Here is a 144179-nt window from a genome sequence, read left to right on the forward strand (position 1 = left end):
CAAGGAGACATAGAAGTGGTATTGTAACGCTGATAACGGCGTCATCGCCACTGGCCATGTTGGTGGAGTACTCGAAACAGCGCAACAGGGCACACAGGTCTCGCATGGAGGCCCAGTCATTGGTGGTGAAGTGGTGCTGTTCCGTAGTGCGACTGACCCGTGCGTGCTGCAGCTGAAACTCCACTATGGCCTGCTGCTGCTCGCACAGTCTGTCCAGCATGTGCAAGGTGGAGTTCCACCTGGTGGGCACGTCGCATATGAGGCGGTGAGCGGGAAGGCCGAAGTTACGCTGTAGCGCAGACAGGCGAGCAGCGGCAGGATGTGAACGCCGGAAGCGCGAACAGACGGCCCGCACTTTATGCAGCAGCTCTGACATGTCGGGGTAGTTGTGAATGAACTTCTGCACCACCAAATTCAGCACATGCGCCAAGCAAGGGATGTGCGTCAAACCGGCTAGTCCCAGAGCTGCAACGAGATTTCGCCCATTATCGCACACCACCAGGCCGGGCTTGAGGCTCACCGGCAGCAACCACTCGTCGGTCTGTTGTTCTATACCCCGCCACAACTCCTGTGCGGTGTGGGGCCTGTCCCCCAAACATATGAGTTTCAGAATGGCCTGCTGACGTTTACCCCGGGCTGTGCTGAAGTTGGTGGTGAAGGTGTGTGGCTGACTGGATGAGCAGGTGGAAGAAGAGGAGGAGGAAGCTGAGTAGGAGGAGGTGGCAACAGGAGGCAAAGAATGTTGCCCTGCGATCCTTGGCGGCGGAAGGACGTGCGCCAAACAGCTCTCCGCCTGGGGCCCAGCTGCCACTACATTTACCCAGTGTGCAGTTAGGGAGATATAGCGTCCCTGGCCGTGCTTACTGGTCCACGTATCTGTGGTTAGGTGGACCTTGCTACAGATGGCGTTGCGCAGTGCACACTTGATTTTATCGGATACTTGGTTGTGCAGGGAAGGCACGGCTCTCTTGGAGAAGTAGTGCCGGCTAGGGAACAACATACTGTGGGACAGCAAGCGACATGAGCTGTTTGAAGCTGTCTGTGTCCACCATCCTAAATGACAGCATTTCATAGGCCAGTAGTTTAGAAATGCTGGCATTCAGGGCCAGGGATCGAGGGTGGCTAGGTGGGAATTTACACTTTCTCTCAAATGTTTGTGAGATGGAGAGCTGAACGCTGGCGTGTGACATGGTTGAGATGCTTGGTGACGGAGGTGGTGGTGTGTTGGTGGTACATCCCCTGTTTGCTGGGCGGCAGGTGCCAACGTTCCTCCAGAGGCGGAGGAAGAGGCCGAGGCGGCAGCAGCAGAAGAGGCCGAGGCGGCAGCAGCAGAAGAGGTAGCAGGGGGAGCCTGAGTGACTTCCTTGTTTTTAAGGTATTTACTCCACTGCAGTTCATGCTTTGCATGCAGGTGCCTGGTCATGCAGGTTGTGCTAAGGTTCAGAACGTTAATGCCTCGCTTCAGGCTCTGATGGCACAGCGTGCAAACCACTCGGGTCTTGTCGTCAGCACATTGTTTGAAGAAGTGCCATGCCAGGGAACTCCTTGAAGCTGCCTTTGGGGTGCTCGGTCCCAGATGGCGGCGGTCAGTAGCAGGCGGAGTCTCTTGGCGGCGGGTGTTCTGCTTTTGCCCACTGCTCCCTCTTTTGCTACGCTGTTGGCTCGGTCTCACCACTGCCTCTTCCTCCGAACTGTGAAAGTCAGTGGCACGACCTTCATTCCATGTGGGGTCTAGGACCTCATCGTCCCCTGCATCGTCTTCCACCCAGTCTTGATCCCTGACCTCCTGTTCAGTCTGCACACTGCAGAAAGACGCAGCAGTTGGCACCTGTGTTTCGTCATCATCAGAGACATGCTGAAGGTGGTATTCCCATGTCCTCATCATCAGGAAACATAAGTGGTTGATGCGTCAGTGCATTCTATGTCTTCCACCGCTGGGGAAGGGCTAGGGTGGATGCCCTTGGGAAACCCTGCCAGCGGAGTCTTCAAACAGCATAAGAGACTGCTGCATAACTTGAGGCTCAGACAGTTTCCCTGGTATGCATGGGGGTGATGTGACAGACTGATGGGCTTGGTTTTCAGGCGCCATCTGTGCGCTTTCTGCAGAAGACTGGGTGGGAGATAATGTGAACGTGCTGGATCCAATGTCGGCCACCCAATTGACTAATGCCTGTACCTGCTCAGACCTTACCATCCTTAGAACGCCATTGGGCCCCACCAAATATCGCTGTAAATTCTGGCGGCTACTGGGACCTGAGGTAGTTGGTACACTAGGACGTGTGGCTGTGGCAGAACGTCCACGTCCTCTCCCAGCACCAGAGGGTCCACTAACACCACCACGACCATGTCCGCGTCCTTTACTAGATGTTTTCCTCATTGTTATCGTTCACCACAGCAACAAAAATATTAATTGACCCAATGTATTGAATTCAAATTCAGGCCTTTTTTTAAAGACAACTAACACTATCTGGCTATCTATTTAGGTACCGTATTACACTAATACAGGCACAGCAGTAACCACAGATTTAGCTGACTATAAATTTGAGGCCTATTATTTAGGCGCTGGGTGACAGGTATACGTTTTACTGACAGAATTAGACTTGGAAATGCACAGTAGCGTGTGTGTGAAGTTATTCAGAATGACCCTATGTGCACCTTGAATCTGATATACCCTTTTAGGGATAGATTTAAAATAGCTCTGATACAGCAGAAACCACTAAATTAGGAAATTGCTAAATTGGGAATTGTATTTCAACCCAGAACAAAAAATGTGCTTTGAGGGACACTAAATAACATGACCAGCCACAGCAGTAACGACAGATTTAGCTGGATATAAATTTGAGGCCTAGTATTTAGCCGCTGGGTGACAGGTATAGGTTTACTGACAGAATTAGACTGGGATATGCACAGTAGCGTGTGTGTGAAGTTATTGAGAATGACCCTATCTGCACCTTGAATCTAATATACCCTTTTAGGGATAAATCTAAAGTAGGCCTGATACAGCAGAAACCACTAAATTAGGAAATTGCTAAATTGGGAATTGTATTTCAACCCAGAACAAAAAATGTGCTTTGACGGACACTAAATAACTTGATCAGCCACAGCAGTAACAACAGATTTAGCTGGATATAAATTTGAGGCCTAGTATTTAGGCGCTGGGTGACAGGTATAGGTTTACTGACAGAATTAGACTTGGAAATGCACAGTAGCGTGTGTGTGAAGTTATTCTGAATGACCCTATGTGCACCTTGAATCTGATATACCCTTTTAGGGATAGATTTAAAATAGCTCTGATACAGCAGAAACCACTAAATTAGGAAATTGCTAAATTGGGAATTGTATTTCAACCCAGAACAAAAAATGTGCTTTGAGGGACACTAAATAACATGACCAGCCACAGCAGTAACGACAGATTTAGCTGGATATAAATTTGAGGCCTAGTATTTAGCCGCTGGGTGACAGGTATAGGTTTACTGACAGAATTAGACTGGGATATGCACAGTAGCGTGTGTGTGAAGTTATTGAGAATGACCCTATCTGCACCTTGAATCTAATATACCCTTTTAGGGATAAATCTAAAGTAGGCCTGATACAGCAGAAACCACTAAATTAGGAAATTGCTAAATTGGGAATTGTATTTCAACCCAGAACAAAAAATGTGCTTTGACGGACACTAAATAACTTGACCAGCCACAGCAGTAACCACAGATTTAGCTGAATATAAATTTGAGGCCTATTATTAATGCGCTGGGTGACAGGTATACGTTTACTGACAGAATTAGACTAGGATATGGCCAAAAAATAACCACACTATTGATGGTTAAATGCACTTGGTGTGACAGCTTGACCAACCACACTACTGAGGGTTAAATGCACTTGGTGACAGGCTCAGATTGCCCCGGATGTAGTATATGGCCAAAAAATAACCAGACTATTGATCGTTAAATGCACTTGGTGTGACGGCTTGACCCTGATGTAGGATTTAGCCAAAAACAACCACACCATTGAGGGTTAAATGCACTTGGTGACAGCTTGCCCCTGATGTAGTATATGGCCAAAAAATAACCAGACTATTGATGGTTAAAGGCACTTGGTGTGACAGCTTGACCCTGATGTAGGATTTAGCCAAAAAACAACCACACCATTGAGTGTTAAATGCACTTGGTGACAGCTTGCCCCTGATGTAGTATATGGCCAAAAAATAACAAGACTATTGATGGTTAAATGCACTTGGTGTGACAGCTTGACCCTGATGTAGGATTTAGCCAAAAAACAACCACACCATTGAGGGTTAAATGCACTTGGTGACAGGCTCAGCTTGCCCCTGATGTAGTATATGGGCAAAAAGTAACCACACTATTGCTGGTTAAATGCACTTGGTGTGACAGCTTGACCCTGATGTAGGATTTAGCCAAAAAACAACCACACCATTGAGGGTTAAATGCACTTGGTGGCAGCTTGTGCTGGCGCACCACAAGACACAAAATGGCTGCCGATCACCCCAGAAAAAAGTGACTGAAAAACGCTCTGGGCAGCCTAAAAACAGTGAGCAATTCAATAGCAGCAGTTCAATCATCCACAGCTGCAGATCGATCTTTGAATGAAGTCTTTTGGAGGAGTTAATCACTGCCTAATCTCGCCCTACTGTCGCAGCCGCAACCTCTCCCTATGCTGATCAGAGCAGAGTGACGTGCGGCGCTACGTGACTCCAGCTTAAATAGAGGCTGGGTCACATGGTGCTCTGGCCAATCACAGCCATGCCAATAGTAGGCATGGCTGTGACGGCCTCTTGGGGCAAGTAGTATGACGCTTGTTGATTGGCTGCTTTTCAGCCTTTCAAAAAGCGCCAAGAAAGCGACGAACACCGAACCCGAACCCGGACTTTTACGAAAATGTCCGGGTTCGGGTCCGTGTCACGGACACCCCAAAATTCGGTACGAACCCGAACTATACAGTTCGGGTTCGCTCATCCCTATATTTCACCCCTCAATAAAATAGCAAGCACGGCCAAGCCCCTGATGTAGGATATAGCAAAAAAATAACCACACTATTGATGGTTAAATGGACTTGGTGGCAGCTTGTGCTGGCGCACCACAAGACACAAAATGGCTGCCGATCACCCCAGAAAAAAGTGACTGAAAAACGCTCTGGGCAGCCTAAAAACAGTGAGCAATTCAATAGCAGCAGTTCAATCATCCACAGCTGCAGATCGATCTTTGAATGAAGTCTTTTGGAGGAGTTAATCACTGCCTAATCTCGCCCTACTGTCGCAGCCGCAACCTCTCCCTATGCTGATCAGAGCAGAGTGACGTGCGGCGCTACGTGACTCCAGCTTAAATAGAGGCTGGGTCACATGGTGCTCTGGCCAATCACAGCCATGCCAATAGTAGGCATGGCTGTGACGGCCTCTTGGGGCAAATAGTATGACGCTTGTTGATTGGCTGCTTTGCAGCCTTTCAAAAAGCGCCAAGAAAGCGACGAACACCGAACCCGAACCCGGACTTTTACGAAAATGTTCGGGTTCGGGTCCGTGTCACGGACACCCCAAAATTCGGTACGAACCCGAACTATACAGTTCGGGTTCGCTCATCCCTAATTATAATATATGCAAATTAGCCTTTTGGAGCAACAGGGGCGTTGTCATTACACCTAGAGGCTCGAATCTCTCTACAACTGCCGCACCCTCTGCACTTTGATTGGTGGGTCCTGGTAGTGTAAACATGATCCTGCCTGGTCCTGTCAATCAAAGTGAAGAGACGTGTCAGTTGCAGAGAAAGCAGACCCTCTAGGAATAACGGCAACTCCCCTGTTGCTCCTAGACGTTCATTTGCATATATTAAACTTCCTTTTTCTCATCAATGCAGGCAAATATGAACATGGGACCAACACAGATGCCTTCAGCTGCTAAGCGCACATGTAACAGGTCAGCTAGTTTCATAGGTACAAATCTGCTGACAGATGCCCTTTAATTTTCAGAAACTGGAACAAAAATGGTTACAGCTAGATTTACGCTACAGACATTTACCACTGAAGTGGTTAGTAGCACATGCTTCAACATCTGCTTGGGTACTATAATTCTCAGAATTGCCAATCTTCGTCCAAATACTGTGGACCTTCACAGCCGGACAGCCTGCAAAGGTCAGGTTTTAATTAGTTTCATACACTGAATCATTTCTAATAACATGAAGCATTAATTCCTTCTTATTTTAGGTCTCTCTTTCAATGAGAAGATAATCTGCAGGATATTTTATAAAGCCTGTTAAAATAAGCCCGGGCTCTTTCTTTAGATTGACATAATTGGTCATTGTTAATCAAACAGAAAGACAGCCCTTATCTCCCACTGAAAGGAAAAGAAAGGGATTGTCTTTTAAGTAATAGCCAGTGATTCTCATGCCACCGATAGAGCCGATACCATCGGTGCGCTCATCTCCAAAAGCTCTTAAAATGAGAACGTGTCAGATGTCAAATGTATTCAGAGACCTGCGGTGCAGGGCACGGCGGTCAAAATCATTGTGTGGATGGGCTGGCAGAAGCACAATGTTCTCTCCGAGCGCTACTGTGCAGTATGTCGGCTTGGACGCAGGACAAGACTCCTAAGTGCTGTGTTTTCCAAGGCTTCTTATGGCAAAACTTCAGTTTTAAGTACAAACTAAGCATTGCATTTATCAAAAGGAGAACTTTACACTAAAAGCATAGCAAATTGAGGCCAGAACTGGAGTTTTTCTTTTTTGTAAGAAAGAATATCCTTCAAAATAAAACTGTGTTGGGCGGCCATTCTATAGTCACAATAGTGAAAGGCAAGCTATTGTTCAAAGGAAGGCAGGAGCTGTGCCTGTTCATGAAGTAGGATAATGTACAGCTTTAGGCCAAAGGCACACGGCCGTGCCTGTATTGCGGCCCGCAAATGGCGGGTCCGCAAAATGCGGGCACTGGCCATGTAAACCCTGCATCACGGAAGGTCGGTGCGGAACGCATGCACAGGGTTTCTTTTCATGCCTCCGCACCGCAAAAAAGTTGAATTGGTGTGTATCCATCTGTGGCAGCCTCACGGATGTTGACCACGCATGGAACAGCCGATCAATGGCCGTGTGCATTAACCGCCGTAAGTCTTATGGGTCATTATAAGGTAGTACTTGCATTTTACAGGATTTTATCCTAAATGCATCTTAATTACACATATCATGCCTGTAGTAGAAAGTTTGTAATATGCTTACCGTTATGAAGTGGCATGGATCAGCCACGTGGGAAGCCGGACACTGATTAGACATGAGAAAAGTTTAAAAAATAATAATATTTGGATGCGTTGGCGAATTTCTCCAAGAAATTTGGTTTGTTATTAATTAATTTCTCACGGGGCGTGTTCAATCAGGTCTGCAATTAAACTTGCAGGAACGTGTATCTCGGTGTAAACCAGTGTGCATTGCACCAATATGCATAGCTAATCCTTTCTGGTAGCGAAACAGTTAGGCTGAGTTCACACGGGCGAGGTATTCCGTGCGGGTGCAATGCGGAAGGTGAACGCATTGCACCCGCACTGAATCTGGACCCATTCATTTCTATGGGGCTGCGCACATGAGCGGTGATTTTCACGCATCACTTATGCGTTGCGTTAAAATTGCAGCATGCTCTATATTGTGCGTTTATCACGCAACGCAGGCCCCATAGAAGTAAATGGGGCTGCGTGAAAATTGCAAGCATCCGCAAGCAAGCAAGTGCGATTTTCACGCATGGTTGCTAGGAAACGATCGGGATGGAGACCCGATCATTATTATTTTCCCTTATAACATGGTTATAAGGGAAAATAATAGCATTCTGAATACAGGGAGTGCAGAATTATTAGGCAAGTTGTATTTTTGAGGATTAATTTTATTATTGAACAACAACCATGTTCTCAATGAACCCAAAAAACTCATTAATATCAAAGCTGAATATTTTTGGAAGTAGTTTTTAGTTTGTTTTTAGTTTTAGTTATTTTAGGGGGATATCTGTGTGTGCAGGTGACTATTACTGTACATAATTATTAGGCAACTTAACAAAAAACAAATATATACCCATTTCAATTATTTATTTTTACCAGTGAAACCAATATGACATCTCAACATTCACAAATATACATTTCTGACATTCAAAAACAAAACAAAAACAAATCAGTGACCAATATAGCCACCTTTCTTTGCAAGGACACTCAAAAGCCTGCCATCCATGGATTCTGTCAGTGTTTTGATCTGTTCACCATCAACATTGCGTGCAGCAGCAACCACAGCCTCCCAGACACTGTTCAGAGAGGTGTACTGTTTTCCCTCCTTGTAAATCTCACATTTTATGATGGACCACAGGTTCTCAATGGGGTTCAGATCAGGTGAACAAGGAGGCCATGTCATTAGATTTTCTTCTTTTATACCCTTTCTTGCCAGCCACGTTGTGGAGTACTTGGACGCGTGTGATGGAGCATTGTCCTGCATGAAAATCATGTTTTTCTTACCTTGCAGACTTCTTCCTGTACCACTGCTTGAAGAAGGTGTCTTCCAGAAACTGGCAGTAGGACTGGGAGTTGAGCTTGACTCCATCCTCAACCCAAAAAGGCCCCACAAGCTCATCTTTGATGATACCAGCCCAAACCAGTACTCCACCTCCACCTTGCTGGCGTCTGAGTCGGACTGGAGCTCTCTGCCCTTTACCAATCCAGCCATCTGGCCCATCAAGACTCACTCTCATTTCATCAGTCCATAAAACCTTAGAAAAATCAGTCTTGAGATATTTCTTGGCCCAGTCTTGATGTTTCAGCTTGTGTGTCTTGTTCAGTGGTGGTCGTCTTTCAGCCTTTCTTACCTTGGCCATGTCTCTGAGTATTGCACACCTTGTGCTTTTGGGCACTCCAGTGATGTTGCAGCTCTGAAATATGGCCAAACTGGTGGCAAGTGGCATCTTGGCAGCTGCACGCTTGACTTTTCTCAGTTCATGGGCAGTTATTTTGCGCCTTGGTTTTTCCACACGCTTCTTGCGACCCTGTTGACTATTTTAAATGAAACGCTTGATTGTTCGATGATCACGCTTCAGAAGCTTTGCAATTTTAAAAGTGCTGCATCCCTCTGCAAGATATCTCACTATTTTTGACTTTTCTGAGCCTGTCAAGTCCTTCTTTTGACCCATTTTGCCAAAGGAAAGGAAGTTGCCTAATAATTCTGCACACCTGATATAGGGTGTTGATGTCATTAGACCACACCCCTTCTCATTACAGAGATGCACATCACCTAATATGCTTAATTGGTAGTAGGCTTTCGAGCCTATACAGCTTGGAGTAAGACAACATGCATAAAGAGGATGATGTGGTCAAAATACTCATTTGCCTAATAATTCTGCACGTAGTGTACAGAATGCATAGTACAATAGCACTGGAGGGGTTAAAAAAATAAAAAATAATTTAACTCACCTTAATCCACTTGCTCGCACAGCCGACATCTCTTCTGTCTCCTTTTTTGCTGTGTGCAGGAAAAAGACCTATGGTGACGTCACTCCGGTCATAACATGGTCCGTCACATGATCTTTTACCATGGTGATGGACAGAAGAGATGCCGGTTGCGCGAGCAAGTGGATTAAGGTGAGTTAAATTTTTTATATTTTTTTTTAACCCCTCCAGTGCTATTATACTATGCATTCTGTATTCAGAATGCTATTATTTTCCCTTATAACCATGTTATAAGGGAAAATAATACAATCTACCCAGCACCTAACCGAAAACCGAACTTCTGTGAAGAAGTTCGGGTTTGGGTACCAAACATGCAAATTTTTTCCGCACATGTTCCCGCAACGCACCCGCACCTTTTCCCGCAACGCCCGTGTAAACTCAGCCTTACTGTGCGTCAGCATGACAGGCAGTTCACATATATGGATATGGACATGCACATAATTGTGCAAGCCACCAATAGACCTAGCTAATTCCTTCTGTTAAGGCCTCATGCACACGACCGTTGTGTGCATCCGTGGCCGTTGTGCCGTTTTCCATTTTTTTTCGCGGACCCATTGACTTTCAGGATCCGTGTATCCTGTCCGTCAAAAAATATGACCTGTCCTATTTTTTTTGACGGACAACGGTTCACGGACCCATTCAAGTCAATGGGTCCGTGAAAGAACACGGATGCACACAAGATTGGCATCCGTGTCCGTGATCCGTGGCCGTAGGTTGCTTTCATACAGACGGATCCGAAGATCCGTCTGCATAAAAGCTTTTTCAGATCTAAGTTTTCACTTAGTGAAAACTCATATCCGACAGTATATTCTAACACAGAGGCATTCCCATGGTGATGGGGACGCTTCTAGTTAGAATACACTACAAACTTTGTACAAGACTGCCCCCTGCTGCCTGGCAGCACCCGATCTCTTACAGGGGGATATGATAGCACAATTAACCCCTTCAGGTGCGGCACCTGAAGGGGTTAATTGTACTATCATATCCCCCTGTAAGAGATCAGGGCTGCCAGGCAGCAGGGGGCAGACCCCCCCCCTCCCCAGTTTGAATATCGTTGGTGGCACAGTGTGCGCCACCCATCGGGCTCCCCTTCCTCCCTCTATTGTAATAAATCGTTGGTGGCACAGTGTGCGCCCCCCATCGGCTCCCCTCCCTCTATAGCAGTAACAACATTGGTGGCAGTGTGCGGCCTCCCATCTCCCCCCCCCCCCCGATCATTGGTGGCAGCGTAGTTCCGATCGGAGTCCCAGTTTAATCGCTGGGGCTCCGATCGGTAACCATGGCAACCAGGAAGCTACTGCAGCCCTGGTTGCCAGGGTTACTTAGCAATAGTACAATAGTAGAAGATTCATACTTACCTGCTTGCTGCTGCGATGTCTGTGACCGGCCGGGAGCTCCTCCTACTGGTAAGTGACAGTTCTTTAGCAATGCGCCGCACAGACCTGTCACTTACCAGTAGGTGGAGCTCCCGGCCGGACACAGACATCGCAGCAGCAAGCAGGTAACTATGAATCTTCTACTATTGTACTATTGCTAAGTAACCATGGCAACCAGGACTGCAGTAGCGTCCTGGTTGCCATGGTTACCGATCGGAGCCCCAGCGATTAAACTGGGACTCCGATCGGAACTCCGCTGCCACCAATGATCGGGGGAAGGGGGGGGGAGATGGGAGGCCGCACACTGGCCACCCATGTTGTTACTGCTATAGAGGCAGGGGGGCCGATGGGGGGCGCACACTGTGCCACCAACGATTTATAACAATAGAGGGAGGAAGGGGGAGCCCGATGGGGGGCGCACACTGTGCCACCAACGATTTATAACAATAGAGGGAGGAAGGGGGGGCCCGATGTGGGGTGCACACTGTGCCACCAACGATTTATTACACTAGAGGGAGGAAGGGGGGCCCGATGGGGGGCGCACACTGTGCCACCAACGATATTCAAACTGGGGAGGGGGGGTCTGCCCCCTGCTGCCTGGCAGCCCTGATCTCTAAGTTATTAATGCAGACGGATCCGTACTGAAAGGAGCCTCCGTCTGCATTGATATGATCGGATCCGTTCAGAACGGATCCGATCAAGCGCTAGTGTGAAAGTAGCCTTATATGTATTAATTTATGGACCACATGAATTGTCTTTTTGGCATGTTTTTACCTATGTACACATTTGTAGAAGGGAGGGGTTGAATTTTCAGCCTGATTATCTCAGGTGAGAGACCCTCCCCCTCCTCTCTACAAAAGTAACTCACAGTGTATCTGAAACAGTCATGAGTAAGGGCTAAGATTGCATTGTGCCCGAAACATGTAGACTCTGCTTTCTGTACCTGGATTTTATACTGAATTTTCAATAAAGAAGCCTTGGATTACCACAAGTACAAGCTGGACAAAATCTCTTTTCCTCTATAGGGGGATATGATAGTACAATTAACCCCTTCAGGTGCCGCACCTGAAGGGGTTAATTGTGCTATCATATCCCCCTGTAAGAGATCGGGTGCTGCCAGGCAGCAGGGGGCAGTCTTATACAGTTTGTAGTGTATTCTAACTAGATAATAGATTTAGGACCTAACCTGGGCAAGGTTAATAACAACTTTATTTACAAATGCCTGCACGGGCAATAACAACCTATCTTGGCCCAAATTTAATACTTCACTTTTATTGTTTAATTCATAAAAAAGTGTCACTGATATATTTGATTCACATCTGATGGGACACAGACACACAAACAGAATAGCCTACTAAAGTGTTAAAAACACAGTCACACAACCCACTGTGAGAGACGGTGGATGTGGCCGGTAAGAGGCGATGCATATAATCGCTTGCTCCAAAATGCGTGAAGAGCAGAGGAGGATGCAGTGCCACCACGTCCCGCATATATTGTACCAGTTAGATTCTACTGGACTGTCGGTCCAAAAACCATAGTGGGAGAGTGATGCCTCAATCCCACTATGTGGATCAAGAAAAATATATTAAACCCACCCCTGTTTATTAATGCCAGGGTGTGTTTGCCACGTCCGCAGGTGCTGGTGACCTGTCTGACTATCCAAATTGTTGCCCTTTATTTGTAAGGGAAGGGGGGGGGGATTTGTTTCATCACCCCACTACTCAAATGGAAGTACTATTTGGCACCAGTACTTGAATACAGACAGTGGCTTCACTATTAACCACCTAGAATGGTGGTACATTCAGGGTTAACATTAGTATTTTCCTCTTAAATGGTACAGCCTGTTTGAAATACCAGGCACGTACCTATGGTACTAACGGGACTGGTGACACTACTCTCCCACTAGGTGGGCAGCCTGCTGGTGGTGCCAGACAGGTTACAGTGCAATGATCAGCCTACTGACACTCTCCAACAGTGGGAGACATGACTGCTATTTAAAACTTAAATCTGCCCCCCGACATGTTTCGCCAGTTACACTGGCTTCCTCAGGGGTAACGGGCAGCAATGGATTACATACAGTGCCGGAAGTAGATGTAGTGTTCTAATGATTGACAACAAGAGGCGCCCTATCCACAACGGAGGCGGAACTTTCCCCCAACCAATTACCGCGACAGAGGAGGCTGACATCATCACTCCATGCCAGCCCTCCCCGTCGCGACCCGATTGACATCATCGCCTCGCCATACATTCGCAGCGCGCATGCGCTAATACTCGAAAAACGGCCCTCTGGCAGGACACCTCATTGCACATGCGCTGCGCCGTGAGTGGCTGCGCACCGACTCTGATCCATGCAAGTGGCACCGGACATCCCAGAAGAGAGAAAAGTATGATCTCCCTCCTAACTAGGGAAAGGAAAAAAAAAAAATGGACAAGGATCACGGAACAACGGAACCCCGTTTTGCGAACCGTGAAAAAATACTGTCATGTGCATGAGGCCTAATAGTGACGCACAGTCATTCTACAACTAAGGCCTTTTTCACATGACCGTATAGCTTTTTCAGTGTTTTGCATTTCCGTATGTGTTCAGTTTTTTTTGCGGACCTATTGACTTGAATGGAGCCATGGAACGCGATTTGCAGGCAATAAAAGGACATGTTCTACCCTTCAACGGAATGGAAAAACAGAGATACGGAATGCATAGGGCAGGGATGGCCAACCTGAGGCTCTCCAGCTTTTGCAAAACTACAACTCCCAGCATGCCCACACTGCCTATAGCTATCAGTCTACAGCAAAGCATGGTGGGAGTTGTAGTTTTACAACAGCTGGAGAGCCACAGGTTGGCCATCCCTGGCATAGGGAGTAAATTCAGTTCTTTTTTTGCGGAACCATTGAAATTAATTGTTCCGTATACGGACTGTATACAGAACGCAAGAAACGGCCTCTAAATGAAAAAGGGGGGGCGGGGGGAATGAATGACTGTCATTATGGAGAAAGTTCAATTTGATAATAGATGCAATGGCGGCTACTAGGAAGGACCAATGAGCCATACTTATAGTGGGAAGAATTGGTAAACCCTATTCTCAAAATCGATTATTCCTTAAAATATTGCTGTATTGTGAAACAGAACAGACAGGAAAAAGGGGGGGGGGGAGAGAGGGAGGGAAAAGGGGGGGGGGGAATCTCCGGACTAACGATACATGCACTCACTGATCATTGTTATTAATATCCATCAGTTGATGCAGTGATTGTTTATGGGTAAATGGCGCCCGCATCTTGCCAATCTTGGTCAATCAAGAGCCTGAAACATTCTACATATGTAGATGATACTGCATATGACATATTATATATTATTTCATTTTAGTACAAATTATTTACTCCGGCAAAGAAAATCCAAAAACTATTGTGACACTGTGTCTGTGTTTGAATATGGATACTACTAATGCTCCAACCACTATTGGGGTGGGTGGATGAAAAATTCTAATTTTTGACCTATTTATTCCAAAAAGATACCTCCCAAGTTATAAAAAGGCAATATTGCCTTTTTCTCAGTATGGTAATATTGATACGTTTGTACAACTAGTAACAAGGGATTTAAAAACCTTAAGTACTAAAATACCAACTGCACAACTTAATCTTGGGAATGATGAACAACGGGCCCTAGAGGAACTGAGCAAGAACGAAGACCTGGTAATAAAATCTTCGGATAAGGGGGGCAATGTTGTCCTCATGGACAAACAGGACTATCAAAAAATGGTTGAGGTTTTGGTTAAACAAAGTGACACATACCAGAAGTTGGATTGCAATCCAACAGATAGGTTCCTAGCGGAATTGAAAGGAATTCTGACTGCCGCTAAGGTTGAAAAACTAATATCAAAAGAGGAATATAAATATCTCTTCAATGCACACCCGACGATCGCTACCATCTATGCGATCCCTAAAGTGCACAAACAGAGACGACCGGTACCAGGCAGGCCAATAGTGTCTGGTAACAACAGTCTGACCGAAAACATCAGTCAATATATTGATGAATTCATAGCACCTTTTGTGCCCAGCCTACCATCATTTATTAGGGATACTAAGGATGTGGTCATCAGGCTCCAGGATATCCAGGTCACTCAGACAACGAAACTAGCCAGCCTCGATGTTGAGGCCCTCTATACTAACATCAAGCATGATTTAGGGATAAAGGCGGTTTCCACTTTTCTGTCAACAAAAAGTATTCAGTTTCACGCACATAATGAGTTTCTTCTAACTCTCCTTCATTACTTACTCACACACAATTACTTTCTTTTTGACGGCCAATACTATTTACAACTTGTCGGGACCGCAATGGGAAGTAAATGTGCACCAAATTACGCTAATTTATTTTTGGGGTGGTGGGAAGACACGATTGTTTTCACGTCGGATCTTTTTGAATTTACTCAGCACATTTTATTTTGGGGGAGGTACATTGATGATGTACTAATCCTCTGGGATGGCACCACCGATAACTTTCACCGTTTTGTTACAGTACTTAACAATAATGCCATTGGTATGGCATTCACTTCAGAGATAAATGACAGCACTATCACTTTCCTGGATTTAAAATTGACCCTGGACCCTGATGGCCACATCCGGTCAGAAGTTTACCGGAAACCCACAGCGACGAACAGTCTATTGGAATGGAATAGTTTCCATCCCAGACCCCTTAAGAAAGGAATACCTATAGGGCAATACATCAGGGCCCGTAGGAATTGCTCGGACGAAGCTAGCTTTGAAAAAGAAAGTAAAATCTTATATGATCGATTCCGAGCTAGGGGCTACCCAAAAAAGGTCCTACATCAGGCCTATGCCAGGGCAAGTAGGACCAATAGGACGGAACTTTTGACCAATTCGTCTGTGGTTTCGAAGGTGCATACGGTCAGATGCATTGGCACGTTTGATGCACAGAATAATAAGGTGTTTGGCATTCTTAGAAAGCATTGGCATGTTTTGTGGGCTGATAATGATCTGAGGTCAATCATTACATCCAATCCTAGTGTAACCTATCGCCGTGGCAGGAACCTCAAGGATGTACTAGTCCATAGCTTCTTTCGTCCGGAACCACAAAAAACAACTTGGTTGAAATCAAATGTAGTGGGCACTTACCCATGTGGCAACTGCGTCTATTGTCCACTTGTGAAGAAATGTCGGTCTTTCATCAATCCTGTTGATAAAAAAGAATACCAGATTAGGCAATATATTAATTGCAAGACCAAAGGTATAGTTTATGCCATCCAATGTCCTTGTCTAAAAATTTACGTTGGCAAAACATCTCAGGAATTTAGGAGAAGGATCTGCCAACACATTAGTAGCATCAACACTCTTGCGGATACATCCATCTCCAGACATGTCAGAAGTCATCATGGGGGAGACCATAGGGTGTTAAAATTCTGGGGCATCTGCAAAAAGACTTTAGGAGCAAGAAAAGGCAACCTGGATGTCATTCTTCTACAAGAAGAAACCAGGTGGATTTATCGCCTTGATAGTTTAAACCCAAAGGGACTCAATGAAGGTTTCGCTTTCACTGCCTTTTTATAACTTGGGAGGTATCTTTTTGGAATAAATAGGTCAAAAATTCGAATTTTTCATCCACCCACCCCAATAGTGGTTGGAGCATTAGTAGTATCCATATTCAAACACAGACACAGTGTCACAATAGTTTTTGGATTTTCTTTGCCGGAGTAAATAATTTGTACTAAAATGAAATAATATATAATATGTCATATGCAGTATCATCTACATATGTAGAATGTTTCAGGCTCTTGATTGACCATTTATTGGTTCTGGATTGGCAAGATGCGGGCGCCATTTACCCATAAACAATCACTGCATCAACTGATGGATATTAATAACAATGATCAGTGAGTGCATGTATCGTTAGTCCGGAGATTCCCCCCCCCCTTTTCCCTCCCTCTCTCCCCCCCCCCCTTTTTCCTGTCTGTTCTGTTTCACAATACAGCAATATTTTAAGGAATAATCGATTTTGAGAATAGGGTTTACCAATTCTTCCCACTATAAGTATGGCTCATTGGTCCTTCCTAGTAGCCGCCATTGCATCTATTATCAAATTGAACTTTCTCCATAATGACAGTCATTCATTCCCCCCGCCCCCCCTTTTTCGTTTAGAGGCCGTTTCTTGCGTTCTGTATACAGTCCGTATACGGAACAATTAATTTCAATGGTTCCGCAAAAAAAGAACTGAATTTACTCCCTATGCCAGGGATGGCCAACCTGTGGCTCTCCAGCTGTTGTAAAACTACAACTCCCACCATGCTTTGCTGTAGACTGATAGCTATAGGCAGTGTGGGCATGCTGGGAGTTGTAGTTTTGCAAAAGCTGGAGAGCCTCAGGTTGGCCATCCCTGCCCTATGCATTCCGTATCTCTGTTTTTCCATTCCGTTGAAGGGTAGAACATGTCCTTTTATTGCCTGCAAATCGCGTTCCATGGCTCCATTCAAGTCAATAGGTCCGCAAAAAAAACTGAACACATACGGAAATGCAAAACACTGAAAAAGCCATACGGTCATGTGAAAAAGGCCTTAGTTGTAGAATGACTGTGCGTCACTATTAGGCCTCATGCACATGACAGTATTTTTTCACGGTTCGCAAAACGGGGTTCCGTTGTTCCGTGATCCTTGTCCATTTTTTCTTTGGTGTGTCTTCCGTGATTTTTGGAGTATCACCAGACAAGTAAAAAAAAAAAGTCGTTTTGGTGTCCGCCTGGCCGTGTGGATCCGTTTGACGTTGACACAATATGGTGCAATTGCAAACGGATTTGTCCCCCATTGACTTTCAATGTAAAGTCAGGAGTCCCTATCGGAGTTCTCTCCAATCCAATTGTATATTTTAACTTGAAGCATCCCCATCACCATAGAAAACGCCTCTGTGTTAGAATATACCATCGGATTTGAGGTACATTGTGAAAACTCAGATCCGACAGTATATTCTAACACAGAGGCGTTCCCATGGTGATGGGGACGCTTAAAATTAGAATATACTAAGAACTGTGTACATGACTGCCCCCTGCTGCCTAGCAGCATCCGATCTCTTACAGGGGGCTGTGATCCACACAATTAACCCCTCAGGTGCTGCACCTGAGGGGTTAATTGAGCATATCATAGCCCCCTGTAAGAGATCAGATGCTGCCAGGCAGCAGGGGGCAGACCCCCCTCCCTCCCCAGTTTTAATTTCATTGGTGGCCAGTGCGGCCTCCCCGACCCCCCCCCCCCCCCCCCCCCATCATTGTTGGAAGCGGAGAGTTCCGATCGGAGACCCAGTTTAATTGCTGGGGCTCCGATCGGTAACTATGGCAACCAGGACGCTACTGCAGTCTTGGCTGCCATGGTTACGTAGCAATATTAGAAGCATTATACTTACCTGCTGCGCTGTCTGTGACCGGCCGGGCGCTCCTCCTACTGGTAAGTGACAGGTCTGTGCGGCGCATTGCTTAAAGCACAGACCTGTCACTTACCAGTAGGAGGAGCTCCCGGCCGGTCACAGACAGCGCAGCAGGTAAGTATAATGCTTCTAATATTGCTAAGGCCGCACTGGCCACCAATGAAATTAATACAGTAGAGGGAGGGAGGGGGGGCCAGGGGGGGCCACACTGGCCACCCATGAAATTAATACAGTAGAGGGAGGGAGGGGGGGCCGGGGGGGGCTGCACTGGCCACCAATGAATTTAAAACTGGGGAGGGGCGTCCCCATCACTATGGGAACGCCTCTGTGTTAGAATATACTGTCGGATCTGAGTTTTCACTAATCTTTTATGCAGACGGATTTTCGGATCCCTCTGTATGAAAGTAGCCTACGACACGGATCACTGACGCGGATGACAATCTTGTGTGCATCCGTGTTTTTTCACAGACCCATTGACTTGAATGGGTCCGTGAACCGTTGTCCGTCAAAAAAAATAGGACAGGTCTTATTTTTTTGGACGGACAGGAAACACGGATCACGGACACGGATGAACAACCGTGCATTTTCCGAGTTTTCAACGGACCCATTGAACGTCAATGGGTCCGCAGAAAATCACGGAAAACGGAACAACGGACACGGGTGCACACAACGGTCGTGTGCATGAGGCCTTAGGGTCAGTTCACACTTCAGTTATTTGGTTAGTTATTCTCATTATTTATTGCTAGCCCAAAGCAGGTACGAGTTAAACCCAAGAACAGGTGTAGATCTAGGCATGGTACCTAAACCGAGAGTAGGCTCGGCTCCTGAATTTGGCTCCCAAAAACTGATGGAAATAACTGACCAAATAACTGAAGTGTGAACTCCGCATTAGGGCTAGTTCACACGAACGTGTGATGCCTGTTTCTGTATTGCGGACCGCTCAGTGGCAATTTCGCATCACGGATGCGGACCCATTCATTTCAATAGGTCTGCAAATCCGGAGATGCGGAACGGAAGAACGGAACGGAACACTACGGAAGCACTACGGACTGCTTTCTGGGGTTCTGTTCCTTGCTTCCGCACAGCAAAAAGATAGAACTTGGTCTATCTTTTTGCGGAATGGAAGGATCGCCGACCCATTATACTTATATACAGTATAATTTCCTTAATAAATGTTATTTAGCAATTAATTGGACTTTGTAGTCATTTCTAGAACCTTTGCCCATCATGTATGGGCCCGTAATTGTGTATACAATGAAGGGAACACATGATGGCATGGTTCCGTTCATTGTATAAGTGTATGTGGGTTATAATAAAATTTAACATTTCTTACCTGGCAACAGGATCTGATTGGAGAAGTCATCGCGAATTACTTCTGAAGAGAGTTGCAGGTGCCATTGGTGAATGATGATTGGTCCTGCTCTTCAACGGACGTTTCAGGTACCTATAAAAGAAGGAAACAACGGTTAGTGGGCATTCACGGCAATGGACAACTTCCACCCCTATATTGTCGTGATGTTAGATTCATTGAGTGAAGTCGCTCATTATTTGAGTGGACGTGTTGTTTATTATTATTATATCTATTTAACAGTTTGTTAGTTAAAGAATTAACATTGCGGCCTTTACCTCCACATATATACTTATATATAATTTCCTTAATAAATGTTATTTAGCAATTAATTGGACTTTGTAGTAATTTTTGGAACCTTTGCCCATCATGCTGATATTCAGCATCTGTATATTGCACTTATTCTTTTAATAATTGCTACACAAGTGCTTTATAACTGGCCACCAACTTTAGACAATGTAGCTTTACTTCAGCCACACTATCTGTGCCAGTACATTCAGCGCTTCTATTGAATTTCTCTGCGCACACTGCTTGCATACAGTAGATACAATGTCGCAATAATTATACAACAGTCACGGAGCTATCTCCTTTCACTCACACACACCCACAGGTCTAACACACTCTGTCCCTCAGTCTTTCCCTTGCATGTATGATTGATGCCGTGGCTAAGCCCTGTCTAAAAACACACAACAAATACTACACCTCCCGACATGTTTGGTTACTGGCATTACAGTGATTGGCTGGCCAGAACACATGATCGGGTGCTATATATGCATGTTCGGCTCATTTGTAGTCAGGGAGAGCTGCACTTAGGAAGGGACATATAGTGTAGGGAGTGTGATCGCAATCTATTTAGTTAAAAAACGTTTCAAAGACCCAAAGGTCCTTTTAAGGACTATTGTGCGTTGTGGCAGAAATATAATATAGCCATTCATTTTTTTTGTTACATATTTTTTCCATAGAGGGTGTCTGCAGTCACTTGTAACATCTGCGCAATACCTTGTGTGTGTCAGGGCCAGAGATATAAAAAATATAAGTGAAATCTAGTATATTTTTTTCATACTTTTCCATACTCTTCTGTAGAGTGTGTCTGCAATGACTTGTGACATCTGTGCAATACCTTCTGTGTGTCAGGGCCAGAGATATAAAAAATATAAGTGCAATCTAGTATATTTTTTCCATACTTTTAAATACTTTTCCTATAGAAGGGTGTCTACAGTGACTTCTGACATCTGTGCAATACCTTTAGTGTGTCAGGGTCAGAGACTGAAAAAAATATAAGTGAAAACTTGTATATTTTTTTTCTACTTTTACATACTTTTCCTATAGAAGGGTGTCTGAAGTTACATACCTTGTGTGTGTCAGGGCCAGAGATAGAAAAAAATATGTGAAATCTCAACTGCAGGCCCTCACATATAATATTTTACAGGTTCAGCTCCCCTTCTGATGACGACAGCAAAGTCTTGCCTGTTGGTACTCTGGCACACATGGCTGACTTCATGTTAGGCTGCCTTTCCCATGACCCGCACGTTATACGCATTTTAGACAACACGTATTACTGGTTGTTCACCCTCCTCGACCCCCGCTACAAAGAGAACTTCTAATTTCTCATTCCTCTGGTGGAGAGGACAAGCACAACGGTGCTATACCAGAAGGTCCTTGTTGAAAAATTGCTCCAAAGTTGATAGGGCAGACATCCAAATGGATCAGCATCGTCACAGGGACGTGCAATCGCCTAGAAGTTATATAGAGTCAAAAAAGCGGCAGCAGGCCCTCACCTACAAGTCCAGTCTCAGTAGTCAAGAGTCTGGTCAACACAATCCTCACCATGACGGCACACTGGGTCAACGTTGTGGAGGTCGGGAGCCAGTCGGCTTCTGGCACCAAACTTTCCCTCCAATAGATCCTCGTTAACGGAAAATTTACTCATTCCAATAGCATGACCTCTTGTTATTTATCGTCACTACCTCTCCGAGTTGGGAGTGGGTAATTGCCGCGCGCCTGCTGCCTTCCTTGGACGCTTGTGCTTTAATAACTTGACCCACCCTCTCTGGGTGGTTCACAATTAGGAAAAAAAAGGGTCAAGGCAACAACAGCCAAGCAGATTTCAGCTATTAACCTCCCTTGGATGGGGTAGATGTTTCTCAGGCTCCCTCTCTGGCATCGTACCCTGATTCCTCATTACCCGTGATCACAATGGTAGGCACAGAAAAGAACATCAAAAGTTGATAGGGCAGACATCCGAATGGATTGTCGCCGTCACGTGGACGTGCAATTGCCCAGAGGTTATTTAGAGTCTCAAATGCGGCAGCAGGCCCTCGCCCATAATGTTTTAGATGGTCAGATCAGCAGGCCCTTGCTCCAAATGTTTTTGAGGGTCACCAGCAGGCCATCAATCATAATTTTTCAAGGCTGTGTATGATGCCCTCCTTTATGTGTAACAAAGGGTGTTTTGGACTGCCGGTTCTTTGTAATTGTTGGCAGCCCTTTCACTTATTGCATAGGCTTTATGAGTGTAGGAGTCCCACTACCTGAACTATTGTACCACAATGTGAATGAGGCCCTCCATTATGTGATATACAGGTTGTATTCCAGTACCTCTTCCTTGTAATTTTTGGCAGCACTTGCACTTTATATACAAGTAAATATACAGGAAAGAATGTTTCTTAACTATTTTTCCTCTAAAATTTTTTTTTTGTTTTGTTTTGTGCGTATTATTGTCAGTCTGTAAAAGTGCCGTACTACTCGGACAACATCGTTCCCAGCAGCGACCTGAGAGTCCAACATGCATTAGGACATCCTCCCCATGCTGATCTTGAACCATTTTGGTGGTGTTTTAATCAATTTCTGACATTTTCCTATAAACCAGGCACCCTCCCCTCTTCAGATCAGGGGGTGCCTGTTTTAATGCTTGGGTTCTCACATTGACTTCCATTATACTCAGGTGCTCAATAGAGCACCCTAGCATCCCGATGCGTTTGGCCAGAGCACCCGAGCATTTTGGTGCTCAATCAACACTGTTACCTACACTTTAACAACTGGTACTGTTTATTAAAACCTGGGGTTATCAAATCACAGAGTAATGTCACTGGGATTTTTGCTATGATGCCAACATTGGCCATAGCATTTCATAGGTTACAGCCTGTGAGGTACGTGGCTTGTGCCTACATAGTCATACAGCTTTAGGCGCTGTGAGCAGTCATTGCCCAAGGTTACCTGACTGTGCAGGCGCAACCAGTATACATTGCAGGTTATTACTGGGCTAGGATCACGTGCTGAATGAATCTAGGAAGTGCCTGCAACCTAATTACACTGGGAGCGCAGAAAGCTTAGCGCTGGCCCGGCAGGAATATTTTCAACTTTATCACTAAAGCGCTTAATCACATGAAGAGGGGGACCATTAAGAAATAAAAAAAAAATATTGAAGGTAAATCATTTAAGACATTACATTTTTTTTCTTTAATATGGATATGAACTCACTTTATTCCTGTAAAAAATGGCTAAATGGTCAGATGGCACCCTTTAACTTGAGTTTAGACGAGATGATACTAAGCCATTAAACAGTGCAGGGAGTCGAAGCTGAGCTGTTTCAGTAGCTCTATTTACAGTGCATGGGAGCTACAAAAACGTGCTTCCTACCACCTGGTGGTCAGGTTTAGTCTCTTCTTGCCTTTGCAATGGTGAGATGAGACAATCCCTTTAAAGCTGCTCATAGACCTACGATAACTGCCAACATTTCTCCCCAACTCCACCATAAACCTTTTTTTGCAGGCCATGATTTACATAGTTATGTACATAGTTAATACAGATGAAAAAAGACATGAGTCAATTTCTATTGGAAAATTAATTGTCCTCTACAGCAAATGTTGACAGATGTTCTGCCAGTTAACAGAGGCATAAGGTTGTTAACCACCGACAAATATTTCAAGTCTAAGGCAAGTACAAGACTAACATTCCTCATTGGTAAATGCCCTAATTTGTGTCATCTATTGTTCCAGCTAGCTATAGTTTGGTAGGGGTGTAAATAAAATAAAAAAGTTAGTCTCCAGAGCAAACATTTGAATGGCACCTTCTCTTCGAGCATGTGCATTTTGCAGCTCCATGTGAAAGATAAGACAATAAAAGAATGTCCTGCTGACTCTCATCCAAAAAGAAAACACAAGTTGGAATCAAATTGTGCCCTTACCCTTAGGTTTAGGAATAATATAACAAGCAGCACTGATGTGTCCTATTACACCCCTAAATTCATTCAGAAACTCAGAGTAAGGCCTCATGCACACAAACTAATTTTCTTTCCGTGTACGTTCCTTTTTTTTTGCGGACCGTATACGAAACCATTCATTTCAATGGGTCCGCAAAAAAAAACTTTACTCCGTGTGCATTCCTTTTCTGTACGTATTTCCGTTCAGCAAAAAAATAGAACATGTCCTATTATTGTCAGCATTAAGGACAAGTATAGGCCTGTTCTATTAGGGGGCAGCTGTTCCCTTCCGCTAAATATGGAATGTACACGGACATCATCCGTATTTTTTGCGGATCCGTTTTTTGTGGACCGCAAAATACATTACTCCTGGGCCAGACCCCTAAATTACCAGATGCCAGACGAGACCCCAAATTCCTTAGTCCCAAGACCAGACTATTACATTTAAAACTCCAGATACATAAATTATTAGAACCCTAAATTATAAGACCTCAGAAACCTACATTATCAGACACAAGGCATTGAAATTTTAGACCCTAGACCAAATCCGTAAATTATATATAGTCTCAGACCAGATCCCTCAATTATCAGACCTCAAACCAGAAAAAAATTTAAACCCCAGACCACAATATACTTTCCTTTCTTGGGTCTTCTCAGCCATATTCACTTCCGGGTGCCACATCACTGAAGCACCACTGTACCCAATGTCCTGACACAGAGTAGCATCAGAACCTTGTGGGCAGAATCGAACTTCACAGAGAATTTCCTCATTTTGGCCAAAGTCAGAACTTTGTGCAGCCAGAGATCCAGGTCTTCCTGAAATCATGGGCTCAATAGCAGCTGCAATGGCACTAGTTACACCACTGCTGTTTAGTCATTGACTGCTTGTATTCTTGTACATAGTTGGTATATTACTTTTCTGCTTTTATAGTTTTCTAGTCACAGTAAACTGAAATGACCAATATAAGACAATATAAGAGAGTAATGGCTGTGGAAACTACATTCAGATCCCAGTTTTCTTGCCTCACTGCAGGGTTTCTCCGTTTAGACTCCAGCTGGGCACATTTCTCACCAATAAAGAGGCAGTAACTGCTGTCTCTCTATAGAAGAATACGTTGCAATACAGCTTATATCCCTGAAAGACATTTCATGCATATATCCTGAATGTAGCCGATTGCACCAACTTTTACAAGGGGTTACAACAAGGCTATGACAATATTATGAGACTTGGTCATTCGAAAGTGAATACATTGCAATTTTTTAAATAAACTTCTGGCTAGTCGCTAGTACAAACTTACAACTTCCAGCACACCTGGGGAGCTGTAGACTGTCTAAGCATTGTGAGAATAACACTTTGAAAGAGCTGGAGATGCTGGAAAAAAATTATACATAATACACATATTAGTGCAATCAGCAATTTGGTACATACATATAGTGCAGCAGATATTCTGTTATATCAGTGCCTATTGTCTATAAATGATAGGCAAACATATACAGTACAGACCAAAAGTTTGGACACACCTTCTCATTCAAAGAGTTTTCTTTATTTTCATGACTATGAAAACTGTAGATTCACACTGAAGGCATCAAAACTATGAATTAACACATGTGGAATTATATACATAACAAAAAGTGTGAAACAACTGAAAATGTCATATTCTAGGTTCTTCAAAGTAGCCATCTTTTGCTTTGATTACTGCTTTGCACACTCTTGGCATTCTCTTGATGAGCTTCAAGAGGTAGTCACCTGAAATGGTTTTCACTTCACAGGTGTGCCCTGTCAGGTTTAATAAGTGGGATTTCTTGCCTTATAAATGGGGTTGGAACCATCAGTTGCGCTGTGGAGAAGTCAGGTGGATACACAGCTGATAGTCCTACTGAATAGACTGTTAGCTGCTTTTTTCTTGCCATAATAAAAATTCTAAGTAAAGAAAAACGAGTGGCCATCATTACTTTAAGAAATTAAGGTCAGTCAGTCCGGAAAATTGGGAAAACTTTGAAAGTGTCCCCAAGTGCAGTCACAAAAACCAATAAGCGCTACAAAGAAACTGGCTCACATTCGGACCGCCCCAGGAAAGGAAGACCAAGAGTCATCTCTGCTGCGGAGGATAAGTTCATCTGAGTCACCAGCCTAAGAAATCGCAGGTTAACAGCAGCTCAGATTAGAGACCAGGTCAATGCCACACAGAGTTCTAGCAGCAGACACATCTCTAGAACAACTGTTAAGAGGAGACTGTGTGAATCAGGCCTTCATGGTAAAATATCTGCTAGGAAACCACTGCTAAGGACAGGCAACAAGCAGAAGAAATTTGTTTGGGCTAAAGAACACAAGGAATGGACATTAGACCAGTGGAAATCTGTGCTTTGGTCTGATGAGTCCAAATTTGAGATCTTTGGTTCCAACCACCATGTCTGACGCAGAAAAGGTGAACGGATGGACTCTACATGCCTGGTTCCCACCATGAAGCATGGAGGAGGAGGTGTGGGGGTGCTTTGCTGGTGACACTGTTGGGGATTTATTCAAAATTTAAGGCATACTGAACCAGCATGGCTACCACAGCATCTTGCAGCGGCATGCTATTCCATGCGGTTTGCGTTTAGTTGGACCATCATTTATTTTTCAACAGGACAATGACCCCAAACACACCTCCAGGCTGTGTAAGGGCTATTTGACCATGAAGGAGAGTGATGGGGTGCTGCGCCAGATGACCTGGCCTCCACAGTCACCAGACCTGAACCCAATCGAGATGGTTTGGGGTGAACTGGACCGCAGAGTGAAGGCAAAAGGGCCAACAAGTGCTAAGCATCTCTGGGAACTCCTTCAAGACTGTTGGAAGACCATTTCAGGTGACTACCTCTTGAAGCTCATCAAGAGAATGCCAAGAGTGTGCAAAGCAGTAATCAAAGCAAAAGGTGGCTACTTTGAAGAACCTAGAATATGACATATTTTCAGTTGTTTCACACTTTTTTGTTATGTATATAATTCCACATGTGTTAATTCATAGTTTTGATGCCTTCAGTGTGAATCTACAATTTTCATAGTCATGGAAATAAAGAAAACTCTTTTTTGGTCTGTACTGTATAAGGACATTTTCAAATCTGCATTGGAGCCTTCTATCAGGGCCTTGGTCACAAAAAGAGCAGACACCAGCTCTCCTTTCCCCCCGCCCCCAAAATAAATAAATAAAATGTATTCCTGAATGGATCCCATTATAGCCCACACAATCTGTTCGGCACCGTTCAGTTCATTTCTTTGCAGTTATTGGTATAAACTGTATATCTCTGTGTATACAATATATACTGTATATATTACACATAACCACATAAATAGAAGTAGTAATCATGCATATTTATGTGTCACATAAATGTCACTATACAGTGAAAACATATTCATGCCCCTTGGACTTTTCTACATCTTTTCATATAACACCCACAAACTTAAATGCATTTTATTGGGATTGTATGTGATAGATAGACCCACACAAAGAAGCAAGCATGTGTGAAATGGAAAGAAAATGATACATGGTTCTCAAATTGTTTAATAAATAAAAACCTAGAAAGTGTGGCGTGCATTTGTGTTCAGCCACCCTGAGTCAATATTTTGTAAGACCTCCTTTTGCTGCAATTACAGATGCAAGTATTTTGTTGTCTCTACCAGCTTTGCACATCTAGAGGTTGAAAGTTTTGTCCTCTTTGCAAAATAGCTCAAGCTCAGTCAGATTGCATGGAGGGCGTTTATGAACAGCAATTTTCAAGTCTTGCCACAGATTCTCAATGAGATTTATGTCTGGACTTTGACTTGGCCATTCTAACATATGCATATGCTTTGATCTGAACCGTTCAACTGTAGCTCTGGCTGTATGTTTAGGGTTGTTGTCCTGCTGGTGAACATCTGCCCCAATCTCAAGTCTTTTGCAGCCTCCATTAAGTTTTCCTCTGGGATTACCCTGTATTTACCTCCATCCATCTTCCTATCAACTTTGACCAGCTCCCTGTCCCTGCTGAAGAAAAACATTGAGCAAGATGCTGCCACCACCACGTTTCGTGGTGGGGATGGTGTGTTCAGGGTGATGTGCAGTGTTAGTTTTTCTCCATACATAACATTTGCTTTTAGGCCAAAAGGATCAACTTTATCCTCATCTGACCAGAGCACCTTCTTCCACATGTTTGTTGTTCCCCTACATGGCTTGTGGCAAAGTCTAAATGGGACTTCTTATGGCTTGATTTTAAAAATGTATTTCTTGTGACTCTTCCATAAAGGCCAGATTTGTGGAGTACACAACTAATAATTGTCCTGTGGACAGATTCTTGCACCTGAGCTGTGGATCTATGTGGCTCCTCCAGAGTGACCATGGGCCTCTTGAATGCTTCTTTAATCAGTGCTTTTCTTGCCTGAGCTGTCAGTTTAGTTGGATGGCCATGTCTTGGTAGGTTTTCAGTTGTGCCTTACTCCTTCCATTTTCGGATTATGGATTGAACAGTGCTCCATGCTTGGGACAGTGCTTCAGAGCTTGGGACTTTTTTTTTTATAACCTAACCCTGCTTTTCACTTCTTCACAACTTTATCCCTGACCTGTCTGGTGTGTACTTTGGTTTTTATGATGCTGCTTGATCACTAGTGTTCACTAACAAACCTCTGAGGCCTTCACAAAACAGCTGTAGTTATACTGAGAATATATTACACACAGGTGGACTCAATTTCCTAATTAGGTGACTTCTGAAGGCAATTGGTCACACTGGATTTTATTTAGGGGGTATCACAGTACAGGGGGCTGAATACAAATGCACGTCACAGTTTTCAGATTTTTATTTACTTAAAGAGGACCTTTCACTACTCTACAAACGAAAAACTAACTATACCTGTGGGCAGAGCGGCGCCCAGGGGTCCCGCTGCACTTACTAGTAAGTCTGGGCGCCGCTCCGTTCGCCCGGTATAGGCTCCGGTGTCTGCGCTCCCTCTGACTGATTTATTGTAGGAGGCGTGTCCCTTGCTGCACTGCTGGCCAATCGCAGCGCACAGCTCATAGCCAGGCTACGCCCTACGCCCTACGCCCTACGCTCAAAAAAGTACATGAGCTTCTTTGGGGGGCGTTTTGTCGCGCGTTCCCGTACATAGACATTCGGGAACGCGCAACAATGGGCGTTCGCTTGTCTCTGTATGCGCGATTCCAAACGCCGGTACAATCGCGCATACAGAGCGCTCCTTTCAGAACGCTCAGGTGTGAACCCAGGGTTAATCCAAAAGGGCTCAATGAGGGTTTTGCGTTTACTGCTTTCCTCTGAGTATGAGGGAGAGGTGGATGGCGTGGTTAAAACTACATTTCTATCTCTTCTTTTTTTCGACCTTTCAAGTGTCCACTTATACACACAGAGCCAAAAATTCAGAGAACCCGAATCACTGGTTGTGATTATGAAAATACGTCTCTTCTTTCAAGTATATACCATCCTGTATCAGCAACAATAACAGGACTGCATCCTTTATTAACAATCAGTCTGTACCACTATATCTAACAAAAAAGCCACTCCTTTAAGTGTGCGGTTGTGTCATAATATAGATAAATCCTATGGCAGATATCTTCTGCATCATCACCCTATTAAACTTCCCTTAAAATCAAATAAAGCTGGGACACTATAGCTGGTACTGTGCTAGAACAATAACTGCTCATGCCATATAATATCTAAGCAGTAAATAACACCTAGGCACTGTAGATGTGCATGTGATTCACAAATGTGACACATATCCATTGCTGCATATGTAGATTCAAGTTATGTGCACCATTATGGCTAAATAAGGGGCCGTACATCAAGTAGCACATTAATTTATAAATATAACAACAGCCTTACTATCACGATCGGCGTGACTATCACATACGTGACACAGAGGGAGGGAAAGAGGAAGGCCCTGCCCAAGTGAGAGGGAAGGTGGTGACCCCTGACTCACCTTGCGGCTGGCACCTGGCTGCCCTGACGTCCCTAGACGGGTTCCTCACCCGTACGCCGACCACGTGCCTAAAACCCTGGCTTTCCCTAAGATGAGCCCTAGATAGTGAACAGGGCGGTGGGAACACTAGTCCGCACCACTAGCTCTAAAGGAAAACACCAAGGGGAGGACAGACAATACAGACTAAACATATAATCCCAGGTGGGCGACAACAGGAGACAACAAAAAGCCCAACAGGGATCCGGAGGGTAAGCACTCTGGAACAACAACCAGGATTCACAGCTCCAGTGGGTCAGTATAGATGTCCAGGCAGGAAGCTCTATAACTGGCAACTAGAGAAGTGTGAGAGGAGAATATAAGGAGGTTGGGAGTGGCAGACAAGAAACAGCTGAGGAGGAGAAGCTACGGATCCCTGAGTGAGACAAAAAGGATTAGCAAGGCAAACACAGAAAACAATCACTAAGAAACAACGTGATCTTTAGACATAGAGCGCGCAGCCACCCGCTGCGACTTCCTGACCCCGGGTATAACGGAGTCAGACGTGGCTCTTGACACCCTCGTGACAGTACCCCCCCTTTCACGAGGGGCCTCCGGACACTCAGGACCAGGTCTCTCAGGATGAGAGGCATGGAAAGCCTGAATTAACCTGTTGGCGTTTACCTCTGACGCTGGAACCCACATTCTTTCCTCGGGACCGTAACCCCTCCAATGCACCAGATACTGAAGAGAGCGGCGGACCCGACGAGAATCAACAATTCTGGATATTTGAAACTCCAGATTACCATCCACAATAACAGGAGGAGGTGGCAGCGGTGATGGTTCTAGAGGTGGAACATACTTCTTGAGTAACGACTTATGGAAGACGTTATGGATCTTAAAAGTCTGAGGTAGCTCCAGGCGAAAAGCCACAGGGTTAATGACGGCTACTATTTTATAAGGACCAATGAACCTAGGGCCCAGTTTCCAAGAGGGAACCTTCAACTTAATATTCCTAGTAGACAACCACACATAGTCATTCACTCCTAGGTCCGGACCTGGCGACCGTTTCTTATCGGCCATGCATTTATATTTACCACTCATATTTTTCAAGTTAGCTTGCACCTTCTGCCATACCGATGAAAGAGATGAAGAAAACCGTTCCTCTTCGGGAACCCCAGAAGACCCCCCCTCTTTGAAAGTACAAAATTGGGGATGAAAACCGTATGCACCAAGAAATGGTGACTTACCAGTGGATTCCTGACAGCGATTATTTATGGCAAACTTGGCTAACTGGTAAATATGATGACCACACCTCTTAGGTTTTCAGACACAAAACACCTTAAATATGTTTCTAGGTTTTGGTTGGTACGCTCAGTCTGTCCATTCGACTGAGGATGGAAAGCTGAGGAAAAGGACAAGTGTACCCCCAAACGGGAACAAAAAGCTTTCCAAAACTTAGAAATAAACTGGGTTCCCCGATCCGAAACCACATCGGAAGGGACCCCGTGAAGCTTCACGATTTCACTGATAAACACCTGAGCAAGAGTCTTAGCATTAGGAAGTGCGGGTAGCGCAATAAAGTGTACCATTTTGCTAAACCTGTCTACTACTACCAAGATAACTGTTTTACCCGCAGACAACGGTAAGTCAGTGATGAAATCCATTGACAGATGTGTCCATGGCCTATTGGGGATGAAAAGTGGCAATAAAGACCCTGCTGGACGTGTATGAGAGACTTTCGCGCGTGCACAAGTAGAACAAGTAGACACGAAATCCATTACATCCTGACGCAACCTTGGCCACCAAAAACGACGAGACAATAGCTCCAAGGTTGCTTTACTACCCGGGTGCCCAGCAAGTGCCGAATTATGATGTTCCTTTAATAATTCAAGACGCAGGTTTAACGGTACAAACAATTTCTCTGAGGGGCAAGAGGCCGGGGCGTCCCCCTGGGCCTCTAACACCTTTCCCTCTAGAACAGAGTGTACAGCAGAGACAACCACTCCTCTTTGTAAAATAGGTACCGGATCACTAACATTACCCCCTCCAGGGAAACTACGAGATAATGCGTCTGCCTTGGTATTTTTTGCCCCAGGACGATAGGTGATTACAAAGTTAAATCTGGTAAAGAATAGCGACCACCTAGCTTGTCTAGGGGTGAGACGCTTAGCCGATTCTAGGTACAGAAGGTTTTTGTGATCCGTAATCACCGTGACGGGTTGGATTGCTCCCTCTAAGAAGTGACGCCACTCTTCAAACGCCAGTTTAATCGCCAACAGTTCCCTATTTCCAATATCATAGTTCTTTTCTGCTGTAGATAACTTTTTGGAAAAGAAAGCGCAAGGACGCCATTTGCCAGGAGACGGACCCTGAGACAATACAGCCCCCACTCCCACCTCTGACGCATCTACTTCAACAATAAAAGGCTGGGAGACATCAGGTTGAATTAGAACAGGTGCCGAGGTAAATCTCTCTTTTAGAGAGGAAAATGCAATTTTAGCGGCGTCAGACCATTTAGAAAAATCAGTCCCCTTCCTAGTCATCTCAGTAAGGGGTTTAACGATCACTGAATAATTTTTAATGAACTTTCTATAGAAATTTGCGAAACCCAAAAACCGTTGTAGAGCTTTAAGGTTCTCAGGAAGATCCCAATCTAAAATTGCCTGGACCTTCCTAGGATCCATACGGAAACCTGAAGCAGATAATAGATATCCCAGGAACTGTATTTCCTGAACGGCGAAGACACATTTTTCAATTTTCGCATATAATTTATTCGTCCGTAGGACCTGCAGTATTTGCCTGACATGTACTTCATGTGTTTTCAGATCAGCCGAATAAATTAAGATATCATCTAGGTATATGACTACAAACCTGCCGATGAGATGACTAAAAATATCATTAACGAAATGTTGGAAGACAGCAGGGGCATTGGTCAGACCGAAAGGCATGACTAAATTTTCATAATGCCCCTCAGGGGTGTTAAAAGCTGTCTTCCACTCATCCCCTTCCTTGATACGAATCAGATTGTAGGCCCCCCTAAGATCAAGTTTGGAGAACCACCTAGCACCCGCAATCTGATTAAAAGGGTCAGGAATGAGAGGAAGACGGTATGGGTCTCGGATGGTTATCCGGTTTAGCTCACGGAAATCTAGGCAAGGACGCAGGCCCCCATCTTTCTTTTTAACAAAGAAAAACCCTGCAGCCACGGGTGAAGAAGAGGGTCTGATGTGTCCCTTAGCCAGACTCTCGGAGATATAATCTTTCATGGCTTGTCTCTCGGGACCCGAAAGATTATACAACCTGGACTTGGGTAATTTTGCACCGGGAATCAGGTTAACCGGGCAATCATAAGGACGATGAGGTGGTAGCTTCTGACAACCCTTTTCAGAAAAAACATCCTCAAAGTCCGAAATAAATGTAGGTAGGGAAGCTATGGAGGCGATTAAGCAATTGTTATTTAAGCAATTCTCTCTGCAATGCTCACTCCACTCCAATATCTCCCTGGCCTGCCAATCCACCACTGGATTGTGCGCTACCAACCAGGGAAGACCCAATACCACAGGAGAGGGAAGGCCCTCCAGAACGTAACATGAAAGACACTCATTATGGTGGTCCCCTACCCGAAGGTGTAAGTTATGGACAATGTGAGTGAGGTTTCTCTGAGACAGAGGAGCAGAATCAATAGCGAATATGGGAATAGGTCTCTGCAGCGTACAGAGAGACAAACCCATAGTGCGGGCAAAATGGGCATCTATCAAATTTACCCCTGCTCCACTGTCTAGAAAAAAAGAAATAGACTCCGTCTTAACACCAAAAACAATAACCGCTGGCAACACAAATTGAGATGTTCGTATGGAGGAAACGTATACCCCCCGGCTGACATCCTCCACACAGCCTGGGGTTAGTAGTTTTCCGACGGTCTTTTGTTTTTGAGAAAGGAGGGACAGACATTAATGAAATGACCCCTCCCCCCACAGAAAAAACAAGCCCCCCACCTACGGCGAACCTCAGGAGGACGGACCTGACGAGAAGTTCCTCCTAGCTGCATGGGCTCATCTAAGTCAGTACAGACTAACTGCTGCTTGGGAGAGGTTACCAATTGCTCAGGAATTTTCGATCTCTCCCTAAGACATCTATCTATTCTGATAGAGAGGGACATAACAGCATCAAGGGAAAGGGGGGTCTCATACAGCGCCAGCGCATCCTTAACCCTTTCAGATAACCCAGAGCAGAACTGACTCCTGAGAGCCGGGTCGTTCCACTGAGTATCCGTAGCCCACCTATGGAACACTGAGCAATATTCCTCTGCTGGCCGATCTCCCTGTAGGAGTCTCCGTAACTTCGACTCAGCCAGGGCGACTCGGTCAGGGTCATCATATATGAGACCCAAAGCCCCAAAAAATCCCTCCACTGACCGGAGAGCCTGGGAACCAGGGGGTAACGAGAACGCCCAGGATTGCGGGTCCCCCTGAAGCAGGGAAATAACAATCCCCACCCGCTGTTCTTCATTACCTGAGGAGTAAGGGCGCAGCTTAAAATATAATTTGCAGGCCTCACGGAACGTCACAAATTTGTCCCTTCCCCCAGAAAATCTGTCAGGAAGAACAACCTTGGGTTCTGTAACAACCTGGATTCACAGCTCCAGTGGGTCAGTATAGAAGTCCAGGCAGGAAGCTCTATAACTGGCAACTAGAGAAGTGTGAGAGGAGAATATAAGGAGGTTGGGAGTGGCAGACAAGAAACAGCTGAGGAGGAGAAGCTACGGATCCCTGAGTGAGACAAAAAGGATAGCAAGGCAAACACAGAAAACAATCACTAAGAAACAACGTGATCTTTAGACATAGAGCGCGCAGCCACACGCTGCGACTTCCTGACCCCGGGTATAACGGAGTCAGACGTGGCTCTTGACACCCTCGTGACAAGTCCATTGTCATATATTTAGGCCCAGGCAGAGGAGAGAGGTCCCGTAACAGAGAATCTGGCTTCATGTCAGCAGAGAATCAGTCTTCATATCATAGCAGAGAATCATGCTTCACGTCAACCAACATTGGAACAGTCCATTGTCAAATATTTAGACCCCGGCACCCAGGCAGAGGAGAGAGGTCCCGTAACAGAGAATCTGGCTTCATGTTAGCAGAGAATCAGTTTTCATGTCATAGCGGAGAATCATGCTTCACGTCACCCAACATTGGAACAGTCCATTGTCATATATTTAGGCCCAGGCACCCAGGCATAGGAGAGAGGTCCCATAACAGAGAATATGGCTTCATGTCAGCAGAGAATCAGTCTGCATGTCATAGCAGATTATCAGGCTTCACGTCAGCCACCACTGTAACAGTCCATTTTCATATATTAAGGCCCAGGCACCCAGGCAGAGGAGAGAGGTCCCGTAACAGAGAATCTGGCTTCATGTCAGCAGAGAATCAGTCTGCATGTCATAGCAGAGAATCAGGCTTCACGTCAGCCACCACTGTAACAGTCCATTGTCATATATTTAGGCCCAGGCACCCAGGCAGAGGAGAGAGGTCCCGTAACAGAGAATCTGGCTTCATGTCAGCAGAGAATCAGTCTGCATGTCATAGCAGAGAATCAGGCTTCACGTCAGCCACCACTTTAACAGTCCATTGTCATATATTAAGGCCCAGGCACCCAGGCAGAGGAGAGAGGTCCCGTAACAGAGAATCTGGCTTCATGTCAGCAGAGAATCAGTCTTCATATCATAGCAGAGAATCATGCTTCACGTCACCCAGCACTGTAACAGTCCATTGTCATAAATTTAGGCCCCGGCACCCAGGCAGAGGAGAGAGGTCCCGTAACAGAGAATCTGGCTTCATGTCAGCAGAGAATCAGTTTTCATATCATAGCAGAGAATCATGCTTAACGTCACCCAACACTGGAACAGTCCATTGTCAGATATTTAGGCCCCGGCACCCAGGCAGAGGAGAGAGGTCCCGTAACAGAGAATCTAGCTTCATGTCAGCAGAGAATCAGTCTTCATGTCATAGAGGAGAATCATGCTTTACGTCACCCAACATTGGAACAGTCCATTGTCATATATTTAGGCCCAGGCACCCAGGCAGAGGAGAGAGGTCCCATAACAGAGAATCTGGCTTCATGTCAGCAGAAAATCAGTCTTCATGTCATAGCAGAGTATCATGCTTTACGTCACCCAACACTGGAACAGTCCATTGTCAGATATTTAGGCCCAGGCAACCAGGCAGAGGAGAGAGGTCCCGTAACAGAGAATCTGGCTTAATGTCAGCAGAGAATCAGTCTTCATATCATAGCAGAGAATCATGCTTCACGTCACCCACCCCTGTAGCAGTCCATTGTCATATATTTAGACCCAGGCAGAGGAGAGAGGTCCCGTAACAGAGAATCTGGCTTCATGTCAGCAGAGAATCAGTCTGCATGTCATAGCAGAGAATCAGGCTTCACGTCAGCCACCACTGTAACAGTCCATTGTCATATATTTAGGCCCAGGCACCCAGGCAGAGGAGAAAGGTCCCGTAACAGAGAATCTGGCTTCATGTCAGCAGAGAATCAGTCTGCATGTCATAGCAGAGAATCAGGCTTCACGTCAGCCACCACTGTAACAGTCCATTGTCATATATTTAGGCCCCGGCACCTAGGCAGAGGAGAGAGGTCCCATAACAGAGAATATGGCTTCACATCAGCAGAGAATCAGTCTGCATGTCATAGCAGAGAATCAGGCTTCACGTCAGCCACCACTGTAACAGTCCATTGTCATATATTTAGGCCCAGGCACCCAGGCAGAGGAGAGAGGTCCCATAACAGAGAATCTGGCTTCATGTCAGCAGAGAATCAGTCTGCATGTCATAGCAGAGAATCATGCTTCACGTCACCCAACATTGGAACAGTCCATTGTAATATATTTAGGCCCCGGCACCCAGACAGAGGAGAGGTTCATTTAACTTTGGGTTGCCTCGCAATATAATGGTAAAATGAAAATAAAAATAGGATTGAATGAGGAAGTGCCCTGGAGTACAATACTATATGGTTAAGGTTAGGTAGTTAATGTCTAATCTGCACAAGGGATGGACAGGTCCTGTGGGATCCATGCCTGGTTCATTTTTACGAACGTCAGCTTGTCCACATTGGCTGTAGACAGGCGGCTGCGTTTGTCTGTAATGACGCCCCCTGCCGTGCTGAATACACGTTCAGACAAAACGCTGGCCGCCGGGCAGGCAAGCACCTCCAAGGCATAAAAGGCTAGCTCTGGCCACGTGGACAATTTAGAGACCCAGAAGTTGAATGGGGCCGAACCATCAGTCAGTACGTGGAGGGGTTCCACCATGTTAGTGAAATGTTGCCTCCTGCTAACATGTTGCGTATCAGGTGGTGGTGCAGTTAGCTGTGGCGTGTTGACAAAACTTTTCCACATCTCTAACATGCTAACCCTGCCCTCAGAGGAGCTGGCATTGACACAACTGCCTTGGCGACCTCTTGCTCCTCCTCTGCCTTGGCCTTGGGCTTCCACTTGTTCCCCTGTGACATTTGGGAATGCTCTCAGTAGCGCGTCTACCAACGTGCGCTTGTACTCGCGCATCTTCCTATCACGCTCCAGTGCAGGAAGTAAGGTGGGCACATTGTCTTTGTACCGTGGATCCAGCAGGGTGGCAACCCAGTAGTCCGCACATGTTAAAATGTGGGCAACTCTGCTGTCGTTGCGCAGGCACTGCAGCATGTAGTCGCTCATGTGTGCCAGGCTGCCCAGGGGTAAGGACAAGCTGTCCTCTGTGGGAGGCGTATTGTCATCGTCCTGCGTTTCTCCCCAGCCACGCACCAGTGATGGGCCCGAGCTGCGTTGGGTGCCACCCCGCTGTGACCATGCTTCATCCTCATCCTCCTCCACCTCCTCCTCATCCTCGTCCTCCTCGTCCTCCAGTAGTGGGCCCTGGCTGGCCACATTTGTACCTGGCCTCTGCTGTTGCAAAAAACCTCCCTCTGAGTCACTTCTAAGAGACTGGCCTGAAAGTGCTAAAAATGACCCCTCTTCCTCCTCCTCCTCTTCCTGGGCCACTTCCTCTTCCATCATCGCCCTAAGTGTTTTCTCAAGGAGACATAGAAGTGGTATTGTAACGCTGATAACGGCGTCATCGCCACTGGCCATGTTGGTGGAGTACTCGAAACAGCGCAACAGGGCACACAGGTCTCGCATGGAGGCCCAGTCATTGGTGGTGAAGTGGTGCTGTTCCGCAGTGCGACTGACCCGTGCGTGCTGCAGCTGAAACTCCACTATGGCCTGCTGATGCTCGCACAGTCTGTCCAGCATGTGCAAGGGAAGGCCGAAGTTACGCTGTAGCGCAGACAGGCGAGCAGCGGCTGTGAACGCCGGAAGCGCGAACAGACGGCCTGCACTTTATGCAGCAGCTCTTACATGTCGGGGTAGTTGTGAATGAACTTCTGCACCACCAAATTCAGCACATGCGCCAAGCAAGGGATGTGCGTCAAACCGGCTAGTCCCAGAGCTGCAACGAGATTTCGCCCATTATCGCACACCACCAGGCCAGGCTTGAGGCTCACCGGCAGCAACCACTCGTCGGTCTGTTGTTCTATACCCCGCCACAACTCCTGTGCGGTGTGGGGCCTGTCCCCCAAACATATGAGTTTCAGAATGGCCTGCTGACGTTTACCCCGGGCTGTGCTGAAGTTGGTGGTGAAGGTGTGTGGCTGACTGGATGAGCAGGTGGAAGAAGAGGAGGAGGAAGCTGAGTAGGAGGAGGTGGCAACAGGAGGCAAAGAATGTTGCCCTGCGATCCTTGGCGGCGGAAGGACGTGCGCCAAACAGCTCTTCCGCCTGGGGCCCAGCTGCCACTACATTTACCCAGTGTGCAGTTAGGGAGATATAGCGTCCCTGGCCGTGCTTACTGGTCCACGTATCTGTGGTTAGGTGGACCTTGCCACAGATGGCGTTGCGCAGTGCACACTTGATTTTATCGGATACTTGGTTGTGCAGGGAAGGCACGGCTCTCTTGGAGAAGTAGTGCCGGCTGGGAACAACATACTGTGGGACAGCAAGCGACATGAGCTGTTTGAAGCTGTCTGTGTCCTAAATGACAGCATTTCATAGGCCAGTAGTTTAGAATTGCTGGCATTCAGGGCCAGGGATCGAGGGTGGCTAGGTGGGAATTTACGCTTTCTCTCAAATGTTTGTGAGATGGAGAGCTGAACGCTGCCGTGTGACATGGTTGAGATGCTTGGTGACGGAGGTGGTGGTGTTGGTGGTACATCCCCTGTTTGCTGGGCGGCAGGTGCCATCGTGGCGGAGGAAGCGGCCGAGGCGGCAGCAGCAGAAGAGGCCGAGGCGGCAGCAGCAGAAGAGGTAACAGGGGGAGCCTGAGTGACTTCCTTGTTTTTAAGGTGTTTACTCCACTGCAGTTCATGCTTTGCATGCAGGTGCCTGGTCATGCAGGTTGTGCTAAGGTTCAGAACGTTAATGCCTCGCTTCAGGCTCTGATGGCACAGCGTGCAAACCACTCGGGTCTTGTCGTCAGCACATTGTTTGAAGAAGTGCCATGCCAGGGAACTCCTTAAAGCTGCCTTTGGGGTGCTCGGTCCCAGATGGCGGTGGTCAGTAGCATGCGGAGTCTTTTGGCGGCGGGTGTTCTGCTTTTTCCCACTGCTCCCTCTTTTGCTACGCTGTTGGCTCGGTCTCACCACTGCCTCTTCCTCCGAACTGTGAAAGTCAGTGGCACGACCTTCATTCCATGTGGGGTCTAGGACCTCATTGTCCCCTGCATCGTCTTCCACCCAGTCTTGATCCCTGACGTCCTGTTCAGTCTGCACACTGCAGAAAGACGCAGCAGTTGGCACCTGTGTTTCGTCATCATCAGAGACATGCTGAGGTGGTATTCCCATGTCCTCATCATCAGGAAACATAAGTGGTTGTGCGTCAGTGCATTCTATGTCTTCAAATATAAAATAATCAGCAGGCACTCACCATCTGTATTTCACACATGTATAACACATTTATTATTATTAGCTAAAATATTAAAATAAATGAAAGTCTTAAAAAGAAAAAAAGTGGATGACAATATACATTAATTGTGCACACAGTATAGAAAGTTAATAACCATATATTAATATGTATAATGGATAAATGTGATAGAGTCAATTTGTAGTCCAATAAAAAAGATCAATTAAATAGTCAGATACAAAAATCGGATAGGTAGTTGAATAAATAGCAGAGAAATGTCTTTAGGATATTTCTTATATAATTTTCGGATATTATACGAATATAGCTTTAGAAATTCGCTAAGTATAGTTGTGTTCTTATTCATATAGGTAGTCCAACATATTCCAGTGTTAAATTAGTTGCAAAATGTTCATATATATTGTATTATAGTTGCTCTAATTTCAGTCAATCAATTCTCCATACATTTCCTTGATTTATACCATGGGAGATCTGATATTCACAATAGGATACTGCAGTTATAGTTCATCAGTGGGTGATTTTCGAATTAATAATTTAGTATAAATAGTCTTGTTATAAAATTCGATTGTGCTTGCTGTGGAGGCGTCCCTCTCACAGTTAAGCTTACTCACCCAAGTCTAAAGCGCTTGTCTATGTGATGTGTTGATTTCATTCAGCTGTCAGCATCTCATGGTATCGAATGGAAAAAAGATGAAGTTGTTGGAGATCTTGTATAGTCCTTACTCTTTCGATTCTTTGATCCTTAATCCTGCAGGATGATTTGGTCTATAGTTTGGTTCCTTTAATCCGCCAGACGCGTTTCGAGGTGACCTCACCTCTTCCTCAGTGGCATTAAGAATGGAAACCAAACTATTTTTCTCCTTATATATAGTGTCTGTGGTTGTAATTAAAACCTGGATTTTCAGAGTGTTGGAAAATCTGGTAAGGGTATATTCCTTTATGGCTATGTCAAGAGTAGATCATCGTATAATACATATAAATTCCAACTTTTAAGGTTATGCCTTGTCTCATAGAAGGGGATACACATAACCAAATAACGTATATGCAGTTCTCTTATATTTTGCTTATAATTTTTCTTATAATTGCGTTTTTTTACTTTTTTTTACTTATTGAATTCATAATTATAGGATTCTATGTCTTCCACCGCTGGGGAAGGGCTAGGTGGATGCCCTTGGGAAACCCTGCCAGCGGAGTCTTCAAACAGCATAAGAGACTGCTGCATAACTTGAGGCTCAGACAGTTTCCCTGGTATGCATGGGGGTGATGTGACAGACTGATGGGCTTGGTTTTCAGGCGCCATCTGTGCGCTTTCTGCAGAAGACTGGGTGGGAGATAATGTGAACGTGCTGGATCCACTGTCGGCCACCCAATTGACTAATGCCTGTACCTGCTCAGGCCTTACCATCCTTAGAACGGGATAGGGCCCCACCAAATATCGCTGTAAATTATGGCGGCTACTGGGACCTGAGGTAGTTGGTACACTAGGACGTTTGGCTGTGGCAGAACGGCCACGTCCTCTCCCAGCACCAGAGGGTCCACAAACACCACCACGACCATGTCCGCGTCCGCGTCCTTTACTAGATGTTTTACTCATTGTTATCTTTCACCACAACAACAAAAATATTATTTGGCCCAATGTATTGAATTGAAATTCAGGCTTTTTTTTACAGACACCTAACACTATCTGGCTATCTATTTAGGTACCGTATTACACTAATACAGGCACAGCAGTAACCACAGATTTAGCTGACTATAAATTTGAGGCCTATTATTTAGGCGCTGGGTGACAGGTATACGTTTACAGACAGAATTAGACTGGGATATGCACAGTAGCGTGTGTGTGAAGTTATTGAGAATGACCCTATGTGCACCTTGAATCTTATATACCCTTTTAGGGATAGATTTAAAGTAGGTCTGATACAGCAGAAACCACTAAATTAGGAAATTACAAAATTGGGAATTGTATTTCAACCCAGAACAAAAACTGTGCTTTGACGGACACTAAATAACTTGAACAGCTACTGCAATAATGACAGATTTGGATGAATATAAATTTGAGGCCTATTATTTAGGCGCTGGGTGACAGGTATACGTTTACGGACAGAATTAGACTGGGATATGCACAGTAGCGTGTGTGTGAAGTTATTGAGAATGACCCTATCTGCACCTTGAATCTTATATACCCTTTTAGGGATAAATTTAAAGTAGGCCTGATACAGCAGAAACCACTAATTTAGAGAATTGCTAAATTGGGAATTGTATTTCAACCCAGAACAAAAACTGTGCTTTGACGGACACTAAATAACTTGACCAGCTACAGCAATAACCACAGATTTAGCTGACTATAAATTTGAGGCCTATTATTTAGGTGCTGGGTGACAGGTATACGTTCACAGTCAGAATTAGACTGGGATATGGCCAAAAAATAACCACACTATTGATGGTTAAATGCACTTGGTGTGACAGCTTGACCCTGATGTAGGATATAGCCAAAAAACAACCACACTATTGAGGGTTAAATGCACTTGGTAACAGCTTGCCCCTGATGTAGTATATGGCCAAAAAATAACCACACTATTGATGGTTAAATGCACTTGGTGTGACAGCTTCACCCTGATGTAGGATATAGCCAAAAAACAATCACACTATTGAGGGTTAAATGCACTTGGTGACAGCTTGCCCCTGATGTAGTATATGGCCAAAAAATAACCACACTATTGATGGTTAAATGCACTTGGTGTGACAGCTTCACCCTGATGTAGGATATAGCCAAAAAACAACCACACTATTGAGGGTTAAATGCACTTGGTGACAGCTTGCCCCTGATGTAGTATATGGCCAAAAAATAACCACACTATTGATGGTTAAATGCACTTGGTGTGACAGCTTCACCCTGATGTAGGATATAGCCAAAAAACAACCACACTATTGAGGGTTAAATATACTTGGTGAATGGCTCAGCTTGCCCCTGATGTAGTATATGGCCAAAAAATAACCACACTATTGATGGTTAAATGCACTTGGTGTGACAGCTTGACCCTGATGTAGGATTTAACCAAAAAACAACCACACTATTGAGGGTTAAATGCACTTGGTGACAGCTTGCCCCTGATGTAGTATATGGCCAAAAAATAACCACACTGTTGATGGTTAAATGCACTTGGTGTGACAGCTTCACCCTGATGTAGGATATAGCCAAAAAATAACCACACTATTGATGGTTAAATGTACTTGGTGGCAGCTTGTGCTGGCGCACCACAAGACACAAAATGGTCGCCGATCACCCCAGAAAAAAGTGAATGTAAAACGCTCTGGGCAGCCTAAAAACAGTGAGCAATTGAATATCAGCAGTTCAATGATTCACAGCTGCAGATCGATCAATGAATGAAGTCTTTTGGAGGAGTTAATCTGCCTAATCTCGCCCTAACGTCGCAGCTGCAACCTCTCCCTATACTGATCAGAGCAGAGTGACGTGCGGCGCTACGTGGCTCCAGCTTAAATAGAGGCTGGGTCACATGCTGCACTGGCCAATCACAGCCATGCCAATAGTAGGCATGGCTGTGATGGCCTCTTGGGGCAAGTAGTATGACGCTTGTTGATTGGCTGCTTTGCAGCCTTTCAAAAAGCGCCAAGAAAGCGACGAACACCGAACCCGGACTTTTACGAAAATGTCCGGGTTCGGGTCCGTGTCACGGACACCCCAAAATTCGATACGAACCCGAACTATACAGTTCGAGTTCGCTCATCCCTAGTAGTAATACAATTAAGATTTGTGACATGATTAAGATGCCATATAAAATATGGGTAAAGGTAAAAGAGATGGATATTTTGGATGTTATTCCTTTGTGGAAAAATTAATTAATTATAGAATTTCTTAAAATATTGGAATATAAATATTGGTCAAAGTTTGGAATTACAAATGTGGGTCAATTATTCATTGACGATAGTCTGGGGGGAATTTGCGGATTGTAGAAAAAATATTTTAGATACTATCATTTACTATATGCAATAAAGTCCACTGGGAATGAATATAGTTTTAAGACAGAAAAATCATAAAAATATGATTTTTTTTTAAATCTGAATAAGGTGGATCAAGAAAGGGGGCCTTGTCTGGACTGTATAAAATAATAGCAGAATGCAGAAAAGTGGGTGAATATATTAGGAGTAAGACTTAGATTGTGAACCCTATTGGGGACAGTGAGTGATAATAATATCTGCAGAATATGTCAGTACTATAAAGTGGGTAGAATAAATAAAAATGATTACAAGATATTGGCCCAATTCTATTGTTGCATTGGGAAAAGAGAGAGTGTCTGGTTCACAGAAAAAGGTTGGAAATTGATGGAAACACCAACAAAATGGTTTTAAAACAGCATGGGAAGGATTTCTGGATGCATCTTGGATTCCCATTACCAATGACATACAACAGACAACCACACAAAGGCTATATTCCAAAAGCCGGGTATGTGCAAGCCAACAATCTATCCATCAGACAGTTACAGTCAGCAAGCCTTAAAATATCAGCAGCCTTGTGCACTATGAGACATTCAAAACTAGTGATGAGCGGCAGGGGGCAAATTCGAATTCGTGATATTTTCGAATGACTCATTGGCCCACAAGCAAGAAGCAGGGAGGAATCATGTGTTCAGATGGAAAAAATGACGAATATTCGAAAAAGGAATATATAGCACTAAATTTGAAATATTTGCGAATTCTCGATGTGCCGATATTTGCGATTAAAATTCATAATTCAAACATTCGCGCTCAACACTATTCAAAACCAGCTCTCATCAAAGTTGCTTCATAATTGTTGGATGGCTTGGGTGGACCTGCACACCTAGATTATTTTCATTAGAGTGACAAAAAAGTTTTCTGATTGTGCTAACATAACCAAATAACCTTTCTATACAGGGTTTGTCATGTAAACTAATTTGCATAATCGTGGGCATATTCAAATTAGCTTAATTTGCTTGTTTTTCAGCTGAAACAACATTTGCATGAAAAATTGACGATAAAAATTCTCGATTCGAATATTTGCGATCAACACTACTCATTAACAGCGCCATTTATTGGATTTATAGTCTTATGAAAAGACTATGAATCCAATAGATGGCAGTGTTCATGAGTAGTGTAAATTGCGAATATTATAATCGTGAAAATTCCATGCAAATAATTTTTGGGATAAAAAAAAAGCAAGGCACATTCTGCTCATTTGCATGTTTTTCCCATATGTCCATGTTTATGCAAATGAGTTTACATGACAAAACTGTATAGAAAGGTTATTGAATATAATGTTAGGACAATCAGAAAACGGTTTTTCGCTCTAATGATAATGATCTAGGTACGTAGGTCCACCCAAACCATCCAACAGCTATGAAGCAACTTTGAGGCTTACTGGCTCTCAGTCAGATGAGAGCTGGCTTTGAATGTCTCATAGTGCACAAGGCACCAATTGTAAGGTGTGCTGACTGTATCTGTCTCATGGATAGATTGTTGGCTTGCACATAATCTGCTTTTGGCATATAGCCTTTGTGTGGTTGTCTATTGTATGTCATAGGTAATAGGATTCCAATATGCATCCAGATATCCTCTCCATGCTGTTTCCAAACCATTTTGGTGGTGTTTCCTCAATTTCTAATCTTTTTCTGTAAACCAGACACCCTCTTCTATTCAGAGCAGAGGGTGTCTGGTTTAATGCTTGATTTTTCCATTTGACTTCCATTGTGTTTGGTAGAGCACCCAAGCATCCCGATGGGTTTGGCCCGAGCACTTTGGTGCTTGATCAACACATATCATTGGATAAGTTTTATTGTTTTATACAATTATTGTTTCATCACAGATTGCACTATACCTCAAAGATGCTAAATAAATTCGACTAAGAATGTGGTACAGTATGTAATAAATGTAAACTATTGAGTCCTGAGGTGATCTTGTACACTATTTATGGTCCCAAGCTACATCGATATTGAGATGTAATGGTGCATGGTGCTAACAATCATATATTTAAACCACAACAGTGATTCTGAGATTTTCTTAGTAGGAAACATTGAGATAGGTATGATGCCATTAGGTCAAGATGGAGAGATCCTGTAAATCCAATTACTATTTAACACAAAATGCTAAATATGTTAAACTATACTTCAGCTGCAACTACATTGTGTGAATCTGCACAATGACTAGTAGCTGTTAAAATGCAGAATTGTACTAAATTATAGCTGCATCAGTACTTTTTAGTTTTGAAAGAAAACAATGGTGTGTTAAATTATTCTGAATAATAGTGATAGTTTAAATGTCAACTTTGTTCTATGTGAATTACTTTTCAGCCAAATACCTCAATCGAAGCCACGAGAGAGCACTGTCACATCAGTTGCACTTAATTACCTAGCATTGCTTGTAATTGTTGCTTCTTTCCCTCTCTATAGCCCATGGTGCAATTTTTTAGTCATTTCTGATAGCAAAGTAGAATCCTGACTTAACCTAAAAGTTCTCAATTTAATTTAATCCAATTTCAATTAGTTGCAAATTAATTCCAGCATGAGAGGCAAATTGCCCGAATCTTTCAAATGTAGCCACTGAGAACTATAGCAGAGATAATTAAAGAGATGCACTTCTGTTAAAGAGCAGTGGCAAATAGAAACAATGAAAATGAATTTCAGATTTTTCCACTGTAAGCCAAGAACACCATTTAGCGACTATCAAAATCACTTTTTAATCATCGGTTTTATCATTAAATGATATCAAGTCAATCATATATTGTGATTAGGCTGCTAGTGTCTTCCAGTCAAACTCTTACCAATCAGGGGAAAAAAAAACTTTTCTTAAGTGAAGTATTTTCATTCTCTGATATATTCCGAATTCTAGAAGCTTCTGATGTTGATTAGAAGTTAACAATTCAACATTCTGACAATAATCAGCAAAATTGTCAAAAAAACAACCTATATGATATTTTATTTGTGTGTAATAATCATGAAATGTGTTTTCTACGTACTGTATAAATCAGCTAGCAATACTCAACATTTTATCATGACAGCTTGGAAACAGTTAAAGTGAAAGATACAATTATCAATTGTTCATATAATTCATTTAAATAATTATTTTTCTATAATGTATAATTAATATGTTTACATTACAGTTTAAGATTTCTACAGGAAATGCAGCAAATGTCTTGTATCTTTGACCCCAACCACCATTTTGCATGCACAGTAGTAGTAGCCAGAAAAAAAATAAAAATCAAATCAAGTGGTTGGAGAGTTTCTCCATAGATGTGCCAGATACTGCCTGTCCCTGTCAATCAAAGTGCAGAGGTTGCAGCAGTTGCAGAGAAACCTGAGCCTCTAGGTGTAACAGCAACGCCTCCTTTGCTCCTAGAGGTGCATTTGCATATATTAAAACTGAATTTTTCTTAGCAATGCGGGCACATATGAACATGAGACCAACACAGATGCCTTCAGCTGCCAAGTGGACATACTATAGGTCAACCAGTTTCATAGGTACAAATCTGCTAACAGATGCCCTTTAAGAACTATTATAATAATATGATATAATACTTTGAAGTTCAAATAGTGATGAGTGAACCTCTTGAAAATGTTTCGGGTCCAGTTCATGTGAATCAGTCATCAGCTTTGATTTGGGTTTGAATACATTCAACCTGAATCAACGGTGCCACAACTGCCCTGGAATGTTGTTAACAATGCTCTGTATCCAACCCCTTTCAAGCTCTTTAATATCAAAACAGCATTGCAAAGTGACAGCGATATATATGGTTATGGGTAAACACACACTGCATTTTAATATTTATTTATTACAAAACGGTCCAAAAATTATCATTTTTTGGTGATAGATACCTTCTTTTTTTTGTCTTTGGACTAATGAAATGTGGCTACCATTTTGAGAAATTTGTTCGAAATAAATAACAAAAGCTGCAGGTTTGCTAGAATTTAAAGTTTCTGGGAAACTTATAACACATTTGATTAGTTTAGAACCATTTCACTCATCTGTAAATTCAAATCCAGTCTAACCACTTACAGTATATATCTATCTGTAGATAGATAGATAGATGAAGGAGTTAATCTGTATAGCATTATGGAAAGCAGGGGAAAGGGAGATATGATCTCTAAATATGCTAAAAGTATTATTAAGGTTCAGGAGGGAAGTGTTTTTAATAAAAACTAAACACAAGAGGACACAGTCTTAAATCAGTTAGGCCTCTTTCACCTGGGCGTCGCGTGTGAGAGCCGGATAGGTTGCCGGTGCGTCACTGTGAAATGCGCGATTTTCGCACGCGAGTTCAAAGTGTTCTAATGCGTTTTGCATGTGCGTGAGAAAAATCTGCCCCCGAACCCGGACTTCTTCACAGAAGTTTGAGTTTGGGTTAGGTGTTGTGTAGATTTTATTATTTTCCCTTATAACATAGTTATAAGGGAAAATAATAGCATTATTAATACAAAATGCTTAATAAAATAGAGATGGAGGGGTTAAAAAATAAATAATAATAATTTAACTCACCTCATTCACTTGTTTGCGCAGCCCGGCTTCTTTTGTGTCTTCTTCTTTGATGACCTGGAGGAAAATGACCTTTGGTGACGTCACTGCAGTCATCACATGATCCATCACCTGCCTGACCTGAGACCTTTATGGTGCTGGGTAGGTGGGCACAGATGTGTTTTGATCAAAATATATCGGCTAAAAGACTCAGATTGTATCATTAGAGTGAGGGCTGAGTCCATATATTATGTTTGCATTTACAGTTTTAGTGCATTATTTTCTGTGATTTTATAAATGTAGCCATGCACATCCACATATTTACCATCATATTGTGCAGGATGTTTTGTATTTAACAGAAACTCAAAACTGTACATGTGTTTCACGATCCAGACTAAAATGCATTTGAAATCTTGAAGAAAACAGAAAATACTAGTGCGAAATCCGTGTCAAGACATTTCTAAACAGTTATTTTATTTTATTTATTGTTGTTTACATTTAGAAAATAGCATATTAGTGTGTCTTACAATACACAGAGTAGTGGACGATTAGAGCTCTGAATAATAATGTGAAATACTCATAATAATGATAATATGAAGTCTCATATTTGTTTTGTTTAAGAAAATAGTACATTAGTGTATTTTACAATACAAAGGGAAGAGGTTTATACCAGTCTGATTGATAATGTAAACTAATTGTCCAAAATCTGTGTCGGTGCATCTACAGTCAGTACAAAGTTAACATATTTTTCACCCGATAAGATGCATTTTTTGCCCCCCAAAGTGAGGGTAAAAAGCCACAGCCATTGCTAATGATCTCTTCCATTATGGAAGCGATCATTAGTACCGGAGGAAGCGGTGAAGGCTCTGTATTCACTGCTTCCTGGTTCTCCGCTGTCAACTGTGCTGTGGCTGCACACAGCGTGAGGGCCTTCTGTGACCTCACGCTGTTCACGTCAGATCACAGCACAGCCAACAGAGGAGGAGGAGGAAGAAGATCGCTGGCGGTGTGGAGTGGCGGCGTCCAAAGCAGGTGTGGTAAGTATTTTTTATTTATTTTATTAAGCATGAGGCAATGGGGGCTGATCTAAGGCAATGGGGGCTGATCTAAGACAATGGGGGCTGATATGAGGCAATGCGGGCTGAAGAGGGGCTGATTAAAGGGTACTGGCGGCTGATGAGAGGCAATAGGGCTAATGAGAGGCATATGGGGGCTGATGAGAAGCATGGGGCTCTTGGCTGAGGTTTTATTGGGAGTCATTCACATTGGGGTCTGAACTGAAGTCTGATTGGGGGTCTGATCTGCGGTCTTATTGGGGTCTTATTAACATTGGGGGTCTGTTTGGGGCTATGAGCCGAGGCCTGATTAACATTGGGGGTCTAGTTGGCGGTCTGACCTGAGGTCTAATGGAAAATAGTTTTTTCTTATTGTCCTCCTCTAAAACGTAGGAGCGTCTTATGGGCCGGTGCATCTTATTGGGCGAAAATGCAGTATTTTTCTTTTGAAGTTTAGGAAAATAGCATATGTGCATCTTACAATATAAAGTGTAGCGATTTATAACAGTCTAAGTGATAACGTGAAATATTAGGCTGAAATTCATTTCATACAGTTCAAATGTATATAGCTTTTATTTGGTTTGGGACATTATCATATTAGTGTGTCTTACAATACAAAGGGTAGCGGATGGTTATATCTCTGAGTGATACAGTGCCTTGCAAAAGTATTTACCCCTTGACTTTTTTCGTATTTTGGTGCCTCACAACCTGAAATTAACATGGATTGTTTGAGGATTTGCATAATTAATTTACAGTTTTTTTTTTATTTATGGTGAAGCAAACAACAAATAGGACAAAATAACAGAAAAAGTCAATGTGCTTTACTATTCACCCCCCTAAAGTCAATACTTTGTAGAGCCACCTTTTGCAGCAATCACAGCTCAAAGTCACTTTGGATAAGTCTCTATGAGCTTGCCACATCTTACCACTGGGATTTTTGCCCATTCCTCCTTGCAAAACTGCTCCAGCTCCTACAAGTTGGATGGTTTGTGATTGTGAACAGCAATCTTCAAGTCTGACCACAGATTTTTTTATTGGCTTGAGATCTGGGCTTTGACTAGGCCATTTCAACACATTTACATGTTTCTCCTTAAACCGCTCAAGTGTTGCTCTAGCAGTGTGTTTGGGGTCATTGTCCTGCTGGAAGGTGAACCTCCGTCTTAGCCTCAAATCATGCACAGAGTGGTACAGGTTTTGCTCAAGAATATCCCTGTATTTAGCACCATCCATCTTTCCCTCAACTCTGAGTCCCGGCTGCTGAAAAACATCCCCACAGCATGATTCTGCCACCACCATTTTTCACTGTGGGGATGGTGTTCTTTGAGTGATGTGATGTGTTTGCGCCAGACATAGCGTTTTCTTTGATGGCCGAAAAGTTAAATTTTGGTCTCATCAGACCAGAGCACCTTCCGCCATACATTTTGGGAGTCTCCCACATGCTTTTCCGCAAACTCACAATGTGCCTTTTTGTTTTTAGCTTAAAGTAATGGCTTTCTTCTGTCTGCTCTGCCATAAAGCCCAACTCTATGGAGCATACGGCTTATCGTCCTATGTACAGATACTCCAGTCTCTGCTGTGGAACTCTGCAGCTCCTCCAGGGTTACTCTGTGGTGCCTCACGGATTAATGCCCTCCTTGCCCGGTCCATGGGTTTTGGTGGGTGGCCGTCTCCTTGGCAGGTTTGCTGTTGTGCCATGTTCTTTCCATATGGTTATAATAGATTTCATGGTGCTCCTGGGAATCATCGAAGTTTTTTATATTTTTTTATAACCTAACCCTGTACTTCTTAACAACATTGTCCCTTACTTGTTTGGAGAGTTCCTTGGTCTTCATGGCAGTCTTTGGTTAGTGATGCCTCTTTCATAGGTGTTGCAGCCTCTGGGGCATTTCAAAAAAGGTGTGTATATGTAATGACAGATCATGTTACACTTAGATTGCACACAGGTGGACATCATTTCACGAATTATGTGACTTCTGAAGGTAATTGGTTGCACCAGAGCTTTTTATGGGCTTTCTAAACATGCCAATTTTCTGTTTTCTATTTCTAAATAATAGTTTTATTTATATATTTTTCTCATTTCACTTCCAATTTAGACTATTGGGTTCTGATCCATCACATAAAATTCAGATTAACAAAACATTGAACTTAAGGCTGTAATGTAACAAAATACCAAAAAAGTCAAGGGGGGCTAAATCTGTTAGTGGCACCAATACTGCATTATTTTCAAAGTCAACTGTTAGTAACAGTGTCTTCAGTGTGTTTGTGGAAAGGGAAGAACATCGTATTGCGCCTCCCTTTCTTTAAATTCCAGAAAACAGATTTGCGAACCATTACATTTTTTGTGTGAATGTGTAAATTTAGGCCCAGAAATGTCAGGAATATGGTAGGGTTCAAAACAGAAGACTCAGGGTCAGAATGTGGGTAGTAGCAGCACCAGTTATCAGGCCAGAAGTAGTATTAGTAGATTGCAGTTGTCCCTGGCTTTAGAAAGGCACAACATTATCATTGGGGAGAAAGAGGATGAGATTGTGGATTGGATGGTTCAATCCTCCTCTCAGTCGCAGCAGGATGACATGGAGGTGACTTTGGAGTCAACACTGTGCCGTGGAGCCAGGGGTCACAGTGTTTATCCTTCTACTCCTCCTTGGAGCCCCAGAGAGGGCTTTCAGTGGAGTCCTCTCAGTCTTCACTGCCCCTTCCTAGTAAGTCCCCAAAAAAGGCAAGAAAACCCCACCACACCCTGTGGCAGATAGTCAAGAGTCTCCCTGTTGACGACTTATATGAGGGCAGTCAGTGTTTGTACTGCCCTGAGGAGGAGGCTGAAGACCCCATGCATAGCTATGTTGGTGGTGGTAGTAGTAGTAGCAGCACCTGTAGCCATGGTATTGGCCTTGAGGGCAGCAACAGTGGCAGTCAGGGCAAATGCAGAGCATGGGAGGGGGGTCAAAAACCCACTAGAGGTCATGTACCTCCTAAATAACAGCCAGAGACATGTCTGCTTTAGGACCTGGTGTGGGTGGGTCACGCCCGTCTGGAAGTTTTTCTCCACGCTGCTGAGAGACAGAAGCATTGCACTGTGCAAGAACAAAATAAAACATGTGGAGGCATACATAAATATAGGCACCACAGCTCTGTTATAGCATATGAAGCAGCATCAATCTATTCCATGGACAAACAAAGGAGGCAGTCAGCTTCGCAGCAGAAGTTCCCTCAGTCTCCTGATCGGATTTTCCACAGCCAGGCCGCATCTATGGGAAGTATGGTGTCTTTCACATCGTCATCATCTCTTTCCACTTCTCCCGCTCATACTCCTCCTCCACTCCATCGTCAGCCATTGATAATGGAATACGTGGCCAAGAAACAACTCTGCATGCCCATCTGCTAGTGCACAAGCTAAATTCCCACCTGGCCAAGTTGATGGCAGTGCAGTTGCTGCTGTATCATTTAGTAGAGTCTGCTGTCTTTAGGGAGCTGATGGCATGCGCTCAGTAGAGATGAGCAAATTTCTTAAAAATTCAATTCGGCCGGAAAAATTTGGATCGTTCTGAATTTATTAATGGTGAAAAACATTAAAAAGCGTCTATTTCGGGGTGGAGCCAGCGCCGGTCTGTGATGGCCGCTTGTTTCTGAGCTCCGTACCACACTCCGTTCTTTGCACTAGCTAACAGTAGCAATCTGCCAGAAGATGGTCAAAATCGGGAACCCCAGAGCAGGGGACAGCTCCGGTACCGGCAAAAGTCAAGTGGCGGGAGGCGACATGGATAAATTCCTGAAGAAAGCGGCCGCTTCATATGTGGCCCGCGAATCTAAAATGGCGCCCGCTCAGCCACAGAAGGCCAGGTCGGAGGACGAAAGCGATAATGAAGAACCGCAAGGTAGGGGGGCCCTCCCGATCACTAGAAACTACCTGAAGAACACCCTGAGCAAAGCCCTTGAACCCCTTTTGAGTGAATTCGCTGCCATGCGACAAGACATGCGTCACATAGGGGACAGGGTGGAAACGCTTGAAAATCAGCAGGTCCAGATGCTGGATCACTAGAGGGCCACGTCCAACTCCTTCCAGAAATGCGGTACTTACCTGAACCAACTCCAGAACGCCCTGGAGGACCAGGAAAACAGGGGACGCAGGAACAACTTGCGCATAAGGGGGATCCCTGAGTCTGTGCTCCCCGGCGATATTCCTGCTGCGATCGTCTCCCTCTGCTCCTCACTCCTGGGCCCCGAATTTGCGCTGGAGATCGTTCTGGAGAGGGCTCACAGAGCGCTGAGACCCAAACCTAAACCAGAAGAACCCCAGAGAGACATAGTGTGCAGATTTCTCAATTTCCAGGTCAAGAATGCTGTCCAGGAAGCTGCAAGAAATAGACAAGACATCTTATTTGAAGGGGCTCATGTTTCAATTTACCAGGATCTAGCCCCCTCAACTTTAAGGAAGCGCAAATTTCTTAAACCCTTGACAGAATGGCTCCGGGCGAAAAGAATCCTTTACAAATGGAACTTTCCCTTTGGCATCTCTTTTTCCCATGGAGGCCGCCGCATAAGCATTACCACCTACGCCGACCTGGAGGCTGTTTATGATCACCTGCAAATCCCTCCTATGCCAATTGAGAACTGGGACTTATTCCTGGATATAGGAGCATTACCAGATGTTCCATCGGTTGAAGCCTTCACTGTGCAGCACACCCCTAAGGCCCACAGAGTGGGGAAGAGGAGTCGGCAGTTAACTCCCAAGAGACTGTCTCAAGATTAATCTCCCTGGACTGTGTCCGGTTTAATCCTCACATGCAGAGATGGTATTCTCCTTTCTCCTGGACTTCCCTGGATCTATCCAGATAATCTGCTTCTTCCTTATAAAGAGACCTTGGCTACCATATGACTTATTAGCTGATCATACTGCTAGTAGACCCAGGCTTAAGTCCGACTTAGTATGATATTACCTCTGTACTATGATGCTCATGCTTTTCTCATCTGCTTCTCCTCTCCCTCCTCTACCCTTCAACACCATGCTCCAGTTTTCTTTTCTCTTAGTTCCTCTTTTTTATCCTGTTTAAGTTTTTCCCTCCTGTAATACCATGCCGATTCTTTACTCTCCTCACTAGGACTACCCGAGGATGACCTGATCGTTTCCTCCTTCACATAAAAAGCTGAAGAATGCTTGAACAAAAATTAGTTTAATTCCTGATTGCAATCCCATGTGCAGAACGGACTGTTCACAGGTCTTTGACCAATTTCCCCCATGCTTTACACCAGTGGGTCAACCCACTTTCTAAGTTACTTTTTTATTTTATTTTTCTATGTTCTCATTGTTTCCCCTCTCCCTTTGTTTAGTTCAAGGTACCTGTCACACATCTTCCTTATCCCCTCAAAGGATGCACTGGATCTGGGAGGCCGGGCTTCTCTCCTGGACGAGGTGGATATTCCTAAAACCGTAAGTGCCCTCTTCTGGGGGACCAGCACACCTTTCACTCTTCCTTACACAATGACCCTTGATCATGGCTAATATCCTCATAGCCTCGTATAACGTAAAGGGCTTCAACTCACCCTCCAAAAGAAGCCAAATCTTCTCCATTTTACGTAAGGAGGGATCGGATGTGCTGCTCCTCCAGGAGACACACTTTAGGTTCAATCATTACCCCAACATGGAATTCTCTCATTACCCTCTCTGGTTTCATTGTGGGGGAGGCTCTGCCTCGTCCGGAGGAGTGAGTATCGGTTTCAAGAGGAAGGTTCCCTTTAAATATATTGCTCATAAGCAAGATCCAGAGGGCAGATTCATTATGGTCAAGGGGAGCATTGGTGTTCAGGTTTATACATTTGTAAACCTTTATGCCCCTAACTCTAAACAGGCTAGTTGGCTTTCCTCCGTGGCTCCCTTGATTACCTCCTTTAAGGAGGGCATAGTAGTGGTAGGGGGTGATCTCAATGTGGCCGTCAATCCCCAAATGGATTCATCAGCTCGCACAACCTCCCACTCAAAACGTTCCTTAAAGCTCATCAAAAATATCCTTTGGGATCTCCATCTAGTAGACGTCTGGCGTACACATTACCCTGATGCCCTTGACTATACATTTTATTCCCACGTACATAATAATTACCACCGTATAGATTATCTCTTTATCGCAAAAGAGCACCTCCAATTATGCCAAACGGCCAAGATTGGGTCTATACATATTTCTGATCACGCCCCTATATTCCTTAAGGTATCCTCCCCTACACAGAAAACTAAAAGCTTTAACTGGAGACTAAATGAATCTATCCTTGGCAATCCAGATTCTGTAAGAAAATTAGAAAATTACGTCTAAGCTGGAAGAATACTTCACCATAAACTCTTTACCTGAGCTATCACCACAGACCATTTGGGATGCGCACAAACCCTATATTAGGGGTGAGTTCATTAGTATTGGATCGCATTTAAAGAAGGTTAGAGAAATCAACATCAACACCCTCCTCTCTAAAATAAACAAATTGAAGTCTGCCCATAAATTATCCCTATCTGACACCCAACTCCAAGAATTGTCTAAAGCAAGAGCAGAGTTAAAAACATTATTACATAATAACTCGGCCAAGTATTATCTTAATTCTCAATTTAAGTTCTTTGCACACGGGGACAAAGCTTCCAAATTCCTCATGAACAGAATTAAATCCAGAAGAGCTGATAACTACATTCACCAATTGTCTACTTCTAGCGGTGAAACAATCTTTGCTTCCTCTAAGATCGCAAAACAGTTTAGAGATTTTTACGAAGCACTATATAATCTTCCCCTGCGACTCCATCTGCCCACTCCTCCCTAGTGGACGCTTTTCTAAAAACTACCTCCTGCCCAACTTTATCAGTGGATCAACAACATGCCCTCGAAGCTCCATTTACTTTGGAGGAGATTTCTATAGCCCTAGACCAAATGCCCCAGGGGAAAAGGCCCGGTCCAGACGGGCTACCTGCATTTTACTATAAGACCTTCAAAAAGCTACTGTTGCCATATCTATTAGCAGTGTGCAATCAATCTCTGCAAGGCATGGCCGGTCACCATGGTTCTGATTTTGAGTTGTCGCGGAGAAAGCCAGGATTTGATTTCTTGATGAAGGACACAGAGCAGTTCCTACCCCGTGTGACTCCGTTTGGAAACCAGGAAACCGAGGTGTAGAACAGCGTGACACCGCCGTGCACTGCACATGTAGTATGCTGGAGGAGCACTGCGAATTGTTCCTGCAGAGGACACGGTGGAGGATGAGGAAGCAGAGGCGGACATTGTTGCAGGACCAATGGCGTGAAAACGTGGAGGCAAAAGCGAGTTTTTGCAAGTTTTGGGCAAGTTGCTGGTGTGGCTGGGCAGGCAAAACATTTACCCAGTCCGTAAATGACATATATTGTCCTTGACCGTAGTTATAGCTACTGACCAATTTTCCCAAAAAAGGCTGTATCACAAACAAATTTCACCACTGAATGGCTAATCGATGCAATTACTTAGTCCCTACAGAAGAAAGTCTACATTCACCAACCAATATTCCCAAAAAAGGCTGTTACACAAACAAATTTCACTAGTGAATGACAATGTAAATTCACCACAGTACGGCTAATAACGCATGCTTATTTTTGCTACTAATACAGCGAAAAAATGTCTGACAATGTAAATTCACTGCAGAATGGCTAATATCACGTATTATTTTTCCTATTTAATACACCCCAAAAAAATAAATATAACAATCACAATTCACTGCAGAACAGCTAATAGGACGTATGTATTTATCCTATTAATACACCCCGTAAATGGCTGTAGTACCATTGTAGTGAAGTAGTACTTCACTACTGAACGGCAAATTTTTTATTTTTTTGCCACTAATACATGCCAAACAGGGTTGTAATTTTGTCACTTCAACACACAAAGGCTAAAAAGCCCTTTTTCTTTTCCCCCATTAATACACACCAAAAAAGGCTTTAAAACATATAATTGCGGCCGTGAACTGCAAATAAAGTTTTTATTCTGCCACTAATACATGCCAAAAAGGGCTGTAATTTTCTCACTTCACCACAAAACCGCAAATATTTTTTTTTTGCCACTAATACACAACAAAAAGGGCTTTAGAACATATAACTGCACTGCTGAATGGCAAATGTATATATTTTTGCCACTAATACACACCAAAAACAGCTGTACTTTTCGCACTTCACCACACAACAGCAAATACTTTTTTTGTGCCACTAATAGACTCCAAAAAGGGCTTTAGAATATATAACTGCACCCCTGAAGGGCAAATATATATTTTTTTGCCACTAATACACGCCAAAAAGGGCAAACATTTTCTCACTTCACCACACAACGGCAAATACTTTTTCTTGTGCCATTTAATACATGCCAAAAAGGGCTTTAGAACATATAACTGCACCGCTAAACAGCAAATAGGCCATTATTTTTTTCCACTTATACACACCACAAAAGGCTTTAGAACATGTAACTGCACCTCTAAACGGCAAATAATATATATATTTTTGCCACTAATACACGCAAAAAAGAGTTTTAGAACATATAACTTCACCGCTGAACGGCAAATAGGCCCTTACTTTTTTCCACTTATACACTCCACAAAAGGCTTTAGAACATCTCACTGCACCGCTGAACAGCAAATAATATATATTTTTTTGCCACTAATACAGGGCTTTAGAACATATAACTGCACCGTTGTACGGCAAATAATATATATTTTTTTGCCACTAATACATGCCAAAAAGGGTTTTAGAACATATAACTGCACCGCTGAATGGCAAATAGGCCCTTATTTTTTTTCCACTTATACATGCCACAAAAGGCTTTAGAACATATAACTGAAATGCTGAACTGCAAATAATATATATTTTTGTGCCACTAATATATGCCAAAAAGGGCTTTACAACATATACCTGCACTGCTGAACGGCATATAATATATATTTTTTTGCTGTAATTTTCTCTTCACCACACAACGGCTAATAAGCCATTTTTTCCCCCACTAATACAAGCCAAAAATGCTTTAGAACATATAACTGTACCTCACAAGGGCAAATAAGATGTAGAAATATTTCCTTGTAATAAAGCCTGTTATTGGCTGTATCAAACAGCAATTGCACCCTAATAACAAGAACGGTCTGCTGGAATAACAGAGCTGTATAATGGCAATTTGGATCTGCAGTCAGTGCAGCAAGGTGTAATAAGATTGTTCCACTACTGAAACCCGTTCTGCTTCAATACTGTGGAATGATTCCTCACTATCCTTTCCCTGACCTTCTATACAGCTAAATAAAAGTTTTAAAGTTTTTTCTACCACTGTCCCTAGCGCCTGCTGACGTCTCTCCCTGCACTAAGTACACTGGAAAATGGCTGAATCCAAGATGGCTGAGGCTATTTATAGGGCTGTGACATCACACGACTGGCTGACTGATGATTGGCTGCATGCATGGCACTGTGGGTGATCCCTCGTTCCCAGAATTCCTTGCTCCATGTCCTAACACATGCAGCAGCAATTTTAGGAAAAAATTTGATTCGTTACCACAAAGCTGAGGAAAGTCAGATTCTGTGCGAATCTAATTTTTCCTAAAATTCGGATCAAATTCCACTTCGTCAACTTCAATTTGCTCATCTTTAGCGCTAAGCATTGCTGGAAGATCCAAAAACTGCCATTATTTTTCCCAAAAGTCCATCCCTGCAATGTACTCTCATGTGTTGGACAATGTGGGCCACTCCCTGCAATTGCTTTGCGACAAAGTTAATGCCACTATGGAAACCTGGAGTAGCTCTTAGGCTACATTCACACGACCGTATTATTTTTTTCCGCGTCCGATCCGCATCCGTTCCGTTTTTTGTGGAATAAAATCGTCCCCATTCATTCCTATGGGTGAATTAAATTAGCGGACAACATTCAGTATGTTGTCTGCCTCCGTTTTTCCGATTTTATACACCGCAAAAATATGAAGCATGTCCTATTATTGTCCGTAGAAATCGGTCCGCTCCCCCATAGAAATTAATGGATCCGCAAATATCGGATGACATACGGAATGGTTTCCGTATGTCATCCGATATTTGCGGATCCGTTTCCGTTTTTTTATTTAAATATTTTAATTTTAATGTTGGCTCTGCCCTCAGGGGTTGTGGCTAAATAATCATTTCTAGCATTTGGTGACGATTGTTGGACACCAACTTGATTGCTCTCCAAAATGTCTAGAATTGATGTCAGCAAACTCATTGTCTTGATCCAAGACAGGCCAGAGATTTGGGATTGCAGACAAAATATGTACCAAGACTGTGTACGAAAGGATCGTTCATGGGAAGAGATCGCGCAGGAGCTCTTGCCTGATGAATGGGCAAGATACAGATCTGAGAAACGTATTGGACTTGGTAAGTCAAAATTTATAACTGATAATTTTTTTTTAATTGTCTAAAATCTATAGTTAAAAACAACTCCTGTAGCATCCATGATTGCCATCTCCAGGCTGTTGTTCAGACATCTGCACTAGAAAGTATAATGGGTCTAGCAAAGTGACATAGCAAAGAAGTGCTTATAATAAAATCCTATCATGCATCTTATCATATTTTATGGAATGCATCTCTGCACAATATTAAATGCAAACTTTTCCTATGTGACTTTGCTAGGCCCTTGCACTTTTCTAGTGCAGACATCTCGTCTGCAAGGATGGAACACTGACCCTGTAAAAAAAAAAAAAGAGGGCATGCTATAGGAGTTGCTATGGTGCTCTGATATGAACATTTCAGAAAGCCATCACAGATGGCTTTATGAAATGTTTATATGTAAAATTAAATAGAATATTTGTGCTTTTATTAAAATCCAAATAGGGTACTTTTATACTTGTGGCTAAGCGGATCCCAGCACCATGTTGCTGGACTGCTGCTCCGTCCCCACTATAAAATCTCATGAACGTTGTAAGGTGATTATATTTTTAAAAAATTTAACTAAAGTGACATTGGAATAAATAACGGTAAAATAATATAGTAAATCATAATTTATTATTTTTTTTTGCAGTAAAAAGACTAAAAACAAAATGGAATTCATGCCGTGATCAATTTTGCCGTGAGTTCAATGCCAACAAAGGTCACAGTGGCGATGGGAAACCGAAAAAAAAACCTTATCTCTACACCAAGGATTTACAGTTTCTTTTACCTATAATGGACCTGCGACCGTAAGTATTGTTTTTTTTTCCAAAAATGTATAATAGTTTTTTTTGGTACTAAATTTTTTTTCTTTAATTAGTACTGTGGACAATCTGGAGGCTGAAGGTGACTCTTCAACTGACATAGAAAATCCAACACCACCACCATCATGTTCAACAGCCGCTGTAGAAATGGAGGATGTTCCAAGACCAGATGAGGAAAGTCACCAGGAAACTTCGCCTCAACAGCCTACTCAGCGTCCAAGCAAAAGAAGGAGGGGAGGCAGTAATCCACAAGCTCCCTCTGAGATGGCCAGAAGAGACTATATTGACTCTCAAGTTTTTGAGTACTTGAACAAAAACAAATCTGAGACACCAGAGGAAAAAATGTTACGTTCACTGTCGGTTGGTTTATCTCGAATACCAGAAGACCGCCATATGATGGTACTAAATGTAATGTCCTCAATTATGTATATATTTGAAGGGGATAACATGCCCCTCGACATGATCCAGTATGTTGATCAGGAAAAAATGCGACAGGCACAGATTCAGATGCAAACAAGAACCAATATACCGTCGGCAACAAGTATGACACAGATTACTATGCCTGCTCAAACAATGCAAAGCAGTTCTACATTTGCTCCGATAGTTCGCAGGGGAAGTGGTCCATACACCCGTGAACTTTTTGATCTGTGATTTTATTTTTATTGTTAGTTTTATAAAAAGTTCTTCAAAATCAATTATATTGTGTCAGTCTTTATTAACCGCTACAGGACCGCTGTACGCAGGATTGCGTCCTGGCAGCGGCCCTTTTATTCCTCCAGAGGCGCCGGCGCGTCCTCTCGCGAGAGGCGAGATTTCCAGGATCAGAAGGTAAGCGAGTGGATCTACAGCCTGCCAGCGGTGATCGTTCGCTGGCAGGCTGTAGAAGCTTTTTTTTTTTTAACCCCGAACAGGTATATTAGATGCTGTTTTGATAACTGCATCTAATATACCTGCTACCTGGTCCTCTGGTGGTCCCTTTTGCTTGGATCGACCACCAGAGGACACAGGCAGCTCTGTAATAAGTAGCACCAAGCACCACACTACACTACACCCCCCCCTGTCACTTATTAACCCCTTATTACCCCCTGATCACCCCATATAGACTCCCTGATCACCCCCCTGTAAGGCTCCATTCAGAAATTTTTGGGCACAAGTTAGTGGAATATGAGACTTTTTGTAAGGAAAAATAAATATCATTTACCGCAAACTTGTGTCAAAAAATAAAAAGTTTTACGAACTCACTATGCAAGTGTCAGGTCCACTTGCATTCAAGTGTAATATTAGGAATAGTTATTATATACAAAGGAGCTTGTCTTTAAAATCCTCGAAGACAAATTTTTTGGGAAAAAAAACTATTTTAAAATATAAGTTGAATGAGATATTAGAGGGTATTTTTAAAATTTGGTCAAATTAAAACTCTAAAAATTAGAGTGAATTTATATTAAAATATTTCATGGTCTATTTTTATTTTAGTCTAAAAATTGCATATAGGCCATGAAAAGTTTTAATACATTTTTAAAATTAAAATTTTTAAAATAATACCCCAGCTCGCAAGCCCACGTCAAGGGTCCACATTACCTTGCGAGTCCCTAAACTATCACTAAAAAAAAAGAGGAACTAACTAACTAAAAAAATGCTTTAAATTTGTCAAATTTGATCCCAGAGACCAGATGAAATTAACGACCACCATGGATGGCATCCATCTGCCACGACAATGCTCCCTCTGGACTGCAAAAGTAGTCCGCATAGCGTTCCCGGACAGCTAGTCCAGCTGTTCCAGGTCTTCCATGTCGGACTTGTTCAAAATTGACTGGTGTGGTAGTCAAGTTTTGAAGCAGTTCAGCATCCAAGGTCACATCGTGGATCCTGGTGAAATTGTGTAAAATTACACAAGCTTGGATCACCAGGGTGACATTTTCCGGATCCATTTGGATTGACGACATAAATACTCTCCACTTAGCTGAAAGTATACCAAATGCGCACTCAACAAACCGACGGTCACGAGTCAGTCGGTAGTTGAATATGCGCTTTCGGTTGTCTAAATCGCACCTGGGGAAGGGCCGCATCAGATTGGGTGATAATGCAAACCCTTCATCAGCAACAATTACAAATGGAACCTGGGGACCTGCTGATCCGGGTAGTGTTCTGGGCTCTGGTAGGGCTAACTGATTGGCGCGAAGTCGCTCACCCATTCTGGAGGCACAAAAGATGCGGGAGTCTGATGTACTTCCATAGGCCCCGATATCGACAATTACAAACTTGTAATTACTGTCAGCCAAGGCTAACAGCACCACAGAAAAGTACTGCTTGTAATTAAAGTACCGGGACCCTGAGTGAGCAGGCTTCTTAACACGTATGTGTTTGCCATCAAGTGCCCCAAGGCAGTTTGGAAACTGCGCAGATTCTTGAAAACCCTCGGCGATACGTAGCCAATCTACCGCCTTGGGGGTGGGCATCACCGCTTCCCTGAGATGTTGCCATATGATTTGACACGTTTGGCTGACAATCCCAGAGATCGTAGAGACTCCCAGCAGGAACTCGAAGTGCAGCGAAGCAAAGGAGTTTCCAGTTGCCAGGAATCTGTAAGATATAAAAAAAATATATATATAAGTAAAATACTGTGTGATAAAGTATTAAGGGCTATTCTCATCTCATAGCATGATAGGTTACGGTTCCCACCTCTTGAAACCACACTTAAAGGTCCGCCACCAAGCGCTTATCCATGTCTTTCTTATAAAACTGAATTGGAGCATGTGACCAATGTTCCTTTAAATTTTTATGAGGCTGGTGGAAAAAGCTGAGCTGGGCTTGGCTATATTTGTGTGAACAATTTAAAATAATGGATGGTGGCTGCACATGCGCTGTGCACCCTCCTTCACTTTGTGTGCTATGTTCTCAATAATTGTTGGTCCAAGCTGTGGGATCCACACCCACCAGACAATGGGGGCATATCCTAGCTATATGCCCACATTGTCTGAGATGTGAAAACCCCATTACTAAAGAAAGGCATGGTTAAAGACTACACATTCAGGCTACATAACATCATATTTTAAATTTTTGAGACCCCCTGCAAGTGGCAGATGCCACATTAAAAACAAACCACAATGACAGATCTGGCATGCATTAAAAAAAATTAGGTAGACTAATCTATCTGTCCACATGAGAAGCGGAGAGACAGGTCCACATTTGCTATACATTTGTGACATGGATCCATATCCGGATCCGTCTACAAATGCTTTATGTCTGCAAGCTGTTTGCGGGATCCATTATTATATAAAATACTAATTATTTAATCTATAACATAATAGTTTTTTTTTAAAATGTACCTCAAAGTGACAATGAGTAGAGTTGAGCGAACACCTGGATGTTCGGGTTCGAGAAGTTCGGCCGAACTTCCCGGAAATGTTCGGGTTCGGGATCCGAACCCGATCCGAACTTCGTCCCGAACCCGAACCCCATTGAAGTCAATGGGGACCCGAACTTTTCGGCACTAAAACGGCTGTAAAACAGCCCAGGAAAGGGCTAGAGGGCTGCAAAAGGCAGCAACATGTAGGTAAATCCCCTGCAAACAAATGTGGATAGGGAAATGAATTAAAATAAAAATTAAATAAATAAAAATTAACCAAAATCAATTGGAGAGAGGTCCCATAGCAGAGAATCTGGCTTCCCGTCACCCACCACTGGAACAGTCCATTCTCAGATATTTAGGCCCCGGCACCCAGGCAGAGGAGAGAGGTCCCGTAACAGAGAATCTGGCTTCATGTCAGCAGAGAATCAGTCTTCATATCATAGCAGAGAATCAGGCTTCACGTCACCCACCACTGCAACAGTCCATTTTCATAAATTTAGGCCCAGCACCCAGGCAGAGGAGAGAGGTCCCGTAACAGAGGATCTGGCTTCATGTCAGCAGAGAATCAGTCTGCATGTCATAGCAGAGAATCAGGCTTCACGTCAGCCACCACTGCAACAGTCCATTGGCATATATTTAGGCCCAGCACCCAGGCAGAGGAGAGAGGTCCCGTAACAGACAATCTGGCTTCATGTCAGCAGAGAATCAGTCTGCATGTCATAGCAGAGAATGAGGCTTCACGTCACCCACCACTGCAACAGTCCATTTTCATAAATTTAGGCCCAGCACCCAGGCAGAGGAGAGAGGTCCCGTAACAGACAATCTGGCTTCATGTCAGCAGAGAATTAGTCTGCATGTCATAGCAGAGAATGAGGCTTCACATCAGCCACCACTGCAACAGTCCATTGGCATATATTTAGGCCCTGGCACCCAGACAGAGGAGAGGTTCATTCAACTTTGGGTAGCCTCGCAATATAATGGTAAAATGAAAATAAAAATAGGATTGAATGAGGAAGTGCCCTGGAGTCCAATAATATATGGTTAAGGGGAGGTAGTTAATGTCTAATCTGGACAAGGGACGGACAGGTCCTGTGGGATCCATGCCTGGTTCATTTTTATGAACGTCAGCTTGTCCACATTGGCTGTAGACAGGCGGCTGCGTTTGTCTGTAATGACGCCCCCTGCCGTGCTGAATACACGTTCAGACAAAACGCTGGCTGCCGGGCAGGCCATCACCTCCAAGGCATAAAAGGCTAGCTCTGGCCACGTGGACAATTTAGAGACCCAGAAGTTGAATGGGGCCGAACCATCAGTCAGTACGTGGAGGGGTGTGCACACGTACTGTTCCACCATGTTAGTGAAATGTTGCCTCCTGCTAACACGTTGCGTATCAGGTGGTGGTGCAGTTAGCTGTGGCGTGTTGACAAAAGTTTTCCACATCTCTGCCATGCTAACCCTGCCCTCAAAGGAGCTGGCATTGACACAGCTGCCTTGGCGACCTCTTGCTCCTCCTCTGCCTTGGCCTTGGGCTTCCACTTGTTCCCCTGTGACATTTGGGAATGCTCTCAGTAGCGCGTCTACCAACGTGCGCTTGTACTCGCGCATCTTCCTATCACGCTCCAGTGCAGGAAGTAAGGTGGGCACATTGTCTTTGTAGCGTGGATCCAGCAGGGTGGCAACCCAGTAGTCCGCACAGGTTAAAATGTGGGCAACTCTGCTGTCGTTGCGCAGGCACTGCAGCATGTAGTCGCTCATGTGTGCCAGGCTGCCCAGGGGTAAGGACAAGCTGTCCTCTGTGGGAGGCGTATCGTCATCGTCCTGCCTTTCCCCCCAGCCACGCACCAGTGATGGACCCGAGCTGCGTTGGGTGCCACCCCGCTGTGACCATGCTTCATCCTCATCCTCCTCCACCTCATCCTCATCCTCGTCCTCCTCGTCCTCCAGTAGTGGGCCCTGTCTGGCCACATTTGTACCTGGTCTCTGCTGTTGCCAAAAACCTCCCTCTGAGTCACTTCGAAGAGACTGGCCTGAAAGTGCTAAAAATGACCCCTCTTCCTCCTCCTCCTCCTCCTCCTCCTCCTGGGCCACCTCCTCTTGCATCATCGCCCTAAGTGTTTTCTCAAGGAGACATAGAAGTGGTATTGTAACGCTGATAACGGCGTCATCGCCACTGGCCATGTTGGTGGAGTACTCGAAACAGCGCAACAGGGCACACAGGTCTCGCATGGAGGCCCAGTCATTGGTGGTGAAGTGGTGCTGTTCTGTAGAGCGACTGACCCGTGCGTGCTGCAGCTGAAACTCCACTATGGCCTGCTGCTGCTCGCACAGTCTGTCCAGCATGTGCAAGGTGGAGTTCCACCTGGTGGGCACGTCGCATATGAGGCGGTGAGCGGGAAGGCCGAAGTTACGCTGTAGCGCAGACAGGCGAGCAGCAGCAGGATGTGAACGCCGGAAGCGCGAACAGACGGCCCGCACTTTATGCAGCAGCTCTGACATGTCGGGGTAGTTGTGAATGAACTTCTGCACCACCAAATTCAGCACATGCGCCAAGCAAGGGATGTGCGTCAAATTGGCTAGTCCCAGAGCTGCAACGAGATTTCGCCCATTATCGCACACCACCAGGCCGGGCTTGAGGCTCACCGGCAGCAACCACTCGTCGGTCTGTTGTTCTATACCCCGCCACAACTCCTGTGCGGTGTGGGGCCTGTCCCCCAAACATATGAGTTTCAGAATGGCCTGCTGACGTTTACCCCGGGCTGTGCTGAAGTTGGTGGTGAAGGTGTGTGGCTGACTGGATGAGCAGGTGGAAGAAGAGGAGGAGGAAGCTGAGAAGGAGGAGGTGGCAACAGGAGGCAAAGAATGTTGCCCTGCGATCCTTGGCGGCGGAAGGACGTGCGCCAAACAGCTCTCCGCCTGGGGCCCAGCTGCCACTACATTTACCCAGTGTGCAGTTAGGGAGATATAGCGTCCCTGGCCGTGCTTACTGGTCCACGTATCTGTGGTTAGGTGGACCTTGCCACAGATGGCGTTGCGCAGTGCACACTTGATTTTATCGGATACTTGGTTGTGCAGGGAAGGCACGGCTCTCTTGGAGAAGTAGTGGCGGCTGGGAACAACATACTGTGGGACAGCAAGCGACATGAGCTGTTTGAAGCTGTCTGTGTCCACCAGCCTAAATGACAGCATTTCATAGGCCAGTAGTTTAGAAATGCTGGCATTCAGGGCCAGGGATCGAGGGTGGCTAGGTGGGAATTTACGCTTTCTCTCAAATGTTTGTGAGATGGAGAGCTGAACGCTGCCGTGTGACATGGTTGAGACGCTTGGTGACGGAGGTGGTGGTGGTGGTGTTGGTGGTACATCCCCTGTTTGCTGGGCGGCAGGTGCCAACGTTCCTCCAGAGGCGGAGGAAGAGGCCGAGGCGGCAGCAGCAGAAGAGGCCGAGGCGGCAGCAGCAGAAGAGGTAGCAGGGGGAGCCTGAGTGACTTCCTTGGTTTTAAGGTGTTTACTCCACTGCAGTTCATGCTTTGCATGCAGGTGCCTGGTCATGCAGGTTGTGCTCAGGTTCAGAACGTTAATGCCTCGCTTAAGGCTCTGATGGCACAGCGTGCAAACCACTCGGGTCTTGTCGTCAGCACATTGTTTGAAGAAGTGCCATGCCAGGGAACTCCTTGAAGCTGCCTTTGGGGTGCTCGGTCCCAGATGGCGGCGGGCAGTAGCAGGCGGAGTCTCTTGGCGGCGGGTGTTCTGCTTTTGCCCACTGCTCCCTCTTTTTCTACGCTGTTGGCTCGGTCTCACCACTGCCTCTTCCTCCGAACTGTGAAAGTCAGTGGCACGACCTTCATTCCATGTGGGGTCTAGGACCTCATCATCCCCTGCATCGTCTTCCACCCAGTCTTGATCCCTGACCTCCTGTTCAGTCTGCACACTGCAGAAAGACGCAGCAGTTGGCACCTGTGTTTCGTCATCATCAGAGACATGCTGAGGTGGTATTCCCATGTCCTCATCATCAGGAAACATAAGTGGTTGTGCGTCAGTGCATTCTATATCTTTCACCGCTGGGGAAGGGCTAGGTGGATGCCCTTGGGAAACCCTGCCAGCGGAGTCTTCAAACAGCATAAGAGACTGCTGCATAACTTGAGGCTGAGACAGTTTCCCTGGTATGCATGGGGGTGATGTGACAGACTGATGGGGTTGGTTTTCAGGCGCCATCTGTGCGCTTTCTGCAGAAGACTTGGTGGGAGATAATGTGAACGTGCTGGATCCACTGTCGGCCACCCAATTGACTAATGCCTGTACCTGCTCAGGCCTTACCATCCTTAGAACGGCATTGGGCCCCACCATATATCGCTGTAAATTCTGGCGGCTACTGGGACCTGAGGTAGTTGGTACACTAGGACGTGTGGATGTGGCAGAACGGCCACGTCCTCTCCCAGCACCAGAGGGTCCACTAACACCACCACGACCATGTCCACGTCCGCGTCCCTTACTAGATGTTTTTCTCATTGTTATGGTTCACCACAACAACAAAATTATTATTTGGCCCAATGTATTGTATTCAAATTCAGCGGGATATAAATTTGAGGCCTAGTATTTAGGCGCTGGGTGACCGGTATGGATTTACTAACAGAATTAGACTTGGAAATGCACAGTAGCGTGTGTGTGAAGTTATTCTGAATGACCCTATGTGCACCTTGAATATTATATACCCTTTTAGGGATAGATTTCAAATAGCTCTGATATAGCAGAATCTACTAAATTATGAAATTGCTAAATTGGGAATTGTATTTCAACCCTGAACAAAAAATGTGCTTTGACGGGCACTAAATAACTTGCCCAGCCACAACAGTACAGCGGTAACGAGATATTTAGCGGGATATAAATTTGAGGCCTAGTATTTAGGCGCTGGGTGACCGGTATGGATTTAGCGACAGAATTAGACTTGGAAATGCACAGTAGCGTGTGTGTGAAGTTATTCTGAATGACCCTATGTGCACCTTGAATATTATATACCCTTTTAGGGATAGATTTCAAATAGCTCTGATATAGCAGGAACCACTAAATTATGAAATTGCTAAATTGGGAATTGTACTTCAACCCAGAACAAAAAATGTGCTTTGACGGACACTAAATAACTTTCCCAGCCACAACAGTACAGCGGTAACGAGAGATTTAGCGGGATATAAAATTGAGGCCTAGTATTTAGGCGCTGGGTGACCGGTATGGATTTAGTGACAGAATTAGACTTGGAAATGCACAGTAGCGTGTGTGTGAAGTTATTCTGAATGACCCTATGTGCACCTTGAATATTATATACCCTTTTAGGGATAGATTTCAAATAGCTTTGATATAGCAGGAACCACTAAATTATGAAATTGCTAAATTGGGAATTGTACTTCAACCCAGAACAAAAAATGTGCTTTGACGGACACTAAATAACTTTCCCAGCCACAACAGTACAGCGGTAACGAGAGATTTAGCGGGATATAAATTTGAGGCCTAGTATTTAGGCGCTGGGTGACCGGTATGGATTTAGCGACAGAATTAGACTTGGAAATGCACAGTAGCGTGTGTGTGAAGTTATTCTGAATGACCCTATGTGCACCTTGAATATTATATACCCTTTTAGGGATAGATTTCAAATAGCTCTGATATAGCAGGAACCACTAAATTATGAAATTGCTAAATTGGGAATTGTACTTCAACCCAGAACAAAAAATGTGCTTTGACGGACACTAAATAACTTTCCCAGCCACAACAGTACAGCGGTAACGAGAGATTTAGCGGGATATAAATTTGAGGCCTAGTATTTAGGCGCTGGGTGACCGGTATGGATTTAGCGACAGAATTAGACTTGGAAATGCACAGTAGCGTGTGTGTGAAGTTATTCTGAATGACCCTATGTGCACCTTGAATATTATATACCCTTTTAGGGATAGATTTCAAATAGCTCTGATATAGCAGGAACCACTAAATTATGAAATTGCTAAATTGGGAATTGTACTTCAACCCAGAACAAAAAATGTGCTTTGACGGACACTAAATAACTTTCCCAGCCACAACAGGACAGCGGTAACGAGAGATTTAGCGGGATATAAATTTGAGGCCTAGTATTTAGGCGCTGGGTGACCGGTATGGATTTAGTGACAGAATTAGACTTGGAAATGCACAGTAGCGTGTGTGTGAAGTTATTCTGAATGACCCTATGTGCACCTTGAATATTATATACCCTTTTAGGGATAGATTTCAAATAGCTCTGATATAGCAGAAACCACTAAATTATGAAATTGCTAAATTGGGAATTGTATTTCAACCCAGAACAAAAAATGTGCTTTGACGGACACTAAATAACTTTCCCAGCCATAACAGGACAGCGGTAACGAGAGATTTAGCGGGATATAAATTTGAGGCCTAGTATTTAGGCGCTGGGTGACCGGTATGGATTTAGTGACAGAATTAGACTTGGAAATGCACAGTAGCGTGTGTGTGAAGTTATTCTGAATGACCCTATGTGCACCTTGAATATTATATACCCTTTTAGGGATAGATTTCAAATAGCTCTGATACAGCAGGAACCACCAAATTATGAAATTGCTAAATTGGGAATTGTACTTCAACCCAGAACAAAAAATGTGCTTTGACGGACACTAAATAACTTTCCCAGCCACAACAGGACAGCGGTAATGAGAGATTTAGCGGGATATAAATTTGAGGCCTAGTATTTAGGCGCTGGGTGACCGGTATGGATTTAGTGACAGAATTAGACTGGGATATGGCCAAAAAATAACCACACTATTGCTGGTTAAATGCACTTGGTGACGGGCGCAGCTTGCCCCTGATGTAGTATATGGCCAAAAAATGAACAGACTATTGCTGGTTAAATGCACTTGGTGTCACAGCTTGACGAACCACACTACTGAGGGTTAAATGCACTTGGTGACGGGCGCAGCTTGCCCCTTATGTAGTATATGGCCAAAAAATGAACAGACTATTGCTGGTTAAATGCACTTGGTGACGGGCGCAGCTTGCCCCTGATTTAGTATATGGCCAAAAAATGAACAGACTATTGCTGGTTAAATGCACTTGGTGTGATAGCTTGACCAACCACACTACTGAGGGTTAAATGCACTTGGTGACGGGCGCAGCTTGCCCCTGATGTAGTATATGGCCAAAAAATGAACAGACTATTGCTGGTTAAATGCACTTGGTGACGGGCGCAGCTTGTCCCTGATTTAGTATATGGCCAAAAAATGAACAGACTATTGCTGGTTAAATGCACTTGGTGTGATAGCTTGACCAACCACACTACTGAGGGTTAAATGCACTTGGTGACGGGCGCAGCTTGCCCCTGATGTAGTATATGGCCAAAAAATGAACAGACTATTGCTGGTTAAATGCACTTGGTGACGGGCGCAGCTTGCCCCTGATTTAGTATATGGCCAAAAAATGAACAGACTATTGCTGGTTAAATGCACTTGGTGTGATAGCTTGACCAACCACACTACTGAGGGTTAAATGCACTTGGTGACGGGCGCAGCTTGCCCCTGATGTAGTATATGGCCAAAAAATGAACAGACTATTGCTGGTTAAATGCACTTGGTGACGGGCGCAGCTTGACGAACCACACTACTGAGGGTTAAATGCACTTGGTGACGGGCGCAGCTTGCCCCTGATGTAGTATATGGCCAAAAAATAAACAGACTATTGCTGGTTAAATGCACTTGGTGTGACAGCTTCACCCTGATGTAGGCTTTAGCCAAAAAACAACCACACCATTGAGGGTTAAATGCACTTGGTGACAGGCGCAGCTTGCCCCTGATTTAGTATATGGCCAAAAAATGAACAGACTATTGCTGGTTAAATGCACTTGGTGTGACAGCTTCACCCTGATGTAGGCTTTAGCCAAAAAACAACCACACCATTGAGGGTTAAATGCACTTGGTCGCAGCTTGGATGCACTTGGTCGCAGCACCGCACAAGACACAAAATGGCCGCCGATCACCCCAGAAAAAAGTGACTGACAAACGGTCTGGGCAGCCTAAAAACAGTGAGTGAGCATTTGAATTTCAGCAGCTCAATGATGCACAGCTGCAGATCGATCGATTAATCAAGTGAAGTCCTTTGGAGGAGTTAATCTGCCTAATCTCGCCCTACTGTCGCATCCGCAACCTCTCCCTACGCTAATCAGAGCAGAGTGACGGGCGGCGCTATGTGACTCCAGCTTAAATAGAGGCTGGGTCACATGGTGCTCTGGCCAATCACAGCCATGCCAATAGTAGGCATGGCTGTGACGGCCTCTTGGGGCAAGTAGTATGACGCTTGTTGATTGGCTGCTTTGCAGCCTTTCAAAAAGCGCCAAGAAAGTGTCACAAAAGCGCCAAGAAAGCGACGAACACCGAACCCGAACCCGGACTTTTACGAAAATGTCCGGGTTCGGGTCCGTGTCACGGACACCCCAAAATTCGGTACGAACCCGAACTATACAGTTCGAGTTCGCTCATCCCTAACAATGAGTCTTTCTTCAGGTCCAATGCAGCGCCTCATGTTCGTATCCTGAAAGGTTAGGTACGGACGAAGAGATGCAAGCAGGCGATCAAAAGATTCCACAGACATTCGACAAAACTGGTTAAATTTCATAGGGTCCTGTCGCAGGTCTGCATATAATGTATGGAAGTGTCCCTTTTGGAGCCTTTGTGAGACAATAGGATGCACCCATTGCCTCCGTCTCCTCCTTGGTTCTTCTTCCAGCATGTGCGAATTACTTCCAAAGCGCCGAGAAAGGAGCCAGCGTAGAAGCAGTTCACGTTCAAAGTAATTTGCCATGGTTGTCGCACAGAAAACAGTGAAAATCCAATACCAGCAAGGCACAAGATACCCACACAGCTCTATCCGACTAGAAAAGCACAAAATGGCACCTGAATTCAGGAGCATGTGACTTTTCTACATTAGTTTCCTTGACAACTATGAATATATTATAATATTTTATTCTCTCCTCCTTTTTTACTTTTTTTTTTTACTCATCCGTTTTTTGCGGACCGTTTTTTGCGGATGATATACGGAAGCCACTCTTCCGTTTTTTGCAGACATGCGGATCCGTTATTTGCGGATCCGCAAAACGGAACGGATTACACACGGTCGTGTGAATGTAGCCTTACAGGCAGTGTCAATGTACATGATTGTGTTGGCCTGACTCCCACATCAGGCGCTTATCCGCCTCCTCCATCTCCTGCATGGACATGTTCCCACTACCCCTCTTTCCTATCATATGTGTCAAGTCATGTGTTGCCACGCCATGTTGAAGCTGATCGGCCTGGGCTAGAGACGTCACACAGACGAGCAGTTGCTAAAGCACATCAAGCAGCAAACATCCCTCTGACTGTCACCCCACTGACTCCAACTGGGGAGCTCCCTGCTTGGTGCATGTTGTCAACCTAGTTGTGCAATGTATTTTTAAATAACTACACTAGTTTGTGCAAGGTGCTGACTGTCCTGGCATTTCAGCCATTCTTACATGGCGAGGAACGCTATCCTGTACCTGCAGCGACAGAACAGTGTGCCGCTACACAGCTTAATCCGCAAAGTTCCAACTTGCTGTAATTCAACATAACATTGCAGTGTTTGTATGAGCAGCGGAAAACTGTGAATGATTTTGTCATGCACCAGACAGCTTCAGCAGCAGTGAGCATGTGTTGTTTCAAGGTAAGGCAGTGGCAGCTCATCTGAGACATCTGTTGGGTGCTTAAGCCCTTTGAAGAGGCCGCAAAGTTTGTCAGTAGTGAAAGCTGCGGCATGAACAATGTCATCCCCCTCATATTTATCTTAGAACAGACACTTATGGTCATGCAGCAGGGAATGATGGCAGAAGAAGAACAACTAATGCCTTCTTGCTGCCCGTCCTGTAGCTGTTGGGGACCCACAAGGAGAAACTGCCATGGAGGAGGGGAGATGAGGATGAGGAGTTGCCACTGAAAGAGGAGGAGGATTCAGAGGTGGAGGAACAAGAGGGTGATGATGCTGATGGCACCAGCCAGGACATTCAATCATCTCAGTTGGGGGCGGAGTCAGAAAAAACTGGCTTGTCGGGCACGCTGGCAAGAATGGCAACCTATATGTTCGCTTGCTCATGCAGTGACAGCCGTTGACATCAAGCTGTCTGATGATTACTGAATAGCCATACTTTTAGACCCTTGCTATGAATAAAAAATGAGGTAATGTTTTCCAGCTTGTCTAAAAGGCAGACCGATCTCTGTCCCCGCAGAGTCATCCACCCCCCCCCACTGCCACAAGCAGTATCATAACATGCCACAGTTCGTTAACACCATTAAACATTCATTTACCCATAGCTATATACAGTATGTCAGTGTCACTCTAAAATAATTTACTATTGCTGTCATTGAATTCAAGAGCTTGGGGAGGGGAGGGGGAGTAGAAAAAGCAAAAATTAATGAAAATACATAACTAGAGTTGAGCAAACACCTAGAAGTTCGAGTTTGCCAGCTCAAGGTTCAGGTTCTGGACTCGAACTTGACCTGAACTTGATCCCAAACCTCATTGAAGTAAATGGGGACCCGAACTTTGGGGCACTAAAATGCCTGCAAAATAACTATAGAAAGGGCTAAAGGGCTGCAAAAGGAAGCAAAATGGGGGTAAGAGCAGTACAGTTGCCCTGCAAACAAATGAGGATAGGGAAATGACTTAAAATTACATAGAATAGAAAAAATAAAATAAAAATAATGATCTTGAACTAGGAGGCGGATTTAAAAGTGGAGTAGGAGATTGAGGAGGCGGTGGACATGGCAGTGTAGGTGGAAGCAGCGGTAGAGGAGGAGGTAGCCAACACTGTTTTTGTTTTTTATTTTAATTTTTTTTCCATTATTTTTTTTAATTTACATTTTATAAACTTGGGAAGACCCCCAAAACATTGGGAACTAGAAAAGAAAATGCAAAGAGAAAGTGCACTGGAGTCTAACAATGGCTGCGTGCGGTCGGTATACTTGTCTACTCAGCACAAGGTGTGGACAAGTCTTGTGGGATCCATGCCTGGTTCATTGGCTGTGGACAGGCAGCTGCGCTTGTCTGTGATTATCCCCCTGCCGTGACTTTGGAGAACCAGAAGTTGAATGGGGCAGACCCATCAGTCAGTACGTGTAGGAGTGTGCACAAGTACTGTTCCACCATGTTGCTGAAATGCTGTCTTCTGCTAAGACTTTCAGTATCAGATGGATTAACTGTCTTTATTTCCCTGTCAGGTATGCAATGCAGGTGTACCTCACACAAAAATTAGGTATAGTTCACCATCACCAACCAAACTAACAGACGGATTAACTATATCAATTTCACTGTCAGGTATGCAATGCAGGTGTACCTCACTCACAAATTAGGTATATTTCACCCATCGAACTAACAGACCGATTAACTGTATTTATTTCCCTGTCACATATGCAGTGCAGGTGTACCTCACACAAAAATTAGGTATATTTAACCCACCAAACTAACAGACCAATTAACTATATCAATTTCCTTGTCATGTATACAGTGCAGGTGTACTTCACGCAATAAATGGGCATATGACATGCACCTAACTAACAGACGGATTAACTATATTATTTTCCCTGTCACGTATGCAGTGCAGGTGTACTTCACACAATAAATGGATATATGACGTGCACCTAACTAACAGACGGATTAACTATTATATTTGTGTGTCAGGGGTGCAAAGTACAATTTTGCATTGCACCCACAAAAAGAATCTCTGTAGGTCACCCACAGAATTAACAGCCAGATTTATGATTAGCTTTCTGTCAGGGGTGTAAAGATGGTGTATTGCACCCACAAAAAAATTGCACTAGCACTGTCCCTCACTTCAGCTGTGTGATATCTGTCCCTTCACTACTGACAGCTGATGGGCGGTGCTACACGTGATCCAGCTTATATAGAAGCTGGGTCACATGATGCACCGGCCAATCACAGCCATGCCATTAGTAGCTGTGATGGCTTCTAAGGGCACACAGCTTAAAAATTTGTTGATTGGCTGCCCTGCAGCCTTTCAACAAGCTTTATTAAATGCCCGAACCCCGAACTCAAACCCGAACTTTTCCAGCAAAGTTCTGGTTCGGGTTCGGGTACCAAAATGTATAAAGTTCGGTACGGACCCGAACATTAAGGTTTTGGTTTGCTTAACACTAGCCATAACATTTTTTCCAAATATTCTGTGCCCTTGGAAACTAGAGGGTATTATATACCAATTTTTAGGGCAATTGGAGATAATGTGGTTCAGGCCAAACTGGTTATTTTTGAAAAATTCACTGAATCTTGACAGGTTCACTCATGTCAGGGTTGTCAATCAGCGTTTTTATATTTTCTGGACAACTTATCCCAAATTCCCAGACAGCCAACAATTTTTACGGACAAATTGGTAAATGATGATGAATATAGATGGCCTTGTGGTTCACCCGGCGGTCGTTTCGCGGTGAACTTTGCTCGTTCGAGGTTCACCGAATGGGCGAACATATGGCGATGTCCGCCAGTGCCATATTCTTTTACATTGTGAAGAAATTTGACCCATGACACATCCATCAGGTGGTACAGGATAGCCAATTGAGACGTTTCAGCACATGGACACACCCCCTACCCTATAAATAAACCTGATCTGGCCGCCATTTTACATTGAGTTTTTTGCCAGTGTAGGGAGTGGTTGCTGTGTGGAGCAGGGACAGGCTGTTAGGGACACCAAACGCTAGCTAATAGGGCCACAAAAGTCCTTTTAAGGACTGGTATAGGTGTGCTATCGATAAGTGTGACTTACTGAGACGTGTAATATACTTATAATATACTTTTTAATATAGAAAGTAAATTATAGTGCATTTGTATTATGCAGAAGTCGTGTGCGGTTCTGCTGCGATACTGCAGCTACACAGAGTACCAAACGGTATTGGAACAAATAATTTCTACTTCTGCGATATACCAGTTGCCACCCAAAAAAAGTGATTGAAGCAGGGGTGTTATATACCAATAATATACTTTCTATATAGTGCATTTGGGTAGTGCAGCATTTGTCTGCGGCTTTGCTGCGTTACCTCAGCTACAGATAGTGACAAACGACATTGGAACAACGTTCTCCCATGGCCTAAAATACACTTCACATTTCAGAGAATTTCTCTTTAAGACACATAAAAATGTCCCCTGATTAAGATACATATTTTTTGTGGGAATGTTTGTCATTGATCCCCCTCTAGTACGTCACTGTCCATGTTGTGGGACAATTTGTACACTTCTACTAAGTATTTGGTGGCTGTAAATATGAGCTGAAGGTTTTTCTGGTTTGCCTGCCATTAAAGTAAATGGGGTTCGCGAACATTTGATCGCGTTCGCTAACCGCCCCGGCCGATGTTCGTCTATCACTAATGATGAATGATAAAAGGTTATAATTAATACAGGTCGTTAGCTCATTATACTGATAGTAACTCATTACCAGCATTTACTGTGAGCTGTAAAATGATGATATTTACCACACCTATTTTTATGGACTGTCCAGAAATTTCTGGACGGTTGGTAATCCCTGACTCTCCTCTAATCAGAACCAGAAATATTACACTGAAAGAAGTTGAGACTTGAAACAAACTTTCCTTAGATGTTGGAAAATCCATAGAAAGTGACTTTCCTGGGATAAATAAGGACAGACTAGATGGATCAGGGGACTTTTCCTTCTGTAAATCTTACATATTTCTGTGTTTCTATTTATCATGAGACAGGTGTATCTTAGCTTTCTATTCAGTTATCATGCCAAACATCACAAATTATCTACAGTGTGTTTGAAAAGTCTTCAGACCCTTTCACTTTTTTCACATTTTGTTATATAATGCCTTGTGCTAAGATAAAAAAAAAAAAATCCCCCCCTCATCATTTTGCACTCACTACCCCATAATGTCAACGTTAAAAGAGATTGTTATTAATCTTTCCTAATTTATGGAAAAGGAAAACTAAAATCTTGCATTGACACAAGTATTCAGACCTTTCATGCAGTAGTTATTTGAAGCATTGGCAGTGATTAGTCTCCTATGTTTTTGAGTATGATGCCACAAAGTTTGCATATTTGGATTTCAGAATTTTCTGCCATTCTCCTCTGCAGATCCTCCCAAGATAAGTAAGGTTGGATAGGGACCATAGATGGACAGCTATTTTCGGGTCTCTCCAGAGATGTTTGAAGCCCAGATACAATACATGGAATGCTGCAATGAAGATTGACATCCTGGAAGTTTCTCCTATCTACATACAGGATCTTTGGAGCCAGAGTGACCACTAGATTCTAGGTCACCCCTCTTACCAAAGCCAGTCTCTCCCAATGACTTAGTTTGTGGGGGCGGCCAGCTCTAGATGGAGTTCTGGTTGTAACATTTATTTCCATTTAAGAATAACCGAAGCCACTGTGCTCTTGGGAACTTTTAGTGCAGCAGAAATGTTTTGTACCCTTTTCCAGATCTCTTCCTCCACACAATACTGTCTCTGATTTCTCCAGGCAGTTCTTTCCATGGTATGGCTTGGTTTTTACTCTGATATGCATAGTTTGCTATGAGACTTTACATAGACCGCAGTGTGTCTTTCAAAATCATGTTCAATCAATTGAATTTACCATACGTGGACTCGAATCAAGGTTTTTGAAACATCTCAAAGATGATCAAGAGAAATAGGAGGCCCCAGAGCTAAAATTCAAGTGTCATAACAAAGCGTCTGAATCTTTTTGCAAACATTTTTAAAATTCTAAAAGAAAAAGAAAAAAGTCTGGTACCATGTTAGCCAATAGAAAACTAGTGGAAGGGACTGGTGATGTCTCGAAAGCTCGCTATGTAACATCCTTACTTCTATTTTTGTTAGCCATTAAAAGGTATCAAACCTGCAATACTCTTATTTTGTTTCTCTCAATGAGAGCACTAAACTAAAATTCTGCTTTCACTTCGTCATTATGGGGAATTGAGTTCAGACTGATGGGGAGAAATTTTAATTTTTAATTTTAGCACCAGGCTGCAACATAACAGAATGTGAAAAAAAGTAACTTTTTTTAATGCACTGTATGTATTAGTGCTCAACATTACTAGGACAAATCATTTAAACAAACCCATAATTATGTATTAAATTAATGGATTATTAAGGAAATAAGCTCTCAAGGGAAGTGCTCCGTCACTTTTAGCTCATTGTTATCATCTTTTACCCAAGTAACTGTTTTAGACCTTTAGAAAATGCCCTTGCACTTTTCATTCTCCGCTCTCTGTTTGAAATGTGCATTAGCAGTCAATTCATTTCTGTGGCATTGTACAGCTGAATAGAAAGACAATTTCATTAGGTTTTCATATTAGAAGATAAAGCTGAATGTACGAGGAAAGGAAGATGAAGCATCTTGTCTTGGCAGGTATTGTGACATATGAATTTCATCAGAGCTGTGCATGATGTTATTATCATGTTCCTCTTTTCAACACAGTCACATATAATCACATTTTACGATCACCTGCAGGACATGCAAAATAAATACGATGCGATCCTATCAGTTTAGGAGCAGCTTTAAAAATGAATTGACATTGCTTATTCTTTGCATTTATATGGGGATAAAATGATGCTTACATCTCACTGTCTTCTTCATAATCACACAGAAATGTTGTTGATGTGTTGTTTGCTTTACAGAAACTGGGATTTAAAAGTTATGTCTGCTCCAAGTCAGAAACGTAATATTTAGCTCTACAAGCCTAAATCCTTGACCTAAGGACAAATACAGGCATTGAAACATGTATCCACCTGACTTGTCAAGTTTTCGCATAAAAAATATAGTTGCTATCCCAAAAAATATCATGAAAACAGCAGGCCTTGAACATAAACTTGTAACAATGTGATGACTTCCTGCACATTGCTTATGTTCCTGAATTAACACAATACAAAATAGATTTCCCAGGTAATTTGCATTATCATTTTGCATTTAGCTCAGTGTGACATTACCTTAATAGCATGCATTTTATCTTGTGTTTTAACACCAGAAAAATTTGTAGATGAATAATTGCATACCAATGAAATAGGTGCTATTATTAGAGATTAGGAAACCAATTCTAAATTAATGGGATTCAACCCAAACTTAGTAAAATTTCAAGTTGCAGCCATATCCAAATTTTTGGTGATTCGATTCAGGCAAATATTGGTGTGAAAACACAACAACATTACTGTTCATACCTCAATAATAAATAATAAATAGAAGTAGAGGGGTCTAGCCCAACTAAGCTAACAACCCATGCAGCAGTGCTAGTAACCCCAAAAGAATAGTATACAATATGACAAAAAGTCTAATTTATTAAATCACAATATAACAGCACTAAATCAAGAAATAAGGGACCATGAAGAGACAGGGCCCCCAAAAATATGCTACAAAGACAGAGACAATACAGGGTAGATGGACTAGGCCGGTATGTTCACAATTCAGAACATATAATTAAACCTGTAAGTTCACAAATTCAATATACGGTATGTAGTTAATAAATAAAGTATCCCAGTGTCCAATATAATACCATATATGATTATTGGTAAACACACAATACACCAAACTGCCCTTATTAGGGACAGGAATATATATCATTAAATTGCCCAGCCAAAATATCCAACCAGACATACAAAGGCTATGTAGCCACAAACCATGTAGTGAAAAAGTATCAGAATAACACCCATAGGATAAAAGTTAATCAAATCGACGGGGGGGGATTACTTTAAAACATAAATGAATCAAAAATGCATGTAAATACCCATAAGGGATGTGGTCCAATGTACCCTGTAGAGCAAACACCCTCAACACGCGTTTCACCAAAATAGCTTCGTCAGGAGGATCACCGCCATTATGGGTATTTACATGCATTTTTCATTGAATACATATATACAATACATGAATACATTAATTTGCTAACATCAAGTATTTCTCTTCATTCTTACTATTATTTTGTTTCTTCCTATCCCATACTATGTTATTTATGCGAAAACCTCTGCTAAACTGACTTCTTATTTTGTCACTTGCTCCCTTGATAATGCACTTCATATATGTACAGCACATACATAGATATTGGCTTAGAGCAGCTGTATGTTTCTTGCCCTACATTGTACAAAAGATGACTCAACCATTGTACAAAAAAAGCACTTTTTACTTTTAGTGCCACCCGTATTTCCACATCGATTGTAAGCTCTTGTGAGTAGGACCCTACCCTTATATGAGATCATGTGGAATATGTTTTTTCTGTACAAATACATTTTAGGATTATTATTATTATTATTACACTACTGTGATGACTTCCATATGTGCTTAATTCTGTACAACCCCTTAGAGCCATGACCTACAGTATGTAATAGATATGTTCTGAAATGGATCCCAACAAGCCGAGGTACTGGAGAATGTCAGATTTTAACAATAAGAATTGTTATGTAGGATACTGAATAACTGCTGGAAAAAAAAATAATATATTGATACCCCACATAATGGAAACAACTCCTAAGTGAAAAAAGCTGTTTGTGAACTGACTTTTAATCATGTTATATTTTAGTTGTCTACCGCATTATCTGTTTCTATTATACACTTTTACCCTTTATGTTCTTATGTACCTTTATGAACCCTAAAGTTTTAATGAGTCTTTATTAGAACTCATAAAAAAAAAATCTGCTTAAAAATTCCTTGCTTTTTTTTTGTCTATGATTACCATTTAGAATGTAGAATTATAGAAACAGTGTTTAACACATGTGGTTTCCCACTCCTATGCAGTGCTCCACTGCTTAAGGGTTAAATTTGTGCTTTTATCGATGGCATATGCAGTTCATGTCTACAGGCTGTCAAAGAGTTAACAGGCAGATTTTTTATTTTTGCCGGGAGATTTTTCATTTTTGCGTTACCATTTTTCACTTTCTGCCTTCCCAGAGCAATAGCTTTTTTTATTTTTCTGTTCACTTAGCAGTACGAGAGCTTGTTTTTTTGTGGGGCAAGTTGTACTTCCTAATGACTCCATTAACTATTGCATACATTGTAGTGGAAAGCTGGAAAAATTCCAAAAAGGGTGGAATGGAAAAAAAATATGAAATTCTGCCACAGCTTTATGGGTTTTGTTTTTGCAGTATTCTGTATGAAGTAACATTTACCTGTTACCTTCATTCTACGTGTCAGTACAATTACAGCAAAACTACATTTAAATAGTTATTATAATATGACCCCCAGTATGTCTACAGAGCTGTTTGACGGCTCATTTATCTGGGGTGGAGATCTATAATTTTTATTAATATGATTTTGAAGTGTGTTTGACTTTTAAACACTTTTTATTTAAATTTTTTGGGGAGGAGAAGCAATAAAAAAATGTTGTATCAGCCATTTTGATATTTTTTTTCTCTGTTACAGCGTTCACAGTATGGGATAAATAGTAGAGATGAGCGAAGTGAGTAGCAGGTGCAATGAAGTGAGTAGCAGGTGCAATGACAGGGAACTGCAATTGTGCCATCCCCCCATCATTGAACCCCTCAGATGCCGCATTCATTGCTGATAGCGGCATCTGCAATGAAAAATGAGGGCTTTAAGGGGTTAATCGGTTAAAAAATGCTCACCTTATCCATTTGAGCACAAGGAGACCGCAGCGGCCATCTTGATTGAAGATTGATTGAAGATCCTGCATAAAATCAAACTGCGGTGCGTGCTGACATCATCGTGCATCGTGCTGTCCAGCTGCTTTCCAAGATGGCCGTGGAGGCCTATTTGCGCTCAAATGGATGAGGTAAGTATGATTTTTTTTTAACACCATTTCAGTGAAAAGTGATTCATTATCACAAAGCATGAGGAAATTACGCTTCATGGCAAATCGATTTTTTTCCCTGAAATTCGGATCAAAGTCCACTTCGGATACTTTGATTCACTCAACACTAATAAATACATTTATATTTTAATAGCACTAACATTTTAGGATATGGTGGTCCATAGACTCCTCTCTCTATGAGAGCATGATGCACACGATCACTAAAATAGGGGTACCCATTCATCTTCACTGCAAGACTGTAGTACTTTCAATGGAGAGTAGGTCTATAGGACTGACTGAAACAGTGAAGTATAGCACTCAGCTGTTTCTATCAGTCTCATAGAGTTTGACTGCTTGACTGCTATTCCATTTAAAAATTCTCCTTACTGCATTCATGCACTGGGGAGGAATGGAGGGCTCAGCACCCCATTCTAGTGACCTTGGGGAGCCCAGGTATGATGCCCTCAGCAGTCAGGCATTTATAACCTATTTTGTGGATAGGTAATGTAATTTGTGAGGAAAATGTCCCTTTAATTCTGTTCCCTTTTATTACTAACATTCCGTGTAATGATGTGCCTTGTAATGTAGTACCCATCCCCCATTGTACTGGTAAGACCACATTCCTTAGTGATCTCCGAGACTTGCATGTTGCACACTGGAGAAGGGGCTAACAGGTTTAAACTCTGTGGAACACATTTATTTTGGAGACTACCAAGAACTAGGATGTAAGTATTGATTTGCCCTATGTCTTTAGGTTATTCATATTTTAATGACCAGGCCAAAAAGACTTTAAAGAGTCATGATTATTTAAAAAAAATTAAAATCAGACATCAAATAGTACATGACAATCTTTTTCTAGAACCAGCTGTCACGGAGCGGTGTGGGTAGAACTGCACACCGAAAACAAGAGTGAAGGGAAAAGGTACTAGGCCTGGAAACTAGTGAAAGGGGAAAAGGTCACCACCTAGTGAATCCCTAAACCGAGCCCTGACTACTTTAAGTATGAACAGACCTTGATGGTAGGAATGTTCATACACTGGAACCTAGTGCCCTATCTGACCCTAAAGGGCCCTGGAAATAGTGTCGGGACAATATATGACCTTTTCCTTCCCAGCTGAAGGAACAGGAGACTCCCTCAGGCCTAATACCTAAATGTAGGGGAATACAACAAACAAGAAAATGGGAAAAGACACTTAACTCTAAAGTATGCAGATGAGCAGAAACTCAGAAGAGAACCAGACACCAGCAATTCTCCACCAGAAAATGTTGTGGCAGACCAGGGGTCAGTCACATGATGATCGTTGCCACGTGTTCAGGTGAATGACGTCGACAGAAGAAAATGACAGAGATCAGAGTATAGTTTAAGAATTCTGCCAGGTTCCTAAAGTGAGAGTGTCCTGGGCCCTTTATTTATGCAGAGTTCAAAGGGTGTAACCCCTCAAAGTAAAACATGATTGGTTCACAGATATTTCAATAATGGCTTTTGATTGGTACACAAATAATACTTCTTATTGTTTAGAACTGAATCCATCGATTGATTGGTTAATATTATATACGTTTTTCACTTTCCAATAATGTGTTAACTGTTGAATTAGGGTTTTAGCAAGAAATGCATATTTGGTTATTAGTACGTACATACGCTTATCTTAGTAGAAACCTCAGAAGGTGGTAAACCAACCATGAAGTTGCGATCAACTGTATGGATTTGCAAATGTGAGGATTCTCATAGGCATAATGTTAGCTCAGAATGCCCAAAATGTGGAGCAATTGGTACTATTTCTGCCTCCTTAATAGGGACATTTCCAATGGTTACTCAAATTACCAGGGAATGCAATGACCAAGGAGTTGCAGATAGAGCCACCCAGCATGTAGAGTGGTACAAGTCATGGAGTCAAGGAGAGCAGCTTATGATGATAAATTGCCTGATCCATACAAGCATCCAAATTATTTTTATAAAGGCTTAACAAAAATGCAGCGCAACTATGATGCGGTTTTGTGGAAAAGATAACAAAGGTTCCCGTTGCAGGAGAGATAGAAGCAGTACCCGATGGTGCAAATACAAGGTTAAAGAAATCAGGAGAGATGTTTTTGAAGAGACTCAAGGTGGTTACTAAGGAGTTAAATAATCAGTTAGGAGCAGGACTGCCAGAAGCTTTCCAAGCTTCTGATGAGACAGTTGATAAGTATCATGCTCGGGTGGTTACCATATTTGCAGATCAGGATTTTAATACCAGTGATCCAGACAGTAGGGATGGGCGCATACTCAGGACCTGTTTTGTCAATGGATTAAGAGATGATTTAAGAACTGAATGAATGAGGATACACCCTGAATGTATGCACACCTCCTTGAATAAATCATTGCTTGTTATATGCAGCTTAGAGGAACAGGAAAATAATAAGAAGAAGCAAGCCGCAAAGCAACAGCCTATTCCTGTGTTCATTGCTTCATATGTCGGACAACAGCAGACAAGAAGAAGGGGGGTTGTGCAGGTGGGGGTAGAGACACTGAGGAGAGGAAATGAGAGAAGGAATGCGCATGACAGTGGGAAAGGAATGACTGTGAATGTTGAGGAATATAAATGTAAAGGATTGTGTTTTGGATGTGGTGGACAAGGGCACATAAAAAAAAGATTGTCCTTCTAGGCGACAGGAAAACCTAAATAATCAAGGTAACCAAATGAGTCCTGACAATGCTCAAATTCAGTTGGCCTCAGTAGACCAGCAATTGCATGGCTAGGAATTAGGCAATGAACCTCCTCACCTAGGTCCAAAAGCACTGGTGAAACTGACACTACCTGACGGTAAGGATGTTCACTATTTAGTTGACATGGGGGTGGGGCTGGGAGGAAAACCATGTGTGCTCAAGCAGACTAGCCCATTGCAAGTGCGCATTGATGATACTACCGACTTATGTATGCAATTATTAGTATCCAAAAATTGCCATGTGAATTTTCTCGGAGCAGATGTATTGAATGCAATTAATGCAGTTATTAGATTTAGGAAAAACGGTGTATCGGTAACAGGGCTATATGGAACTCGTTCTAACAGCCTTAAGTGCTTTACTAGACCCACTTAAGGAAGATGATTTACAGGGTGGAAACCCCAGCCTAGATAAGGACGTAGAGAATATGCTTGCAAAAGTACCTCCAGAACTGTGGGTAAAGAATAAAACAGATATTGGTCTACTCCGGATGACCCCTATTAAAATCAAATTAAAACCTGGTGTAGTTCCTGTCAAAATGAAACAGTATCCCCTGAACAGAGAGCAAACTGCTGCAATAGCAGTGCAAATAGAAGATTACCTAGAAAGGGGAGTAATAAGGGAATGCCAATACCATATAATACGTCACTTTTTCCTGTGAGGAAAAAGGCGGAGCCTGGTAAGCCCCAAGCATACCGAATGATACATGATCTCAGAGAAATTAACAAACTAATCACTGTAGATACGCCAATTGTACAAAATCCCCATACATTGCCTGATCAGATTCCCTCTAATTATCTGTACTTTACTGTCACTGACTTGGCAAATGCTTTCTTTTCAGTTCCCATGGAAGAACCTGCTACTGGCTTTCACCTTCAATGGGAAACAATACTGCTGGACCAGATTACCTCAGGGAGGTGCCACCTCTCCCTCTGAGTTTTCTGAGGCAATGGCGACAGTGCTTATTTCCTGGCATCCAGAGGACTGTAGCACTCAATTGCTCCAGTATGTTGATGACTTGCTACTCTGCACAACCAGTAAAGAAACCTGTCTTAAAGAAACATGTTCTCTCTTGGTGTTCCTGCATCTGGAAGGTTGCAGGGTTCCCAAGGACAAATTGCAGGTTGCAAAACTGAAGGTATTTTTGGGACATTGCATTTCTCAGCAGACTAAACACATTACTCTAGAGAGAATGCAGACAGTTGCACAGCTCACTGAACCAACCACTCTCCATGAATTGAGGACATTCGTGGGATTAGTCAGTTATGTCCAAGAGTGGATTCCCTATGCTTCCTCACTCATGCAGCCACTGTTTGATGTGTTGGCTGCCTGCAACAAGGGACAACCTTATGTGATCACTGCAGAAGCAGTGGAGGGATTCAAAGGGTTAAAGCTGGCTGTCATGTCAGCATCATGTCTGGGAATACCAAATTATGACCTTGATTTCAACCTATTCTGTCATGAAAATACGACACATGAAAAGGAAGTTCACGGGGGAAAACATTGCCCACTGGGTTACTATTCTATGCAACTTGATATGGTAGCCAGAGGTGCCCCCTCTTGTGTATGGGCAATTACAGCCTGTGCATTGTTAACCGGAAAGGTTGTGGACATAGTTCTTGATCATGCACTGACAATTTATGTGCCTCATGCTGTTCAGGAACTATTGTCCCAAGCAAATATACGTCATTTGTCAATGCTAAGATTAACAAAGTATGAGGTAGCACTTCTTACTCCACCAAATATAACAATCAAAAGATGTACCATCCTGAATCCAGCTACCCTACTTCTAGAATCAGACAAGGTAGAGCAAGAGGATAATTCACATGATGATCATGATTGTTTTGAATTAATGACAACTGAAACAAAAGAACTTGACAATGTAACTGATACACCAAAACCTAATGCTGATTTTGAGCTTTTTGTAGAGGAATCCAGATGCTACCTTGATGGGAGGCAATATACGGGATATGCTGTGACTACCTTGGAGAAAGTTGTGAGACAAGGATCACTCCCACCTGTATCCTCTGCACAGGAAGCGGAGTTGAAGGCACTCACTGAGGCATGTATAATGGCTGAAGGTCAGACTGTAAACATTTACATTGACTCTTCCTATGCTTTTGGCATTGCACATGACTATGGTCGGATTTGGAGAAGCAGGGCTCTGTTACCCCTCCCCATAGCAGGCCATGTAGTGGACATAGCACCACAGGCTGTGGAGGTGGACCTGGATGTGCTCCAGACATTTTAGGAACAAACTCCGAAACTGGAAAAAGAAGAGTGGGTAAGAAGAGAGGCCGAGAAGAATCAGGAGGGTTTGAATACTATAGATGCTAAACTATGCCTTCCCAGGGCACTATACCCCATGGTGTGTGCTCTATCTCATGGCCAAACCCACCAGTCCAAGGAAGCAATGTTAAGTTTTGTAAATCAAGGATGGGTGGCCCCTGGGTTCAACAATGTCGCTGAAAAGTGTGTCCAAGGGTGTATGGTCTGTGCTTGCTATAACATAGGAAGGACTGTTAAAGTGCACCCAATGTGCACTCCAAAGCCATTATATCCGTTTCAGAGACTGCAGATTGATTTCATTCAACTTCCTAGGGTAAGCACATATGAGTATGTTCTGGTATGTATGGACCTCTTTTCAGGGTGGCCAGAGGCCTGGCCTACTGCCAAAGATAACGCAAAATGGTAGCTAAGAAACTTTTGTATGAAGTGGTGTGTAGATTTGGGGTTCCAGAAGTGATTGAAAGTGACAGAGGAACTAATTTCCCTTCTGCAGTGTTGCAGGAAGTACTTCATGCTCTAGGTATAGAGCAAGCGTTCCACACACTTCATAGGCCTCAAGCAGCAGCAAGGTGGAACGCCTAAATGGAACTTTAAAGCTAAAAATTCAGAAAGCCATGTCTGAGACAGGGAAACCATGGACAGAATGTTTACCCATAGCTTTGTACTCTGTCAGAGTCACCCCTCACAGGAAAACTCAGTTGAGCCCCTATGAGGTATTGTTTGGCACAGTGCCAGGGACAGGCTTGTATTTTCCTCAGCAACTCCAGACCATACATTCAGATATGACACAGTATGTAGGAACGTTGCATACAAGATTATGGCAGACTCATAATCATTTTCTCAGTTCCATTCCAGATCCCTCTTTATTGGAAGGAACTCATTCATTAAATCCTAGAGACTGGGTTACAGTAAAAAGACATGAGAGAAAAGCATTGGATCCTTGCTTTGATGGGCCATTCAAAGTCCAGCTGACTACAGCAACCTCTGTGAAGCTGGAAGGGAGACCAACGTGGATCCACACCTCCCACTGCAAGAAATTGATCAAATCATGATCTTGGGAAAGTATTTGTTTTTGTTTATTTTTGTACATTGCCTTTCCAATATGTTTGGAGAAACCATCAGTGGGTTGGAAAATAAGTTTGTCAAATATCATAAAATAGTTATTTTCTTTTAGAAAGATTTACCATGTTGGGACTTGCCTCCCCTTAAAATTGAGCTTCCCCATAGGGATACTACCATATTGGTGCCTGTGACAGGATGAAGAAGGTACCCATGGTGGCAGGTGAAAATTTCAGAAAGAATAGGCACCTGGTATACAGTGAGTGCAGAATTATTAGGCAAATGAGTATTTTGACCACATCATCCTCTTTATGCATGTTGTCTTACTCCAAGCTGTATAGGCTCGAAAGCCTACTACCAATTAAGCATATTAGGTGATGTGCATCTCTGTAATGAGAAGGGGTGTGGTCTAATGACATCAACACCCTATATCAGGTGTGCATAATTATTAGACAACTTCCTTTCCTTTGGCAAAATGGGTCAAAAGAAGGACTTGACAGGCTCAGAAAAGTCAAAAATAGTGAGATATCTTGCAGAGAGATGCAGCACTCCTAAAATTGCAAAGCTTCTGAAGCGTGATCATCGAACAATCAAGCGTTTTATTCAAAATAGTCAACAGGGTCGCAAGAAGCGTGTGGAAAAACCAAGGCGCAAAATAACTGCCCATGAACTGAGAAAAGTCAAGCGTGCAGCTGCCAAGATGCCACTTGCCACCAGTTTGGCCATATTTCAGAGCTGCAACATCACTGGAGTGCCCAAAAGCACAAGGTGTGCAATACTCAGAGACATGGCCAAGGTAAGAAAGGGTGAAAGACGACCACCACTGAACAAGACACACAAGCTGAAACGTCAAGACTGGGCCAAGAAATATCTCAAGACTGATTTTTCTAAGGTTTTATGGACTGATGAAATGAGAGTGAGTCTTGATGGGTCAGATGGATGGGCCCGTGGCTGGATTGGTAAAGGGCAGAGAGCTCCAGTCCGACTCAGACGCCAGCAAGGTGGAGGTTGAGTACTGGTTTGGGCTGGTATCATCAAAGATGAGCTTGTGGGGCCTTTTCGGGTTGAGGATGGAGTCAAGCTTAACTCCCAGTCCTACTGCCAGTTTCTGGAAGACACCTTCTTCAAGCAGTGGTACAGGAAGAAGTCTGCATCCTTCAAGATAAACATGATTTTCATGCAGGACAATGCTCCATCACACGCGTCCAAGTACTCCACAGCGTGGCTGGCAAGAAAGGGTATAAAAGAAGAAAATCTAATGACATGGCCTCCTTGTTCACCTGATCTGAACCCCATTGAGAACCTGTGGTCCATCATCAAATGTGAGATTTACAAGGAGGGAAAACAGTACACCTCTCTGAACAGTGTCTGGGAGGCTGTGGTTGCTGCTGCACGCAATGTTGATGGTGAACAGATCAAAACACTGACAGAATCCATGGATGGCAGGCTTTTGAGTGTCCTTGCAAAGAAAGGTGGCTATATTGGTCACTGATTTGTTTTTGTTTTGTTTTTGAATGTCAGAAATGTATATTTGTGAATGTTGAGATGTTATATTGGTTTCACTGGTAATAATTATGCACAGTAATAGTCACCTGCACACACAGATATCCCCCTAAAATAGCTAAAACTAAAAACAAACTAAAAACTACTTCCAAAAATATTCAGCTTTGATATTAATGAGTTTTTTGGGTTCATTAAGAACATGGTTGTTGTTCAATAATAAAATGAATCCTCAAAAATACAACTTGCCTAATAATTCTGCACTCCCTGCAAATATAATCCCCTAGAAGATGGGTGGAGGGAAAGACCTGTGGCCATAATAGAAGTGGGAGACGGTGCCTTTTGAGGAGATTAAAATACGTTTTTCTGGGGTGTATCAGCAATTAAATAAAAAAACAAAAAAGATCTCAAATATTACTTGACCAGAAGGATACATGACTTTAATTGGAATTATACTGAGCAATTCCCGCCAGGAAATAGAGGCCAGTGTAAAACACTTGGCGCCTTTGAGCCAGAATATGGTGAAACAGAAGAAGACCTAGACGGTTACAAGCAGGACCAGTGCAAACATTTTTGCCAACACAAGCAAAGCTATATTTTGGCGACCCACCCCCACCCCCACCAGAACTCGGTGGGGGTGATGTAAAAAGAAGGGGGTGATGTGACATGGAGGGGGAGAAATATGACATTTCTCCCCCATGTCACATTTCTCCTCCATGTCACATGTCTCCCCCTCTATGTCACATTTCATCCCCTCAATGTCACATTTCTCCCCCTCCATGTCACATTTCTTCTCCTCCATTTCACATTTCACCCCCTCCATGTCACATTTCTCCCTCTCCATGTCACATTTTTCCCCCTCCATGTCACAGTTCACCCCCTCAATATCACATTTCTCCCCCTCCATGTCACATTTCTCCCCCTCAATGTCACATTTCACCCCCCATGTCACATCACCCCCCCCTCCCATGTCACCCCCCTCTATTAATGTTGTGTAAAAAATATTATTCTCACCTGGCCCTGGTCCCGTCGGCAGCAGCTCCCCTTTTTCTCTCTGTGATCCTGGTATCTTCTTTCTGGGCTCCCGGCAATTTTGAGGACCTTTCCCACTCAGCCAATCAGTGGCCACAGCTGTGTAAAGTGTCAGGCCAGTGATTGGCTCAGTGGGAAATCACTGGCCTGACACGTGACACAGCTGCGGCCACTGATTGGCTGAGTGGGAAAGGTCCTCAAACTTGTCGGGAGCCCAGAGAGAAGATACCAGGACCACACAGAGGAGAACAGCCGCAGGCGAGCGGCCGGCGGCGCTCAGGTGATCTATTAAAAAAAAAAGTTTTATTTTTCCGCCCCCCCACTTGGCGCTGAGTCTGCCTTATTATTGCGCCGGACCTGGTTACAAGGGAGATGGAGGAACAGAAATGGGTATAGATCCCAATAGATCACGTATTACTCACAAAAACTTTGGTCCACTATTGTACTATTTTAGTCTCACCCATGATGATAACCTAGGTTCATGGTGCATATATGAGGGTACAACGATGTTGATTTCAATTGTTGATGCACTAATCAAAAATAATCAATTCCAATTGGCTGATGATATATATATATATATATATATATATATATATATATATATATATTTATATATAGTATGTGGTAATAGAGCACTCAAATGGCTCCCTTGAGGGGCTGGAGGAACTTGCACTCTAGCCAGACTTGAGCCTGTCACTTGGATATGGGAACCTGAGGATATCCCTTATGAACATTTGCTTAGACATATGTTAGTAAAAAGGGATGTCGAGACACCTTTCATACCAACTATCCCAGAGAGACCACATTTTAAGCACCCCACAAAATTAATTCATGCTAGACCTTCAAAATGGGAAAAAGTAGGGATGTTTCTTCCTTACACAAGTACTTATTATCTGTCCACGGGAATTCTTAATAATGCTAGACAAATTGATGACCTCGGTGAACTATTTGATAATATTACTGATTATTTGTTTGATGCTGTTGAGATAAATTCCATATATCTGAAACAAGTTATCGTTGTTGCAAATCAGCATGCAGTTGTTTTAGATTACCTCAAAGCTGCCCGAGGTGGATTATGTCAGATAGTAGGTCCTTCTTGTTGTCATTATATTGATCCTGCAGGCATGTTTCGGATATCACATGATCTATAGCAGGCTAAACAACTGAAAAAGGGGTTCTGGAATGCACATCAGGCACCTTCAGAACCAGCATTACCTGATTAATTATCGTGGCTTAACCCCCTTAATTGGTTTTGAGGAATAAGTGGATGGTTCTCAGGCCTATTGCATATGTTATTACAAGAATGTTTCCTTATTCTTGTGATTTTTGGCATTATTAAGCTTTTCCTGCTGATCTGTAAGAAAATACGAAAATCCAACTGCTTTAAAGGAAAATCTGGAAAGACTACTGTAATTAAAACCTGTGATCCTCCCACACAAGTGATGGTCATGATGACTCCACCACCCACTCTAGAATCTACTGCTGCTGAACCTGCTATAATTGTGCCTTCTACTCTACACTCATCTACCTCATATAATGAGTATATTACTTTATACTGTATACTGTAGATATATATTAAGGCTGTTCACAGCCTGTAATTGTGGGAGGGGCGGAGGCTTATAAATCCTCCAAGCCTCCCCCCTCTCATTGCGGGCTCTTGCGGTGCTTATCGTTCTTCCGCCCGTCCTGCGTCGTCACTTCCGGTTCCGGGTAAGTCTCCGCGCCACCACCTGACTGCAGGTCCACACAGGCACCAGCATCGCTGCCACCATCGCAGCTCCTCACCCTCCGGGACTCCCGCCCACCACCATCGTCAGGAGAGGCGCCCCGCCGGCTCCTTTTCGGCCGGCCGCCCCGCATCGAGTGGGACCAGTCCCGCTCTCTGCACAACGCCTGGTGCGGCTGCCGGCACTCCGGGTGACACCCTCCCTCCACCTCCGGCTCCCTCCCCCCTCCTGCCCCGGCATACGCAAAGTTCCTTCTCCGGCAGAGGGAGGAGAGGCCAGAGGAGTACGGTTCTCACCTCCTTTTCCCTTTTTTGTGTTCCTCCACCCCAGTCTCTGGTCCCAAGACCTCCAAACCGCCTCCGGGTTTCAACCTTGCAAAAAAAAAACAAAGAGCAAACTCAAGCCTGAAAAATCGCCACTCCAGGTCCGTATCTGCACCAGTTACACTTTCTCGCGTCACAAGCTGAGACCAGAGGGGGAGGGGAAAAAAAAAAAAAAAAAAAAAAAGTCAATGAAGGAAAGGGGGAGGGGAAATCGTCATTGGTTTTTTTTTTTGTGTTCACCATTTCATCTTCTGGTTGTCTTCCATAAACCGTTCAGGTAATCGGGTTCTTCAGCGACTCCGGTTCCCAGCGGCGGTACCCTCGCTGTCATCTTCCCCGTCGTTTTTCGCCATCTGCCACGGTAAGTCGATCATTTCCGATTCACAGCCTCATCATACGTGTTTTTTCTTCTCATTCAGCGTTTGTCACGTAGGCCTTTGTCCGTGTTTGTCACGTCACCCTCCAGTCCGTGTTACACGTCATCCTGTCTTCATCTCAGCTACTATATCATTCTCATCTCACCCCTGTCCAGCTGTTAGGTCCCCTGGAACTTCTGCGTTCCATCTCGTCTCCCCACCTTCCAGTCCATTCCAGGTCTTTCCCTATCCTCACGCTCCGTCTTACGTCCCGCACAGGCTCACTCTCCTCTGTTCCTTCCTCCTTCCCATTCCTTTCACTCATTTTCCGCCTGCCCACTCCCTTCATTCACGTCTTTCGCGCCTGTTACTCCATTCAGGCTTCCTTTTCCACGTTCCACGCCTGTCCTCGTTACTCAGGCCTCCTTTCGAACATGTTTCCACGCCTGTTTACGTTACTCAGGCCTCCTTTCGCACATATTTCCACGCCTGTTTACGTTACTCAGGCCTCCTTTCGTATATGTTTTCACGCCTGTTTACGTTACTCAGGCCTCCTTTCCGTACATGTTTTCACGCCTGTTTACGTTACTCAGGCCTCCTTTCCGTACATGTTTCACGCCTGTTTACGTTATTCAGGCCTCCTTTCGTATATGTTTTCACGCCTGTTTACGTTACTCAGGCCTCCTTTCCGTACATGTTTTCACGCCTGTTTACGTTACTCAGGCCTCCTTTCCGTACATGTTTCACGCCTGTTTACGTTATTCAGGCCTCCTTTCGTATATGTTTTCACGCCTGTTTACGTTACTCAGGCCTCCTTTCCGTACATGTTTTCACGCCTGTTTACGTTACTCAGGCCTCCTTTTCGTACATATTTTCACGCCTGTTTACGTTACTCAGGCCTCCTTTTCGTACATATTTTCACGCCTGTTTACGTTACTCAGGCCTCCTTTTCATACTCGTTACACCTGTCAAGTTTCTCAGGTCTCCTTTTGTACACGTTTTCACACCTGTCACTTTACTCAGGACTCCTTTTGTTCATGGTTTCACACCTGTTCATGTCACTCAGGCCTCCTTTTCGTACATGTTTTCTCGCCTGTCACGTTACTCAGGCTTCATTTCATTACAACTCACGCCTGTTTACGTTACTCAGGCTTCCGTCTCGTTCATGTTTCTCGCCTGTTTACGTTACTCAGGCCTCCTTCTCCTTCACGTCTCACGCCCGCGCACGCCACCCAGGCCTCCCCCACGTCCAAAGGTCCTTCCTCCACTCCTCCAGGCGCCACGTCTGCCACCTCATCAGCCTCGCCGCCATACTTCACGCCGTCCCGTCATTCAGGCCCTATTTCTAAATCCATCCCCGTCTCCCTGTCAGTTCGTCCTTCAATCCACGATCCAGGCCTCGCTCAGTCACGTCCTGAAGGTTCGCGCACCTTCTTCTGTCTCAGGTTACAGGATCGTCCTGTTCCACACCGCTCGGAGAAGCCTCTCCAACTGGGCTCGACCCCTCACCCCTCCACTCTACTTCTACCTTCAGCCACCCACTTACTTGTCACGTTTTTTTCAAAGCTCGATCGCGGTCCTTTCCTACGGAACTGAATTTTCCCAAGACTGGTTTCAAATCCAGGAGCTTAAAACCATCAGGTATGTCAATCTCTTAAACCTCGGGCACACGCAGTGACATAGCTCATCTCACCTCCCTTCCGGGTCTTCTCAACAAATCACTGAATCCACAACACTCGCACGATTCCTGGGTCAATCCTTCAGCAGTAACTGTAATCCTTCCAAATTCCAGCATGTCTCATCTGGACAATATGGGGGAGACTTCGTCTATTCCGGAGACCCTTGCCTCAGAGCTCGCCAGCGTTACTTCTCTCAGGAACTGGACCATCCCTAGAATAATCGCCGAGCTCAACAAGAGAGGGATACCTTACCCGGCCTCCGCCAGAAAGGCGGAATTATTCAGACTCTTGATGTCCGGCTCATCATCCCCACCCAGGGAGAACGTGTCAATGGCTACCATCCAACTGTCATTGACTCAGTTACATGCCACCCTCAACAACTTGTCCTCTTCGGTCCTGGACGTCCAAAATAGACTGTCAGCCGTGGAATCCAGGCACCTGGCAGTCACCCCTCCAGAGCATCCTTCCGTTCCTGCTCCCCCACCTCAGTCCACCTCCCCAGGTAGGGTTTCCAGCCTCCCCGAGATAGCTCCAGCCCACTTCCTCACAGACAACATAAAAAAAGACATCCTGGAGGGCAAAGACGTTAACTTAGCCGCCATCTTGATAGCCACCCACGACATCGTAGAAAACAAGACAATCGCGTGCGAAAACATCTCAATTGTCCTTAAATCCAGGGACGCCCGACTGAACAAAAAACTCACCATTCCCGAGTTTGTCCTGGCTTTTAGCCTCTTCAGGGATATAGTCTGCTCTGCCCACCCCGAAAGAAGAGAGGAGTTGGACCTGTACATGTATAGAGTCACCGACCTGGGGTACAAATACGGCGGATCCGCATTCTACGACTACCACCGCTCCTTCTCAGCCAAAGCCGCCGCAGCGCTGGCTCAGTTCCAGCGGGTCACCAATTGGGCGTGTCTGGACATGGAGCTTTTCTGCCGGCACTTCGCCGGTTTGAGAGCTCCAGCCTGCAGCTCCTGCCAGTCCATCCTCCACACCTCCGATTGGTGTCCCTCCTTCGGCCAACCAGCGGCTCCAAGCAGACCCACGCCCGGCCCCTCCGGCACCCAAGTTAGACACAGCAACACCGATAAATTGGGCCGCCCCATCATTTTCTTAGGCAACAGCCAAATCTGTAACAACTACAACCTAGCCTCCTGTAACTATAATCAGTGCAGGGCCCTACATGTCTGTTCCTCCTGCTTCCGGGCTCACCCCATCTCAGTATGCCCACAAAGAATGGCCAAGCACAAGTGACTAAGCGGGGTCAACGTGGAGCTTCTGGGCAGGTTGCTCCAGAACCACCACAGCCCCGATCAGGTTGATTTTTTGCTTTCAGGTTTCAGCAAGGGCTTCCACACGGGTCTCATCGCCCTTCCCCAGTCCACCTGGGAGGGTCCTAATTTACTGTCCGCACTTCAGGATGCCGACGCGGTGGATTCCCTCATTCAGTCGGAAGTAGAGAAGGGTTTCCTTATCGGCCCCTTCCCTTACGTTCCTTTCGACTCCTGGAGGATTAACCCTGTCGGCATCGTTACCAAGAAATTCTCCAATAAAAAACGATTGATTTACGACCTGTCCGCGCCTCATGGTTCATACATCCCCAGCCTAAACTCCCTGATTCCGTCGGAAGAGTTCTCCATGAAATATTCCTCACTCCAGGAAGCCATTTCCCTCATTCTGTTAGCAGGCAAAGGAGCTTGGTTGTCTAAAGCAGACATAGCCGACGCGTTCAAGCTATTACCCATCGATCCCCAGCTCTGGAAATTCCATGGCATCAAATGGCAGGACAGTTACTATTTTGCTACCCGTTTAACTTTTGGTTCAAAAAGCAGTCCCTGGCTGTTTGACCGGTTTGCCCAAGCCCTCCACTGGATCTTGGTCAATCGCTGCAAATGTCCAATGGCACTTCACTATCTCGATGATTTCCTCCTGATCGAACCCCCCAGTGTTAAACCATGCAAACTTAGTAACTTCCTGCGCATTCTCAAAGATCTCCAGGTTCCGGTAGCCCCGTCCAAAATAGAGGGACCCGCCACGGTGGTCACCTTTCTCGGTGTCGTGCTCGACACAGAGAAAATGGAAGCCAGACTACCAGCCGATAAGCTTCTCAAAATCAGGTCAATCATCACACAGTTCACGGGCTCCCACGTCCTCACCAAACGAGAGCTACAGTCGCTCCTTGGCATGTTAAACTTCGCCACAAGGATCATGCCCCAAGGGAAAGCTTTCATGTCCGGGCTTCTAGATCTGTTACCTTCAGCTCCTGAGCAGGACTCCACGGTGTTCTTGGATGCCCAGGCAACGGCTGACTTGACCATGTGGAGTTCCTTCATTACCCACTGGAACGGGGTTTCCCTGTTTATTCCCCAATGGAGTCCCGATTTCCCCATGGTCTTTTCAGATGCCGCAGCATCCAGAGGTTTTGCGGCCATTTACAACACACAGTGGTTCGCCGCACCATGGCCCGCCGCGATTTCCTCCTTACCCGACTTCCTCAGATCTTCTCCTCTACTGGAGATCTACCCTATCGTGGCGGCTGCTCAGGTTTGGGGTAATCAATGGGCAGATTCCCCAGTTGCTTTCATCACAGATAACCAATCAGTGGTAGATATCCTCAGTAAAGGGCGCTCCAAATGTCCTCACATCATGTCCTTCGTTCGCAGGCTAGTATGGCTATCCTTACGCCACAATTTCCACATTTCAGCCAGGCACATCCCGGGCATTCGTAACACCGCCGCTGATGCATTGTCCCGTTTTAACCTTGATCATTTCTTCCAGATCATGCCAGAGGCGGAACCAACGAGTCTGTTGCCTCCGGATTACCACACCCTTCGAATGGATTAGGACATTTCATTTCCACTGCAAAGTCCCTCATGCTCAGCTCTCTTTCCGCCAACACGACCAGGAACTACAGGACCGGTTGGAACATCTATAAACAATTTTCCCATCTCCATCCTAGAACCAACACAGATAAGTCCACATATTTAATAGCCTTTCTCGCATATTGTCACACGCACCTCAAGCTATCCTACAACTCCATTAAACTGTATTTGTCAGGGGTTCAGCACCACTCCATGCTGAGAGACCCAGGTAGCAAGTCAGCCTTCACGTCCCCAGTAGTCAAGGCCACCCTTAGGGGCATCCTCAGGAACAGCCGGAGCAGCACGCCCAGCAGGCAACCCGTGTCTGGGGAGCTGTTCAGAAAGCTCTCAGATTCATTAGACGGTTTTCCTTTTGGCCTTCTTCCTTCCACGGTCATTAAAGCCGCAATGTATCTGAGTTTTTATGGCTTCTTGCGCCCGGGAGAATTCACCATAGGGTCATCCAAAACCAAAGGTTTAACCAAAAGCCAGTTAATTCGTCACCCAGATCACCTCGTACTAAACCTACCATCCACCAAAACATCGCAATCCGGGCCGCCCGTCCAAATCAAATTCTTCCAAACCTTCAATAAGTGGTGCCCGGTCCAGACTCTCAACAAGCTATTGGCCCTGCTGGCACATTCCTCCAAGAACGAACCACTCCTACCGTTCAAAGGCACATTTCTCACCACGGCCCGGTTCATCCATCATATTCGCATCCTGGCCACGGGGTTGGGCCACGATCCCAAAACCATATCGGGTCACTCCTTCCGCATAGGTGCCGCTTCAGCAGCATCAAAACACAACGTCCCGTGCCACATCATCCGGAAAATGGGCCGCTGGAAGTCCTCCTGCTTCACCCGTTACATTCCCAATCCGCACAAAGAAATCTCCGACGCTTTCTGTAACCTCGTGTTGTAATTTCAATAAACATCAATTCTTCCTAACCGTCTCTTTTGCCCCCTTATAGGCCTACCCTCGGACATGGCTTCAGGCACACCTCAGGCCAGTTATGCCAGGTCACCATGGCCACGCAGCCACCATTCGTCCTCTCAACATCCGTAGCCTCGACCACAAATATTAAGGCTGTTCACAGCCTGTAATTGTGGGAGGGGCGGAGGCTTATAAATCCTCCAAGCCTCCCCCCTCTCATTGCGGGCTCTTGCGGTGCCCCACCCTCTTCCCTCCCTTCTCCTTAAGTTTCACCCGGGTAGGCCCCCTTATAGGCCTACCCTCGGACATGGCTTCAGGCACACCTCAGGCCAGTTATGCCAGGTCACCATGGCCACGCAGCCACCATTCGTCCTCTCAACATCCGTAGCCTCGACCACAAATATATATATATATATATATATATATATATATGTATATGAATGAAAGACACCGCGGCACATCCGTTGGTGAAGAAAAAGTGGGACCCTTTATTCACCTATGCGACGTTTCGGTCCGCTTGCTGGGACCATTCTCAAGCATTTGCTTGAGAATGGTCCCAGTAAGCGGACCGAAACGTCGCATAGGTGAATAAAGGGTCCCACTTTTTCTTCACCAACGGATGTGCCGCGGTGTCTTTCATTCATTTCAGATTATACACCTTGGTAAGGTGTTTTCATCGCTGGCACCCAAATACTAACTACCAGGAGTGCTGCCCTGAACTTTCATCTCTCTCTCTCTCTCTCTCTCTATATATATATATATATATATATATATATGTGTGTGTGTGTGTGTGAATAATAGATGTATGGACTATAACTCTCACAACACATAGGCTGTTTATTAATACATGTTCCGATAAAAAAAAAAAAAAATTTTTTTTTTTTTCGGGAAAACTGCAAATTCTTATTCTTTACATTTGCAAATTGACACCAAAATAAATTATTAAAATGGGTTCTCAAATTTTTGTTGGTTTTGTTTGATATGCCATAGGTTTTAGAGGAGGACAAAAAGAAAAAAAATATTTTTAATTAGACCTCAGGTCAGACCACCAGTTACACCCCCAATTTTAATCAGACCTCAGCTAGCAGCCGCAATAAGACCCCCCAATGTTAATAATTCCCCAACAAGACCTCAGCTCAGACCCCCAATCAGACCTCAGCTCAGACCCCAATGTGAATGACCCCCAATCAGACCTCAGATAAGAGCCCCATGCCTCTCATCAGCCCACAGCAGCCCTCATTGCCTCTCATATTAGCCCCCAGTAGTCCCCATTGCCTCATATCAGCCCCCATTGCCTCATTGTCTCTCATGTTAGCCCCCAGCAGCCCCCATTGCCTCTCATGTTAGCCCCCAGCAGCCCCCATTGCCTCTCATATTAGCCCCCATTGCCTAAAATCATCCCCCAGCAGCCCTATATTGCCCCAGATCATCCCCCAGTAGCCCCATATTGCCCCAGATCATCCCTCATCAGCCCCATATTGCCTCAGATCACACCCCAGCAGCCCCATATTGCCCCAGATCATCCCTCGTCAGCCCCATATTGTCTCAGATCAACCCCCAGCAGCCCCATATTGCCTCAGATTACCCCCCAGCAGCCCCATATTGCCTCAGATTACCCCCCAGCAGCCCCATATTGACTTTTTTTATAAAATAAAAACCCCCTTACTTCTCCTGTTCCAGGACGCTGCTGCTCCTCACTGCCTGCAATCGTCTTCCTCCTGCTGTCGGCTGTGCTGTGAACTGGCGCGCATAGCGTGAGATCACAGAGCATCCTCACGGTGTACGCAGCCACTGCACAGCCAACAGCCGAGGACCAGGAAGAGGTGAGTACAGAGCCTTCACTGCTTCCTGGTCCTCCGGTACTAATGAACGCTTCCATAATGGAAGTGCTCATTAGTATTCGCTCCATTAAACGCAGGGGCATTTTTCCCCCACTTTGGGTGAAAATATGGTAATACACATATAGGGTCAAATTTTTTAAGACCGACATTTATTAGACGCCAGTCATAATAAAGCCCTGCACTGGCAGTGGATCCACTGCAGTTATGTAGAGGAGCCAGCCTCTAAATGTATAACAGCTTCCTAGCTATCCTATATAGTTTCTAAATCAGGTGTAGAAAATATTAAATGAGATGGGCATGCTGGCCTGTCCCCTTCAGTGCCTACGCCACGCCCACTTTTTTAGACCAGACGGGAGCGGGGGAAGGTCACAGATTGCGGTGCAAAGGCAATCTACGCCAGAAATACGCCTAATATAGGCATTTTTTTATTTAATAAATGACCCCCCATACCCTCACATGAACAGGGCAGCTGTGGCAATCTTTTGGTTAGCATGTATTTTTTTCTTATTTGTATTTTATTTTAGGCCTTTTTAAATATATTTTTGGCACATATGTCCCTGAAAAGGTCATAAAAGACCTCTGAGGGACATTTACACAAATCTCAATGTTTTGGCTTTTTTGTTTCACTTTGGGACATCCATAAGAGACCCAGTTACAGGGAAAACAGCCCCTAGCAATGACATTCTTCAGTGGTGGAGCTGATCTATGCTGTGTCCTGAAGCAGCCTAGTCTATGTCTCTAAAGCTATTGCAGGACCAATTTACAGTGTACATTTACAGTGTTGCATGTTTTTTAGCTTAGCAGCATACGCCATACATGGAAGCGTTGGGGTTGATATTGCATTACATATTTACATTATGTAACTAAACTAAAGATTAAAGAGGCCCTGTCACCTCCCCTGATATGTCAGTTTTAGTAACTACTTGTATTCCCAATGTAATACCAATTCTGGAGCATCTATTCTTATGACTCAGAGTTGTCCCATTCCTGTATTAATCCTGCTAGAAGTTTACAAATAAATTGCCAGCAGTCTGCAGTAAAGGTGATCCTGGGTATTACCAGCAATGGGTGTATCTAACTCTTTCCAATTAGTGTTCCTGTTGTCAGACTATGTTAGGGACACCCCACCCCATCTGGTAACACCCATCTGTACCTTTATTGCAAGCTGCTGGTAATTTATTCATAACTTCTAGTAGATATAATAAAGGAATGGCACAACATGAGAATAGATGCTCCAGAATTGGTATTACATGCAAGAGGTACTACAACAGACTTGTCTGGAGAGGCGACAGGTCCTTTTTAACTTTTCACTCTTACCTTGATCTACTGTATAATTCAAGTGAAATATTCAAGTGATATATTTTCAAAGTTTTGACTATTATTAATGATAAGTAAAGGATATTACTTATCACAGGAGATACCATATAACAATGTCAGTGATGACAGAGCCGGAAACCTTTATAACAAGTAATGACAGATATACAACTTGGCCCATAGTCTCATAAGTGTCAATATGATAAAATGATAGAAGTAATTTTAAGAATATGAATTCTGTTTCAGTGGGGCTTAGGGGTTTCCTTGATGTGGAAAGTTTGACTCTTGTAAAAGTGTTTTTATCAGCTATAGCATTTTACTAGCATGCATCAAATTAACTTCACATTACATGCATTGACAGCCCCATAAATCAACTTGTGCACTAGTCAGAACTAAGCTCGCAATCATTTTTGCAAAGTTATCAGCAAGTGTCTAAAACCAAAAATTGTAAGTTCATAAATTTATATAGTTAACGTAGATTTATTGTGCACTCCAATAATTAGTGCTCCCACCCATCCTTGCTCATGAATGGGCTCTCAAATCTAATGCAAGAATGGACTCATACTGAGGTTATCATGGATCACCCGAATAGGATTTATGATTGCAAACTCTGAAGGCTAATGGCATTTTTTTAAATCAGAGATTCTGCTAGATTGCTGTACAATGAATTTTGTCATCATCAATGTCTCAATGAAGGCTGTAAGTCTTGCCATTTCCATAACTAACTCTGTTTCAGCTGGTAGCACTATAGAGAAATATATACAGTATTTTTTGGAAAATCTAGTATAAATATAATAAATAGTTATGACGAAACTTTCAAATGCGCATCAACCACCTATATCAAGCTTAGTGCATCACTTTTGGTGTTTTGCACTGTTTGCAGTATACATAATGGTGTACAGTGCATGCATGTGATGTATTTGCACCAAAATGAATTACTGTTTGTGCTTTATGTTTTGTGTGTGATTGATGTTGCTAACTAGGTGTGGTTATCTGTCTGTGGATGGATAACTGGCTTAGGTCTTCCCCGTCACACCCTTAAGCTTGTAAAAGAGCGGGATCTTGACATAGGGGCCACTTAATATGGTGGATTTGGTGATCTCTGTAATGGGGACACCCCTTTGCTCGGGTTTCCTTCCTTTGAGGGATATCTGGCTATCACTGTGTTGAAGACCCATAACTGGGGATCCACAACTTTTTTGCATATTACTGTTTCCCAGGGAGCTTTGCGTATTGGATTGCTGTGTCGAGACTCTTAAATGAGGCTCCACAGTGTTTTCTCTAGCTGGTCTCCCTAAGATCAGCCATTGTTTTGTTTTAGGTGTGGTTATAGCACAGTTACTTTATAGATATATCTATAAACTTTGACTGGCAAAAAGGCCAAGAAAGGATTATAGATGCATGCCACCACATAGCTAAACCAACTAATATAAAATGTGATAAATATAACAAGTGGTGTGCTACATTTAGTAAATCTGTAATAAAATAAACATGGTTTGCAAGATAAGTTACGACTAATACAGGATATGCTGATACTGCTACATATGGGTATCACGATCGGCGTAACTGTCACATACGTGACACGGAGGGAGGAAAAGAGGGAGGCCCTGCCCTAGTGAGAGGGAAGGTGGTGACCCCTGACTCACCTTGCGACTGGCGCCTGGCTGCCCTGTCGTCCCTAGACGGGTTCCTCACCCGTACGCCGATCACGTGCCTAAAACCCTGGCTTTCCCTAGGATGAGCCCTAGATAGTGAACAGGGCGGTGGGAACACTAGTCCGCACCACTAGCTCTAAAGGAAAACACCAAGGGGAGGACAGACAATACAAACTAAACATATAATCCCAGGTGGGCAACAACAGGAGACAACAAAAGCCCAACAGGGATCCGGAGGGTAGCACTCTGGAACAACAACCAGATTCTCAGCTCCAGTGGGTCAGCATAGATGTCCAGGCAGGAAGCTCTATAACTGGCAACAAGAGAAGTGTGAGAGGAGAATATAAGGAGTTTGGGAGTGGCAGACAAGAAACAGCTGAGGAGGAGAAGCTACGGATCCCTGAGTGAGACAAAAAGGATAGCAAGGCAAACACAGAAAACAAACACTAAGAAACACTGTGATCTTTAGACATAGAGCGCGCAGCCACCCGCTGCGACTTCCTGACCCCGGGTATAACGGAGTCAGACGTGGCTCTTGACACCCTCGTGACAGTACCCCCCCTTTCAAGAGGGGCCTCCGGACACTCAGGACCAGGTCTCTCCGGATGAGAGACATGGAAAGCCTGAATCAACCTGTTGGCGTTTACCTCTGACGCTGGAACCCACATTCTTTCCTCGGGACCGTAACCCCTCCAATGCACCAGATACTGAAGAGAGCGGCGGACTCGACGAGAATCAACAATTCTGGATATTTGAAACTCCAGATTACCATCCAGCACAACAGGAGGAGGTGGCAGCGGTGATGGTTCTAGAGGTGGAACATACTTCTTGAGCAACGACTTATGGAAGACGTTATGGATCTTAAAAGTCTGAGGTAGCTCCAGTGGGTCAGCATAGATGTCCAGGCAGGAAGCTCTATAACTGGCAAAAAGAGAAGTGTGAGAGGAGAATATAAGGAGTTTGGGAGTGGCAGACAAGAAACAGCTGAGGAGGAGAAGCTACGGATCCCTGAGTGAGACAAAAAGGATAGCAAGGCAAACACAGAAAACAAACACTAAGAAACACCGTGATCTTTAGACATAGAGCGCGCAGCCACCCGCTGCGACTTCCTGACCCCGGGTATAACGGAGTCAGACGTGGCTCTTGACACCCTCGTGACAATGGGTCTTTGTGTCCCATTTTCTATTTTTTATAACATTTTAAAAACACTGTCCTTAACAAACCCTAATAACAAGGCATGTCCTCAATAACAACAGTTATCATCTATCCACTGGATAACTGATAAATGTATGATTGCTGGGGTATCACTGCTAGGACCTTCAGCAATCATGAAAATGGTGGTCTAAGAGTCCTCTGTGTGAATGAAGCAGTAGCAGGCCCTATGCACCAACCTCTGCATTCACACATGGTACTCAAGGACCCCTGTTCTCATAATTGTTGGGGTATCCCAGCAGTCAGACCCCCAGCGATCCCACAATTGCAGTTTAACATGTGTCTTACAACCAAATCAGTATGAGAAACTGGGCAAAAATGGCACAAAATAATGACCTATAACGCAGGCCTTATTTACTTATAAAACATGACTTGTTCCAATGAATAAACTTTAATGTTTTAACCCCTTCCCAACATGTGCTATACTTGTACAGCACACTGATTGGGCAGGCACAGGAGCTGTGCTTTCCAGATAAGCAGAGGGGCTTGGCTGTTATTGTCCTGGACAGCTCCATCAAGAGAAAAATAAAAAAAATATGTTTTTTAGAAACCCTTAGAAAATAGCTGTACTACTACCCCAGAGGCTGTTCAAAATCAATATCGTTACCATGAACCAATCCATTAAAATATGAGCTGGAACGGCCAAAAGGTGGTCTTTCCCTTCTAAACCCTGCATAATAACCAAACATAGTGTAAGTCCACTTGTATGACATTTCAGCACCCAGTAGAACTTTTCTAACAATTTGAATGTTGTGGTATGTCTTAGATGGCACCATCTGGGCACAGCATATTGAGCACTGAAATGCCAACTCTGTAGAAAACTTGCAATTTTTATTTCACATGATGACCTATTCATTAATTTCTGCTAAACACCCGCAAAGTCAAAATACTCACTCCACCATTTGATATATAATTTGAGGGTTTTAGGTTCCAAAATGGAGTCACTTATAGGGGATTTCTACTGTACAAGTACCTCAGGGGCTACGCAAATGTAATATGGTGCCTGAAAAAAATCCAAGCCAAATGGTGCTTCTTCCCTTATGAGCTCTGCCTTGTGCACATATAGCAGTTTGTGAACATATGTGGGGTATTGCCTTATTCAGAAGAAAATGGGTGACACATTTTGAGGCATATTTTCTCCAACTACCCCTTGTGAGAATGAAAAATGTGGAGCTTATGCAACATTTTACTGGAAGAAATAACATGTTTAATTTTTATTGTCAAATGTTTCTCAATGATATGAAACGCCTGTTCAGTCAAAATGCACAGTACACCCCTTAATACATTTATTGAGTGGTCTAGTTTTTAAAATGTGATCATGGTCTGAGGGATTCTATTGTAGGGGTGCGTCAGTGTCTCTACAAATGTGACTTGGCACCTAAATAAGACTCCAGCAAAATCTGAACCACCCCCACCCCCAAATCATTTGGTGATCCTTCCCTTTTGAGCTCTGCAATGTGCCCATACAGTAGTTTACAACAGCATATGGAGTGTTTCTATAAACTACAGAATCAGTGTAATAAATATCAAGATTTGGTTTGCTGTTAACATTTGCTGTGTTACATGAAAAAAAAAATATTAAAATGGAAAGTTTTGAAATTTCACCTCCATTTTCTTTTAATTTTAACATCTAAAGGGTTAAGAAAGTTGGCAACATCAGTTTTGAATAATTTTAGGGTGTAGTTTTTAAAATGGGGGCATTTGGGTGGTTTCTATTATGTAAGCCCCACAATATTCCCCAAAGAAGTGGGTTTTGCAAATTTTCTTGAAAATGTTAAAAATTGCTTTTAACCACTTCAACCCCCCTAGCTGAAACACCCTTAATGACCAGGCCACTTTTTACACTTCTGCACTACACTACTTTCACAGTTTATTGCTCGGTCATGCAACTTACCACCCAAATTAATTTTACCTCCTTTTCTTCTCACTAATAGAGCTTTCATTTGGTGGTATTTCATTGCTGCTGACATTTTTACTTTTTTTGTTATAAATCAAAATTTAACAACATTTTTGCAAAAAAATTACATTTTTCACTTTCAGTTGTAATTTTTTTTTAAAAAAAACGACATCCATATATAAATTTTTCGCTAAATTTATTGTTCTACATGTCTTTGATAAAAAAAAATGTTTGGGTAAAAAAAAAAAAAATGGTTTGGGTAAAAGTTATAGCATTTACAAACTATGGTACAAAAATGTGAATTTCCGCTTTTTGAAGCAGCTCTGACTTTCTGAGGACCTGTCATGTTTACTGAGGTTCTACAATGCCCAGACAGTGGAAAACCCCCACAAATGACCCCATTTCGGAAAGTAGACACCCTAAGGTATTCGCTGATGGGCATAGTGAGTTCATAGAACTTTTTATTTTTTGTCACAAGTTAGAGGAACATGATGATTTTTATTTTTATTATTTTTTTCCTTACAAAGTCTCATATTCCACTAACTTGTGACAAAAAATAAAAACTTCCATGAACTCACTATGCCCATCATGAAATACCTTGGGGTGTCTTCTTTTCAAAATGGGGTCACTTGTGGGGTAGTTATACTGCCCTGGCATTTTAGGGTCCCAAATGCGTGCAAAGTAGTTTGAAATCAAAATCTGTAAAAAATGGCCGGTGAAATCCAAAAGGTGCTCTTTGGAATGTGGGCCCCTTTGCCCACCTAAGCGGCAAAAAAGTGTCACACATGTGGTATCACCGTACTCAGGAGAAGTTGGGGAATGTGTTTTGGGGTGTCATTTTACATACTTCTCACGCATATGGGCCCCTAAAATGCCAGGGCAGTATAACTACCCTACAAGTGACCCCATTTTTGAAAGAAGACACCCCAAGGTATTCCGTGAGGGGCATGGCGAGTTCCTAGAATTTTATATTTTTTGTCACAAGTTAGTGGAATATGAGACTTTGTAATAAAAAATAAAAAAATCATCATTTTCCGCTAACTTGTGACAAAAAATAAAAAATTCTAGGAACTCACCATGCTCCTCACAGAATACCTTGGGGTGTCTTCTTTCCAAAATGGGGTAACTTATAGGGTAGTTATACTGCCCTGGCATTTTAGGGGCCCATATGCGTGAGAAGTAGTTTGAAATCAAAATCTGTAAAAAATGCCCTGTGAAATCCGAAAGGTGCACTTTGGAATGTGGGCCCATTTGCCCACCTAGGCGGCAAAAAAGTGGCACACATGTGGTATCGCCGTACTCAGGAGAAGTTGGGCAATGTGTTTTAAGGTGTCATTTTACATATTCCCGAGAGAAATATCTCGGCAAAAGACAACTTTTCCCATTTTTTTTTATACAAAGTTGGCACTTGACCAAGATATTTATCTCACCCAGCATGGGTATATATAAAATGACACCCCAAAACACATTCTCCAACTTCTCCTGAGTATGGCGATACCAAATGTGTGACACTTTTTTGCCACCTAGGTGGGCAAAGGGGCCCACATTCCAAAGAGCACCTTTCAGATTTCACAGGCCATTTTTTACAGATTTTGATTACAAACTACTTTGCACGCATATGGGCCCCTAAAATGCCAGGGTAGTATAACTACCCCACAAGTGACCCCATTTTGGAAAGAAGACACCCCAAGGTATTCCATGAGGGGCATGGCGAGTTCCTAGAATTTTTTATTTTTTGTCACAAGTTAGTGGAATATGAGACTTTGTAATAAAAAATAAAAAAATAAAAAGTCATTTTCCGCTAACTTGTAACAAAAAATAAAAAATTCTAGGAACTCGCCATGCCCCTCATGGAATACCTTGGGGTGTCTTCTTTCCAAAATGGGGTCACTTGTGGGGTAGTTATACTGCCCTGGCATTTTAGGGGCCCATATGCGTGAGAAGTAGTTTGAAATCAAAATCTGTAAAAAAAATGCCCTGTGAAATCCAAAAGGTGCTCTTTGGAATGTGGGCCCATTTGCCCACCTAGTCTGCAAAAAAGTGTCACACATGTGGTATCGCCATACTCAGGAGAAGTTGGGGAATGTGTTTTGGGGTGTCATTTTACATATACCCATGCTGGGTGAGAGAAATATCTCGGCAACTTTTCCAATTTTTTTATACAAAGGAGGCATTTGACCAAGATATTTACCTCACCCAGCATGGGTATATGTAAAATGACACCCCAAAACACATTCTCCAACTTCTCCTGAGTACGGCGATACCACATGTGTGACACTTTTTTGCAGCCTAGATGCGCAAAGGTGCCCAAATTCCTTTTAGGAGGGCATTTTTAGACATTTGGATCCCAGACTTCTTCTCACGCTTTAGGGCCCCTAAAAAGCCAGGGCAGTATAAATACCCCACATGTGACCCCATTTTGGAAAGAAGACACCCCAAGGTATTCAATGAGGGGCCTGGCGAATTCATATAAAAAAAAATTTGGGCATAAGTTAGCGGAAATTTATATATTTTTTTTCTCACAAAGTCTCACTCTCCGCTAACTTGGGACAAAAATTTCAATCTTTCATAGGCTCAATATGCCCCTCAGTGAATACCTTGGCGTCTCTTCTTTCCAAAATGGGGTCATTTGTGGGGTGTTTGTACTGCCCTGGCATTTGAGGGTCTCCGCAATCATTACATGTATGGCCATCATTAGGAGTTTCTGCTATTCTCCTTATATTGAGCATACAGGTTTTGAGATATTTTTTTTCCATTCAGCCTCTGGGCTGAAAGAAAAAAATGAACGGCACAGATTTCTTCATTCACATCGATCAATGTGGATGAAAAAATCTCTGCCCAAAAAAAAAAAAGGAGGGGAAAGGCGTCTGCCAGGACATAGGAGCTCCTCCCAACATCCATACCCACTTAGCTTGTATTCCCTGGCAAACCAGATTTCTCTATTCACATCAATTGATGTGGATGAATAAATCATTGCAGGGATTTTTTTTATTTTTATATACAAAGTGTTTGCCAAAGCATATGAACACCGCCACCTCCTCAGCTCATATGCTTCGGCAAACGTATCTTTTACTGCAGAGGAGAAATCTCGTCTTGCAGCGCCGCATACACCGACTTTTGTGTAATCTGACAGCAGCGCAATGCTTCTGTCAGAATGCACATCAGTGCTGCAGCTAGTCGATCGGTTGGTCCACCTGGAAGGTAAAAAAAAAAGAAAAAACCAGGCCGCAACGCAATAAATTTTATTAACTTTATAATAACCTTTGAACAGAACATATAAACTTTATTTAACTTTGGAACTGAACGTTAACTTTTTTGCTTACTGGTGTTTTTTTTTTTTGCTTGTTTTTCTTTACCTTTATAGGACAAACCTCTCCTTCCCCATGGGACAATGTGCAAAGCGCAAATCGCCCAAAGATGTGGCGAAGTGCATTATGCACTTTGTCCCAGGTGAAAGGAGAGGTTTGCAGCAGCTCTGTGTGTGAATGGGCCATAATAGCCCTGTGTGCCTGTCCTGGTGAGATGTGATCCCTATGCTAGGTGTACCTGTGTGTGGTACTTCTGGAAACACTCCCCTAAGCATAGGGCAGGGTGGTCAGGGCAGTCAGGACAGAAATAACGGGTGTCACGCCTTATTCCACTCCTGCTACAGACACGACATCTTTTTCGGGGGTACGGTTGGGTTGAGGTACCAGCAAAGACATTGGGGAAATGTCGCTCGTGTAGACGGCTCACTACACTGGTGGATGGAGCCACGGAACCTCCTGGATACAGGAGGTTCTCGATGATCTCTTCCTGAAATTTGAGGAAGGATCGTGTTCTCCCAGCCTTACGATAGAGAACAAAACTATTATACAGAGCCGATTGAATTAAATATACAGACACCTTACACCAGCGTCTGGTGCATCGAGAAACTAAATACAGAGCCAACATCTGGTCATTGAAGTCCATCCCTCCCATGTGAAGGTTATAGTCGTGGACTGAGAGGGGCTTTTCAATGACACTGGTTGCTCGCTCAATTTGGATTGTCGTGTCTGCGTGAATGGAGGAGAGCATGTAAACGTCACGCTTGTTTCTCCATTTCACCGCGAGCAGTTCTTGGTTACACAAGGCAGCCCTCTCCCCCATTGCAAGACGGGTGGTAACGAGCCGTTGGGGGAAGCCCGCGCGACTAGTTCGCGCGGTGCCACAGCAGTCAATCTGTTCTAGAAACAAATGCCTGAAGAGGGCCACACTTGTGTAGAAATTGTCCACATAAAGATGGTACCCCTTGCCAAATCAGGGTGACACCAAGTCCCAGACTGTCTTCCCACTGCTCCCCAGGTAGTCAGGGCAACCGACCGGCTCCAGGGTCTGATCTTTTCCCTCATAGATCCGAAATTTGTGGGTATAGCCTGTGGCCCTTTCACAGAGCTTATACAATTTGACCCCATACCGGGCGCGCTTGCTGGGGATGTATTGTTTGAAGCCAAGGCCGCCCGGTAAAATGTATTAGGGACTCGTCTATGCAGATGTTTTGCTCAGGGGTATACAAATCTGCAAATTTCTGGTTGAAGTGGTCTATGAGGGGCCGAATTTTGTGGAGCCGGTCAAAAGCTGGGTGGCCTCTGGGACGGGAGGTGGCGTTGTCGCTAAAGTGCAGGAAACGCAGGATGGTCTCAAATCGTGTCCTGGGCATAGCAGCAGAGAACATGGGCATGTGATGAATTGGGTTCGTGGACCAATATGACCTCAATTCATGCTTTTTGGTTAGACCCATGTTGAGGAGAAGGCCCAGAATTTTTTTTATTTCGGAAACTTGGACTGGTTTCCACCGGAAAGGCTGGGCATAAAAGCTTCCCGGGTTGAAGGATATAAATTGAGTGGCATACCGATTTGTTTCTGCCACGACTATGTCCAAGAGCTCCGCAGTCAAGAACAGCTAAAAAAATCCCAGGGCTGAACCGATCTGAACTGTCTCAACCCGAACTCCAGACTGGGCGGTGAAAGGGGGAACTACAGGTGCGGCTGAAATTGGGGACTGCCAATCAGGATTTGCCAGCACCTCAGGGATTCTAGGGGCTCTACGGGCCTGTCTGTGCGGTGGCTGCAACGGGGTAACTACTTCACGTGCCACCGTACCAGCTGCAACTGCCCTTCTGGTGCTCGCCACTTCACCATGTTGTACGGCAGTGCTGGTACTAGGTCCAGGATGGGCTGCGCTGCTGGTGTATGCCTCACCATGTAATCCGACAGCGCCAGCCCCACTCTGCTGCCCTTGAAGCGGATCCTGCGCAACCTGTGGTCTAGCGACACGGGGCCGGGTACGCCTGGTGCTATCAGGGACCTCAACCTCCTCTTCCGAACTTTGAGTCAGACTGCCACTGCTTTCTACAGGTTCATATTCTGACCCGCTGGATTCATCAGATGAGGGTTACCATTCCTCATCCGACTGGGTCAGAAGCCTGTAGGCCTCTTCAGAAGAATACCCCCTGTTTGACATTTGGGCTACTAAATTTAGGGGTATTCCCTGAGACTACCCAAGAAAAAAAGCAAGCCTGTCTTACAAATGGGAGGCTAGCGAAGTACCGGAGGCCGCTGCGGTTGATAAAAAATATCAAAACTGATTTTTTTTATCGCCGCAGCGCTTGTAAAGTGATTGTGCAGTGATAAAAAAAAATACAAAAATTATCACTGTGGCGGGGCGGGCGTGGGTGAACACACGTGTGGGCGACCGATCAGGCCTGATCAGGCAAACACTGCGTTTTGGGTGGAGGGCGAGCTAAGGTGACACTAATACTATTATAGATCTGACTGTGATCAGTTTTGATCACTTACAGATACTATAAAAGTACAAAAGCTGATTAGCGATACGCTAATCAGCGAATAAGTGACTGCGGTGCGGTGGGCTGGGCGCTAAACGATCGCTAAACTACCTAACCATGGGTCCTAAACTATCCCTAAAACCTAACAGTCAATACCAGTGAAAAAAAAAAAGTGACAGTTTACATTGATCACTTTTTTCCCTTTCACTAGTGATTGACAGGGGCAAGAAGGGGTGATCAAGGGGTTAATTGGGGTGCAGGGGGGTGATCTGGGGCTATGTGTGGTGTTTGGTGCTACTCACTGTGAAGCCTGCTCCTCTGCTGGAACCAACCAACCAAAAGGACCAGCAGTGGAGCAGGAAGCGAGATGACGCACGGATGCGTCCAGGAGGAATGAATCGACCGCCTCCTGGACGCATCTGTGCGTCATGCAGTCCGGAGGCGGTTAAAATGTTAAGCCTTCTAATGTCCTAAAATTAAAATAACATTTACAAAATGATTTCAGCAAAACTGATGTGGCCTGAGGTCACTCTGCAAACTCTGCCCACTTAGCTCATGCCAGACATTTGTTTAAATGATTATATTCCACAGCTCAGAAGCACTATTTAAATAAGTGCTCTTCCACCCTAATGTTTATTTCTGTTGGAGTGGAGGAGTGCTGAAACATAGAATGCTACTGCTCTGTAGTTTGAACAAATGCCATTATATATATAATATATAAAAACATTCAAAACAGTTATTCCAGAACATATTATCTGTACCTTGAATAGCAAACCAATTTGATATACTGACTGCACATTGTAGTTTCATAATACAAACCGGATTCCCAAAAAGTTGGGACACTAAACAAATTGTGAATAAAAACTGAATGCAATGATGTGGAGATGGCAAATGTCAATATTTTATTTGTAATAGAACGTAGATGACAGATCAAACGTTTAATCCGAGTAAATGGATCATTTTAAAGGAAAAATACGTTGATTCAAATTTTCACGGTGTCAACAAATCCCCCAAAAGTTGGGACAAGTAGCAATAAGAGGCTGGAAAAAGTAAATTTGAGCATAACGAAGAGCTGGAAGACCAATTAACACTAATTAGGTCAATTGGCAACATGATTGGGTATAAAAAGAGCTTCTCAGAGTGGCAGTGTCTCTCAGAAGCCAAGATGGGTAGAGGATCACCAATTCCCACAATGTTGCGCAGAAAGATAGTGGAGCAATATCAGAAAGGTGTTATCTAGCGAAAAATTGCAAAGACTTTGCATCTATCATCATCAACTGTGCTTAACATCATCCGAAGATTCAGAGAATCTGGAACAATCTCTGTGCGTAAGGGTCAAGGCCGTAAAACCATACTGGATGCCCGTGATCTCCGGGCCCTTAAACGACACTGCACCACAAACAGGAATGCTATTGTAAAGGAAATCACAGAATGGGCTCAGGAATACTTCCAGAAACCATTGTCAGTGAACACAATCCACCAAGCCATCCGGCTTTTGCCAGCTGAAACTTTACAGTGCAAAGAAGAAGCCATTTCTAAGCAAGATCCACAAGCTCAGGCGTTTTCACTGGGCCAGGGATCATTTAAAATGGAGTGTGGCAAAATGGAAGACTGTTCTGTGGTCAGACGAGTCACGATTCGAAGTTCTTTTTGGAAATCTGGGACGCCATGTCATCCGGACCAAAGAGGACAAGGACAACCCAAGTTGTTATCAACGCTCAGTTCAGAAGCCTGCATCTCTGATGGTATGGGGTTGCATGAGTGCGTGTGGCATGGGCAGCTTGCATGTCTGGAAAGGCACCATCAATGCAGAAAAATATATTCAGGTTCTAGAACAACATATGCTCCCATCCAGACGTCATCTCTTTCAGGGAAGACCCTGCATTTTTTACAAGATAATGCCAGACCACATTCTGCATCAATCACAACATCATGGCTGCGTAGGAGAAGGATCCGGGTACTGAAATGGCCAGTCTGCAGTCCAGATCTTTCACCTATAGAGAGCATTTGGCGCATCATAAAGAGGAAGGTGCAACAAAGAAGCCCCAAAACAATTGAACAGTTAGAGGCCTGTATTAGACAAGAATGGGAGAGCATTCCTATTTCTAAACTTGAGAAACTGGTCTCCTCGGTCCCCAGACGTCTGTTGAGTGTGGTAAGAAGAAGGGGAGATGCCACACAGTGGTGAAAATGGCCTTGTCCCAACTTTTTGGGGATTTGTTGACACCATGAAATTCTGATTCAACATATTTTTCCCTTAAAATTGTACATTTTCTCAGTTTAAACTTTTGTTCCGTGATTTATGTTCTATTCTGAATAAAATATTAGAAGTTGGCACCTCCACATCATTGCATTCAGTTTTTATTCACGATTTGTATAGTGTCCCAACTTTTTTGGAATCCGGTTTGTAGAAAATACTGGTGCAGTGGCAAAGAATTGCAACAACTTGAATGGGCATTTAATTAAACATTTTTTCTGACCAGAACTAGGTATATAGCTATTGTTTTTTTCTCTTCTCCCACTTCTCTTTGTAGGTCTTATCTGATATATTATTAAGCAGATGGACCCAATGCACATAGGACGGCACCTTCCCATGTAGAATGAAAAAGTACATTTGTAATATTAAGCTTTAATTAAATGTGTAGACTACTTAGAGTAGGAATCACAATTAAACAGATTAATATCTGTAACTGACTGATACTTGTTCATTGTAGGCGATACTTGACAATAACAACCTCCTAGCTGAGCCCACACTTAATCAACAGAGGAACTCATATGGAATCTGGAAAATATACCCTTTCAAGTACCCTGAAAGATTATCAAAATTAAGGTTATTCACTTTAGAAAAAAGACGACTGAGGGGAGATCTAATTACTATGTATAAATATATCAGGGGTCAGTACAGAGATCTATCCCATCATCTATTTTATCCCAGGACTGTGACTGTGACGAGGGGACATCCTCTGCATCTGGAGAAAAGAAAGTTTGTACACAAACATAGAAGAGGATTCTTTACGGTAAGAGCAGTGAGACTATGGAACTCTCTGCCTGAGGAGGTGGTGATGTTGAGTACAATTAAGGAATTCAAGAGGGGCCTGCATGTATTTATGGAGTGTAATAATATTACAGGCTATAGCTACTAGAGAGGGGTTGTTGATCCAGGGAGTTATTCTGATTGCCTGATGGGAAGGAATTTTTTATTCCCATAAAGTGGGGAAAATTGGCTTCTACCTCACAGGTTTTTTTTTTGCCTTCCTCTGGATGAATGTTTTAGCCTTATGTACTATGTTATGCACTATGTAAGATGGTAAACTTTAAGTTTAGGAGAAAGATTGGGACAGACATGGTAAATTAGGTTATAAATGGTGTCGCACCTACTGGTTTGCCTAATCAAGAATAATGCCACATGACAAATTAGAATGTGATACAGTATCATAAATTACCTTGTGCACTTTTTTCACATTTTCTCATATTATATTGCTCATAATGAACTGCATTATTTCCCTATTTGTTTTGTGCAGTTTCAGGTAACAAACGGGATGTTCTCATTTGCTATAACCAACCTGTGAAAAATATCTGGGGGGAAATGCCCACAATAAACTAAGGCTGAGTTCACACTTCAGTTAATAACAAAAATTTAGGAAGGGGTCAACTAATAGTATGGCAAAGGTACATAGACGATTGGCTCCTCATCTGGCAAGGTGAGAAGGAGGGTCTAGAGACCTTCATAGCGGACATTAATAAAAAATTTCAAATTTGCCCCCAGCCTCGGTAACCTCTTCATAACCATGTGGGAGAGAGAGAGAGAATCGACACGGTCCTTAACAAAAATTTAGGAAAGGGTCAACTAATAGTATGGCGAAGGTACAAAGACGATTGCCTCCTCATCTGGCAAGGTGAGAAGGAGGGTCTAGAGACCTTCATAGCGGACATTAATAAAAATCATTTAAATCTAAAGTTCACTAGCCACATAAGTGCCACCTCTGTAGATTTTCTTGATTTGGTTATTTTTGTAGAGGACAATAGGCTGAAAACTAAGACCTTTTTTAAAACTGTGGATGTGAACACATATATTGAATTAAACAGTTACCATCATCCAAACTGGCTCAAGAATGTACCCAAAAGTCAGTTTCAGCGTATTTCAAAAAACTGCACCAAAATAGAAGACTATAGAGAACAGGGTCAGATGATAAAAGATAGATTTTTAGAAAAAGGGTATGAGGAAGAGTATTTGGACCACTGTAGAAAAGAGATGTGAATAAGCCCCTAATAAATAAAAAGAAAGACCAGCAAAAAATTATTTCAGATATATGTTTCTAACCCAGTATAACACCAAAGTGGGTCATATCAAGAACATGATCAACAAAAATTGGCATATATTAAAGAATGATCCCGTTCTGAGCAAAGACATACCAAACAAACTCCCTGTAGTTTTCAAGAGAGCTAGTAATCTCACTAATAGATTGGTTCATAGCGCCAGCTTTGCAACCAACAAAAAACGCACAGTTGCCAATAAGGGCAAATTCACATGGTGCGGTTTTTGCATACCATGCAAAAACCGCATCCAAAAGGATCGGGTGAGGCCTGTGGACACTATACAGTCTAATAAAAGAAAAGGAGAAATTTTTAAAATAAGAGGCAACATTTCTTGTAACAATGTGGGTGTTATATATTTATTGGAGTGCCCGTGTGGCCTCCAATATGTGGGAAGAACTACACGGAGCCTCAAGACCCGAGTACAGGAACATATTTGCAATATTAAAAAAGGGCTGGAGACTCACAGTGTCTATTTACATTTTAAGATCCATCACCCAAAAAATCCCAGGGGTCTGCGTTTCACTGGGATTGAGATGGTACATATTCCTATACGTGGAGGAGATTTCATTGCGATTTTGAATAAAAGGGAGGTAGAGTGGATGTACCTTCTGAATACGATCCAACCTCAGGGGTTAAATATTGAATGCAATGTCAATGCCTGCATACAGGGAGTGCAGAATTATTAGGCAAGTTGTATTTTTGAGGATTAATTTTATTATTGAACAACAACCATGTTCTCAATGAACCCAAAAAACTCATTAATATCAAAGCTGAATATTTTTGGAAGTAGTTTTTAGTTTGTTTTTAGTTTTAGCTATTTTAGGGGGATATCTGTGTGTGCAGGTGACTATTACTGTACATAATTATTAGGCAACTTAACAAAAACAAATATATACCCATTTCAATTTTTTATTTTTACCAGTGAAACCAATATAACATCTCAACATTCACAAATATACATTTCTGACATTCAAAAACAAAACAAAAACAAATCAGTGACCAATATAGCCACCTTTCTTTGCAAGGACACTCAAAAGCCTGCCATCCATGGATTCTGTCAGTGTTTTGATCTGTTCACCATCAACATTGCGTGCAGCAGCAACCACAGCCTCCCAGACACTGTTCAGAGAGGTGTACTGTTTTCCCTCCTTGTAAATCTCACATTTGATGATGGACCACAGGTTCTCAATGGGGTTCAGATCAGGTGAACAAGGAGGCCATGTCATTAGATTTTCTTCTTTTATACCCTTTCTTGCCAGCCACGTTGTGGAGTACTTGGACGCGTGTGATGGAGAATTGTCCTGCATGAAAATCATGTTTTTCTTACCTTGCAGACTTCTTCCTGTACCACTGCTTGAAGAAGGTGTCTTCCAGAAACTGGCAGTAGGACTGGGAGTTGAGCTTGACTCCATCCTCAACCCAAAAAGGCCCCACAAGCTCATCTTTGATGATACCAGCCCAAACCAGTACTCCACCTCCACCTTGCTGGCGTCTGAGTCGGACTGGAGCTCTCTGCCCTTTACCAATCCAGCCACGGGCCCATCCATCTGGCCCATCAAGACTCACTCTCAGTTCATCAGTCCATAAAACCTTAGAAAAATCAGTCTTGAGATATTTCTTGGCCCAGTCTTGACGTTTCAGCTTGTGTGTCTTGTTCAGTGGTGGTCGTCTTTCAGCCTTTCTTACCTTGGCCATGTTTCTGAGTATTGCACACCTTGTGCTTTTGGGCACTCCAGTGATGTTGCAGCTCTGAAATATGACCAAACTGGTGGCAAGTGGCATCTTGGCAGCTGCACGCTTGACTTTTCTCAGTTCATGGGCAGTTATTTTGCGCCTTGGTTTTTCCACACGCTTCTTGCGACCCTGTTGACTATTTTGAATGAAACGCTTGATTGTTCGATGATCACACTTCAGAAGCTTTGCAATTTTAAGAGTGCTGCATCCCTCTGCAAGATATCTCACTATTTTTGACTTTTCTGAGCCTGTCAAGTCCTTCTTTTGACCCATTTTGCCAAAGGAAAGGAAGTTGCCTAATAATTATGCACACCTGATATAGGGTGTTGATGTCATTAGACCACACCCCTTCTCATTACAGAGATGCACATCACCTAATATGCTTAATTGGTAGTAGGCTTTCGAGCCTATACAGCTTGGAGTAAGACAACATGCATAAAGAGGATGATGTGGTCAAAATACTCATTTGCCTAATAATTCTGCACGTAGTGTAGTCTAGGAACGAACATAGGGGTTAGTATCAAGAAATAAGAGGAGATATAGGTCCATTTACTTATCTACAGCTTATCCCCATAACCAAGTTTATTGCGCTAGTTGTTCGTACCTGTTGTGTATATGTGTGGTTGGAATATCATAAATCCTATGGTTTTTGTTTCCTTTTAATAATTAAATATTTTAAATAGATCTAGATGTCACTATGACGTATACAAGAGGGGAGGTTTCCCCGTGAACTTAAACTCAGTGGTTTCCACTTAGTAATTAATGCCCCAGACAAAGCATTATGGCGAAACCCGGGTCGGGCAGCACAGATTGTTCTTAATATGATTTTATCTTTGTACTTTTATGAGTATATTAAACCATTTTTATCTGAAATAACTGGTATGTACTTCACTATTCCTGCGCCCTCCTTCCTTTGAGATCTTTGGAAGGTTGAGTCGGGTGATGTCTTCCTGAAGTGGCGCTCTGCTGGTGGGATTGCGGTTTGGACAAAGATCTGCTGAAGGTGGATTGATGGCTCCTGGCTCCAGCCCACTCCACGATTAGAGCTCTCCTATAGAAAAAAAATACGAGGATTCTATCTATGCGTCCTGCAAGTGGAGTCTTGTGAGTATATGGCACTCACCCGGTGCGATAGGTGTTCAGAGCATACTACACCATAGTGCGTCTTGTTACTACATTTCAGGTTTCCATGCCATTGTTGAGAGAAAAAAAAAAAACACTCCATATATTGTACTTCCTGCTCTGGATATTTTACTTCCTCTTTCTTTTGACTTTTAGCAGCACACCGTCTGTTACAAAAGGACAAATATTTTGTAATGAATTTTAAATAGCATAGAGATTTATCAAAATGGTGTAAAGGAAAACTGGCTTAGTTGCCCATATTGACTAATGACATTGAGTCTTTCATTTTTTATAGGAGCTCTGAATCTGAACAATGAAAGGTGGAATCTGATTGGTTGCTATGGACAACTAAGCCTGTTTTCCTTTACGCCAGTTTTGATCAATCTCAATTTTGATCTATAACTATCGAGTTAAAAAATACCCCTTTCTGATGGAGGTGTCCCTTTAAAATCAAATCCTTACCTGTTTTTCTGAAGTAATGTTACCAAGCACTATAAAAATGGTGAGAAACTTTTAGTAGCTAAAAGTTCCACAGCAGCAGAAATAAAAACACCAGAAGCATATTCTATTCTCTTATGTATGAAATGCCTTATTTGACTAAGTACATAATGCATAATCCAATCACTGTATTTCAGCATTTGTGCTCTAGACAGTTTATGCATTTTATTGCTAACAATTGAAGATGCAATAGAGAATTCATTTCATTTTACATTGTTTCAAAATTCAGCCCATCAGGTATACAATATTTGATGTTGTTATAATGCAGACAACATATTTGTAAGGCTTGTGTCCTGGTACAGATGCATTTTATTTTAACAGTATCTTTTTCTAGGAACATCCATAAGAGGCATGAAATCTCAGCACTTGGCAGCTTTTCAAAAACAAAGCAAAGGTCTATGAGCATGTATTTTATTTTTCATCATTAAACTACAGTATAATATAAAGCAAGCTCATATGTAGCCATATTTAGGATAAAACTAAAATCCATTTTATAGTCTTTTCAATGGGACTTCATTTTCGGTGTTAAACCTAAATTATAGGCATACATCAAGATGATGGTTACATGCATAAAATGTGAAGTACAACAAGACCCTAGGGTAAAATAACACATACAAATCTCTTAGGATGTTTTTCTGAAAAAATTTCCTCTGGATATTTTTCTTGTATGGAAATATGAAAAATAAAAATGGAGCAATGGCAGTAAAGAAAACATAATTGCCAATCGAAATAATAGAGCAAATTCCCCAGGCCAGAATATGGCATTCTTTATCTACAAATCACCTCGGGTAGTTCTCAAAGCTGATTGATGGTAATGTATCATTCAGTGTATGAAATTACGATTTGCTGTGGAAGCAGCATGGATCATGACATTTATAATGTGCATTTCTGAGAGTATAATAATGATTCAGGGTGTCTGTGCTTATTTGGTATCTAGCATGTGCTAGAAAACAAGGTTATTTTATAAAATACACACACAATATATGTACTCTATACACACATACTGTATATGCAGTATAAACAGTATATATATATATATATATATATATATATATATATATATATATGGATATATAAATATATATTCCAACTTTTTTCCCCAAGTATTTTATTGGGGTTTTAGTATAGTTTTTTTTTTTTTCAACTAAAAATCGCTTACCTCCTTTTTGTTCTCCCCTATGTAGCTCTTTCAGTTGTAGATCGATTATAGCCTTACCCGGACTAGGCCTCGGTGTCCCACGTCGAGTCTGGTAGTGTGATTCGCCTGGATTAGAGGGTGCGATTTGTATGCGCTGTCTTCACCAAAGATCCACGTGACCGGGATGTAGTTGAACCGGAAAGAGGGCAAAGGCAGTGAAGCGATCCAATCCCTGATTATATGAACTTTCGTGTTGGAGCGCTCCGATTATTATTTTTCACTATTGCAAGTCGATGAAATCCAAATTAGTCCAATTAACTAATTTCACAAAATAGTTTTTAATACACTCTCGAAATAGACATATAATAAGGGTGAACACATACAGTCATGGCCGTAAATGTTGGCAAAAAAAGTATTGCAGCAACACATGTTTTTCCAATACACATGTTTATTCCCTTTGTGTGTATTGGAACACAAAAAAAAAAAAAAAAAAGGCAAATTAGACATAATGTGACAACAAACTCCAAAAATGGGTTGGACTAAATTATTGCCACCCTTTTAAAATTGTGGATAAATACGATTGTTTCAAGCATGTGATGCTCCTTTAAACTCACCTGGGGCAAGTAACAGGTGTGGGCAATATAAAAATCTCACATAAAAGCAGATAAAAAGGAGAGAAGTTCACTTAGTCTTTGCATTGTGTGTCTGTGTGCGTCACACTAAGCATGGACAACAGAAAGAGGAGAAGAGAACTGTCTGAGGACTTGAGAACCAAAATTGTGGAAAAATATCAACAATCTCAAGGTTAAAAGTCCATCTCCAGAGATCTAGATTTGCCTTTGTCCACAGTGCCAACATTATCAAGAAGTTTGCAACCCATGACACTGTAGCTAATGTCCATGGGCGTGGACGGAAGAGAAAAATTGATGAAAGGGGTCAACGCAGGATAGTCCGGATGGTGGATAAGCAGCCCCAAACAAGTTTCAAAGATATACAAGCACTCCTGCAGGCTCAGGGAGCATCAGTGTCAGCGCGAACTATCCATCGACCGTTAAAGGCAGTCTTTCACCTAAACTGACCATTATAGAACACTGACACTATGTTCTGCATTATAGTCCCCATATTAGAATGCTACTTAACGTATAGCTGTCCGTCACTTTTTGCTAAAAAACACTTTTATTCAATATGTTAATTAGGTTCTGAAGGTGTCTAGGGGCAGTGTTCAAACTGCTGGTGCCCAGGCCCCTAGTCGTCATATAAAACCCCTCCCCTTTCACCCCTCTGGCCCGCACTAGGTTCTTCAGAAATCCAGCGCCAGTGGCATTCATTAGATTTGCCGCGCCTGCGCACTTAATTCCCCATTATGGGCAGAGGCACACGGCCGGTAGATGAACAGGCCGTCACATGCGCATTAAATGCTCTTGTGCCTCTGCCCATAATGGGAAATGAAGTGCGCAGGCGCGGTGAATCTTGTGAACCTGGGGCGGGCCAGAGGAATGAAAGGGGAGGGGTTTCATATGAAAAGCGATAAGGGTCCTGGGCACCGGCCGCTTGAACGCCGCCCCTGGGCACCTTCAGAACCTAATTAACATATTGAGAAAAGTGTTTTTTAGCGAAAATAAGCGACAGACAGCTATACGGTAAGTAGCATTCCAATATGGGGACTATAATGCAGATCATGGTGTTAGTGTTCTATAATAGTCAGTTTAGGTGAAAGCCTCCCTTTAAATGAAACGCTATGGCAGGAGACCCAGGAGGACCCCACTGCTGACACAGAGACATAAAAAAGCAAGACTACATTTTGCAAAAATGAAATTGAGTAAGCCAAAATCCTTCTGGGAAAACGTCTTGTGGACAGGTGAGACCAAGATAGAGCTTTTTGGTAAAGCACATCATTCTACTGTTTACCAAAAACGGAATGAGGCCTACAAAAAAAAGAACACAGTACCTACAGTGAAATATGGTAGAGATTCATTGATGTTTTGGGGTTGTTTTGCTGCCTCTGGCACTGGGTGCCTTGAATGTGTGCAAGGCATCATGAAATCTGAGGATTACCAACGGATTTTGGGTCGCACTGTAGAGCCCAGTATCAGAAAGCTGGGTTTGCATCCGAGATCTTGGGTCTTCCAGCAGGACAATGACCCCAAACATACATCAAAAAGCACCCAGAAATGGATGTCAACAAAGTGCTGGAGAGTTCTGAAGTGGCCAGCAATGAGTCCAGATCTAAATCCCATTGAACACCTGTGGAGAGATCTTAAAATTGCTGTTGGGAAAAGGCGCCCTTCCAATAAGAGAGACCTGGAGCAGTTTTCTAAGAAAGAGTGGTCCGAAATTCCGGGTGAGAGATGTCAGAAGCCTGTGCAACCAAATAATAAGTTAAGGGTGACAATTTAATTTTGTCCAGCCCATTTTTGAAGTTTGGTGTGACATTATGTCCTGCTTTTTTTCCTCCCTTTTTTGGTTTTGTTCCAATACACTCAAAGGGAAAAAACATGTGTATAGCAAAACATGTTTAACTGCAATACTCTTCTGTGAGAAATACTTAATTTTATTGAAAAATTTTAGGGGTGCAAACATTTACGGCCATGACTGTATATCTTCCTGCTTCCATAAGTACCAAACTATGCAACAAGCATGGATGAGGGCGAATAATCATACATAAAAAATAACAACTGATCAAGTGACCCCAAAAAAATGAAAGGAAAGGAACAAAAAGAGAGTAGGAGAGGGGGAGAGGGGTAGGCAAAGGGGGGGGGGGGGGTAGGAGGCTGAATGTGTCTGACTCCTAGCTGTAGGTTCCGGAACGTCTCTGAAGAACCGAATGTGTCCCAAGGACTCCAGGTTTTCAGAAATTGCGAGGAGTCTGAGGGGGTCAGGATAATTAGGTCCTCCATCCGCTGATACAGAGCAACCTCCTCGAACCATTCATCTAATGAGGGTGGGGAGAGGGATTTCCAGTGTCATTGAATGACTGCTTTTTCTGCCTAAAACATGTACTTAAGAAGTGAGTTGTTATAGGCAGGAATGTTAAGGTTAAGCACAAATAATAGGAGAGATTCAGGGGAGTTTGGTACAGGGATGCCCGTCACCTCTTGGATTGTCTTGTGTACAGAGTCCTAAAAGGGGCGTAGGACAGCACAGTGCCACCAGACATGAATCTTCGTTCCTTCCTCTGTGTGACATCTCCAACAGCGGTCTGACACTGTAGGGAACCACTTGTTGAGAAGCGCGGGCACCCTATACCATCGAGAGACAATCTTATAACTCATTTACAGGGCCTTAGTGGAGATCAACGCTTTATGAGACAGAAGGAAGCTCCTGTACCACTGAGAGGGGGTGAGGTGTATACCCAAGTCACGTTCCCAGGCTTGACAGAAGGGGGAAGGAGTGAAGAGCACTGATGTAGTAGTAGCTTGTATATAACATATTTCTAAATGTCGCTGACGAGGCCGTGCATAACTGTTTGAATGCCAAGAGATTTCGGGTTAGTGTGTGGATCATGCGTATGGAAGGGTAGAAATGCTGGAGTTGTTGGTATTCAAAAGAGTTTTGTGCCGATGGGTTGGAAGTCTTCAACAGTAGAGATAAAGGTTTCAGGGAGGATCCCAAGAAGACATGACAGAACCTCTAAGGCACATTTTTGTGCCTTAGAGAAAAGAAGAGGGGGAATGTGCCCTGGGGGGAAAACGTGGATGATCAGTAGTAGGGACGAGGGAGCCTTTAGGGTTAATGAGAGAGGTGGCTCGGCTAATGGATGCTAGTATGGCAAAAGTATTGTGGGACGTGAAGGACAATGTGGAAGAGTTAGAGCATGGAGTACATACCAACCAGGGGTGTACTGTCAAAGAACAAGAGGAAGGACTTCCGGTTCCGGCGCTGCCATGTGAAGTCGCTTGGAGAGTGAGCTCCCCAGCTACCTACCACAAAACGAGTCATCCTGCCTGTGCGCCTTCTTTTTTGGAGTGGCGAGAGGGAACACAAGGTCCGACAACGCTGCATGGATCGGTACCTTGTCAGCATGGGCAAAAAACTAAAGAGCAGAGTGCTTTCATCGCCGCTGCAAGAAGACGCAATGCCTTCCAATATAACTCAGGCTCAGGTGCAGCGGAATGTGCCTTGGCCCAAAACCCGCCGGAGCAGTTAACTGATGGGTCGGAGGGACATAACATCAAGCCAGACTCCCTGATAAAATATATTGACTACAAAGCGCTTGCAGTGGAAGTCGCGGCTCACTTGGCTCCAGACCTGCGGGAAACCCTTGCCTCCTCCGTCACCCATGTTATGCAGCAGCTGCAAGAAGCTGTGCAACAACACGATACCAGACTGGATGCTGCCGAGTCCAAGATACAGGTGATGGAGGACACTGCAGAATCTATCCTCTTCAAGCTGCAAAAAGTCCTTACGGAAAATAAGAGACTATGCGAGAAGATGGAGGATTTGGAAAATCGCTCCAGGCGTAACAATTTTAGATTGGTGGGGCTACAGGAGGCGATCCCGGCGGGAGAATTGTTGGCCATATGTGAAAAAGAACTACCTGGTGCCCTGGGAATTTCGTGCCTTTGCAAAATAGAGCGCGCACACAGAGTGGGCCCAAGCCGCGGTGAAGAACGCCAATCGGCCAGACCTAGAGAGGTCATTATGCGCTTCTTGGACTACTCTGATAAGGAGGCCATCCTCAGAGCTTTCAAAGCACGCAAATGACCTGTTATGCTGCGAGGGGCGAAAATCTTACTATTCGGGGGCTATTCCGCAGAAGTCTCCAAGAAACGCAAAGCTTTCTCTCCGATTTGTACGCAGTTACACAACAGAAATGTCAGGTTTGCCCTGATATACCCGGCTTCTCTCCGAATTTACCGCTCAGACGGCTCCTCCACGCTGTACCACTCACCGGATGAGGCATCTAACTCCATGGAGAGAAATAAGTCACCTTCTCGAGGGCCGTCGAGGTCGCCGCAGCATCCTGACTGGAGATCCAGTGACCTTACAGACGGGCCGCTGATTTCGGGAGCCCAAGAACGATCCTTTGTGGAACGAGTCGATTCAAACCAGCACCGCGGTGTTCGATGAGCTTCCTGCTGTGACTGCTCGACATGCCTAACCGAGTGAGCCCAAGAGATATCACGTATTGCAGAACACTAGAGTCGGTATGTTGTGGGGTCGACCTTTTGGGTGAAGGAGGCCGGGGGCGACTTCGCTCCTGCGGGAATGTTAGTTGTTCCTCTAATCCCTGGGGCCCCGGTTTCCTGGACCCGGGAGGTGGATCCACCGACATAGTCTGCAGGGACGTATTTTTGTTCATTAGTTCTGTTCAGTTGATGACCTCCCTGAGAGAGATTATTTAGAGTGTTTAATCGCATGGGCCCGGAAAACTTTTAAGATCGCAATCTGCAAGAATTGGTATGTTGCTCGGGTCTGCCTTTTGGGCAAGGGAGGCTGGGGGCGATTTCGTTCCTGCAGGGACAGGAGTTTATATATCTGATTCCTGGGGCCCTGGTCTGCCGAACCCGAAAGGTAGTTCCGCTGGCATGGCATGTTGTGCCATATTATTAGCTATATACTCTGCTTGCTTTTCAACTGAAATTATAGTCCAATTTGTATGGTGGCTGGGGGGCGTAGTGGTCTTAATATCTTGATCGCTCGCTTCCTCATGGGGAAAAAACAGAAGTTTTAAAAACAACAACAGTGGCCTTTAGGGTTGCTTACAGGGCTCAGAACCCTAATGTTTTTTGTTAGTTGCTGTTTTATTTGTTACTTTAAAGGGATTAAGGGTAACATTATTAATATACCTAACCATAGAATTTCTGCCTCTCCCCGCTTTCACCTGCGATTTATCGTCCAGTGGAAACCTCCATGAGAATAGTTTCATGGAACGTTAAAGGGTTGCGCTCTCCTCAAAAGCACAATAAAATACTTTGGCACCTAAAGAATCTTCGCTCTGATATAGCCCTCTTACAGGAGACCCACTTGACAGAGGAGGACTATGTCAGAATGCATGGATGGGTAATGTTGTAGGCTCTGCTGCAGTCAACCGTAAAGCTGGGGTGATGATTTTACTGCATAAGAATCTGTCCTCTACTGTCTTGGATTGGTCAAGTGATGGCGAGGGGAGACGGTGCTCAGCGAGAATATCATTAGGGATAGAAGAGTTCTTGATCTATAATGTCTACGCCCCTAACGGGGATAATAGGCCCTTCCTTGCTGATTTGGCTGGGTTGTTAGCCAAAGACGCGTCAGCCAACAAGCTGATGGGGGAGACTTCAATGCCGTAGCCTCCTCGACGGAGGACAGGAAATCCCCACGGAAAGCTGTTGAGCGACTTTCCACAACCGAGGGGGCTTTGACGAGGTTCATGGAAGATACGGCACTGACTGACTCCTGGCGACTTATGAACCCAGATAGTAGGGAGTATACTTTCTACTCACAACCTCATGACTCGTGGTCACAAATTGATTATCTTCTGACTTCAGGTAACTTAGTTAATAGAGTCTTAGAAACCAGAATCCATGATCTAATCATATCCGACCACGCCCCCATCTCTATAATTATAACGGAGCAGCAGCCCAGAGGCTCTGACATTCTTTGGCGCTTTCCTTCATTCCTGTATCATGATGAGAATTTCGCTGACCTTCTATGGGGTTGGTATTGGGAATACAAGGGAGATAATAGCTCATATCAGGATTCACCGTCCATATACTGGGATGCAGCAAAAGCTGTGTTGAGAGGACGCATAATGGCCTACACACAGGGGATTAAGAAGAAGGTAGAGCTTGAACTTAAAAATCATAGCCAATTACTCCGTTCGGCCTACACTGAGCATCTGACTAAGCCTTCAGACTAGTCTAGACTAAAATGGCGGGAAACTAAGGAAAACTATGAGTTATGGTATGAGAGGAAGGCGAAGATAGACACGTCGAGATCCACGGCTAAATTCTTTAGAGAGGGTAATAAGGCAGGTAGGCTCTTGGCGTCACTAGTGAATAACTCTAGGAGACAACATCACATTACATCCATCGCTGACCCTCGGGGCAAGGTACATAAAAGACCAGAGAAAATAGTATCCGTCCTGCGTGACTTCTATGCCAAGTTATATGAGAACCCTGGTCCCACTGACCCCATGTCTGAGTTTTTTCTGAGATGTACCAGTCTTCCATCGCCATCACAGGCCCAGCTAGAATCTTTAAACACACCAATTACTGATTCGGAAGTTCTGAGGGCTATAAAAAACTCAAAACTACATAAAGCACCAGGCCTGGATGGGTACTCAATAGAGTTCTATAAGCTGCTGGGTGGGGAAATAGTGGAACCTCTTACGAAGGTTTTTAATGGAATACTCACAGGCTCTCCCTTATCATCGTCGGATAATATAGCATATGTTAAATTAATTCCCAAGCCCGGAAGGGATACCATGTTTCCTTCTTCATACCGTCCCATCTCACTTATCAATGTCGACTTGAAACTGGCAGCAAAAATCATGGCAGATAGGCTTTCATTTGCAATGCCCGACCTGGTGTCTCCATCTCAGTCAGGGTTCATTAAAAATGGAGCCGCAGTTACCAACATACGCAAAGTCCTCACAGTACTAGATGCAGTATGCTGGAAATCGGACAGATCTATGGCACCTTCTTTGGTTGCATTTGATGCAGAGAAGGCATTTGATAACGTGAGATGGGATTGGTTGGACAGGGTACTGGATGGGATGCAGATCCTTGGTCCTTTTAGAGTTTTCATTTCTGCATTATACAATGATCCCAAAGCTAGAATTTCGACGCCCGGTTTTCTATCAGCACCCTTCAACTTGGCCAAGGGAACACGACAGGGATGTCCCCTTTCACCGCTATTATTTAATTTAGCCCTGGAGCCTCTGATTAGATTACTAGAGGAGGGAGATATTTTTCAAGGTATAAAAATAGGGAACCAGGGGGTGAGGACGTCGCTTTTTGCAGATGATCTGCTTATATTCCTGGCAGACCCATTGGCGGACCTCGAGAAAGTGTTCCAACTCTTAGCCTCATTCGGCCCAGTCTCAGGATTTAAAATAAACCTGGATAAATGTATGCTACTCACGTTAGGAGCTTCCCAGTCAAAGATTAAACTGCCGGAGTCATGCAGCCAGATCATAATAGCTGATAAGTATATCAAGTATTTAGGTATTAAAATAGGGAGGACCCCTGAATCACTCTACACCCTGAATTACATCCCTTTATTTAAAGCAATCAGAAAAGATCTAGAGAGATGGAAAAATTTGCCGCTATCCCTAACGGGTAGAAGTCATCTTATTAAGATGATCTGTTTCCCGAAGCTTTTATACCCCATGCAAACGTTGCCACTACTCTTGAAACATTCAGACACCAAAGATATCCAGTCACTGTTCACATCATTTCTTTGGGCAGGGAAAAAACCTAGAGTGGCCCTATCCAAACTAATGTTGCCCAAGTACCGAGGAGGTTTGAACATCCCAAACATACAGCTATATAATCTAGCTTCTCTATTCAGGCATTGCCTGGACTGGACATATAAGACTCACTATTGCTCAGACCCTATTTTGGAGCAACAGTTGGCAGTCAGGTGGCCGTTGGTTAATTTACTCCACACTAGGAGGCAGGCACTCCCACCCCATCTGAAACACTTACTGATATTGAGAGATACCATAGTTGCATGGAAAGAGGTACGTAAGTTGGCCAAGAGGCCATTCCTGGCTTCCAGGAACATGGAACTCTGGAAACACCCAGAATCTCCCCTGGGAGCACAAATCAGATGTACAAGATCTGGAGGACCAGAGGAATACACACATTTCTGGACATGCTCCATGTTTGTGATAAGAGATATCTGACATTCCCAGAGTTATGTGATAGATTTGGCCTTGAGAATCCTCAGTTTTTGGCTTACCAGCAAGTCATCCATTTTTGCAGGCAAAGACTGCTAGATGTATCCAGTGAATGCATAAATCAATCTTTGGCATTCTCTTTAGTGCACAGGGATACTAGATACTCTCTTTCACAAATATATCACATAATGAGAGAGTCAGTTGATAAGAAAGTAGAAGCCGGTCTTTTTAAAAAATGGGGGAAGAAGCTATAGGTGTCATTGCCAGTGGAGGAGGTTTTGTCGGGGTGGGTGAGGGTCTGTAAAGCAGTGCCCTGCGAGAAATGGAGGGAATCACATTTCCGCCTCATGCACTCAGCGATTTATTCATTCAATGTCTCAAGACGGCCACCTAGAAAGGACTACCTGACAGCTTGCCCGAAATGTGGCACAGATAAGGCGGATTTGCTGCACTGTGTGTGGGAATGTGCGTCTGTCCAGAACTTCTGGAAAGCAGTATCAAGCTGGGTTAAAGGCACATGGGGAGAATCTCTAGCTCGTAGCCCTAAGATGTTACTTTTTCACGTATTTGATGATACCTTCAAGCCCAGGTTAATAGTGGATGTGGCCCTCCAAGCCCAGGTTAATAGTGGATGTGGCCCTGTTGATATCTCTTCGTGGCCTTCTGAATAATTGGCTGAAACCAGATACCCCTCAAATTGGTGAGCTAATCTCCCAGATGTCTCAGTTTATGTACATAGACAAACTTGACACGGAGCACCAGAAAGAGAAAAAAACGAAGGGATTTTTCCGCAAATGGCAAACCTTTATTGAAAAACATATCCCACGGTGAGATCTTTCAGATATACTGAGTGGTATTCTAAGGCATTACTAACTGGAAGCTTAGGGAAACTTGGGGTGGGTACTCAGGGGTCCTATCCAATGTCATCAACCATGTAAAACATATAGGTTTTTGTTCTGATTTTATAATATGTGGGGGGGGGGAGTAGGAATTGACATCCTTTGGGGAGGGGTGGGAGGATTAGGGAAGGAGGGGTGGGAGGGTTAGGGAGGGAGGGGAGGTTTGCTTTTACCGTTTTGTTTTTGATACATGTATTGCACTGTTTATGCTGCCTCAATGTATTTGCACTGAATTCTTACTTTCTTATGTTTTGTTTTCTATAATCAAAATATGTAATGTATCTTTTCTTCACCTTTATATGTCATGTAAGATGAATGCCATGTAAGATGATGCATTATGAATAAAAATGTTTAAAAAAAAAAATTAACAAGAGGAAGAGTCTTGTGCTATGTGTACCCAGGACTTGAAGCTATCAGTGCGCATCATGTCTAAAAGCCTAGCATAGGCGGTATAATAATAGTATAGGTGACTGTCAAGAAGACCAACCCCTCCCGTCTCCACCATAGGATGGGTCAATATTTCCCATCTGAGTCGTGGTTTACCAGGAGACCTTACAAATTTTGTGAAGCATTGGCATATCTGGGACCAGAATATTGACCGTATGCGGAGGGGGATGGTCTGAAGGAAATAGAGTAATTTCAGTAGCAGATTCATCTTTAAAATGCTGATTCTGCCAAACCAAGAGAAGTCCCGTCGATGCCAGGACTCTAGGTCTTTATGGAATTGTTGAAGAAGAGGGGTGAAGTTAAGTCTAAAGAGTTGTCACAGGTCAGCGGTAATTTTGATACCTAAGTATGTTATCCCATTTGATGGCCAGGCAAAGGGAAAAGAGGCTTTGAGAGAAGAGACCAGGGAACCTGGTAAGGAAACATTTAAGGCTTCAGACTTGGTCATGTTGATCTTAAAGTTGGTCCATTCACCAAAGCAGGAAATATCACAGAGCAAAGTTGGTAGAGAAATGTGGGGGTTAGTTATATAAAGCAGGAGATCATCCGCGAAAGCTACTCATTTGTATTTATTGCCTCCAATTTTTGCTCCTGAGATGTCCGGGTTACTGCGGATGGAGAACATAAGATGTTCCATAACCAGAACATAAAGCAGATGAGACAATGGGTAGCCCTGTTGCGTACCATTATGAATAGGGAAGGAGGGGGAGAAGGTGCCGTTGACTTTGATCCATGCTGAGAGTTGTTGATATGAGCTAAGAATCTTTGATAGAAATCCCAAACCTATGCCTATGTGGGAGAGGACAGTGTGGAGAGAATACCAGGAAATACAGTCAAAAGCTTTTTCAGCGTCTAGGGACAGGATCATGAGAGAGGTATTGTTTTTTTTTTTGCGTGGTGGATAATATTGAATTTCTTCAGTGTGTTGTCACGAGCCTCCCCTCCCGGCACAAACCCCACCTGGTCAGGGTGGATGATCGAGGGCAGAAAGACGTTCAGTCTGTTAGCCAGTAATTTGGCATATATTTTAAGGTCTACAATTAGGAGGGAAATAGGGCGATAGCTGGCACATGTGTGCGGGTCCTTACCAGGCTTAGGAATAACTGCAATATGAGCTTCTTAGCCCTGTATCGGGAAGGTAGGCTCAGGAGACACCGCGTTGAAGACCCGAGCAAGAAGGGGGAAAGAAGTCGAGAAAGTTTTATAGAACCTAACTGTGAACCTGTCAGGACCTGGGCTTTTGCCCCCCCCAGTAGAGATTTAAGGAACGTTTGGAGTTCAGCCTCTGTGAATGCAGTTTCTAAACTAGAAGACTCCAGTTCATATAATCTAAAGGACTGAGGGGGGAGTTCAGGTCCATATTCTGGTCGACCCGAAGCACAGTGGGGTAGGTTGTAACATTCAGAATAGAAGGAGTGAAAGGAGGAGGCAATATCTGCGGAGGTATGGACCACCCGACCCGCAGGATTCTTGATGGCGAGGATGTGAGAGGTAGCCAGTTTTTCCCTGAGAGCCCTTGCCATCAGACGCCCACTTTTGCTACCGTATTTCTAGAATTTACTATGGCAGAGTTGGATCATCTGCCTATAAGACGATTCCAGGAGGCATTTAGCATCTAGGCGTGCGTTCTGGGGATCGTGGAGAGTCAATAAAGAGAGTGCTCCTTTGTGGGCAAGCTTGAGAGAGGCAACCTTCCGTAGTGCAAGTTTGAGAGAATGTGTTTTCTCCTTCTTGAGTCGAGAGCCATGGTAAATGAGACCCCCACGTAGAACACACTTCAGAGCTTCCCATTGTGTTAGGAGAGAGGTGGGGTCTGTACGGTGGTCGGTGAGGACATTTTCTACGGTGCTGGTAAGGTCAGCAGCACATACTGAGTCAAGGAGGAGAGATTCATTCAAACGCCATGTCCACTCCCATTTGGTAAGGAAAGCAAAGTTTAGAGAGCAGTATACCGGGGCATGGTCCAACCACAAGATATTGCCTATGTGTGTAGAATCCAGACACGAGAGAGATGGTTTTGGAGCAGAATATAGTCTATTAGGCTATAAGGAGAGTGTGGGGAGCAGTAAAAAGTGTAATCTTTGTCTGCGGGGTGTTGAAGAAGCCACGAGTCATATAATTGTATTTGGAATAGCACTTCCCTTACTTTTTTAATGGCCGAATAGGAAGGGAAAGCGCGCTAAGTAGAGTTGTTAAGCATGGGGTCTAGGGTGAGGTTAAGGTCACCACAGAGGACAACCGTACCACGGACTAGGGGTAGGGCCGTATCGACAAGGTCTAAAAGAAAGGGAACCTGGTTTTGTTTGGGGGCATAAGCATTAAGAAAGTTGAATTCTCGTCCACCAATCAATAAAGAGAGAATCAAATTCCTGGCTTCAGCTTCGACAGTGCAGCCTAGAACTTGATGAGGCTAAGATTTGCGGATCGCCATGGCAACCCCTTTTGTCTTATTCGCTGGGTTGTTTGCAAAGTGCCAGTTCGTGTAGTGTCGATCCCAAATGCTAGGTGCACTACCCTCTTTGAAATGTGTTTCCTGAAAACAGATAACATGTACTTTCTGGTGATGAAAATGGTGACGTTCTTGGACCCATTTTTCAGGAGTGTTAAGGCCTTTTGCATTGAAGAACTCTATATTGAATGATGTCATAACTGCGGGGAGGTTAAGAACAAGAGGAGCAAGGGGAGGAGGCAGGAGTGTAAATAAAAAAAAAAGGAACAAATGAGGTTACCAAGTAGAGAAGGAAAAAAGAAGGCAAAGCAACAAAAGAGAAAAATAAAGAACTGTGACCAAAAGGTCTAAGGAGACAATCACCAGGAACCAAACAGCACCAAGGGACTGTCCCAAACTATTGGTGGAAAGTAGAAACCATAAAGGAGCAGACATGCCACATTCCCTGTCCAAATAAACGGCCAAAAAAATATCACCTACTACTGTGGGGGGGAGTGAAACAGAGAAATGCAAAAAGGTAAAAGGAAGATGAGCCATTATGACAACAGGTCAATAGTCCCAGTCAGGAACAGCAGACATTCCTTCAGGTGACGGAGCTAGGGGGAGATCCACTTTGGGGACTGGCAGATTGCCGGTATCACTGTCCACGGGGAGCAAGCGTGGCCGGTCCAGAAGTCTCGGTACTGGCAGCCTGAGAGGGAGGAGGACATTCTAGCGATGCAGGAGCAGGTGGGTGAATAGAGGGCCAAGGACCCAGGTCGGCCAGCAGCAAATCCAGCTGTTGAAGGAAGTGCGGAAGGTCAATGGAGTTACGTAGAGCAACAATATGTCCCTGGGGCCCGCAAACAAGGCAAATGGGTAGCCCCAGCGATAAGGGATTCCACGGTCCCTGAGGAGGTCCATAGAGGACGTAGGCCCTCCCGCTGTGACAGAGTATGACGAGAAAGATCTTACAGCAGCGTGATGGGGATCCCTTCATGAGACAGAGGAGGTGATTGTCGAACTTTGTTCAGGATTTGCTCTTTGATTGCATAGAAATGAGAGCACGATGGGCCCTGTCAATCTCTATGGGAGTACCTGGAGGGAGGTCCAAGATGTTGCTGATATATTCCTACTTTTTAGTTACAGCAAAATGGTACACATATCACCTATAATAATTATTTCAAGACTGCTAAAACTGTCAGGATGGAAATTCACAAAATGTAAAACTATTGCAATGCAATTCTACAGTGCCAAATTAATAACCATCTTAAAGAGAGTAGACAACAGTTGTTTTTAGCAATACCAGTTATACAGAGTTATCTATTATTCTAAGTTGAAGATGGTCACTGACCTATCTAGTACTTAAGTTATTTATGGCTGAGTGCCTCAGTACAAGAGTTTTTATTACTATGTTTTCCACTATGGACAATCCCTGCTTGTTAGAATGTAATATTTACAATAAACTGATAACACAATGATTTACTTATGCTTTAAGGCTTATATTACTTGTGCAGATGAAGCAGGAGATTGTCGGCAAGGAAGCGTTCCTTCCTGAAAATCGCCTGCTCGCAGTGGATGATGGCACTGCTATTACATGCAGCGATCTCCTCCACAATATGGGGAGAAACGATCGCTAATGCCATCGCTTGTCCGCAAACTGAATCAGTGTTTGGTGGCAGCAGATCGTGATTAGTCACCACGATCTGCCACTGGCAAGTGATGATTTTTAAATCTGCTGAAAGACTCAGATTACCACGTGAACGAGTATTTACTCATTCATCGGGTAATCGGTGGCAGTATTACACAGACAGATCATTACTAACGAGAATTCCTATGAACGCTTGTTAGCAATTATCTATATGATTATCTGCTAGTGTAATATAATCCTAAAACAGTGTTCCCTTAACAGTGGCTCAGAAGCCACATGTGGCTTAACACCCTCTGCTGTGTGGCTCGGTATAGTAGCCCTGAGTTATGACCACATATATGCATACACTAGGGACGAGCTTCGCTCAAAACTTTGTTTTAATGATGTACGGATATCACCATGCAACATTAGAATGTATGGGCTCCAGCAAAGCAAAATTAGTTATCACGAGAAAGTCTCGAGAAACTTCGGTGAATAACTTTGGAATTTGATTATTATACTTGAAAAACATTTTAAAACATGTATCCGAAGTCCGCTTTGCAAGACTTTGGTGATAACAAATTTACCTGGCCTTACATTTTAATGCTGTATAGAGACAAATCTCTGTCCAGCATTAAAAAGGAATGTTACAAATGTATACTATCCTCAAAAGATTTGGGTGGTGTCAAATTGCAGACTAAAATCTGTCTGTAAATTGAAATGTCATTATTTTATGCTTAATATGTTATTACTATGTTGAAACTTGACTTGAATATTACTCCTACCACAAAACAAAGAATAACGTGGCTCAAAAGCTAAAAAGCTAAGGGACCTTTGTTTAAAGATCTTTGTTATTTCAAATTTGTCAAAAACATATGTAAAAACATTGGACATGCACTACTCACAAAAAGTTAGGGATATTTGGCTTGTGGGTAAAATTTCAGGATGAACCTAAAATGCACTCTAACCATTATAGGTGAACTTAATTTGATCTTCTCTAAACTTTTGAATGTCTATGTCCAACTATTTTGCACAGTACTTTTTGCACAACATGGTGTTCTCTAAGGCCTCATGCACACGACCGTTGTTGTGTACCGTGTCCGTTGTTCCGTTTTCCGTGATTTTCTGAGTACCCATTGACTTTCAATGGGTCCGTGGAAAACTTGGCTAATCCACCGTTTGTCATCCGCGTCCATGATCCATGTTTCCAGTCCGTAAAAAAATTATGACCTGTCCTATTTTTTTCGCGGACAACGGTTCGCGGACCCATTAAATTTTTTTACTTTCCTTTCCAACGGTTCGCAGACCCATACCATTTTTTTACTTTCCTTCATGTCTGGAGATCCTCCAAAAATAAGGGAAGACACACGGAAACAAAAATGGACACGGATCACGGAACAACGGAACCCCTTTTTGCGGACCGCAAAAAAATACTGTTGTGTGCATGAGGCCTAACAAGGAGCTTAATGGTAAAACTCATAGCAGGTGTTTGATCCATAAATTACCCCAATAAATTTCCTGGTTCAATTAGAATTTGTATTTAAATAGTCCTCCTTATGCTCTTCACATTTTGACATTATAAGACCAAGACAACACCTAAAAATTGATCAGCAGTACTTTGCCATTACGAGGCTTCCAGCAGAATGTTCTCACTGAAGTGGCCACTGAACTTACGGTGTGATATAGTGTCATCAGCGGGTTGCAACATAGATACAGAAAGACTGGAAGAGTCACAGAAAGGCAAAAAGTAGATGTCCTTTAGCCACATCCCACACTGATGACTGCTTCATTGTGAACAATGCCCTGCAGAACCAGATGATGAATGTTACACAACTCCAGGCACATTTAAGGGCGGTGTGATACCATTTGAAACCATTTATAGCAGCATGATCAGGTGTTATAGTCTTGCATGGGCCAGGGAGCACCTATACTGGATGAGGGACCAGTAGGCCTGAATGCTGTTCATTGATAGTGATGAGCGGCAGGGGCAATATTCAAATTTGCAATATTTCACGAATATTTGGTAGAATATTCGTCATATATTTGAGAATTCGCGAATTCAAGAATATTTATTTGATCGCGAAAAATCTGAAATGTAATATTTGTGTAAAGCGCTCAAAATACAGGTGTAGGTCACTATAGCTCAATTTTTCAAGCTGCTAGAAGTTTTCTAAATCTGGAGAAAATGGTTGGCACGGCAGAACAGTACAATAGCTTAATATGCAGATAGAGTGCTCCAATATATTCGTGATTGCGAAATTGGCACCAATGATGTGAATATTTTGGTGCAATACGTGCAACTTCACATTTTAACAGGTCTAACTACTTATTAGTGATTGGTGCACTAAGTATTGTCGTGAACTTGTGACATCACAGCACTATGTATGTATGTATGTACGGTAGCATGTATGTATGGACAGCATAACCTACAGCTCAGCTACACTATATTACTATCTAACCTACACTGACTATCTCCCACTATCTGTATAATATATATGTAAGCTAACTAACTATCTAATGTAATGACACAGGAAAGCACAGAGCCCAGCAATAACACTGCTCTTTCTCTCAGATCTGTAAAACACAGCATACAAGGGCTGCAGGGGAGGTTCTTATATAGTAAAGGGGTAGCCAACTTTCCCATTGGTTGCTAGGGATGTTGCTAAGCTCAGACAAAGACATTGCAGCCTTCTCATTGGCCCACAAGCAACAAGGGAGGTTACTGTTGGGGGAAAAAATCTAGAATATTCAAAATTACGAATATATATCACTATATTCTAAATATATTGTATATTCGCGAGTAATATTCACTATTCGAATATTCAAGTCCAACACTATTCATTGATGAAAGTCAATTCACTCTGAACAGAAATTATAGCCGCCAATGATGTTTGAGACGTCAAGGAGAGTGCTATGCATCAAAAACTGTTGTCACCAGATGAGCCTTTGATGGTGGTGGTGGTGGTGTTACAGATGTGTCTAGTGAATACAGAACTGCACTATACAAGCCCATACTACTTGAATAACATCATTTAAGTCATTGTGCCTCTGCATGAACAACATAAGCCTAATTTCAGCTTCATGGATGACAATGTGCTTGCTCCTTGAGGTCACATCATTAGGGAATGGTTGCTGGAGACTAGGGTACCTCAAATACAGTGTCCTGCACTTTCTCCAGACCTGAATGCCATCAGCTATGTTGCCGTGTAGAGCATGGATGTCAAACTCATGGCCCTCCAGATGTTGCAAAACTACAACTCCCATCATTCCCTGATAGCTGTAGTATGCCCAGGCTCGATGGGAGTTGTAGTTTTGCAACAGCTGGAGGGCCACGAGTTTGACATACCTGGTGTAGAGGTTCGTAACTCTGTACTCCAGAACCTTAATGAACTGAGAACTGCAATTCAAGAAGAGCAAGATGCCATGCCTCAGCAGACAATACGTCGACTTGTGAACAGGATGATACATTGTTGTCAAGCTGTAATGGATTCTATAGGACACATGACAAGGTATTGAGACATTGACATTTTTTGTGGGGGTATATGCACCACCGTTGTTGGCTTTTGTTCCAATAAATAGTTTGAGATGAGAAAATCACCATTGCATGCTTCTACTTAAAGGGGTTATCCCACTTAGCGTTTTTATACTTACCTGCTGCCACCGCGCGTTCACTTCCTGGATTCTGGCTGGGGGCGGGCTTCATCTTGATTGAAGTCTTCTCCCGGCCGTGCTGCGCGCTGGACTGAATGCGCACGCCGCCGCGCATGCGCAATGGTGACTTATTCCTACAGAGCCTGCGTGCGCGTTCGCAGCTCTGTACTATTCTGGCCGGGAAGAAGTCACCGTCGCGCATGGGCGGCAGCGTGCGCGTTCAGAACAGCGAGCGGACCGGCCGGGAGAAAAGGAGTCGTCTTCTGGGCAAGCGCGACCTTCCGGCTTTTGGAGAAGAGCAGTGGTCGTAACCAGGGGAGACCGAGTCACAACAATCAGGTAAGTGGGGATGAATTTTATCCTAATCGGTGGGGATTTGTTAATAAAGTATATTTACAAAAATGATCACTGTCAAATCATTAACAGATTTAACAGTGATCATTATGATGGGATAACCCCTTTAAATGCCCTACTTCCATGACATAACATCACTTTAGCATGAACTTTTTACATTTCCATAATTTTCACCAGAAAGCCAAATATCCTTAACTTTTTGTGAGTTATGCATTTCTCTGTCTTACTATATATTCTAATACTAGCTGATGACCCGGCGTTGCTCGTGTATTTATTATTTATTGCAATTTTATCTTAAATAACAGTGACTTTCACAGTGGCTGCCTCTTTAACCCTTTCATGACCAAGGGTCATTGATGCCCCAATGTCCAGGTCAAAATTTACAAATCTGACATGTGTCACTTTATGTGGTAATAGCTTTGGAACACTTTTACTTATCCACGCCATTCTGAGATTGTTTTCTCGTGACACATTGTACTTCATGACAGTCATAAATTTGAGTCAATATATATCACCTTTATTTATGAAAAAATCCCATATTTACCAAAAAATTTTAAAAAATTTGCAATTTTCTAAACTTCAATTTCTCTGCTTCGAAAACAGAAAGTGATACCTCATAAAATATTTATTACATAACATTCCCCACATGTCTACTTTATGTTGGCATCATTTTGGAAATGTTATTTTATTTTTTTAGGACGTTAGAAGGCTTAGAAGTTTAGTAGCAATTCTTAAAATTTTTAAGAAAATTTCCAAAACCCACTTTTTAAGGACTAGTTCAGGTCTGAAGTCACTTTGTGGGGCTTACATAGTGTATACCCCCATAAATGACCCAATTATGGAAACTACACCCCTCAAGTTACTTAAAACCAATTTTACAAACGTTATTAACCCTTTAGGTGTTCCACAAGAATTAAAGGAAAATGGAGATTAAATTTCTAGATTTCACTTTTTTTAGCAGATTTTCTATTTTATTAAATTTTTTTTCTTTAACACATTAAGGGTTAACAGCCAAACAAAACTCAATATTTATTACTGTGATTCTGCGGTTTACAGAAACACCCCACATGTGGTCGTAAACTGCTGTACGGGCACACGGCAGGGCGCAGAAGGAAAGGAATGCCATACGGTTTTTGGAAGGCAGATTTTGCTGGATTGGTTTTCTGAACGCCATATGTTTTTTATTTTTCTACCGATCGTCTTGTGCAGGGGCTCATTTTTTGCAGAAAGAGTTGAGGTTTTTATTGGTACCATTTTTGGGTACATAGGATTTTTTGATCATTCATTATTACACTTTATGGGACAAAGTGGCCAAAAATTGGCTGTTTTGGAACAGTTTTTTTTTTTTACAGCGTTCATCTGAGGGGTTAGGTCATGTGACAGTTTTATAGAGCAGATCGTTACGGACGTGGCAATACCCAATATGTATACCTTTTCTTATTTATTTAAGTTTTACACAATAATAGCATTTCTGAAACCAAAAAAATGATGTTTTAGTGTCCCCATAGTCTGAGAGCCATAGCTTTTTATTTTTTGGGCGATTGTCTTAAATATGGGCTAATTTTTTGCGGGATTAGGTAACGGTTTGATTGGTACTATTTTGGGGTATATACGCCTTTTTTGATCGCTTGGTGTTGCACTTTTTGTGATGTAAGGTGACAAAAATGGCTTATTTTTTTACACCGTTTTTATTTTTTATGGTGTTTATTGGACGGTGTTGATGATGTGATATATTTATAGAGATGGTCGTTACGGACGCGGTGACACCTAATATGTGTTTTTTTTTTTTTTTATAGGAAAAGGAAATTTATTTTTTACATTTTTATTTATTTATTTTTACTCTTATTATTTTCACTTTTTTTTTTTTTTTTTATCAGTTCCCTCTTGGATCTTGAAGATCCAGTGGGGCTGATGGTTGTACTATACTTTGCAATGCTCTTGCATTGCAAAGTATAATACAATCAGATGCCTGTAGGTGGCAGCACTGGACGCCTATACCATGGCAACCGGACGCCTTTGCAAAGCGTCCGGTTGCCATGGCAACCATCGGGCGCTGCGATCGCAGCAGCCCTGATGGTTGAGAGAGAGGGAGCCCTCTCCCTCTATTAACCCTATGGATGCCGCTACTGCGGCATCTATGGGGTTACAGCAGTGTCAGCATAGAGCTGACACACGCTGCTGATGGCGGCGGCTCAGGAATGGAGCCGCCGCCATCACACACAGAAGGGGGACCGCATCGGTGGCAGGGGACGGGGCATCGCTGGAAACTGGGGAGAGGAGAGGGGGGCAGCATTTCATTACTTACAGGAAGGGGCTGCAGGAAGGGGCGGACCGCATCGGGAGGAAGTAGCAGGAGAAGATGGACAAGAAGGGGGCGCAGGTCGGGGCAGGACCGCATCGGGGGGGCAGGACAAGAACGGGGCACAGATCGGGGGCTTCAAGGGGGCACGGGGGCTTCAGGACACATTACCGATTTCAGGCTCTGATCTGCAGACCGCAGATCAGAGCCTGAAACCGGCATTTTTTTCACACAGCGATCCGATTAGTTAGTCTGCACAGACTAACCAATCGGATCGATTGCCGGCAAGGGGCCACTCTGATTGGTCCCTTGCCGGCATTACTGCACTGTATGCTGTCCGTGACAGCATACAGGGCAGGGGCAGAAGCTTTAATCCAAGCGCTTTGCAGCGCTTGGATTAAAGAGCTGCCAGAACGTATATATACGTGGTAGCTGCACGGGGTATGTGCAGCTATCACGTATATATACAGATTGCAGTCGTGAAGGGGTTAATGATGACCCCCCTTTAACAGTGACTTTAAAAGTGGCCGCCCCTTTAAAGGTGACGGCACCTTTAACAGTAACTTTCACAATGGCCACCCCTTTAACAATGACCGCACCTTTAACAGTAACTTTCATAGTGGCTGCCCCTTTAACGGTGACCACCCCTTTAACAGTGACTTTCACAGTGACCGCTCCTTCAATGGTGACCGCCTAACAGTGGCTTTTACAGTGGCCGCCCCTTTAACAGTGACCGCCCATTTAATGGAGACTTTTTTATAGTGGCCGCCCCTTTAACAGTCACTTTTACAGTGGCCACCACTTTAACGGTGACCGCCCCTTTAACAGCGACTTTCACAGTGGATGACCCTTTAACGGTGACTGCCACTTTAACAGTGACTTTCAAAATGGCTGCACTTTTACTAGTGACTTTCACACTGGCTGCCCCTTTAACAGTGACTTCGGTGACTTCAGTGACCGCCCCTTTAACAGTGACTTTCACAATGGCCGTCCTTTAACGGTGACCACCCCTTTAACAGTGACTTTCACATTGGCCGCCCCTTTAACAGTGACCGCCCCTTTAACATTGACTTTCACAGTGACCGCCCCTTTAACCTGTTACGACACAGGGCGTACCTGTACGCCCTGATGCCCATTACTTAAGGATACAGGGCGTACTGGGTGTCTGCTGAAATCAATCAGCAGGCACCCTGGGTCAATGCCAAGGGGGGTCCTGTGACGCTCCCGTATCGGCGATCGCTGCGGATTAACCCCTTCTATGCCGCTGACCGCGGCATAGAAGGGGTTTGTGTTTGAGTGAGCCAATCGAGTCCCCGCGCTGATGTGGCGGGGACTCGATGTCTCAGAAGGCAGCCCAATGCCATGCAGAGGCTGCCTTATGCCTTGCACAGCATCGGGAACTGCCTTCTACGGGAGCTGAGGAGATCCAGCCTCAGTGCCATACACTAACAGGCAATGCATTACAATACAGATACCTTATTTTATAAAAAACACACATGTTAGGTATCGCCGTGTCCGTAATGACCAGCTCTATAAATATATCACATGATTTACCCTTTCCAAAAAAATATCATAATAAAAAAAGTGTAAAAAAAAGCCTTTTTTGTCACCTTACATCACAAAAAGTCCCTACATAAGACAATCGCCCAAAAAAAAAGTCTCAGAATATGGAGACACTAAAACATAATTTTTTTGTTTAAAAAATGCTGGTATTGTGTAAAACTTAAGTAAATAAAAAAATTAGAAATATTAGGGATTGCCGCGTCCGTAAGAACCTGCTCTATAAAAACATGATCTAACCCCTCAGGTGAATACCGTAAAAAAAAAAAAAAAAAAAAAAAACTTTGTTAAAAAAGGCAATTTTTTTGTCACCTTACATCACAAAAAATGTAATAGCAAGCGATCAAAAAGTCATACGCACCCAAAAATAGTTCCAATCAAACTGTCATCTCATCCCCCAAAAAATTAGCCCCTACACAAGACAGTCGCCCAAAAAATAACTAAAACTATGGCTTTAAGAATGTGGAGACACTAAAGAATCTCATATATTTTTTAAAATGCTTTGTTATGCAAAACTGAAACAAATAACCATATTTGGTATTGTCACGTCCGTGAC

Source organism: Bufo gargarizans, chromosome 1 (assembly GCF_014858855.1).
Source record: "Bufo gargarizans isolate SCDJY-AF-19 chromosome 1, ASM1485885v1, whole genome shotgun sequence".
Lineage (NCBI taxonomy): Eukaryota > Metazoa > Chordata > Amphibia > Anura > Bufonidae > Bufo > Bufo gargarizans.